This window comes from Medicago sativa, chromosome 5 (assembly GCF_051527215.1).
Source record: "Medicago sativa cultivar Bolivia chromosome 5, Bolivia_mono, whole genome shotgun sequence".
Lineage (NCBI taxonomy): Eukaryota > Viridiplantae > Streptophyta > Magnoliopsida > Fabales > Fabaceae > Medicago > Medicago sativa.
The window spans coordinates 79958816-80082495 of NC_140753.1; the positions used below are offsets into that span (position 1 = coordinate 79958816).

The window sequence follows — 123680 nt, forward strand, 5'->3', positions numbered from 1 at the left end:
CCTTGGATCCAAATCCAAGATGTTTTTTCCTTTATTTTCTTAATCAAATTTCTAATGGATCTTAAATGAACTTAGACTAAATTTCACAAATAAAATGAAACAACCTCACTCTCATTTCATTCTTCTATACCTTGAGGTCTCGCAATCCTTCTCAAAATCATTTTTAAAAATAATTAAAATCAACCTAACCCACCAAAAATATTTTTTGAGAACGAACTACGGCGGTTTTGATCCCTTTTAAGGGTACGTAGGCAGAGGCTTTATTCCTTTCAAATCGATTAAATAAAAATAACCAAAACTCCCACTTCTTCTCCCTCCATTCTTTCACTTCAACTTTAAACAACAAATTTTCAAATAAAAATAAAGTTAGAAAGAGGTTCTCACGGAGTACCGTGAACGACGCGGGTGCCTAACACCTTCCCGAATCGTAACCAACCCCCGGATCCAAAAAGGGTTTTTCAATCTCTTTTTCCCTTCCCAAGAATAAAATCGAGCAAGTCCGGTAGATTGAAGGTTCAAGTCCAATCAATGGCTTGACACCCGAAAATCTTGGTCTACAAAATTGGCGACTTCACTGGGGATCCTACGCGGGTTAAGCCCACCTTTCTTTCTTTATTTCTTATGTTTCATCATTTGTATATTCTTTGTAAATACGAGAGTGGTGAGATAAGCTCTATACCCGGGCTTGAGTGAACTTAAGATAGGATCGGGTATAATCATAGTATCCATGCCAAGAGTACTCTTCGGCATTGGTACATGTGATAACCCACTCAATGGAGGGACCTTGGAGATATACCGTTGTTGTCGCGAGTACTCGCGTATGGCATGATACTTTCAAGGGACCGTCGAAGTTGAGAACTTTTAGTCACCTTTAACCCATCTTGGCCTTTTAGGACGTAGTGCGGTGGCTAGTCGAGAGTACTCTCGTATTGGTCGTCACGCGATACTACACCCAAACGAGACTAACCGATGAATATTGTTGGAGCGAGAGTACTCTCGTCGCCTAACAAATATTCGGACGTGGTTGAAAACTTTGGGAACCTTGGTAGAACCCTTGTTACAAGTGCAAATGGAAACCTTAGTTCTTACCAAATGGCGTTATTGTCCTTAAGCTCCAACATTGTATATCTTAAACCTCATCATGTATTCCTTGCATAATCATGCATACATGCATTCATCCATAAACCTTTTTTGCATCAAAAATATTGAAGGATTTAGACAAGTTTTTTGTAAATATCAAAGGAATGAACCTTGTAAGAATGAACACCAAGCAATACAACTTCAAAAATCTTACCTAAGCTTTTGCTTTTGTTAAGAACTTCTTCTTTGGTTTCGTTCTTACCTTTTGAAAAGAAAACCGCTTGCAATATCTTTACAATTTTCAAATGAAACCATGTTCCTCTACGATGTTTACAAATTAGCTTCAATAAGTCCTTCAAAAAAAAAATTCACATTTTTTTGCATAAACATATCATGCATCATCTTTGCATTCATAGTTTCTAGTCCGTGTCTCATACTTTGTTTTTGCCTACAAAAGGTCAATCTATCAGTCTACTCGCACCTACAACACTCGAGCAAATCAGAATGGATCATCTTGAACAAGAGAACCACAAGCTTCGTGAAGAGGTGACAACCCTTCGGGCTGAAAATGAGATTTTGAGGAACTTGGTATCTTTGATGACGGTTGCACAGAGTCAGCCATTATCTCTTCCAGTTGGCAGCACTCAAGCTCAGACGGTTGCTTCCACAACCCCGATTTTAACAGTGTTTGCTAGTACTCCTCAACATGCAATGCTGGAAGGTTATCTCTGGAGTACACCTTTAAGTTCTGGTGAAGTGTTCCACCCTGGTGTCTCTAAGGTTCAAAATCCTCTTGTGCAACAGACAAAGCCTATCTCTCAATCGGGCCCTTCGTTCCCTCAAGCTACTATGACCTACTCATCACCTTTGGTTCATACTACTCAGCAGGGCCCTGGGCCAACCTATCACTCAGGAAATGTGGTTGCATACGACCGGATAGCTGAACTGGAAGAAAAGTTTGACAGAATACAGTTGGAATTGAAAGCTCTTCGTGGGAAAGAACTGTTTGGGAAAAATGCTTATGATCTTTGCTTGGTTCCCAATGTCGTGATACCACCCAAATTCAAGGTCCCTGATTTTGAGAAATACAAAGGGAACATTTGCCCTGAGCTTCATTTGGTAATGTACGTGAGAAAGATGTCTGCTCAAGTAGGCAATGATGAGCTCCTTATCCACTGCTTCCAAGATAGTTTGACTGGTGCCGCACTGATATGGTATATGAGTCTGAGCAAGGATGATATCAAAACTTTCAGTGATTTGTGTGAGGCTTTCGTCCAGCGATATAACTACAACTTGCACTTGGCCCCAAACAGAAAGGAATTGCAGGCCATGACTCAGAATGATAATGAATCCTTCAAAGCTTATGCCCAACGTTGGAGAGATGTCGCCGAACAAGTCCGTCCACCTCTGGAAGAGAAAGATTTGACCGAGATCTTCCTGGAAACTCTGGATCCGTTCTATTTTGAACATATGCTTGCAAGTGCATATGGCAATTTCGCGGATATGATGACCGCGGGCATGCGTATTGAAGATTGGGTTCAAAAAGGACATTTGATCAAAGAAGTTGTTCCCACTAATGGTTCAGAAGAGGAAGACCAGGAAATGAGTGTGGCAGAAAGTCAGCCTCAACAACCGTATCCGGCTTATTACCCTGTTGCCGCTGTTATGCCTGTCACAAATGCTCTGCAAAGTTCGGGTTATCAACCCCAATTTCAGCAATATCAACAACAGCCCCGTCAACAGACTCAGAAAGCACCACAGTATGATCCGATTCCTATGAAGTATGAAAGGTTGCTTCCCTATTTGCTTGAGAGGAATCTTGTCCAGACCAGGCCACCTCCTCCAACACCGAAGAAATTGCCAAAGCGGTGGAGACCTGACCTCTTTTGTACTTTCCATCAAGGGGCACAAGGTCATGATGTTGAGCACTGTTTCTCTTTGAAAATGGAAGTCCAGAAGCTGGTCAAAGATGATCTCATACCTTTTGAAGAGTTTGGAATTTGAATATGCAAGTTAATCCGCTATCGGATCTTGGAGCCTGATGTTGATACATGGAATGTTTAGCTGCAATTGGGTCGTTGCTGATGTTTATTTCTACTACTCATTTGTTCAATTAATATGTTTGTTTGTTGCTTTATGTTTTTCAAAAAAAAAAAAATCCTTTCGTCCCACCCGAGACGAAAGTGAACTTGTTTAGGGCTTTTTGCTTTATGTATTGTCATCATTAATTAAAAGGTCGCTTTGATCCCGACTTTGTTTTTATTTTGTGCTTTTTCTGGAAAAATGGTAATACAAAAAACCAAAAAAAATCTTTTTCTTTAAATCATTTCCACATGTATGCATAATCAAAATGTTTATATCAATAATCAAATCATGCATTAATAAACCCGTTGAACACTTGAACCATGTGCTCTCTCTCGACTTTGAGTTCCTTGTATCCGAGACTGAAGAGGAGGATGATGAAGAAGTTTCCAATGTGATTTCTCACCTACTGGGGCATCTTGTCCATCGAAGCTGCAAATATCAAGAAAGATTGTCCAGAAGAGGACTTTCATGTACAAAGACCAGCACGAGATGCTACCATCTGCCTTGCAGGAATATTATACTTCAAGTGCACACTTCAACAGGGGCAACCCCCCCACCATCCCTCAGTATACAATATAAAGGCAGTGCTCTACAGGGAGGTCAAAGTCCTATCAACAGAGGTTCCAATGAAAGCTAAAGCTTGGTTGAATTCAAAAGTGTTATTGTCGTGTGCCACTGACAGTTATATCAAGTATTCGACAAAGGGGGCTCGTCCCCGTGAATGTCAAGAAAGTGGCTTTGTGCTCAATAATACGTCACCGGATTCCAGGGGCAAAGGAATGCCTAATTACAAAGAATGGTGACAAACTTGTATGTCCTGTGAATGCCAATGCAGTCAAGAAATACTTTGTTAAAATGAAAAGCTCGATGAGTCGCAAACATTAAAAAGCGGCTTAGGCAAAAAAGAGCGTCTCGATGGATTGAAAACCCGAAAGGGCGGTCCATGCAAAAGTTAGAGAAAAAAAAAATGATGTTTATCTTGATAGGTTGAAACTCGCAAGGGCGACCTATGCAAAAGTTAAGGATTATGACAAAGTAACTGCATCTGGTCGGACATGACTCACTTGGGGCACTTCAGTAGTCAAAAGATTTTCGTCTTATGGCAAGGTAACTGCGTCAAATCAGATATGATTCATCTGGGGCATCTTAACTGTCAAAAGGATCTCCGACATGAAGCATCTGCAAATCCAAGACTCGGAACAGTGAAACTCAAAGTTGTTAGAGAGCATAGCGGTTATTGTGTTCAATGTACCTTTCCCAAATAATTACCATTTTCCAAGCTTTTTAAAATTCGTGGAGCTACGCCTTTGGCAGGTCACCACTCCTTCACATCTAATTTGAGCCTGTGCCCATTTATTTGAAATTCTCATTTATTCTGTTTGCATAAGTTTCTTCTATTTTTGATGTGAATACTTAAAGCAAAAAAATTTAAAACTTTTTAATGTCTTTTGAAAAGCATAAACAACAGGTGCATCTTCTTTGAACTTATGAGTAGTAGAAAACATACATCAACATTCGTCTCAAGGACAGTTAAAGTCTGCAAGGTAAGCATGACAAAAAGCTGGGAGATGACCTCTGTCAAAAAAAAAAAAGAAAAGAAAAGAGCTAGCTAAGTCGAAAACCCGGAAGGGCGGCTTAAGCCAAAAATGAGCGTCCCGGTGGATTGAAAACCCGAAAGGGCGGTCCAGACAAAAATTAGGGGCATACAAAAAGAATATATTCCCGGTGGATTGAAAACCCGAAAGGGCGATCCAGGCAAAATTAGGGATTCAAAAAAAAAACAATACAAAAAAAAATGAATGAAAAATAAAGACAGAGGCATCACAGTTCAAGTGGGTCGAATGGAAAGAATGCACTTTGTGCTCGCTTACAAGTGGCGACTTCTGCCAAATTCTTGATTGATGAGTTGTTTCCCTAAGTGGATTGATTATTGGGCTTTCTTCCCTCAGGTGGTTTGATTATAGGGCATTCTCCCTTCAAGTGGTTTGATTGTGGGGCATTCTCCTTTCAGTGGTTTGATTAATGGTTTGTTTCTCCCTTAAATGTTTTGATTATTGGGCTCTTTATCCCCTCAGCTGGTTTGATCGTGGGCTTTATCCCCATCAGTGGTTTGTTTGAAGGGCTTTACCCCAACAATGTCTTGATTCATCTCCGGTGATGTTATCCCCAATGAAGATTGCCGAGTGTTTGTACCGTGATGCCCGTCCATCTCCCGTCTTACATGTCCTGTTTTGTTTCATCGAGTTCACTTGTCATATACAGTTATACAGTCATATATTCATACATTCATTCATACATATATTCATGCATATAAACATTCAGGCACACATAACTTGCATACAAATATCATTCATACATGATTGCATTGACCACCTTGTGTCCTATTTCAATTGTATTTCAAAAGTGTCATCCCCAGTTGTGTCTAATCAAGAGATGTCACCGATCAAACATTTTTTTTCCAAGTGTCAGTTTCTACAAAAGACCAGTGTGTAAATACATTTCAATTTCCCCAGTATCTGTCCAATTTTATTTGGTTTGTCTTCATACAGCTATCTTACAGATAGTAGACAACCTTTCTCTCATTTGTCTTCATACAACTATCGTACAGATAGTAGACAAACATATCATTCATTTGTCTTCATACAGCTATCTTACAGATAGTAGACATTGTATCTTTCATTTGTCTTCATACAGCTATCTTACAGATAGTAGACAACCATTCATTTGTCTTCATACAGCTATCTTACAGATAGTAGACAACTTTTCTCTCATTTGTCTTCATACAGCTATCTTACAGATAGTAGGCAACATCTCTTTCATTCGTCTTCATACAACTATCTTACAGGTAGTAGGCGATGTCTCTTTCATAATTCTTACCTTCATACATCTATCATTGTGCGATAGTAGGTATTATCTGTCTTTTTGTTCCCCAGTGAACCTGTTCTATCCCCAGAAGAGTCGGAATCCCTTCCTTCTGTTCGTCTTTGCCCAGTAAAGGTAATAAACATGTGTTTATCTTTTTTGTGATGTCGTCTTTATCACGGGTTGTTGGTATTACACAAGCTTTATTTTCCGTGTCAAGCTTTACTTTCCATTTCAAGCTTTATTTTCCGTCTCAAGCTTTATCTTCCGTCTGAGCTTTATCTTCCGTTCAAGCTTTATCTTCCACATTTTAGTCCTTACCACGACAGTTGGTAACAGACAAGCTTTATCCTCCGCATGTTGTCTTTACCACGGAAGTCGGTAATAGACAAGCTTTATCTCCCCAGTGATACTTATCAGTTTGTTCCCCAGTCAGTTTATTTTTGTCGTCTTTGCATTCATGCTTGCATCGTTTGCATTCATATCATTATATTCATTGCATTCTCAGCTTTTCAACTGGTCAAAATTCGGTGTACTTAGTATTTAAGTCTCTTCGACCCATCGATTTAAAAGTCTTCTTTCAAATCTTCGTGACGAAGAAACTTAAATAGGGGCATCTGTCATACCCCAAATTTTGACCACTTTGCTCTGTTTTTACCCATTTTTGTCTATATTTCAAAACGGCTTAATTTCTTTTTTTATTCGCTTTAACCAGTTAAAATTTCTTCAGTCGTTGTTTAGTAATTTAAAGTCTTTTATCTTGCAAGTAAAATTTTGTTCGCGCTTTATCTAGTTGAAATCGCTTTAATTGTTTTTTAGACATTTTAAATTTTTACGCGTGCTTTTAAAGTCTTTTATTCATTTCTTTGATAAATAGACCTTTTTAGGTAAATTCTTTTTGTCCGTATGATTAAACTGTTTAAAAAGTTTTGTTCGTGTTTTAAAACCACCGCGAGTTTTAGTCGTCTCAGTCGAAGTTTCGACAGCTTTAAATTGTATTACATTTTTTTTATCACTTTTATATTATTTTACGATTCTATTTTATTTTATTTCATTTTAACCATTTATTCTTTTTGCTTTTAATGTCATTTTTATTTTGTTTTATTAATAACTTGTTTTGTCTCAAATCCATGTGTCCTTTGTTAATTGGTCCAAGAAGCATCTAATTCTTTCCTTTGTCTCCAAGTTTCTTCAAGGGTAACTTGGTCTTTAGTCCATTCATCTTTCATAACCTAGTTTTTTTACTATAAGTAGTGTTGCCAATCATTGGCAAAGGGGGCTGCACAGAATTTTAGAGGCTGCACAAACATTCACAATAACATATTCCTTCTGCGGCAGCAGCCCTTTTTTTTAGATCAAAACCATTTTCCTCTCAAATTTCTCAAGAACCTTCATCATATTTTCCAGCAATATCAATAATATTCATATCAAGCTTCACAATCACAAATTCATTTCCGTTCACCTTACAATCATAATCGGCCTAAAACCCTCATTCATATCAAAGCATCATCTCATACCAACACCTTCAAATCCACTCACAACACAAACTCATAGTTTCATCATAAATCCAAACAAGATCACAAAAATCCGATTCATCAACAACACTATCAAATTCAAAATCTCATCATAAACCATTTTTCAATTCACATGAACAACCAAACAGATAACGAGAGTAGAAGATGAATCCGAGTCAAGCGGAAATACAAACAGATCAGAAGGAAGAGAAAATGAAGCTTTCACCAACAATAACACATCAAACTGATTCCCTTTGCATCAATATATAGGCTGGTTTGGACATAGACAGCAAGGAAGAGAATCGTTTTTCCCTCAACAACAATCAAAGTCAGAACAGAACCGAAGTACAAGTTCGTGAAGCATACAGAGGTTTTCTGGAGCATTCCTTTGCCGTTTCTCACTGCTCTAACAGAGGTAACTTTCGTTTCATCCCTTTCTCCGATCTGCACCGTTTTCATACTTGTATGTATGCCAAAATATGCATATGACCGCGCTTTGATATATGTATGTTGTTGTTGCTTCAAAACATTTTGAATCCGAATTTGAAATGTAGATCTAGATGTGTATGCTTGTTGTTTGCGGTTTTTGATTTGAGAAATTAAAAAAAAAAAGAAGTTGTTTAAACTTCCGACGCGGTGGCGCCGCCGTCCTTGACCGGCGACCACCGTGCCGGAACATCCATCTTCATCTTCCCCGTTTTCCTGTTGTGAAGAAAAAGCAAAGTGTTTTACGGATTTAAAAAAAATTTACTAGAGAGAATAAGCACAAAGTGGCTGAAAGAAACATAATATGCTTATATATCCCCTTTGCTGAACCGGTTCGGTTTGAACCGACCCGGTTCCTAAACCGGTCCAGTTTAGTTGACCCGCTCCAATTTCCTGACCCTAGCCCAACTGTTTTCATGCTTTCTCTATCTTGCTTACTGAATATGCCCCCATGAATGCTTGTTGCACCCTCCTGTTTCATTGAAAAAACTTTCTTCTGGCATTGGATCTTTTAGTTTACTTCATTAAAATTTTAACATGTTAATTTTAGTCATGTTGCTTCACGCATTTTAGTTTAAAATTATGTTTTCATATCATGCATTCTTATATAGTTTGATTAATCTTAATTATGCTTTCATGAATTGTTGTTCAAATGGTTTTTCACGTCATGCATTGAGTCATTATATGGTTTCTTCATTGAATCAGTTTCCATCATATACATTATAGTCTATATAGGCTTTTTAAACAAAAATCATTCCATGCATTTTAAATTGAGGCTTTAACTTTCATGACATGCATTTTTTTCATTCAATAATTTAGTCTATACTTCATGCATGTTTAGACCTAAAAAAAAAAACCATTATATGCGTATTTTACTTCTTTGAGTTTTGCTTTACTTAGTATATGTGTTCATCTTGTGTGTTTACATTTTCATATTCGGTATCGCTTTATTATTTTAGCTTGTTTAAATCTCATGATATTAGTGTGTATTGTAGGAATTGATGTAATTTATTTCTTGTCATAGAATTAGGAGGGTATGTAATAGCGTAGTAATTGCACACACCGACACTTACACCGACACCATACTACTTATTTATCGCTTTACGCTCGCTTTATTTCTTCGCATCGTTACGTTCGTTTACCGTTAGTTTAGTAAAACATTTTTATCTCAAAAAAAATTAAATAAGCAAAAAGTCAAAAAATATTTTCTTAATAAACCTTGGATCCAAATCCAAGATGTTTTTTCCTTTATTTTCTTAATCAAATTTCTAATGGATCTTAAATGAACTTAGACTAAATTTCACAAATAAAATGAAACAACCTCACTCTCATTTCATTCTTCTATACCTTGAGGTCTCGCAATCCTTCTCAAAATCATTTTTAAAAATAATTAAAATCAACCTAACCCACCAAAAATATTTTTTGAGAACGAACTACGGCGGTTTTGATCCCTTTTAAGGGTACGTAGGCAGAGGCTTTATTCCTTTCAAATCGATTAAATAAAAATAACCAAAACTCCCACTTCTTCTCCCTCCATTCTTTCACTTCAACTTTAAACAACAAATTTTCAAATAAAAATAAAGTTAGAAAGAGGTTCTCACGGAGTACCGTGAACGACGCGGGTGCCTAACACCTTCCCGAATCGTAACCAACCCCCGGATCCAAAAAGGGTTTTTCAATCTCTTTTTCCCTTCCCAAGAATAAAATCGAGCAAGTCCGGTAGATTGAAGGTTCAAGTCCAATCAATGGCTTGACACCCGAAAATCTTGGTCTACACTCTGGATATCATTTTGCACCACACAACAGCCCATAGGATTCTGCAGACATTCTGAACAAGAATCATGATCATGTTTGAACAGAGAAGCCTGGCAAAGTTTGACATGTAATGGCACCAAGGGAGTAACGACATTGCGGACATCCAACATGGGACCCTCTTGAGGAACGGGAATCCCTTCAAAGGTCTCAATCATGTTAACAGCAGCATGGTTTGGAAGCGGATTGTCAAGGACATGAGGCACACTATTCTCAAAAGTCAACCGTCCTTTTTCTATCAGATCTTTCACAATATATTTCAGAGCAAAGCAACCTTCGACATCATGGCCTTGAGCACCCTGATGGAATTCACATGTTAAGTCCTGACGGAACCTGGGAGGCAATGGATTAGGTGGAGGCTTGCCTGGTCTAGTAACACAGTGTCCCTTAGCCAATAGAGTTGGGAGCAGCTCACCATACCGCATTGGTATTGTTGGAAAAGAAGGTTTGGGTCGGGGACCCTGTTGTTGCTGCCGTTGCTGTTGAGCAGGAGGCTGTTGTTGTACTTGTTGAGGAATGGCATTGACGGGCATTGGTGGTTGACCCGGTGGCAGAGGATATTGCTGGTAAAATGGTGGGAAGAAAGGGTGTTGAGAGTATTGCATGTAGTGATAAGGCAGAGGTAATTGTGTAGCAGCTGCAGATGGGTTACCAGACACCATTCCTACGTCAGATTCTTTCCTCTTGTGATGACCGTTACCGTACTTCTTCGGTGCACTGTTTGAAGATTCACCTTTCTCAAGAACAATAATACCATCTCGGACAGCCTCTTCTAGGCGCGTTCCCATTGTAACCATATCAGAGAAGTTGTTTGGGGCAGAGACTATCATTCTCTCCTTATATTCCTTCTTCAGAGTCTTCAGGAATGTCTGTGTTAACTCTTCCTCATCGAGTCGAGGAGAAACACGGGCAGCTGCCCCTCTCCACCTCTGAGCATATTCACGGAAGGTCTCATCTGATTTCTGAGATAGGGCTTTAAGAGAGTCCCTATTTGGCCTTAGACGGGTATTGAACTCATATTGACCTTCAAAAGCAGCAGCGAGTTCCTCAAAGGTATGAATGTTATCTTTGCTCAGACTAGTGTACCAATCTGCTGCATCATCTGTCAAGCTACTCTGGAAGCAGTGGATCATCAGTGCATCATTGTCGGCGTAGTTAGCCATCTTTCGGACATACCGGATAACATGGTTATGTGGGCAAGAAGTCCCATTGTACTTGTCAAATTCTGGCTCTTTGAATTTCTTAGGAACCTCGAATCGGGATACCAGGCATAGATCACGAGCTTTAGCAGGAGCACCATTGTTTCCTCGGCTAGCCTTGACCTCACGGAGTTCTCCAGCCAACTCCCTCAACTGTCTCTTCGTAGCTTCTATCGCGGGATCTTGTCCACGCGGAGTGTCAACATCAATCACCTGTTGCACAGTGTGTAGGATAGGGTCGGTAACAACAGTAGTCACCTGAGGCATAGCAGTAGATACAGGAATCTGTCCTTGACCAGCAACACCAGAAACACCAGCAGCAGTATTAGGAGAGTAGTAAGCTGAGAGGCCATAAGGACGGCCATTGGGCATAACAAAACGAGCATCAGTAGCCACAGTAGATAGTGGGATAGAGGGAACCACCTCAGTAGTAACTGGAATAGAAGTGGCTGGCTGTTCTTGTGAAGCCATCATAGCGGACATAGCGTCATGAGCCTTAGCCAAGTCTTCTTTCATAGCAGCCAATTCGGCACGGAGCTGAGCATTTTCTTCTTCAAAGTTAGCCATCATTCTTCTCTTGTGAAATCTTGTTTGATGAATTCTGTCTGGTTGGTAGACTTTGCGAACACGAGCCACTTTTCAGACTGCGGCGGACAAAACCAGGAGGCAATGAGCACGAGGGAAGTTTTTTGTGACCAATGAATGCATATGATGCATGAAATGTGTTAATGCGTATGCAAAAAGACTCTTTTTGTGTTATCGAAGGGTTTTAGACAAATTATAAACTTGTAAACATTACTAAACAGCAATTAACATGAACGGGACACAAACAAACAACATATAGTTTTACAAGACAATTTCAACATAAACAAATGGAAATAACAACAGGAAATGGAAATTCTCAAGCATAGGAAGTGGAAGCATCATCCTCAGACTCAGACTCATAGCTGCAGTATCGTGCATAGAAGTCACGGGCACCTCTAGCCCTCTTGGAGTCCCTCATGAGCAATCTATCTTTCTCCTCAATCTCTCTCTTAGCCTTAGCTAACTCTTTCTTCAGTGTCAAGACCTCATGAGTCTTCTGCTCATCCTTTCCATCCAAAGTCATGATCAAGTTCTCAGCCTCATAGTATCTAGCTCTCCACTGATGTTTCTCCCGACTCTCCATAGCTAGATGCTCCTGATACATCTCCTGGGTAGGTGGGAGTAGAGGCAAAGGCATGGTAGGAACAGATGCAGACACATATCTCATAGAGGGGTAAGGCATACCAATCTCCTCAGCTTGGTTTATCACCCACTGTGTATAGGCCTCATGAGCAATACCGGACCTTACACCCATGTGCTTCACCTCTTTCTTCCGAAGCTTAGTCCAAGCTTCCATGAAATCCTCTCTTATTCCCGTGGGAGCATTGGAGTAGTGAAAGAAGTAAGGAGCCGTAGCAAGATTGATGGGCTTATCTTTCATCGGGAAACCAAATTGTCGCAAAGCAAGCTCCGGGTTATAGTTGATTCCACCCCGGGTACCAAGAAGAGGTACATTAAGAAACTTTCCACCACCAAAGATAATTTCCTTAACCCTAGAAGCGGGAGTGAGCCAAACCACTTCATTAGGAGTGAGAGCCATAATCCTTTGTGAAATAGACCAATTCTCCGGATTGTCGTGGAAAGACTTCGGAAGGTGCGAAGTAAACCACCTATAGAGGAGAGGCACACAACAAAGAATGTATCCACGACCCATGCCAGAACGATCATGAATAGCATGGTAAGTGTCAGCTAGCAAAGTAGGAACCGGATTCTTGGAGTGGAAGATCATAATAGCATTCATGTCCACAAAGCCATCAAGATTCGGAAAGAGAATAAGCCCATAGATGAGAAGTGCAAGAATAGCCTCGAGAGTGTCCTGACAAGTGGTATTGAGGTTGGCTTTCCCAAAAAGATACTCTGAAGTGAACCCTCGGATGCGTGCTTTAGTGACAAGATTCTTGGAGACATCGGTGGTCTTGAGATAGAGATCCTTAGCAATAACCAATGGAGTAAGAGGATTTTCAGGTCCTGAGAAAGGTATCCCCTTAGCAATAGATAAACCCATCAAGGAAGAATAAGCCTCTAGAGTAGGCACCAACTGAAAGTCGGGGAAAGTAAAGCACCGATACTTCGGATCATAGAATTGCACTAGAGTGTACACAAGCTTCTCATCCACATTAGTATGGAGAATAGGAAGTAAAGCCCCATAACGGTGTCGGAAACCGGTCGGATCCTCGATCTTGAGCGCCAAATCTCTCAAACTAGCCAAATCCACTTCCTTGAACTTGTAGGACTTAGTCATCTTCATCCCTACAATGTTTACAAATTCAACTTGTCTAAACCCTTCGATAACAATGCATGGAAAAAGTTTATGCATGTATGCATGTATGCATGAATGCATGATTATGTTCAAGTTCGGAGAAAACATGGTGGGTTGAAGTTCAAAGTCGAGGAGTCATGGGTGGACACGGTGTCCGGTGAATCTAGGGCTTTAGGATAATAGTAACCGGGTTCTAAAAAGGTTCCCAAGTTGCAACCTCTCCGACGTATATCACGGTGTCACGAGACAACACTCGCTCCATGATTATACGTGGAAGGTCTAACTTGAGTGTAGTATCGCGTGACGACTAAAACTCGAGACAACACTCGGTTTAGCCTCCGCACTACATCCTAGAAAATGGCCATGGATGGGTTTGGTTATCTACGGTTCATAGCGTCATAGAACAATTAGAAGTAAAGTGCCTAAACGCGACAACACGCGCTGACAACATCACCCCCAAAATGCCTCAGCTATGTGGGATTGGTCGCATAATCCAAAACACGAGGCAACCCCCGGAATGAATTGTCGATTATATCCCTCCTAAATCCTAAGTTCACTCAGCCCGGGTGCAGGACTTTTGATATTCTCACCCCACACGTTTGCAAGGAATTAAACATTTATTCACATAAGAAAGCAAGTAAAAGAAGCAAGTAAAAATACAAGCGCAAGCGTGGAAATAAAGACTAGGCGTAACTCTCGAATCTCCCCAGTGAAGTCGCCAGCTGTTTTATCTTGGTTTTCGGGTGTCAAACATTGATTACGTTTGAACCTTTCTAACCGGTGATATCTTATTTTTTCTTGGGAAGGGAAAAAGTAAGCAAAACCCTTGAGAATCGAGGTCCGGGAGTTGTTTTCGCTACGGGAAGGTGTTAGGCACCCATAACGACTATAGTAACCTATAGGAACCGTCTTTAATTTCTACGCGCGCGCTTTATTTTTAAATGCTATTTTGAAATGTTATTTACACCTAAAGTTTGCTAAGTGAAGGATTGGAGGGAGAAGAATGTGTTTGAATTTTTATTTTATTTGAATTGAAGGAATTTTGTTCCTTGCCTACGTACCCGTTTAAGGGATCAAATCCACCGTAGTTCTCTCCCAAAAAATGTTTTTGTTTTTGTTGGTTGATTTTAAGTTTGAAAATGGATTTTGAAGAATAGAAGGAGGCCTCAAGGGCATGAGATTAGGAAATTGTGAGGTTTGATTAGTGATTTGCAAAATGTGGTCTAAGTTTGATTATTTTCATTGAAATTTGATTAAGAAAATGGAAAAGAAAATGCAATGGGATGTTGGATCCCAAGGTTTATTTGGAAAAGCTTTGAGTGAAGTTGTTCACATTTGTTTGGAAAATTGGTTTTTTCTAAGTATAAACCCTAGGCATTCATCTAAGCATACAATCCTAAACATACATCTAAACATGCATATTCTAGCTACTTATCTAAAGTGGTGTGTGTGCATGTGTCGGTGCTTGTGTCGGTGTACATTATTAGAGTCCATTGTCCTTTACATCATACCCTAGATACATTCTATGGCCTCTTTGCCAAGAAAATTAAAAGCATGAAAGTAAAATATTACAAGAATTCCTAAGTGTTTACATTCTAATTTTTGTACAAATTAAGTTGCAAGAAAGAAATAGAGATGAATATGGTATGAAATGATGATGCTTATGAAATGATGAGGCATGAAATGAAAGGAGTTAGTAGCACATGACAATATCAAAGGAAATGAAGCAAGAGAAACACTAGAATATAAAGGATAGAAAATGAGTGCAAATATAGCTAAAATTTGTTCATAAAATGCAAGAACCAAATGACCTATAATTCTCACATTCCAATATATTCTTAAAGGTTTAGAATCAAGCCTTGGAATGGGAATTAAGGCCACATGATTTACTTGGCATTTTAAAACCAACTTCAAGCATATTTACATTATTTAACTACACAATGACTTGTAAGCTAAGTAACCTACCAAGACTCACAATTATGCAACAATATTAAACACAAACAGTAGCTAAAATCCTATGAACTCAAGTAGTATAGGTCACCAACATTCATCAAGCTATTTGGATTAAAATCAAGCCAAGTCTCATTCATTTTTAGCACAAAATATGACAAAGATAGCAAGAAAATCAACACCTTATTTTTTTTAACCAATTTTAATATATGAAAATTATCACAAAATGCTACAAAAATATCAAGAAACCTACATGAATTTTTTGGAAATTTTTTAGAGGTTTTTTGGACTAAAAAGTGCAAGAAAAATTATTAATTCTAAAAAAATAAGAAAAAAACTTCAAATATTTTTCACAGGCTTTAGCACAAAAAATATCACAAAAATGTTAAGGAGAATATCAAGAACACATAGAAACAAGATTCAGGAATTTTTTTAACAAAGTTTTGGACAAGCAGGGGTGTACATAGCAATTTTCAGCAAAAACGTAGGAAACAGGGGGGGTTTGAACAGCAAGCAGTCAACAGGCATGAACAACGGGCCCAAATCCAAGTGGTATGGGTCGGGTAGGGTCAGGAAACGGTTTGAACCGGTTCATTGGCCTATATAAGGCCTTGAACCGGTCCAAGGCATCACTTTAACCCATTCTTTCTCTCTCTAGGTCAAATTGGTACTCTCTCTTCTCTCTACATCGCCGGCGGGATTCACCGCCGTCGGCGAAGGTTCCGTCGTCCTCTTTCTTAGTTCTAAGACCTATTTCACTCCTTTTCTCGCCACAAACATGGATCCAACACTTAAAACGTAAACATATCCATGAATCTTTGTAGATCGTGCATGAGATCTTTGATTTTCGAAACATTTTCAGTTTTTCTTTAATCTTTTTGATGAAAAAAAAAACGAGTTAAAACTCGTAGATCTATGTTGATTCATGGATACATGTTATTCATGCACTTTTGGCTGAGGTTTTGGAAAGAAAACGAGAGAGGACGAAGAGCTTACCTGCGAGAACGATTTGGAGGAAGCTTCAATTCGTTCTTTGATCTTCTGGCAAAAACTGAGTTGTTGAATCTTTGTGATGTTTGATTCGAAACCCTAGGGTTTTGGATTGACTTTAACCGAGTCTTTATCTGGTTCCATTGAGCATCTTGATTCAGTTTTGGTGCTGGCTTTCTCTTCGTACTCTCTGATCAGATTCTTCTTCGATTTCTCTCTTTTTCTCTTCTCCACCTTCTTTCTCTGTGATCGTACGGAAAATCCGTGCTGGAATTGCAGAGAGAAGCAATTCAATGATGATTGAATCTCTGAGAATTGCGAAGAAATTCACTCAATTCCTCTTTGATTTCAATTCTGGAGAAACTAGGGTTTATGATTGTTGTTGTTGATTTTCTTGCTGGGGAATTTGTGTGATTGTAGATGAAGGTAGTGATTACGGTGGCAATGTGGTGGTTCTGTGTTTGTTACGGTGGTTGTGAGTTAGTTACAGGGAAAGGAACCCTGTGATGAGGGTGGCGCGTGGCGCGTGGGGCAGAGGAGAGTGAGAGAAGAAGTTTCTGGATTCTTCTCTCTTTGGAAACGTGTCAAAAAGAAAATGATTGGCTTCTGAACCTTTGTGATGTGGCAGATATTTATAGGTGGTGACTGTAACATCTGGACCAATAGGACGATGACACCTGGACCTAGACTTGTAACTGATTTTTGGACTAAACTGCAAATGATTAATAAAAAAGGACTGAAATGCAAAAAATGACAAAGAGACTAAAAAAATAACTAATAATAAAATTGGTAAAAAACGTAATTTGGAAATAAACGTAAAGTGGAACGAATAAAATTGACAAAACGGACTAAAACAAACCAATGGCCTAAATGAGGTACTTTAAAGTAACCTCTCTCTGTCGGAATTACGTGTGAAATGACCAAAATGCCCTAGGGCTAAAACGACTAAAAATGACTCAGATGCGAATTAAAATGGATTTTTAACAAGGAATTGAAACAAAAATTTATTTAAACCAAACTTGAAAGACTCAGAGACAATCTTTAAGATTTGAACAGAGACTTGACACTTGAAATGACCAAAATGCCCCTAGGGTCAAAACTGACTCAAAATGACTTCAAATGCAATTTTAAAATGGATTTTGACATAGAATGAAACAAAAATTTATTCAAACTTATTTAAAAGGACCTCAAACAAAATTTTGAAAGATTGAGAGACACTTGACATAGGAAATGACTAAAATACCCTTGCATGTAAATTTTGCAAATATCATTGAAATAAAATGCAGAGAAAGATGCAATTGATCAGAGCCAGTTCAAATGGCTTATGATGCAAGAAAAGAAAAATTGGCTAGTATTTTTAGGTCCAAAATTAGGGTATAACAATACATTCCTAAAAGACAACGGGTTGATAGTCAACCGTCTTAAGGCTAGGATCTCAAGAATCATGGATATACCCCTCGTTTGCAAAACCTAAGGCATCACAAAAGTGCTGAAGAGACATATCATAATCAATATTCATTAGCCTAAAAGAAACTCTATGGTTAGGGTTATCATAATTCAACCTATCTTTAGTAAAAACAATGGAACTCAAAAATTCATAGGTGAAATTCTCATAATCCCTCATAGGTTCTAACATATAGTCCAACCTAGCCTTCCTATCAACCTATAGGCATCATTTCTAAGCTCTAGCATATTTAAAGTATGAGAATCATGATATCGAGAAGGATGCAAGGGTTTAAAGATTATAATTTTATACCTATCCCTTTGTGAGTTGTCCTTAAACTTGATCCCATGATTCTTGACTTGTGCTTGCTTCTTTGAGGGAGGTCCTCCTTGAGACCTTGCTGGTTCCTTACCACTTCTTCTTGAAGCCATTAGACCTTGACCTTGGGTTGACTTGAATGTTTAGGGTTTGGGAAGATTTTTGGTGGAAAGAATTGGTTTAGGGTTGGGGTTTTTGATGGAGATATGAAGGTTTGAAGATGGATGGTTATGGAGGTTTTGAGAGAGGGTTAGAAGATGAAAGAGGTTTGGGGTTTGAGGAAGAAGAAGAAAAAATTTTAAGGTTATAGGTGGGTAGATATCGGGCACGGCCGTGCCACCCTTGGCACGGGCCGTGCCAACATTCTGTGGCTTGGCATGGTTTTTGTCTTCAAAACACTGGCACGGCCGTGCCAACATTAGCACGGGCCGTGCCAACCTTCTGGTCAGGGGGCTTCAAAATTTTCTTTTTTCAGTTTTTTCGAATCACACTTGGACATTTACCTACAAAACAACTTAAAACAAAGAAAAACAAACAAAACAAAGCAATTAAATGCGTGGGTTGCCTCCCACGAAGCACTCTTTTATTGTCATTAGCTTGATGGTCAATAGGTTTCTCTATCCTATACCCAATCTTTCATGAAGGGACAATGGCAGCAAACTGACACTATCTCCTAAGTCACACATGGCTCTTTCTGTTTTCTCTGATCCTATGACACATGGTATGGCATAACGCTCTGGATCCTTAAGTTTAGATGGCAACTTATTTTGAATTATTTCAATTAGTTTCCTAAACTGCTCATCTAACTTAGACTCATCAAACCCTTGTGGTAAAGGAGTGTTTGGATTATATGGTGGTGGAATGTTAAGCTTTTCACTCTTTACTACAACTTTCTCACTGTTTGGTTTTTCACTCTCTACCCCAACCTCAATTGTCTTGGTTTCTACAACAGGGTCCTCTAATTTCTTATCATCCCTAAGTGTAATAGAATTTATCGGACCTTTGTGGTTGGTTTCAGTTTGACTCGGGAAGACTCCGGAGGGTTGTGGGGAAGAGGTTACTTGTTGGGCTACTTGAGGGATTTGAGCCTCAAGCATTTTGTTGTGAGTAAAAAGAGAATCCACTCTATTGAGAGAGTCATTCAAAATTCCAGCTTTGACTTTAAACTCTTGGTTATGCCTGATGTTATCTAATTCAAAATTTTCTATCAAAAGTTCCAAGTCGGATTTTTGAGGGACTCCTCGGTTGTTTGTAAAACAGGGTGGTGTTGTTTGTTGTCCAAAAAAATTTTGAGGGTCTTGAAAAAAAATTGACTATTCCTAAACCCTTGGTTAGATTGAGCAACTTGCTCAGGATTTCTAACAACACTACCTAGTTGACATTCAACTCCGGTATGACCAAATATTCCATAAACTCTTGAAGGAGGTAAAACAGGGGTAGAAGTCCATTGATAGTAGTTTTGAGCCATGCCTGAAATCAAAACCGTTAAAAGATAGAAAAAAGAAATAAATAAATTAAGAGAGAGAGAGAGAGAAAGATATATATTTTTTTCTTTTTTTTTATTTAGGAAAGAAATATACACAAAATATAGAATAAAATAAAATAAAGCAAAAGATTTTTTTTTTCAGTCTAATCACTATTAAAAAGTTAATCAAATTACAACAACTCCCCGGCAACGGCGCCAAAAACTTGATAGAGCCAAACCGCAAGTGCACGGCCTATCGAAGTAATAGTAGTAAGAAAGAGTATCGTTCCGCTAGGGAGTTGTGAATTGAATTAACTTTTAGAGAATGATTAGAAGAGAAGAAAGCTTATAAAAAGGGGGGTTAATTGCTGAAAGTAAATAACAATAATAATAAAAGAGCCTTGGGATTATTGGTTTGTCATAACAACAAACCCTTCACTAGACAAGACTTAAACATCTAATTTTATGGTTTACACACTAATTTCTAAAGACCGGTTTCCCTTAGCCCCTCACCTTTCCGATGAAAGTCCGATGAGAGTTTACTTCTAGTAACCAAGCCTATTTCACTGACATGATTGCTAGAAGATGCATAGAGGATTGAAACTACTCTTTGTCTCAATAATTGCAAAGACTATTTCACTGTTTTGCAATTATTGTCTAGATTCACTTGTTCCAACATCAAGACTCCGCTCTCGCTTTATGAATTGACGTTTGGGATGATGGATTAACGATTATCAAACCCTCCGCTTTCGCTTCCACAGTTTGATAATTGTTAATCCATGTTAAGACGGTGAATCTAGATTAGAAATTAGGGTTACATAGAAATTAGGGTTTAGGCTTGTTTTGTTTAGGATTGAGTCATTAGACTCCCCAATAATCCTAAGACGAAGAAGTCTGCTCACTAACGTTCATTGTAGACATGGGGGAAGAAGAGAGAAAACAATAATATAAAAGAGCAATAATATAAAAGTGAACTTTTATTCCAAGAACAAAAGATGAATGTTTATGGTGGAGTGCTACTCTATTTATAGCTTTACAATTGACTTAAAATCTAAGCAACTACAAGGGCATAGCAGTAAAGCTGCAACAGAGTAACTTGGGCTCGAAGAAAAGCAGCAAAAGAGGCTTCTGGGGGTGGCACGGCCGTGCCACATGTTGGCACGGGCCGTGCCAAGCTTCTGACTTGGTAGAGACATATTTTTGTCTCGTATCTTCGTATTTTTGTACTGTATTTGCTCCAGTCCTCTTTCTTTCGCTCCAAGGCACCTTCCACCATATATTCATTCCTAAAATAAAATAAAAGACAATTTAAAGTAAAATATTCTAAAAGAAAATAAAATGCAATAAAATAAAACTAAATCTTAAATAAAACTAAACTAAATAAGGCAATAAATTAGACTATCTATGACTCATCAGGGACATAGTTATAGACAAAATTGGTAACACTAACACCTTAGACTGTCATATATTAAAAAACATAACCAAAAGATTATGCAACAAGTTTTTTAAGTTAGCAACTATTTGAGACCTAGTTATAGACAAAATTGGTTGTTCTACAGTCAAGATGGACCAACTTACATGGGTGTGTGGCGATGGCCTGCACTTGGCTTTGAAGAAAAAGAAAATGAAAAAATAATACACACAAAAAAACATATGAGATAGATTAATGTTACAGATTGTGAGGAATAGAAGAGAATATGTTGATAGGTGTTCTTAGAACTCCTTAATAATCTTAAATATTATTATTACATTCACATGAATATCTTTACATATCCAGAAAAGTTTGAAACAGAAAACCAAAAGATGATGAATATATGGTTAAAACATACACTCTGCGCAAATAATACATGATTATGATCAAGCATGTAGAGTATTTGGACACTATGCCTTAACTTGAACAACAACTTTTCCAATGTTGGAGCTAGAGAATAAGGAGTTCAAGCTCTCCAAAAATCCCTCAAAAATCCCACCATATTCAGAAGATTCCTAACACCTTCTCTTTCGGTCCAAACCTATAACAACATTATAACAAATGAAGCTTTTCCATCAATAACTTGTAAAACAAATCACCAAAATGCCTAAACTAACACATGAATTAGATCACTTTTGAGCACTTATCAACGAGGCGTAATAATATTTGGTATTAGAGCTTGGTTTTGATCCAGGTACATCTGGGTAGTCCCACCGCATTGATAGGCTGTTATATTTGGTATCAGAGCAGGTCAATTCCGAACTCGCCTTGGGTAATTATGGATGAGTTAAAAGTACCGATTTCTTTAATTTTTTCTGTATGTCCTAATAGTCGTTTCATAAATATTATGTTTGAGCAACATAATATCTATGAGCGATATGTTAGGCTATATAGCTCAGCTCGAGAAAGTCTTACTTGGTCACAAACACAAATAAATAGTACTTAGGCACACACACATGGATGAGAAATATTAAAAGATTAAAGTAAAGATGATGTGACTAATTTATTTTTCTATTAAATTTTTTTAATTTTGTGTGTGTGCCCAAATGCTTTTTATTTAGGGTTGTGTCCATAGAAGAGTTGCTCAACTCAAAATTAAGGAGGTCTGTAGATTTTCCATCAACCATAGCAACATCGATGGTGACGATCCTATTAGTAAGATTAGGTTCCACATTAGTTGATACATCCAGAATGTCAATAATATTAGACACTATGCTGCTTGATTTATCTCTCCTTAAGAATAGAGGATTAGATACTCCATATATTTTATAAGAACAAGGTATTTTTGAAAAGAACCATAATCCGGTGGAATTATAGAATTGGCTGAAGTAAATTAAATGATAAGTGATATGATATTGGACTGAGATTAATATTCAAAAGGATTACCAATATTACCGACTTCCTAGTAGATGTGGAATGCATAAAGGATCATAGTTTTTATACGTGAAGTTGAAAGGAATAATATTATGCGGAATCAAAGTTGTCTCTAGAGTAGAATTCAAGACTAGTTTTGAAGAATTTATTTATATAAGTTGATGAATTTTATTCAAGTACACCCTTAGAACTAGATATTGCACTCTCTAAAGCAAGAATTTAAATTTCCTCTATAATTCAACTCTATTTTTTTAATTATCCAGTATCAAGATGTAATGTAATGTTCTGTATAGTATTTTAGAAAATTATACGGGACATTATACTCATAATCGTAGAGAAACAAATTCCCATGTGTAGGGTCCCAAATGAAGTAATAACCAATTATATGTTATATAGAGATAAATTGACATCCTTATTTAGGTTTGTGTCTAAGTTCATGCCATATTTGTTTTGCATAAGCGGGTATTTGTAAATTAGCTACTTTTTGCATATTCTTTTTCCTTGACTTAGAAATCACCTCTAAAAAAACTCTTCAATTTTTTTTGTGTACAAAGCTAAAACAAAAGAGGAAAAGAAAAACAAAAGAAATAGAAAAAAAAAAACAGAGAGCTACACTCTCAAATAAAAAGTTCCAGCTGCATCACTCCGAAGAAGATTCAAAAGATCCGTTGGAGGAGACTCGTGACAAAGAAACTCAAAGTTTGATGAGGCACCAAGCTTGGCCAAAAAGTCTGCACATTGATTCCCTTCCCGGAGGGTGTGATTCATCGTAACATTTCATTGCTCCTATAGCTCATTTATATCTTGAATCAAAACAACATAAACATGAAACCTCATGGGGGAACCATTAAGGATGTTGATACAATGAAGAGAATCAGAGTAGCAAATTAAATCAGAAATACCCATGTATATGGCATAAAGTTCAGCAAACAGAATATCAGAAGAATTTTGGATGTAGCCAGAGAAACCTGACAAGTAAAAACCTGCATAATTTCTTAAAAACTTGAAACCCATGTTTTTTTTTTTGTTTTAAAAAAACTCTTCAATTGACGAAGAACGATTCTAAAAATGTATAATAAATGTCTCATTATTCCTATTTTGGATATTTAATTACTCATTTAGATATTTTTAAATTAGAAATTATTTATAGATTTAATATCAAATTTGTAATTAAATTTTATTTGGTCGAAAAATTAATGATTCTTGAAATTGGATGTAGTTGTTCCATATGAGTAATTTTTAGCTAGATTTCTTTTCTTCTTGGATTGTTATTTCAACCATCAAATATATATGTTTAATTCATTATTAATTTTTTATGCAAATTTGAATATGATTTGTATTTATGGATAGATTCATATACGAATTTGAAATTATATTGTACATGTAAATTTAATATATTTACAAATAAACTTCTATTATTAATACTTTTTGAGGTACTCTTTTGGTAAATAATTTCATTAAGCATATTTTTCTGACATTCAATTTTAGCAAATCTATTAGCTAGCCATATAGGAATTACATAGCATTTAAATATGTTTATAGACCAAAATATTTATTTTTTAATTTAAAGTATTATAACATGGTATAATTTTGAATTTAGATTCATAGCATTTTGAAATTAAATATGTATATGTTCAGATTTTTATGTGCATAGATATATAACTTGTATAAATTAGATTTTATTTTAACATGCTTATTTTAATTCACTCTAATGGCCATCATTTGCATTATGGGACACACATCTATGGAATGTTCCGTCCAAATATAATTTTTTTTATGTCCTGTTAGAGGAAAATCAGTCACAATTTATGCAAATCAAAGATCCAATAAAATGCAAAACTGGCATTTCTTTTATTTAAGCTAGAAAAATACAAAAATAAAAAAGCTAAAAGACCTCTGTAGAATATCTCCTCCTTAGAATATATTTATAATTTTTTTTTAAATGTTTTCCATAAAGTGATAGCGATTGAAGTAGCACTTGCACAAACTCATAAATAAGTGCTTTACCAGAAGGGTTCTCATAGTTGAATAACTGATAGGAGTTTGGCAAGTGCACCAAATACTATCGAAGTAGTAAAATATCGATCCCACGAGGACTGTTTTTAATCTCAATAATTCAACTACGTTGTATTTTAGGATGTATAAAAGTTATTTTGATTTGCCACTAGGCAGTAAATTGGTTTGATTGCATAAAAGTAATTGCTAAAAATAAATTGGTTTTCAAGAATAAGAGAGAGATGAGTTTAGGTCTTTCGAATCATCTATGTTCCCCTAATTGTTATGTTGCACCTATTCGTATGAATGATCTTCTAATCCCACGATAGTTAACAAAATAGTCCTAATCAATCCCTTGAGTTAGGACCCTCTTCTTAAACTACAGCCCCTAATCCCTTAGGTGGTCTAATAATCTTTGAAGGTTTAAAGCACGTTAACCTAATATCACTAATAAACGATTATCCATTCCTAGACTAACCATGTTTATTAGAACAATTCAATAGGTCTAAGTAGAAAGCTATGGTCAGTAGTCATTCGTTCTCACAAAATCATATTTATATTTGATCAGGATATAAAAAGCATTAAGAACAATTGAATTGAATAAAGACTAGAATATCATTCACAATAAATAGAGTTTCACAACATAATATCTCAATTAGGGTTACAACGAATCATCTCAGACCTAACCTCTAATGGATTTAGCTACTCATAATAGTGTTTACAAATAACATAATCATTAGAGGTAATAAAACATACACAAAGTGGTTGGAAGATGAAGAAATCGTCCTCCTGGCCTTCCTTGCAGTTGCAAAATCGCACTTGGCTCTCTAGAATTCGTAACCTTTGTTTTTGGAATAGACTGCAGCTTAAATAGGCACAGAATATCGCCCAAATCGTGTCACGTTTTAAGTGAATCGTGACACGTTTTTACCTTCTGGAGCAAGAAACTGAATTAGGGTTTCACCAAATCGTGTCACGTTTTACCAATCGTGACACGTTTCTTCAATGTCGAAACAAGAGTTCTGATGCTTCCCAAATCGTGGCACGTTTCTATGCAATCGTGACACGTTTTCTTCTTTTGCAATCCTTCAGTTTTTCTGCTCTTTTTGCTGCATAAGTCTCATTGTGAACTCCATTTTTGTGCTAAAATACATCTAAAATTACGTAATGACAAGCTGTCATCACAACCCCAAACTTAAACCATTCCTTGTCCTCAAGGAATTTAATTGTAAAGCTGACAATCGACAGTAAAATAACAATTACCTGATCAAGCAGTAGTACCCAAAAGTTCAACACCTTACTAGCTAAAGATGAGCTAGTTTGACTTGTATGCATCCACCAATTCACAACTCCACGCAAATATTTGAAATAGGGTTCTACCAGTCGACATGCAGGTCTACATATTACCATACGCTTGAAAAGTTTCTCAACATCAATCAAAGTCAATATCATTACACACTTTTGAGGTCTTTAGGGTTATAACGGGGCTGAGGTGAAAGGTGGGATACGTTTGGATAAGTAGGCTACACAAGATTTGAGTTAGGCATTCCTACGAAAGTTAAAGCACAAAATTCAATCCAACACATTCATTCACCTAATAGAACCACAGTTGCAAAGGTACTAGAGAATATTTATAACTTTAGGGACAATCGAGTTTGAAGTTACTCGTATGTTTCAAAGTTTGGTCCCTTTTTCATCATTCATTTCATTTTTTTTTTCTTTTTTCATACATCACTTTTTGAATGTATTTTTGCATTTTGCATGACAATTCTTTTTCTTTTTGTTCTCTTATTCTCTAGTACCCCCACCCCAAACTTAATTGGTTGCAAATTCCAATAGCAACCCCAAACTTAATTTTAAGCAACATTCTACAATGCCTAACTCAGAAAAACAATAAGGGACAAGTCCTAAAAGTCTCTAAGTTTGTAATGTAGTTTGTCACCGAACAAAAAGTTCTAATCCTACTGGCTCAAAGTGGCTAAGAAAAGGATAAAGTTTAACAATTATAATCAGGGTAGGCTTCAAAAGGCTCACAGGACCAAGCACTTTTGCCTCAGTGTGTAATTAACAAAGACCAATCAATAATAGAGAAACAATGCAAGTTCTAGAAATGTAGTTGCATGGAAAACTAAGCTAAATATAAGTAAATTGAAAAACAAAATATGGCAATGAACCTTATGGCTGAGATTTCTGGGAGTATGTGACTACCTAGCAACGCCGTACACTTAGCCTATGAAATACCAAGTCACTCCTCCTTTTGAACTTTTGGAATACCACTTGAACAACTATTTGTTACTAAACTGTAAAAAGTCAACTAAACAAACAAATTCATCAATAATAAACAAGTGCAGGAATAATTACATAAACGGGGGTTAAAACCGAGTTAAACTTAATGAAAGCAGATAAAATTGTTCGAACATAAAATTAAAGTTACATAACCAAAGTGCTGAAACAAAAACAGAAAAATAATAAAAGGTGGGCCATCAGTAGCCCACTCAATCCTGCATCTGGTCCTCCGGAATCCAAGTGTTGGGGTCCCCCTCTGCATAGGTATCCTCCCCAAAGTGCTGCCTAGACTGAGCTCCACCAGCAGCAAAGTCAGCTCGGATCTCCTGCTCTCTATCCTGAGCTCGACCTCTGGTGACATCAAAGTAGTGGTCCATAGCCTCCTCGGACCCATCAAAGCGCTCGAAAGACCCAGTCATCTTCCTCCTGTTGAGGCAGACCGCCTCAGTGAACTCCTGACCAAACCTAGGACGGTTCCAGTACTCCTGATCTGACACCTCATTCATCCAGTTGGCATGGCCGAACATGTAGTCCAGCATCATCGGATGAATGGGTGCATAGGTACCCTGCTGACTGCTCCCCTCTCCATGAACAAACTGAGGTGGAGGTGGTTGTGGTTGGGGCTGTGGCTGTGGTTGTGGTTGCCCTTCTGCTGCAATAAGATCCTGCATGCGCTCCTGGTAGTCCTTCATAAACCCCTCCATGTATGTGTCGGTGATAGGCTTCATCATTGGAGCATCCAAATCATTGGCAAAAAGGTCACAGTCGGCTTCCTCACAAAGCCAGCAAATAAGGCTTAGATGAGGCAAAGCCTTCTTGTTACCTGTAGAAAAATCAGCAATATTATTGGCGATCAACTCACCAACATTAATAGGAGCACCATCCATAATAGCCGCGATCGTGTGGACTCGCACCAATGGAATTTCAGAAGAACATGAGGTGCCCTCCAGTGTTTGCACCACAAATGATGCCCAAGCTTTAGAGATCGGCTTGAAGTCAGACTTCAACAGCATCCGCTTCCCTCCTTTCCAAGTAGCCCCCTCTACACATATCTGCAATAGCAATTCTTCCCAAGCTTCATCATCCCAATTACCACAAGTTTCCCTTCTCCTCTTCACATCACATTGCTCCGGTGGAACAATCTTCAGCAAGTTATTTATCGCCTCAGGTGAGAAGTCAATGTCTTTCCCACGTACATAAGACCCATACCTTCTCCCGGAGAACCGGGCATTAGCATAAAACTCTAGGGCCAATGTCTTGTTAGCTTGCTCGAAAATCATCCCATTTAAACCATGCCAATCCCGAGCAGTTAGGGCTTGCTCAAACTCGGGATTTTTCAACAATTTTGGGAGCAGGAAGGCCCTCTCCGGAATCACTCTGTAATGCTTGATGTCTTTGAAGCGGTCACGGGCTTGTGAGTTTAAAAAGCGGTGGTTCACGGATGGTGGTGGTGGTTCGTTGGTAGACTTAGGTTTGACCGGTTTCTTTCTAGGGTTATCGGTTTTGGATTTCTTGGTGGCTTTTTGGGTGGATGCTTGACCTTTGTTACGTGTTTCGACCATGATGTTGGTTAGGTTTTGTGGAAAAGTGAATACTAGGGTTAGGGTTAATATGAAGATGATGGAGATGGGTTGTTTGTTGATGATGATGAAGGTTTATGGTGATGGTTTGGTGATTTGAAGATGAAAAGATGAAGATTTTTGGTAGAAAAGGATTAGAAAATCGTAGGTTAGGGTTCTGGGAAAATTTTGGCAGAGTTTTGTTACTTTTGAAAGTGGATGGAATGAAAATCGTGTTGGGTTTATTTATAGGCTGGGAAAATCGTGTCACGTTTGGCCAAAAACGTGTCACGATTGGGTTTTGTAACGGTCAAAATTTGAAAAACCACCAAAATCGTGTTACGTTTGGGCAAAACGTGTCACGATTTTTCATTCTTGAAAAATTTCTTGCCCAGAAATCGTGTCACGTTTTGCCCAACGTGTCACGATTTCCCATTGTCGAATTGCACCAGTTTGAGACTTAGGAAAAATTTCATGTGCCAAAATTCGTGTCACGATTTCAGTATCGTGACACGTTTTTCCAAATGTCGAATGGGCACCTTTTTAGACTTAGAAAAATTTCTGAGAGGAGCTTCAGAGGGAGGCAAATCGTGTCACGTTTTGCCCAAAACGTGTCACGATTTGCACAGTATTGGAAAACAAAAATTTTCTTCCTCTGTTCGTTTCAGCAAAAAATCTTTTTGTATTTTTGAATATTTGAAAGCAATAAAAAGAAATAAGAAATACTACCTGAAATCTAAATGTGGGTTGCCTCCCACCAAGCGCTTCTTTACCGTCACTAGCTTGACTCATGACGACCCCTAAGGATCATTCAAAATAAGTCATACCCTTGCCTTCGGTAGGTCGCCACCCAGATATGGCTTAACTCTTTGCCCATTTACCTTGAAACTTCGGTCACCTTCAGGTGTCATCAACTCGACAGCTCCATGAGGTGACACACTTTTCACCAAGAACGGTCCAGACCACTTTGACTTGAGCTTTCCAGGAAACAGTTTAAACCTGGAATTATAAAACAAAACTAATTGCCCACAGTTAATATCCCTAGACACTAAGTTTTTGTCATGATACCTTTTAGTCCTGGCTTTATAAATGAGCGCATTTTCATATGCTCTAAGCCTCATCTCCTCCAGTTCATTAAGTTTCAAGAGTCTTTTCTTACCAGCGGCTTCTTGATCAAAGTTTAAGGTCTTAATGGCCCAGTATGCCTTATGTTCTAGCCAAACTGGTAGATGACATGCCTTTCCATAGACTAACTGATAGGGTGAGAGCCCGAGGTGAGTCTTAAAGGCAGTCCTATATGCCCATAGTGCGTCATCTAATTTTTTTGACCAATCCTTCCTATTTGACGCAACTGTTTTCTCTAAGATTTGTTTCAGCTGACGGTTTGAAACCTCTGCTTGACCACTTGTTTGTGGGTGGTAGGGAGTTGCAACTTTGTGCCTTATGTTATACTTTTTGAGCAAATTTTCAAGAAAATTATTGCAAAAGTGCTTCCCCCCATCACTGATCAAGACTCTAGGTGTTCCAAACCTAGTGAAAATGTTTTTATGCAGGAAGTTAACAACTGTCTTAGCATCATTAGCAACACATGGTATCGCTTCAACCCATTTAGTGACATAATCAACACAGACAAGAATATGAAGAAAAGAGTAAGAGGAAGGGAAAGGTCCCATAAAGTCGATGCCCCAACAATCAAATGGTTCAACTTCGATGATTCCTGATAGGGGCATCTCATTCCTCTTAGAGATGTTACCTGTCCTTTGGCATTTGTCACAATGTGCAACAAAGTCGCGGCAATCTTTGAAAAGGGTGGGCCACCAGAATCCACTTTGCAAAATTTTTGCCGCGGTTCTTTCTCCACTATGGTGGCCCCCATAAGCTGAGCTATGGCAGTGCCACATGATACTATGAGCTTCCTTACCTGCAACACAACGTCTTATCAAACCATCAGTTCCTACCTTAAACAGATACGGGTCATCCCACAAGTAGTGGTTTGCATCCTTGAAGAATTTTTTTCTCTGAGGATAGGTCATATCATCAGGAACTATGTTACCGGCCTTAAAGTTCGCAATGTCAGCAAACCAAGGCCTTTCTCCAATAGCAAACAGTTGTTCATCAGGAAATTCTGCCTTGATGGCCTTCTCTTTGTTTGTCACCTCATCATTTTCCAGCCTTATAGATGATCAGCTACTACGTTCTCTACTCCTTTCTTGTCACGAATCTCAAGATCGAATTCTTGTAGCAAAAGGATCCACCTCAACAGCCGAGGCTTTGAATCCCCTTTGGTCAAGAGATATTTAAGAGCTGCATGATCTGTAAAAACAATGACTTTGGAGCCTATTAGATAAGAACGAAACTTTTCCAATGCAAAAATTACCGCAAGCAACTCTTTTTCAGTTGTGGAATAGTTAATTTGATTCTCATTTAAAACCTTGCTTGCATAGTAAATTGCATGGAAAAACTTGTTCTTGCGTTGGCCTAGAACTGCACCAACAGCATAATCACTTGCATCACACATAAGTTCAAATGGTAAATCCCAATCGGGTGCAATGATTATTGGTGCAGTTGCCAACTTGTTTTTAATCAAAGAAAAAGCATTCAAACATTCATCATCAAAATTAAATTCAGTTTCTTTGACCAAGAGGTTACAGAGGGGCTTGGAAATTTTTGAAAAATCTTTTATAAAACGCCGATAGAAACCAGCATGCCCCAAGAAACTTCTTATTCCCTTAACATTAACGGGTGGAGGGAGCTTCTCTATAACCTCTATTTTAGCTTGGTCCACCTCTATGCCCTTCGCACTTATTTTATGCCCCAAAACTATACCTTCGGTCACCATAAAGTGACATTTTTCCCAGTTTAAAACAAGGTTAGTTTCGGTGCATCGTTTAAGGACAGCATCTAGGTGAAATAAGCATTGATCAAAAGACTTACCAAACACAGAAAAGTCGTCCATAAATACCTCAATATTCTTCTCTATCATGTCAGAGAAGATGGAGAGCATACACCTTTGAAAGGTCGCCGGCGCATTACACAGCCCAAAGGGCATCCTCCTATAAGCAAATATACCAAATGGACAAGTGAAGGCTGTCTTCTCTTGATCTTCTGGAGCTACCGCAATCTGATTGTACCCCGAATACCCATCCAAAAAGCAATAAAAGGCTTGGCCAGCCAACCTCTCAATCATTTGGTCCATGAATGGTAAAGGGAAATGATCCTTCCTTGTTGCGGTGTTCAACCTCCGGTAGTCTATACACATTCTCCAACCAGTAACGGTACGGGTGGGTATTAATTCATTTTTTTCATTAGCCACCACCGTCATTCCACCTTTCTTTGGTACCACGTGGACTGGACTTACCCATGAGCTATCAGAGATGGGGTAAATCATTCCTGCTTCCAGTAACTTTAGCACCTCTTTCTTCACCACCTCCTTCATTGTTGGGTTGAGCCTTCTTTGAGGTTGAACAACGGGTTTGTATTCAGCCTCCATGTGTATTTTGTGCATGCAATAAGCTGGACTAATACCCTTCAAATCAGAAATATTCCACCCCAAAGCTCCTTGATTGTCCCTCAACACCCTCATCAATTTTTCTTCTTCTAAAGGTGTCAAAGTGTTGCTTATGATTGCTGGCTTAGAGGCGTCTTTAGTGAGAAAAACATACTTCAAGTGAGAAGGTAGTTCTTTTAATTCTGGATTTTTCTCTCCTTCTCTACTCACAGTAGATGCCACGGTGTAGTCTTTACCAATTAATTCTTCCATTTTTACTGGGCCTAACTCTTGCTTGCTTGCCTCAAGTTGCTTGACACAATCACTCACCTCAAAATCTTCATCATGCTCACAACTCTCTATAGAATTTACAATTGCTCTTTCAAGAGGTTGTGGTGGTTGAGGTTCACGAGAGTTGTCTTCTACTATTTCTTCAACAACATCAATCCGGTAACACTTGGGGTTTTCCTCTTGGTGTTTCATTGCTTCAAAGATATTGAATACCACTTGTTCATTATGGAACCTCAACATTAGCTCTCCCATCTCAACATCAATCAAAGCACGACCAGTTGCAAGGAAAGGTCTTCCTAAAATGAGTGGCATATCTTCATCTTCAGCCATGTCTAAGATCACAAAGTCTGCTGGAAACACAAGGTCATTAACTTTGACTAGCACATCTTCAAGTATGCCAACAGGATAAGAGATTGACCGATCAGCTAAAGTAATGGTCATTCTCGTTGGTTTTGGCTCCCCACACTTGAGCTTCTTCATCATTGAAAGAGGCATCAAGTTGATACTTGCTCCTAGATCACATAAAGCTCTTCCAATGTCTACCGGTCCAATGGAACAAGGGATAGTAAAAGCACCAGGATCTTTCAGCTTAGGTGGTAGCTTCTTTTGAAGAATGGCGCTACAATTCTCGGAAAGAGAAATATTTTCATCATCTTTAGGCTTTCTTCTTCCCGTTAGCAAATCTTTCATGAACTTGGCATACAAAGGCATTTGATCAAGAGCTTCACTGAAAGGAATATTCACTTGAAGTTGTGAGACAAGTTGCATGAACTTCTTGAATTGTCCTTCCTCCTTCTTTTTCTTCTTCTCAAGATGAGGGTAAGGAAGCTTCACATATGATGGAATAATTTGTGGCTTGTCTCCATCTTTCAAGATTTGACTCTTTGACTTCCTCAAGATTGAGTCTTCATCTATCAATTTCTCACTTTTATCTCCCTCTATTTTTTTCTTCTTTTCATTTTCAACTACTCCATCTTCAATTTCTTTTTCAACTTCACCATCTTTTTCCACCTCCACCACTACTTCATCAACTTTCTTTGGAGCTTTTGGAACTAACGGTGTCAAAACCTTTTTGCTCCTCAATTCAATAGCATTGCAAGACTCATTCTTAGGGTTCTCTTTAGTATTACCTGAGAATCCGCCTTTGTTTTGTTTAGCCAACTGCTTAGCTAATTGCCCAAGTTGAGTTTCTAGCATCTTCCTGGAGGCTTCGTTGTTCTTTCTTTCAGCTTCTTGACTCTTCTTCATCTCCTCAAAGTTGCCTTGAGTCATCTTCATAAAGTTCATCACAGTTTCCTCGAGAGCTGATGGCTTTCTTTGTTGTTGTTGTGGAGGAGTGAGCATCTGAGAGTTCAAAGCGTTGTTATTTGAGTAACTGAGATTTGGATGCTTGTTGATACCTGAGTTGTAGTATTGATTTTGCCTTTGATAACCTCCCATGAAATTAGCTTCCTCACTTGATCCCTCTGGAACACATTCACCATTGGGGTGTTCTTCACCGCATAAGTCACATTTGATTGCAGCCACCTGTTGTTGCTTATGAGCCAAAGTAAACCCTTGAAACTCCTTAGTAAGAGCCTCTATTTGTTTGTTCATAGCTGCTTGGTTAGCAAGGATAGCAGTTTGCTCACTTACCCCAAACACTCCTCTTTCTTTCTTCTTAGCTTGATCACGATACTCATTGCCAGCCATGTTTTCAATTAGAGCTTGAACTTCATGATCAGTTTTACTTTTGAGACTACCTCCCGCGGAAGCATCTAAGAACATTCTAGTGTTTGGTGTCACCCCCTCAGTGAAGATTTGGAGGTATTGTTTCTCGGTGAACTCATGATTAGGGCATCTCTTCAGAAGCAAATTGAATCGCTCCCAAGCATCATACAATGATTCACCTTCTCCTTGCTTGAAGTTAGAGATCTCCATCTTCTTTTCCCAATATTTAGACATAGGGAAATATTTCTCCAAGAACTTCAGCTCTAACTCTTCCCATGTTTGGACAGTCCCGTTTGGAATTGTTAGCAACCAATCTTTTGCTCTTCCCGTCAATGTGAAAGGAAATAGTCTTAGTTTCTTTTGTGCTTCAGTCACGGTGGCTGGTTGCACACAAAATTCACAAGTTTCAGCAAAGCGGCTCAAGTGTTCATGAGGACTCATAGCTTCAGTCCCATCGAATTGCTTGTCCCTCAAACCGTTGAGGACAGTTGTCTTGATGTCGAAAGCTACGGGGTTAGCTGGTTGAAAAGTGTGGGTCAGTTGACCGCGATGAGTGGCTAACCCGTAGTCTCCTAGCTTAGGTCTCGGTGGTACAACTCCTTCTCCTTCCATAGTTGCAGATTTAGGAGAAGAGATCGTTTCAGATTCAGTTGAGAGTGGCTCCGGTATTTGTTCTCGAACACCCGGTGGAACGGATTGAGCTAACCTTTGCGATCGAACAGCTTTCCTAAGTGCTCTAGCAGTCCTTTCAATTTCTGGATCGAATTCGAGATCGTCGGCGCTCACTTTACCTCGCATAAACAGCAAAATACCTTAGTAGCACTGCACAATGCAAAGTAATCAAATGAATATGAAAACAGAAAAATAAAAAAAATAAAAACAGAAAATTAAATTGCAGAAATCCTAAATTATAACGTAATTGCCTTGTTGAAATAAATCAACAGTCCCCGGCAACGGCGCCAAAAACTTGATAGGGGTTTGGCAAGTGCACCAAATACTATCGAAGTAGTAAAATATCGATCCCACGAGGACTGTTTTTAATCTCAATAATTCAACTACGTTGTATTTTAGGATGTATAAAGGTTATTTTGATTTGCCACTAGGCAGTAAATTGGTTTGATTGCATAAAAGTAATTGCTAAAAATAAATTGGTTTTCAAGAATAAGAGAGAGATGAGTTTAGGTCTTTCGAATCATCTATGTTCCCCTAATTGTTATGTTGCACCTATTCGTATGAATGATCTTCTAATCCCACGATAGTTAACAAAATAGTCCTAATCAATCCCTTGAGTTAGGACCCTCTTCTTAAACTACAGCCCCTAATCCCTTAGGTGGTCTAATAATCTTTGAAGGTTTAAAGCACGTTAACCTAATATCACTAATAAACGATTATCCATTCCTAGACTAACCATGTTTATTAGAACAATTCAATAGGTCTAAGTAGAAAGCTATGGTCAGTAGTCATTCGTTCTCACAAAATCATATTTATATTTGATCAGGATATAAAAAGCATTAAGAACAATTGAATTGAATAAAGACTAGAATATCATTCACAATAAATAGAGTTTCACAACATAATATCTCAATTAGGGTTACAACGAATCATCTCAGACCTAACCTTTAATGGATTTAGCTACTCATAATAGTGTTTACAAATAACATAATCATTAGAGGTAATAAAACATACACAAAGTGGTTGGAAGATGAAGAAATCGTCCTCCTGGCCTTCCTTGCAGTTGCAAAATCGCACTTGGCTTTCTAGAATTCGTAACCTTTGTTTTTGGAATAAACTGCAGCTTAAATAGGCACAGAATATCGCCCAAATCGTGTCATGTTTTAAGTGAATCGTGACACGTTTTTACCTTCTGGAGCAAGAAACTGAATTAGGGTTTCACCAAATCGTGTCACGTTTTACCAATCGTGACACGTTTCTTCAATGTCGAAACAAGAGTTCTGATGCTTCCCAAATCGTGGCACGTTTCTATGCAATCGTGACACGTTTTCTTCTTTTGCAATCCTTCAGTTTTTCTGCTCTTTTTGCTGCATAAGTCTCATTGTGAACTCCATTTTTGTGCTAAAATACATCTAAAATTACGTAATGACAAGCTGTCATCAATAACAACAACAGGTTGGACATCATGTCCATTATCAGTCAAATATTGGAAATCGACAGGGACGGATCCAGACATTTATTATACGTGGAGCTAAAATTTTGAAGAAACAATAATGCAAATTATATTAAAAATAATAAGAGTTTTTTCTACCATATGCAAATTTGCACATGTTAAGAAATTTAAAATGGTAAGTTTGTCTTATAACTTGTGTATTTTATATTAAATATATAACTTTTTAATAAACAATATTGGTGTTTTTCAACGAAAGTTACTTCCTTTGTGCATGCGGTGCATCCATATCAGGCACATCAATATCATGCTTATTGCAAATTTTAATAACTTTAGATATAAATTCTTCTCATTCCTCATTTCTTATAATTATTTTTTGGTATCATTAACAAGTGACAAAGCATTCAAAAGATCTTATTTTTAACATGTATTTTATTTATTAAAAAAAAATGGAAAATTTCATGTGGAGCTTTAGCTCCACATTGCTCTCAAATGGATCCGCCCCAGGAAATCGACAGATTTTCACATAGAACAAGAGAATCTTAATCAACTTTCAAGGTTTTAGGGGTCTAGACCATAGTCTTTTGTGAATTTCAAACGATGAGATCGCCTTGAAGAGCATTTTATGCAGACGAAGATTATGCTATGTATGGATGGATGCTAATATTTTGGTAAAGAACAAAAAAATGATCTATAGGAAAACAATACTTCTTAGAGAGTATTGGGCATTGGTTGGATTTCTCTTCATCCTTCATAACCTGAACCAGATAGAATGATATAGAGAGATAGATGTGGATTGCGCGAGCATGGAAGAAGAAAGTCTTTGCCAGTGTACGCGTCAATGTCGAGAAATTTACTCCTGCAACATTTATCCATTGCATGTAGTTTCGTTGTTCCGATATAACCCACCGGCCACCGTTGCTCGACCTTCAAAGAATGGTTCCCTGGGGAGCATTGAAATGAAAAAGAAAAAAGAGGTTTCTCTTTTTGAATTAAAATGTAAATTTGAATGTTTGATGGCAATATTGGGTTACTTTGTTCAAGCTCTTGTTACAGGAGTTGGACCATACCAAAACCTCTTAGATCATTTGGCTGACCCTTTCATCAACAACATCTTGACCAATCTCAAGTTCCACTAAATGGATGTATTATATATATGTTCTTAATTACATATATTCTTTTCTTTGCTCTTGTTGGTTGTTGTAAGTTATAACTATTACCAAAGAAACTCAACCACCGTTTCTTCACTTTCTTGTCTTAGCATCCTGTGAGCATGTATCATCATGTAGCCTTGTAAGAAATGACATGTACAAGAACTAGAAATATTCGGCATCTTTGTGTGTTAACTTCTAATCCTTTGAGTCTTCGGCCTTCAAAATTGCAACAAGCCTAAATTATGTTGCAATGAGTTTAATTAGAATCCTCTACACTGTCAACCAATTAAAATCATTTTTTTAATACACATCAGCTTAAATGTTAAAAAAGGAAAAATCAAATAAAATCTCGACTAATAAGGTTCATATCCCACGATACTATCTAGCTTTTCCTAACCTTCTCCTACAAATTTGGTGAATTGATAGGAGTTGATGAAGTGGACCTGCATAATTGATAAAAATTGGTATAATCAAAATTTGTGTCTTTACCATAACATTCATGTGAATTGAAAATAACTTTTTGAGTTGTTGCTTCTTTCTCATATGAATGAAAGTGAAGTGAAGTTTTCTTTAAGTTACACGGTGTACATTGAATATAATACGGGAGATATTTATTCAAGATCATCGAAAAAGCTAATGTAGATATGATATGGCATTTAACACTTAAGTTGTTGTGTCTTAAAAAATAATTTTAATTGGTTGTAGTGTAAAGTTACTATACACTGGTAGCGTATTCTAATTAAACTTATGTTGCAATTTAATCAACTTTTATTGAGTGAAGATTAAAATGGATTCTTAACAAACATTAAGTGTATAGTTTTATTGGAAAATGAATCATATTTGTGAGTATGCAACTCAACCTTTGTCAATGCTTTCGAAATAAATAAATAAATAAAACTCAAGATTTGGTGATAGATGAACAAATACTACCTTATATATATAGTAAACCTCCATCCAGCCACATGAATTTTACTATAAAGTTCCATTTTACTTAACATACCTTTTAACAAATACTTAACATTTATATCTATAACCTTACTTTTTTTTTTCTTTCTATTTACTAGCTGTTCAACCGTTAAAATAGGGACTTTATAGACTATTTTCACTTTTTAATAAAGAGACACCTCAGGATCATGAATAGACACCCCATATCATGAATTGTTTCTTTTTGGCGCCTAAGTATAGCTCCACTTTATTCTCTTCAACACACGTTTCAATTCACCAAATCCTTTACCTACTCTAAATCATCATCCCTTATATTACGTCTTAATAAATTGTTTGCTTGTGCATTCATTCGTGGTTTTAGGCTTGTTCAAGGTATGTTTGTTTGAATTTTCTTATGCAAATTGTTTTCTTTTTGTTTTTTTTTTTTTTTGTCTTTTCTCTCAGTATTTTGTATTTGCTGTTTAATTATTTAATCTCTTTTACCATATGTTTGCATAAATCACGTGATATGATAAATATGAACACTGCTATTCTTTACGAAAGAATCATGCAAGAAATGCAAGAACTCACGCTGGGAACACATGTTATACACTCCGCCACTTAAACTAGAATTTCTCTCGTAACCACTTCCAAGAATTGAAAGAAAGAAAAGTTTCCGGTGTTGGTATTGTTACCATTATCTCTTATAGGCTTTCTTGTTGTTGTCACCGTTGTCGTCAGGTTAGCATGAATCAAATCCTCTGCAGCGGGAGTGTGATTGAGGGAAATGGTTATGCTCGGTGCATCATCCCTTCCCCAGTTGTTTTTATTTTAGGGATCTCCAATTGCTTCTTATTTTAAATTATTTTTTAAAAAAATAAAAAAATAGGAGTAAAATAAAACATGAAAGGAGAGTGGGATCATTTTTCACAAAACAATAAAATAATAATAATTGGAGTGTGCAAGGGATCACGATGCTATGAATGCATCCTGTTTCCCCTCTTTCTCCATTCTTCCATTAGTTACGAGGAGAGAGAGAGAGAGAGAGAACAGACACGTAGGACTACCCAAATTGGGGTTAGTATGCCACATGATCCATCGGTGTGTTCTTGCATTTCTTGCTTGTTACCGTTAATAAATTTGAGTATTTTCCTTTCTTATTATGTTATTATCCTATTGTAGTATTCATTCTCTTTTCGATACTAATTTTAATAGTAGTGGTTTGCTTTTGTTAATCATGATTTTTTTTAGTGGTGGCCAGGGTTTGAACCCCAACCTTGCATATTTTATGCATTGTCCCTACCAACTCAGCTAAGCTCACGAGGACAATGTTATTCATGATTTAAAATCATTGTTGTAGTTTAAGGTTTTCCTATTAAATTGATACATCTATAATATATTGATTACCTTGTCCACCTTTTCTTTTATTATTTTGCTAACATGTGTATTATTTAAAAAAAAAAAATAAGAATAGATATATCTACAAGACAACTGTATACTAATCCATTTTTGACATAAATCGATGACCGAAAGTTAATTGTTATATTAAAATAGATAGATTAAAGTGTAATTCATATTTTTAATTATTTAGAGAGGGGGGTGTAATTCAAACATTTTTATAAGGGAGGATAATATAGTTTTCTCAACATTTTTACTTTTTAATAAGTGGTAGCCCAATTAATATAATTAAACTTCTAATAAGCTTATTTTTCATTGACAGTATCATTAACAACATATTATAAACATGTTTAATTTTCCCTTGAATTAAATCTGCATTTTATGTTTTTCGGTTTATGTATTTGGCTCTAATTTTACAATTTTCCTTGAATTTAGGCCGTGACTATCTATCAATGGCCTTGATGGGTCCAATGTTCAAATTAAGCATTTTCCTTTATCTCATTAAGATGGCTTTTACTTATGTTCCAATGTACTACGGTGTCCCTCACGAAGATAGAAGGAAATTTGAGTGGATCAGTTGTTTTTTCTCCATTATGGCATTTGCTTGTCTATGGATCGACCATCGCCGCGAACAACGCCTCGACCGCGAAGAAGAGCTCAGACAACAACAACGCATTCCTTTTAAAATTGTTATTAAGGACAAAAGGGTTTAGACTTATTGTTGACATTCACCAACAAAAAAAAAAGAATATTTTGTTAAGGTTTGCTTTGATGTAATTGTTCTTTGTTTCTTTTATGATGTAAGCCATGATCAACATAAGACAAGATCCCCTTTGATTTACATAACTAATGTTTTACCCTTTTCAAGGTTTGATTTGTTTAGAATATTTTATATCAATTGATATGGTGCTTCATCAAACTCTCTACTTTAAGTGGAAGCTTTCGTCGGTGATAGTGTGACTCTACTTTAATTACAGAATGAAATTTGACAGCCAAAGGTTTAAAAGAGTAGTTTAAATTGAGAAATCAATGATAGTTACCGATCAATTTAAAATAAATTTCATTGTTCAAAAAATAAATTTAAATTAAATTTCAGATTAGAATGAATTATAATGATGAAAATAGAATTATTTTAGTGTATATATGTAATTAATATATAATATTACTGGTAATGATGTTCTTAATTTTTTTTTTGAAAGAATATTTCTCAATATTTTGTTGAGACCTATAGTTGCAATAAAATATAAATTTAGTTTTAGAAATTTGAAGTTTTTTTTTTTTATATGAGATACTCTGCAAAAGTCCATTACATTCGCACAAAGATCTTTAATTTTTGAAAGATTTATAGGCACCAACAAACAAAATTGGGAATAGTGACGGGCAAAACCCTTCTCTAAAAGAACCAAAATCAGTAACTAAACATGTATGGGATGGAATCAAAGACGGAACTAGGTACGTAGTTATTTCTGCCGTCACTAAAGCCTTCCGAGACGGAACATTGTTATCAAGAATAAGTATTAATAAAATCGTGGGTGTCATGTTCAGTCTTTGATTTGAATAAGCGGGGTAGCTTCTTCCATGTCAAAAGAGGTAATTTGAGAGTTGTTATATTTTTGGTCAAAACCAAAGTAATATTCTTGAAATTGAAAGATTAATTGAACCATTTGTTCTAGTCAATCCTGCATGTAGGTGGAAACAATAAATGGTAAAATCTTTATTTTTAAAATAAGGGTCATATGTTATCACATACCCTGTTAAGATCCTCTCCATTTATAACTTTATCCATTTTTTGCAATTTGGAGAGAGATAGACACATTGTAACAAGAATCTTTATTTTTATAGTGTTCGGAATATGATGAATGGTGTACCAATGATACTCTGTTAAGTTGTATAATTAGTAATTGTAACAAGAATTATTTTTAAGCGTGAAAAATTCTGAATTTTTAACGATGAATATTTACGGTGAAAGCTGGAATAACACGATACTGGTTTCATATCGAAAGTGTTAAACCAGTATCTGTCCGTAGAATTATTAGGACTTGATTTTAGAATTCAGTGAGAGCGTTTTCTTTAATTATTAATTTAGAAATTATAAATTTTCAAAAAGAGGTTTTAAAATTGTAACTATGCACGCGAAAGCTGTCAGTTATAAGCTTAAAATCTGGTAACGGGCGTGCGAAAGCCGACGGTACCTTTAAATCGTTTTCTACTAAAAATAACTTTTCAAGCAAAAATTGATTAATTTTCAAACGGAGTTTTGATGTCGTAAGGCGTACGCGCGAAAAGCGGTCGAATAGATTACAAAGTCAAGATTCGGTGTCGTACACATGAAAGCTGACGACCCCTTTAATTTAATCCTTTTTACGTGCGAAAATATTGTCCTGTTACAATAATAAAATATGAATTTACAAGTACTCACGGTCGACGCGAATTATATTCCGGTCTCCTGTCTTTAAAATTAATTAAAAACAAGTTATTTTCCCAATTTTGCAACCAAATTAATTAGCACCGCCTTAAATAAACAACGTGACAATAGATAACGGTACTTGACGTTGACCTATGTGGGATTCGACATCTTTTATACTAAAACCGATATTTTCGTGCACTTGCGGACCTATCAGTAGGAATCGGAATGTGTGTCAGAGATGATTCAGGTTCCTTTGTGTTGGCTAAAACTGAATGGATTATTCCTCATCAGCGGAAGCGAGAATGTCGGCTTGAGTAACGCAAACATTGGTGAGAATCCAATGCCCCGAAAACCTAAGGGTTCCTCCGCAAGGTTCGTCCACGGAGGGTGAGTCAGGGCCTAAGATCAGGCCGAAAGGCGTAGTCGATGGACAACAGGTGAATATTCCTGTACTACCCCTTGTTGGTATACTAAAACCGATATTTTCGTGCACTTGCGGACCTATCAGTAGGAATCGGAATGTGTGTCAGAGATGATTCAGGTTCCTTTGTGTTGGCTAAAACTGAATGGATTATTCCTCTTTGTGATGTTTATGTGGGAGAAGCTCTTGGTTTACTATCTGCTTTAGAATGGGTTCCTGATCGTCAACTTGGACCTATTGATTTTGAGCTTGACGCGAAAAGAGTTGTTGACAGCTTCCTATCTGCACAACATGATGCTACAAAGTTTGGTAGTATTTTCCATAGATGTAAAGCTCTTTTCAATTTATTTTATGAAAAATTTAGTTTAGAGTTTATTCGGAGACAAGCACATGAGGTTGCCCATGAATTAGCTAAGGCGGCCCCATTATCAGCTAGTTTCGATATATTGGTTAACATACCAGATTGTATTGAACACATTTTAAGTAATAAAATGTATAAGTCTATTTCTTTAAAAAAAAAAAAAAACTCAACATTTGTCAATACTTTCAAAGTAAATAAATAAAACTTATCCTTGTTTATTAATTTTATTAGGTCTACAGCAACTTAACCTAATAATTTCACTCTAAAATGCTGCATTAGATTAGCAGCAATTTAACCTAACAAATTCCATCTAAAATGCAGCTCACCAATTTAACCTAACAAATTCCCTCAAAAATGCAGCAATCCCTAATATTTCTCCTCACTGATGAGTTTTTCATTCTTATCCTATTGTGTCATCGTTTGTATATATCTATTATTTCTGTTGACTTTTTTTTTGACAAGTTGTTGTACACTTATTTAATACGTTTACAAACAGAATACCCTAATTTCCATGCAAACTCGGCTACCCTAATTTTCATACAAAATCGGCTATATAAAATTCACAATGAAGAGAATCAAATAACTTAAATAATTTTGTTTTAACTATAAAAGTAATAAATAAAATTGACCACTGCAACAACATAATATTGTATTCTTTTTATCTTTTTTCTTTATAATTTTTTTTAAAAAAATGAGAAGATAATCCCCCAATAATATATTATGATAAAATAAAATAACAGTCTTTAATTGATTAGTTTTTCAAAACTAAAATGTAAAATTTGATAAGATTCAAGTGTCATTGAAGGACATAGTAAGACAAATTTGATTGTAATATTGTATCTCTAATAATCTTATTTGTGTTTATTGATCGACCCATAATCTTACGGGTTAAAGATTATTCATTGGTCTCTATTATAGTCGACAAGACCCATGCGTCGCACGGGTCAAAAGTCTATTAAGTTTGTAACTATAGTAATAATACTACAACGAAAAAATGAAAGCAACAAAAATTGCATCAAATTATCCGTTATGGTTAGATATGTCAATGAGTATCCATGAGTACGGGTAGTATGATATTCGTCCCCGCCCTGTTGGATAAATATGGTACCCTTGCTCGTCCCCATACTCGTGCGGGTATCTCTATACTAGTAATCCACAGGTATTCAGATACCCACAGATATTCGCGGGTACCCACAGATTTTTGAATTAATTTTTTTTGTACAAAGAAAAATACTTTTTTTAGTTACCTATAAACTTGAACTTTTAAAGAACCATAAACAAGTAATAATAAATCTAAAATCATAAACAAGTAATAATGCTATGGAGAAGGAGAAGGAAAAAAAAAAGAGAAGAGATGAAGGAGAAGAAGAAACCTGGCCGCACAAGAAGAGGAGAGGAAGAGAATTTTGTGAAAGAATCCTTGAAAGAAAGAATAGAGAAGGGCGCGACAATACACATGAGTAAACTAGGTTTTTTTTTTTTTAGACACCAAACTATTTTAGTAATTTATTAATGGATACGGGTACCCGCCGACACGAGTATCAACAAATCCGTGTCCGTGTCCATAAAGTAACAGGTAGTTAAATACCTATTTATTTTGGATACTCGTTTAGCTATCCGCCCCGTGTTCATGACAGATTTTATCCGCAGATACCCGCAGGTACGGATTTTTTTGCCACTCCTTCATGGTTTCGTCTTAATTGTTTTTCCTCTTTACTAGCTGGTCAACCCATTAAAACAGGGACTTTAGACCATTCTCTCTTTTGAATAAAGAGACACCTCAGATCATGAATTGGTTTTTTTGGCTATGTATATTCCCATTTATTCTCTTGAATTGACCAAATCATTTATCTACACTCAATCAAAAAGCCAAATATTCATATATTTACTTCATACCTATCTCATCATCACTAGAAAATCGATATTTTTTGAGTTAACGTGTTGCTTTTTAAAAGCTTGTGTATTGGTTTGTGGTTTTAAGTTTGTTCAAGGTATGTTTGTTTGGACTTTCTTGTGTATATTTTTTTGTCTCTCTCGCTATGTTTTGAATTTTCTTTCAGTATCTTTGTATTTGTTATTTAATTTCTTTTATGTCGTTTGTTTTTGCTATGTTTTGTCTTTTCTCTCAGTATTTTGTATTTGTTATTTAATCTCTTTTATGTTGAAAGAGAGAAAAGTTTTCGATCGTTGCCATTCCCTCTCATAGGCTTTCTTGTTTCTTGTTGTTGTCACGTCTTTTCCACCATAGATTAGCAAGAATCAAATGCTCTGCAGCCGGAGAGTGTGATTGAAGGGAAATGCTCTGCATCCCTTCCCCAATTGTTTGTTTTTTTTTTAAGGGCCCAACTGCTTCTTATTTCGAATTATTTTTTAAATAATTCGAAAAAAATAGGAGTAAAATAAATAAATAAATAAATAATTGAAGTGATCAAGGGATCGTGATGCTATGAATGCATCCTGTTTCGGCAAAAGAGAGAAAAAAATCATACATGTAGGACTACCCAAATTGGGGTTAGTATGTACCACATGATCCATTCGTGTGTTCTTGCATTTCTTGCTTGTTACATTGATAAATTTCAGTATTTTCCTTTCATATTATGTTATTATCCTATTATAGTATTCTCTTATCAATATCAATTTTAATAGTAGTGGTTTGCTTCTATTACTCATGATTTAAAATCATTGTTGTAGTTTAATGTTTTGATACATTATTAATAAATTGATAATTATTCAAAAAAAAAAAAATTAACATATTCATTATCTTTACTAGCATGAAGATGTACACTTGTCTACCATTTCTTTTATTATTTTGTTAACATGTGTAGGTATCTCAAAAAAATATTAAGAATAGATATATCTACAAGACAACTGTGTACTAATCCATTTTTTGACTAAAATTGACGACTTAAGGTTAATTGTTATATTATAATAGATAGATTAAAGTGCAATTTATATTTTTAATTCATTTTATAAGGGAGGAGAGTATAATTTTCTCAACATTTTTACTTTTTTAAATGGTAGCCCATTTAATATAATTAAACTTCTAATAAGCTTATTTTTTTTATTGATAATATCGTTAACAACATATTATAAACATGTTTATTTCTCCCTTGAATTTAATCTGCATTTTGTATTATTTTGCGTTGTTCGGTTCATGTATTTGGTTCTAATTGTACTACTTTCCTTGAATTTAGGTCGTGACTATCTATCAATGGCTTGGATGGATCCACTGATCAAGTTAAGCATTTTCCTTTTTCTCGTTAACTTGGCTTTTACTTATGTTCCAATGTACTACGGTGTCCCTCACGAAGATAGAAGGAAATTTGAGTGGATCAGTTATTTTTTCTCCGTTATGTCGTTTGTTTGTATGTGGGTCGACTATCGCCGCGAAGAACGCGAAGAAGAACGTCTCGAACAACCTGTTCCTTTTAAAATTATTATTAAGGACAAAAGGGTTTAGACTTATTGTTGACATTTAGAATATTTTGTTAAGGTTTGCTTTGATGTAATTGTTTTTAATTTCTTTTATGATGTAAGCTATATTCATCATAAGACAAGATCCCCTTTGTTTTACATAACTAATGTTTTACCTTTTTCAAGGTTTGATTATAATTTGTTTAGAATATTTTATTTGATAAATAACCTACGATCAATATAACTATAATTCTTTTTTTGGTGGTGTTCGGGGTTCAAACCCCCGACTTATGGATTGTTCTTGCCACCTAAGATAAGCTCATGGGTACAATATAACTACAATCCCAAGAAAAATGTTATGAAATTAAATAGAAAACAAAATATTTTATACTTGACCATTTTCTAACTAATAAGGCCAAGGTTTTGAAGATTTAAAATAAGACGAAGACTTATTATGATTTTCTTTTAGGTAAAAGTTAAGCACTTTTAAAAGTGTTATTTTTTTTCCTTCTAAAATACACTAACACTACAAACTTTTGATTAAGATTGTCTTTAAATTTCTACAAAAAATTCAACGGAACTTTCTTTATTTTTACTTCGTTTCTAAAACTTCAAGCGTGATATCAAAATTTATCAACAATGTGAACTTTATTTTCCATTATTTTTTTTTTTTGTATTGGTCAGGGTTTGAACTCCGAACCTACTTTCCAATTTTTAACTCAATTAAGATCACAATAAACAATTTTTATTTTTATTTTGTAAAAGACTTATAAAGAGACAACGCAGGACAAATCCTTTCTATACATATTGTTGCGTTGAAGAAGGTCCAGCTAGCCCATCGTCTATAAAAAGATTTTAATCTTTTCACTCTAAAAATAATAGTTTAGTGTTTAACTATACTTTTAGACTTACTAACTGAACCATTGGTTTTAGACTAAAATAATAACAAAAGTATAATTTTAAGGTTTCCTTAAAATTACCAAAAGTAGTAAAAATATAATCATACTTCATAATTTATTTTCACAATAAAAATAAATGTCCTTTCCAATGTTCTTGATTACAACTCATGAGCCTACTAAATTAACTTATCATTTTTGTTTTATGCTACTCACATAGTTATGTTTCCAAAGGATCCACAAAATAACAGAAAAAAATTGTTTCTGTTCCAAGGGCAACATCTCGACCAAGGCGAAAATAGAAACTATAACAGAAGCAGCAACCAAAAATGGATGGTGAATTTGGGACCAAAGCCCCGACAGACGCCAAACTTGGATAGCAAAAGGAGAAACAAAAAATAAATGTGCCAGGTCCTCGTGTGTGGAAACACAACTAACGCAATGCGTAGGGCACTGCACACCTTTGTCATGAAGTCGAATCCTCGTGGGTAAACAACCTCACACATCCTCCATATTAAATTCCGAATCTATAGAGGTACCTTAAACTTCCAAATCCCTGACCAATTTCCGGGACGTCTAAGGTGAGAGGAATCAATGAGTTCCTCAACACACAAACGATAAGCACTCCATATCAAACGGTCTGAATGCACATGAGCAATGAGGGGAGTGCTCATGATTTTATTAATTAATTCATCACTAAAAACCTGTATGATAACTACCTCATTCCATCTCTTCTCAATTGGCACCATCAAATTGGCAATATTAGCAGCACGAACATACCGTGCACCGATGATATTAGGATCAATGCATTCACCATTCAGAATCCTTGGTTCTCCCAAAATAGGAATAGTCCCACCCGCAAGGTTAAAAGCCATAAGGTCTTTAAAACCCATTCCTTCTTTGGTTTGGTGCATAGATAATTTATGCCAACTTAACCAATTGATTCCTCGCTGGTTAGTACGACCGTGACCCCACCAGAAGGAATTCATCATCTTTTCAACCGTGTTGATAAGAGCAGCAGAAAGTTGAAATATACTCATCACATATGACGGGATGGCTTGCAAAACATACTTAATCATGACTTCACGGCCCGCTTTAGATAAGTATTTACTATTCCATGAATTAATTTTTTTGCCACACACGATCCTTAATAAAAGGAAAAGTAGAGTTCCTATTTATACCAATCATAGAGGGTAAACCCAGATATTTACCTGTACCAAGAACAACATGTACACCTAAAATAGAAGCCAAATTATTTTGTAAAGGTTCCGGCACATTGCTGCTGCAAAAAAAATTAAACTTTGGTAAACTAATTGCTTGCCCAGAAGCCGATTCATAAATAGAGAGGATATTTTTCATGACCTGAGCCTCGCCTTCCTCCGCTTTGAAGAAAAAGAAGCAATCATCAGCGAAAAGAAGGTGGGATACAGCAGGAGCCCCTTTGCAAATTCGAGTGCCAAAAATAGTACCTCTGTTTTCCGCATCTCTAATGAGGGAGGATGAGCCTTTTGCGCAGATAATAAAGAGATACCGAGATAAAGGATCACCTTGTCGAAGCCCGCGACCCGGAATGACATGACCTACTTGCTCGTTATTAACAATAACTAAGTAATCCACTGATTCAATGCACATACTTATCCAATGGATCCACTTGTTATTAAACCCCCATTTTAATCATCACCTCTCGCAGATAATCCCAATCCATTCTATCGTATGCCTTACCTATATCAAGTTTTAGAGCAACATAACGATCATTTCCACGAGTTTTAGCTTGCATGAAATGAATTAACTCAATTGCCGCCATAGCATTATCAAGTATAAAACGACCAAGAACAAAAGCAGAGTGATTGTTAGAGATGCATTGCAGAAGAATAACCTTCAACCTGTTTGCAAGAACCTTTGATATCAATTTATAAAGCAAGTTACAAAGCGCAATCGAACGTCAGTCTCGCATAGAAGTTTGCACATTGCCTTTAGGAATAAGCGCATTATTTGTCATGTCGTGAGGGAATTGACCGGAATCAAGCCTGGCACAACACTCTTTGAATATATCATCACTGCATAAATTCCAAAAATGTTGATAAAACCCCAGATTATAACCATCAGGACTGGAGCATTTATCAGGGTGCATGAAAAACATTGTGTCACGAAATTTAGCCTTGGCAAAAGAAGCCATAAGCAGCTAATTATCATATGCATATATAGAATGACGGATAACATTTATGATCGGAGAAGAAATATTATTTTATTTTTGAAAGAGATCAACACTATAATTTTCGGCCACTTCCCGCATACCTTGTGTATCTGTAGCCTTATTACCATCATTATCGTCAAGAGATAAAATGCGGTTTACCTTTTTTCTTGCCGAGGCGGAAGCGTGGAATAACGCGGTTTACATTTAACACTTAAGTTGATGTGTCTTAAAAAATTATTTTAATTTGTTGAGAGTGTAAAGTTTTTTTACATTGTCAGAGTATTCTAATTAAACTCATGTTGCAATTTAATCAACTTTTAATTAGTGAAGATTAAAATGGATTCTTAAACATTTAGTGTATAGTCTCATTGGAAAATGAATCATATTTATGAGTATGCAACTCAACATTTGTCAATACATTTGTAACTATAATAATAATAATAATATAGTCCGTGAGCTTACCTCAGTTGGTAAGGACAATGCATAATATATGCAAGTTTTGACTATCGAACCTCGGACACCACAAAAAAAATTAATACTACAGCGAAAAAAATGAAAGAAGAAAAAAAAAAGCAACAAAAGTTGCCTCACATTATTCTTTATGGTTTCGTCGTAAAAGAATTGGCTTGATAATTGATATAGCACCTTCTTTTTTGTTTTTTTTATATCTTTAATATTGCTTGTTTTTCCTATTTACTAGCTGGTCAACCCATTAAAATGGGGACTTTAGACCATTCTCTCTTTTGAATAAAGAGACACCTCAGATCATAAATTGTTTTTTGGCTATGTGTATCCCACTTTATTCTCTTAACCACATGTTTCAATTGACTTAACTCATAATCCCTAGAAAATCGACATTGTTTGTTTACTTGAGTTGACCTGTTGCTTTTTTAAAGCTTGGTTTGTGGTTTCTGTGGTTTTAGTTGTTCAAGGTATGTTTGTTTGGATTTTTTGTGCATATTTTGTTATTTAATCTCTTTTATGTCGTTTGTTTTTGCTATGCTTTGTCTTTTCTCTCAGTATTTTGTGTTTTGTTATTTAATCTCTTTTATGTTGTTTGTTTGCTGAATCATGCAAGAACGCACGTTGGCAACGCATGCTATATACTCCACCACCAAAACTAGAATATCCCTCGTAACTGCAGTTGAAAGAGAGAGAGAGAAGTTTTTGGTGTTGGCATCGTTACCATTCTCTCTCACCGTCTTTGTTGACCTCACGTTCTTTTCCGCTGTAGGTTAGCAAGAATCAAATCCTCTGCGGTGGAAGTGTGATTGAGGGAAATGGTTATGCTCGGTGAATCCCTTCCCCAATTGTTTTTTCTTAGAGATCCCTAATTGCTTCCTATTTCGAATTATTTTTGAAAAAAATAAAACAGTAAAGGAGAGTGGGATCGTTTTTCACAATTTGGGGTTAGTATGTAACATGTGATCCATCAGTGTGTTCTTCAGTTCTTGCATTTCTTGCTTGTTACATTCGTAAATTTTAGCATTTTCCTTTCATATATTCTGTTATTATCCTATTTATTTATTATAGTATTCTTTATATCAATACCAATTTTAATAGTAGTGGTTTGCTTTTGTTACTCATGATTTAAAATCATTGTTGTAGTTTAATGATTTCCTGGGAAATTGCAAGCATGAAGACAGAACTTGTCCACCTTTTCATTTATTATTTTGTTAAAACTCCCTTTAATTAAATCTGCCTTTAGTGTTTTTCGGTTTATGCATTTGGCTCTAATTTTACTGCACTACTTGAAGTTAGGTAGTGACAATCTATCAATGGCCCTGGGTCGAATGCTCCAGTTAAGCATTTTGCTTTTTGTCATTAAGTTGGCTTTTACTTATATTCCAATGTACTACGGTGTCCCTCAAGAAGATCAAAGGAAATTTGAGTTCATTAGTCTTTTTTTCTCCATTATGTCGGGTGTTTGTCTATGGATCGACCATCGCCGCGAAGAACGCCTCGACCACGAAGAAGAGATCCAACAACAACAACGCGTTCCTTTTAAAATTATTATTAAGGACAAAAGGGTTTAGATTTATTGTTGGCATTTATAATATTTTGTTATGGTTTGCTTTGATGTAATTGTTTTTAGTTTCTTTTCTGATGTAAGCTATAATCATCCTAAGACAAGATTCCTTTTGTTTTACATAACTAATGTTTTTTCCATTTTCATGGATTTGATTATAATTTGTTTAGAATATTTTAGTTGATACATAATCTATGATTAATATAACTATAATTCTAATTTTTTTTTTAAAAACTCGGTATACGATCGAATGACTGACAAATTCGAGGGGACCAATGCCACCGTCCATTTACGGGGACCAACTAATTCGAGGGGACCAATCTTTTCATATGATCCAAGGACCGACAAAGCCTTTAGAGAAGGAACATTCTTATTTAGAATAAGTATTAAGAAAACTATGGGTCAATCTTCGTTTTGAATAAGCGGGATAGCTGCTTCTGCACCAAAGGAATATTCTTGAACAATAAATGGTAAAATCTTTATCTTTAAAACAATAAATTGTACCATTTGTTCTGGTCATTCCTGCAAACAACCGTGCCCTTTACATATTCATCTATTTTTTTTTTGTAAAGAGCATAATGAAAACAAAATTGATACAAACAAGCAGTAATGAACACAAACAATTCCAGTTCTTAAACATTGTTTGATCCTTGCAACATGCATCGCGAGTCACACCTTTCATTGGAAACAACCCATGCTTAAAGAAAACTACCATAATAAAATAATCAACATCTAGAAAGGAGACTATCCATTCTCTTCTCCCATTCTTTCTCTACCCTATCCAAATCATATGTTCCATTTCAAGGATAATATGAATTCGTAACTCATCCTTAACACCACTGAAAGGGAAATTATACAACCGCGTTAGTATATATAGAAAAATTATTCAAAGACATAGTACATTTCACTAAAGTTTCTTCTATATGGGTCTTCAAGTAGCTGCAAAACATTTAATTGAAGTTTTAAAACTATTTTTTTCGGTAAAAAATATTTCAGAACAAAGTGCAAATTGAAAAAGCATATCACCCTATTATGTATATGTACTTCAGTGATAAATGTAGCAAGTATAAGAAACTGATGATTAAAATAAGTTCATGATGATCCAGAAGTCCTAGCTCAACTGACAAAAATGCCGAAATTGTTAGGCCGGATGCCATGACCGGGGTTCGAACCCCGGTACCTCCACTTGTGTGTGTGAGTTTATAATGGCTTTGTCATTTCGTCTATCTACCCAAAAAAAAAAGTTCATCATGGAATAGTGAGATAGAAATTGAGAAAAAGAGGGAGAGAGTAAATTACTACATTTTTTTAAGAAAGTCAATTACTACAGTTTTGTTTCCATTAAATTGAAAAAAAATACCAAAGAGATGGCAATATCCATGAAGTGGGGTAAATAAACAAAGGAAGAGATAATAGTAACATTAATAAAGGAGACATGAGACAACAACGACATTTTCTTTGAATTAAAAGAAACAAAGTTAAATTGGTGAAAAATTAGAGAAACATAGATTGTTACCAAAGGCCAATAGTAGTTTCAAATGGAAAATGAGGTTTTTTTCTAAATTATCTTTAAATGAGCAATTTATTGGTGGGGTCAAGATAGTTCATGGGTACCACCTAAAAATGAGCAATTTACCTACCAACCAATGAAAATGAGCAATTTATTGGTGGGGTCAAGATAGTTCATTGATACCACCTAAAAAGGTAAATGTTCATTAGTTGAGGTAAATTACCCACCATTCTTCCATACCCTAGCTGTCAGTAAATGGCCTTTTTCTCAACCATATTTCCATCATGTCGTCTTTTTTCTTTCTTTGCCTTTCCACATTATTTATTTTTCCTATTTGATTTTTGTTTCTGATTAGCGTGTAATACTATAACCATCTTTTAATTATGTTATGTGGGAATAGGAAGTTGAGTGCTTTAGAAACCGTGAGGCAGTTTTGGATATGAGGAAGAATGACTTGTTAATCCCTAACCATAAAAGATTCTACCGAGCGTATAGTTGGGAATAAATTAGGCTACACCAAATACATATTTTGCCTTTATTAATAGTTATTATAGATAATAGATACATGGAAAATGCTATTTATCTAGAAAAATAGCATCAAGAATTTTTCAAGACACATGTGGCAAGTTTTAATTGCATGATTTATTTGTTCACTTCCTATTTTTCAGTCACACCTACTTGAATTGTGGCAAATAGTGCATTGTGATTGGTTGCTTTTTATTCTTGAAGAATTCTTGATGTTTTTTTCTAGAGATATAGCATTGCTGTAGATACATATTATAATGCTATATGTCCCGATGTTTTTTATCCCGACAAATTCACGAGCGTATAAAATAACATGGCCATCACCTAAAATAACATGACCATCACCTCTTTCGGGATAACATGTTTTGCATTAATCTTACTTGTTTTTCCTATTTACTAGCTGGTCAACACATTAAAATAGGAACTTTAGACCATTCTCTCTTTTGAATAAAGAGACACCTCAGATCAGATCATGAATTGTTTTTTGGCTATGTATATCCCACTTTATTCTCTTCAATTGACCAAATCATTTACCTATACTCAATTAAAAAGCTAAATATATTCATATATTTACTTCATACCTATGGTTTAACTCATCATCCCTAGAAAATCGATATTGTTTGTTTGCTTGAATCGGCTTCTTTAAAAGCTTGTGTGTTGGTTTGTGGTTTTTGTGGTTTTAGACTTTCAAGGTACGTTTGTTTGGACTTTCTTGTGTATATTTTTTCTCTTGCTATGTTTTGTCTTTTCTTTCAGTATTTTGCATTTGTTATTTAATCTCTTTTATGTTGTTTGTTTTTGCTATGCTTTATATTTTCTCTCAGTATTTTGTATCTGTTATTTAATCTCTTTCATGTCGTTTGTTTTTGCTATGCTTTATATTTTCTCTCAGTATTTTGTATTTGTTATTTAATCTCTTTTATGTCGTTTGTTTTTGCTATGCTTTGTCTTTTCTCTCAGTATTTTGTATTTGTTATTTCATCTCTTTTATGTTGTTTGTTTGCTGAATCATGCAAGAACGCACGCTGGCAACACATGCTATATACTCCACCACCTAAACTAGAATTTCTCTTGAAACCGAAGTTAAAAGAGAGAAAAGTTTTCGGTGTTGGTATCGTTACCATTCTCTCTCATATTGGTTTTTTTTGTTGTTGTTGCCACCGTCTTTATTGATGTCTTCATTGATGCCATGTTCTTTTCCGCCGTAGGTTAGCAAGAATCAAATGCTCTGCAGCCAGAGAGTGTGATTGAGGGAAATGGTTATGCTCAGTGCATCCCTTCCCCAATTGTTTTCTTTTTAAGGGCCCAATTGCTTCTTATTTTGAATTATTTTTGAATAAAATAAAAAATAATAATAATCGAAGTGATCAAGGGATCCTGATGCTATGAATCAGGCACGGATCTAAGGCCAAGCAATTGAGGGAAGCTGCCCCCACAAACTTATATATATGTTGCTATTTGCGGTTGTATAATTTTGTGTTTGATCTCACAAAATGAAAAAATTACCCTCTCAAAGAATATTGAATTGTAGTTATGAACAAATAAACGCGTAGTATGTATGAAATGAAAAAATCATGCTATGATTTTAAAATATGAAGACATACATATAAATATAATTAGTAAATAGGCGTGTCTTCAATTTTTTAGTATAAAATGATATAATATTTGTATTCTCCAATTTTTGCTTGGTGATAATTATGCATTTAATTTAATTATCACTCTTGCATCGATTTATTTTTATATAAATTTTGAGTATATAATTTTGCTCCCACAAATTAAAATTTCTGGATCCACAAATTAAATTTTTTTCTCCATTCTTCCATTAGTTTCGGCGAGAGAGAGAGAGAGAGAGAGAGAGAGAAAAGGAACAATTGGGGTTAGTATGTAACACGTGATCCATCCTTGTGTTCTTGCATTTCTTGCTTGTTTACATGTATATTTCAGCATTTTCCTTTCTTATTCAGTTGTCACGCTACCGTCGTATTCTCTTATCGATATCAATTTGAATAGTGGTTAGCTTTTGTTACTTATGATTTTAAATCATTGTTGTAGTTTAATGTTTTGATACATCTATTAATATATTGATTATTGTTCAAAAAAAAAAAACACACATGCATTATCTTTACAAGCATGAAGACGGACACTTGCCCACCTTTTCTTTTATTATTTTGTTAACATGTGTACATATTTCAAAAATATGATAAGAATAGATAGATATATCTACAAGACAACTGTGTACTAATCAATTTCTGACTTAAATTGACGACTTAAAGTTAATTGTTATATTAAAATAGATAGATTAAAGTACAATTCATATTTTTAATTCATTTTATAAGGGAGGAGAGTATAATTTTCTCAACATTTTTACTTTTTTAAATAGTAGCCCATTTAATATAATTAAACTTCTAATAAGCTGTCATCGTGAGCTTAGCTCAGTTGGTATGGACAATGCATAATATATGCAAGATTTCGGGTATGAACCCCGGCCACCACCAAAAAAAACTTCTAATAAGCTTATTTTTTTATTGACAATACCATCAACAACATATTATAAACATGTTTAATTTTCCCTTGAATTAAATCCGCATTTTGTGTTTTTCGGTTCATGTATTTGGCTCTAATTTTACTATTTTCCTTGAATTTAGGTCGTGACTATCTATCAATGGCCTTGTTGGGTCCACTGTTCAAGTTAAGCATTTTATTTTTTCTCATTAATTTGGCTTTTACTTATGTCCCAAAGTACTACGGTGTCCCTCACGAAGATAGAAGGAAATTTGAGTGGATGAGTTGTTTTTTCTCCATTATGTCATTTGTTTGTATATGGATCGACTATCGCCGCGAAGAACGCGAAGAAGAACGTCTCGAACAACCCGTTCCTTTTAAAATTATTATTAAGGACAAAAGGGTTTAGACTTATTGTTGTCCTTCACAAAATATATATATATATATATATATATATATATATATATATATATATATATATATATATATATATATTCTGTTAAGGTTTGCTTTGATGTAATTGTTCTTTGTTTCTTTTATGATGTAAGGCATATTTTCAAGGTTTGATTATAATTTGTTTAGAATATTTTATTTTAGAAATAATCTATGATTAATATAACTATAATTCTAATTAACACAATGATTCCTCAGTTTTAGAAATATTTGGTATTAACGTACATAGTTATATATGCTTTTAATGATTTTTAAGATGAGTTCATTGAGTTCCTTAAAAAAAAGACTGAGTCCATTGAGTTTTTTTTCAAAAAAATGTTGTAACATATGAACTCTAACTTTAAAGTCTTTATAGATAGGTCAACTCAGAGAAATCCTAATGATACATCACTATTTTAGTGATAAATATAGAATTAAACTTTTGTGTTATAAATAAACAAGTGTATATACCCGTGTACCGTACAGAGAAAATTGTTTTTAAATTAAATAGAAAACAAAATATTTTATACATGATATTAGGCAAATTCATTTGCTTATATCAAAACAAATAATAAGATCAAAATGCAGATTTAATTCAACACTAACATTAAAAGACTACATGCATGTTACAATTATGATCATTTATAGTGTATCTCATCAAATGTATATTCTTGAAATTGAAAGATTAATTGTACCATTTGTTCTAGTCATTCCTGCCTGTAAGTGGAAACAATAAATGGTAAAACCTTTATCTTTAAAATAATATAAAAAATGTGTAGAATCGCTTCTAGTGCTTTCTTAGTTTATATACATACGAAAAATGGAACCAAATTGTGTAGGGTCTTATTTTTCTGTCTTTCATATTTTGATTTAGATGCCAAACACTTGAACTAGGAATTTCCATTTTTCTTTATTTCCTAATTTGCTTCAGATATCAAAAACTTGCACTTACAATCTGCAAGAAGAAATAATTCAAATGTAAAGTAAAACACCCTACATATCCAACCATTGATATACATTCACAAACAATAATTATAGAAGCCATTACACTATTCAAATTCAAATAATAAAGATGTAGGAATACAAAAAATCATATAGTTGATACAAATAAAAAAGAGTTTCGGCCATGACATGGAAGAAAGTTGTTGAAGTTAATTCTACATTAAAGATAACCAAGAAATATGATGTTGAGATTTATCTCTAACATAAAATGGTCTACTATTTTACACAAACTATCTGCAAGTCTTGATTTTGCCACAACACCAAGAAATAACGGATATCACAGAGATGCGGCTGGAAATGAAAATGATATTAATAAAGTTCCATGAAGCTGCAATTGAAATCAAAGAAATGGTCAGGATATAATGCACCTCCACATGAAAATTTTCCAATCATCGCCGCACACTTTATAGCTGCAACTATAAACCATATGTGCCAACTCAAAAGATTTGAATGATTATCTGAAATATGTTTAAACAAACAAAAAATAGGATAAATGTTCAAGAAGAGAAGGAAAAAAATATATAAAAATTCTAAATATTTGTATAAGAATGGAAAATAATAAATGTGGAACACAAATGGACTCACCGCACGAAGTACAAAAGTGTTGAGACATAAGGTAAGTAAGAAAGCAAATGCACCCGTTCCTTTCTCAGTGGATAATCCCATAAACTTGAAATCAAATCAAATCCATTTTGGATTCGATCAATTGTTGCTTATTCATGATGTTATTGATTTCTGAGTCGTATGGTATTCTCCAAAGTGAAGCAAAGGCAAACAAAGAGAGTATATGTAAAATTGAAAATGCCATTGAGTTGCGATATATCCTTATGTTTGTTAAACGGTTAGATTTTATAAGAAAAGGCTAGACTACATTCTTTTGCTAGTACATGCTTAGTTGTACGTAAAACAGTACATGTTAGAAAGTAACTAATATTATACGTCTGGAAGTTAATAGAAATCAAAATTAAAGTTTAGGTTGAGGATTAGAGAGTATTGGGCATTGGTTGAATTACTCTTCATTAACCTGAACCGGAGAGAATGATAGAGAGAGATAGACGTGGATTGTGCGAGCATGGAAGAAGAAGGTCTTTGCTGGTGTAGGCGTCAATGTCGAGAAATTTACTCCTGCAACATTTATCCATTGCAATCAAGTAGTTTCCCTGTTCCGATATAACCCACCTGCCACCGTTGCTTGACCTTCAAAGCATGGTTCCCTGGGGAGCATTGAAATGAAAAAAAATAAGAAAGAAGTTTCTCTTTTTGAATTAAAATGTAAATTTGAATGTTTGATGGCAATATTGGGTGACTTTGTTCAATCTCTTGTTATCTGGGACTGTTCTTTTTTCTTTTTTGAGCAATTATCAAGAACTATGTTCTAATATTGCCCGTATTTATATCTTTATTCTTCAATGAGTGGTCAAAATTGAATACATGTGTGATCCTTACCCTTAGAGCTACCAACCTGACCAAAACTGAGTCGAATCAGGGTCAAATAATGATTTAGAAGCTAAATCTTGGAGCAGCAAAAGGATAAAATAAAGTCGAGAGAAGAAAAATAAACTTATACCGTAGACTTCAAGACAACCTAAAATGAATTCGAAATGGTTGAAGGTAAAATAACTTGCAGTGGTGACAAAATTACAATTGAAAGAAATACATTTGATTTGAAACATATGAGTATTCACAGGACAACTCAAAGATAACATTATAAAAGTTTGGGGTTTGACACTCGGTCTTATCGTGATTGAGGAGAGTGATAGAGTTACTACACCGAGTAATAGTGAGAGTGAGTGCCCCTTTCTCGGTAGGTGCAATTTGATAGGGGATGAAAGTGGAGATTGTAGTGCTCAATAACAATGTAGCCACAATCATAAAAGCCAATTTCAGGTTGAAGTAACCCATGATAATTTCTTATGAGCCTATTTGTTTGTTTGTTGAAAGAGTAAACTGTTAAGTGTGAGAGTTAATTAGAGTAGACTGCTATTTATAGGAATGTATGCCTTTGAAGTGTGAAGAGAGGTAGAGATAGTGATATATATATATATATGAGACAGGATCCGTTGACACCAGGTGTCAACGAATTCGTTGGCACCAAATCTAATAAGTCTATTTAATTAATAACGGTACACGTTTATTCCCTAAATTGCTAAAATGAGGTGACTCGCAAACTAGTTGTCGTTTTAATACAAGATTGCAGCTTTAAGAAGGAAAAAAGAGAAATAAAAACATAACACAAACTTATAAATAAAGGGTATGTATACAACAAAACAAGGGTGAAATTAAATGAAACAAACCTTACGTAGTAAAGAAGGAAACAAAGATGGAGGGGGTTGGATAAGAGAGAAGGTTTTAGAGAAGACAAAATGAGTTGAAGTGGATTAAAAATCAATTCAACGTAAATAAGTATGTAATAAGGGATCATGAAGGCATTTACACATACACAATAGATTTGAAATTTTGAATTCTGCATCATCTTCCAAGAGAATCCCAATTTAACTTTCTGTGTGTAACAAGTATGAAGTAGAGGTCTCACATTTGATAGAAATATGAATGGTGAACAATATACAAGTAAGATGACCCATAAACATAATATCTTATGGTCTTGGGTTAAAATGTGATGTTCAAATTACTTATCTTGTTGCTCTTAACGTAATATAGATGATCCTCATAACGATTTTTTGGCATTTTGGAGAGTTGTGAGTAATTAAAAGGCGCATAGAGCAGTTTCCAATTGTTTGTCGACATCATTCTAATTTGGGTTGATGCACATATTTCAAGCGCATGAGAAACATTCAATTTATTTGAAACGGCATGAGCACCTTTCAAGCTATACGTACTCACTTGGGAAATGAGAAACAAAACCAAAAGTTATTTCATGAATGCCAACAAATGGATCTTACTGGTTGGTCAACCTGATAATTTCCACTAGAATAGGACTTTTTTAGCTAAGTATAGCTCTGTTGCCACACTTTATTCTCCTCCTCTCCTTTTTCTTTTTCATTGACCAAATCCATTACCTCCTCATATATTTACTTGATTCCCATGCTTAACTCTTCATCCTTTACATTGACATCTTAATAAATTCGATTTTGTTTGTTTGCTGAATCGATGTGTTGGCTGGTTGTTTCTGTGGTGTTGTTGATTCTTTAAATATTCGTGTATTGGTTTGTGGTATTAGGCTTGTTCAAGGTATGCTTGTTTGGCTTTTGATTTGAAGCATTTGGATTTTGTTCCATGCTAGTGCAGATTTTTCCCCTCCTACTATGGTTTTCTTTTAATTATCTATTTATTTTGTTGTTTTCTCTTTATTCTATTCTAGGACGTGTACACCAAACATATGAATCATAATTTAATTTTAATACTTGGCAATTACAAGTGTATGAATAATTTTTTTAGCCTATTTAATATAATTAAATTCCTAATAAGCTTGTTTTTGTATTGACAATATCATTAACAACATATTATAAACATATTATTTCTCTCTTCAGAATTAAATTTGCAGTTTTTGCTTTATAGGTTAAAAACTTGGATCTAATTTTACTACATTTTCTCCATTTTAGGTTGTGGGCTTGTGGCTATCAATGTCCAATAGCTAACAACGGTTGAAGAAATTAGGTTTTTTCTTTTTTGGCTTTAAGAAGATAGCAGATTTCTTTCCGATGTTATACCCTAACGCTATGAAAATTGAACGGAAATTTGATTTAATTAGTCTTTTTTTCTTCGTTCAGTGTTTAGTTTGTTTCTATGTACCTCGCCATTTTTTGCTTCGAAGAACCCGTTCATTTCCAAATTAAGGAGAAAAGGTTTGGACTTATAATTCTAATTAACACAATGATAGCTCAATTTTAGAAAATATTTGGTATTAACATATTTAATAGTTATATAAGCTTTTAACGATTTCTAAGATGATTCCATTGAGTTTATAAAAATCTTGTTACAAATAAACTCCAACTTCAAAGTCTTTGTAGATAGGTCAACTCATAGACATCCTAATGCTGGCAATCCTACATGATAGATCACTCTTCAAAAGTCCATTACATTCTCACAAAGATCTTTAATTTTTTGAAAGATTATAGGTACCAACAAACAAAATTGGGAATAGTGACGGGCAAAACCCGTGTCTAAAAAAACATGAATGGGATAGAATCAGAGACGGAACTAGGTGCGTAGTTATTTCCATCGTCACTTAAACCTTCAGATATCAAACACTTGCACCAAATGTAAAGTAAAACACCCTACATATTGAATATAATGCGGGATACATTTACTCAAGATCATTGAAAAAGCCAATGTAGATATGATAAGGCATTTATTACGCCATATTTTATATTATGACATTTAACACTTAAGTGATGTGTCTTAAAAAATGATTTTAATTGGTTGATAGTGTTTTTTTTTTACGCTATGTCACAGTATTCTAATTAAACGCATGTTGCAATTTAATCAACTTTTAATGAGTGACGATTAAAATGGATTCTTAAACATTTAGTGTATAGTTTGATTGGAAAATGAATCAAATTTATGAGTATGCAACTCAACATTTGTCAATACTTTCGAAATAAATAAATGAGCAATGTTATATCTCTAGAAAAAAAACATCAAGAATTCTTCAAGAATAAAAAGCAACCAATCACAATGCACTATTTACCACAATTCAAGGAGGTGTGGCAGAAAAATAGAAAGTGGACAAATAAATCATGCAATTAAAACTTGCCACATGTGTCTTGAAAAATTCTTGATGCTATTTTTCTAGATAAATAGCATTTTCCTAAATAAATAAAACTTATGATCAGTTGTAACTATAATAATAAAACTACAGCAAAAAATGAAAGAAGAAAAAAAAAAAGCAACAAAAACTGCCTCACACATTATTGGTTATGGTTTCGTCTTACATATTTTTCCTATTTACTAGCTGGTCAACCCATTAAAATAGGGACTTTAGACCATTCTCGAATAAAGAGACACCTCAGATTATGAATTGTTGTATATATATCCCACTTTATTCTCTTCAACCCATTAAAAATCGATATTGTTTATTTGCTTGAGTTCTACCTGTTGCTTCTTTAAAAGCTTGTGTATTGGTTTGTGGTTATAGGATTGTGTTCAAGGTAAGTTTGTTTGGACTTTCTTGTGTATATTTTTTTTTCTCTTGCTATATTTTGTATTTTTGTATTTCTTATTTAATCTATTTTTATTTTTGTATTTGTTATTTAATCTCTTTTGTGGAAAGCCATGAAGAAGAAAGGGGTGAGGATTGCCTATATTAGAGCTATCCAGGATATGTATGAGGGGGCTTCGACTAGTGTGAGGACGCAGGATGGGGATACCGTAGATTTTCCCATAACAATAGGACTGCACCAAGGGTCAACCCTAAGTCCTTATCTTTTTACTTTAGTTTTGGATGTGCTGACGGAACACATCCAAGAGTTAGCACCGAGATGTATGCTTTTTGCAGATGATGTAGTCTTGCTTGGTGAGTCGAGGGAGGAGTTAAACGGGAGGCTAGAGACTTGGAGGCAAGCCTTAGAAGCGTATGGCTTCCGCCTGAGTAGAAGCAAGACGAAGTATATGGAATGTAACTACATCAAAAGGAGAGGTGGGTCTACCTTGGAGGTGAAAGTTGGAGATCATATCATACCCCAAGTTACAAGGTTTAGATATCTTGGGTCCATAGTACAAAATGACGGAGAAATAGAAGCTGATGTACATCATCGTATTCAAGCCGGGTGGTTGAAATGGAGAAGAGCCTCAGGTGTTTTGTGCGATAAGAAAGTACCACTTAAGCTGAAAGGAAAGTTCTATCGGACAGCAGTCAGACCAGCAATGTTGTTTGGTACGGAGTGTTGGGCGGTTAAGAGCCAACACGAGAGTAAAGTAAGCGTAGCGGAGATGAGGATGTTGCGTTGGATGAGTGGTAAGACTAGACAGGATAGGATTAGGAATGACACCATTAGAGAGAGAGTGGGGGTAGCACCTATAGTAGAAAAGTTGGTAGAAAATAGGCTTAGATGGTTTGGACATGTAGAGAGAAGACCCGTAGATGCCGTTGTAAGAAGAGTAGATCAAATGGAGGAGAGTCAGGTTAAAAGAGGTAGAGGAAGACCTAAGAAAACCATTAGAGAAACCATTCGAAAAGATTTAGAGGTCAATGAGTTAGATCCAAATATGGTTTTTGATAGAACATTATGGCGTCATTTGATCCATGTAGCCGACCCCACTTAGTGGGATTAGGCTTGGTTGTTGTTGTTGTTGTTGTTTAATCTCTTTTATGTAGTTTGTTTTTGCTATCTTTTTTTTTTTCTCTCAGTAATTTGTATTTGTTATGTCATCTCTTTTATGTTGTTTTTGCTATACTCCACCACCTAAAATAGAATTTCTCTTGTAACTGCAGTTGAAAGAGAGTAAAGTTTTCGGTGTCGGTATCGATACCATTCTCTCATAGGCTTTCTTCTTGTTGTCACCGTCTTTATTGACGTCATGTTCTTTTCCGTAGTAGGTTAGCAAGAATCAAATCCTCTGCAGCCGGAGAGTGTGATTGAGGGAAATGTTTATGCTCAACTGCTTCTTATTTCAAATTAGTTTTGAAAAAAATAAAAAGTAGAAGTAAAATAATTGGAATAAAATAAATAAATAATAATAATCAGGGTGATCATGGGATCGTGATGCTATGAATGCATCCTGTTTCCCCTCTTTATCCATTCTTCCATTAGTTTCTTGCATTTCTTGCTTGTTACATGTAAATTTCAGCATTTTGCTTTCTTATTCTGTTATCACGCTACCATAGTATTCTCTTATCGATATAAATTTTAATAGTGGTTTATTTTTTTGAAGGAAGCAGTGGTTTGCTTTTGTTACTCATGATTTTGGATTATTGTTGTAGTTTAATGTTTTGATACATCTATTAAAATATTGATTGTTATTCAAAAAAAAATTAACATATTCATTGTCTTTGCAAGCATGAAGACGGACACTTGTCCACCTTTTCTTTTATTATTTTGTTAACATTTGTACGTATTTCAAAAATATAATAAGAATAGATATATCTACAAGACAACGGTGTACTAATCCATTTTTGACTTAAATTGACAACTTAAAGTCAATTGTTATATTAAAATGGATAGATTAAAGTGCAATTCATATTTTTAATTCATTTTATTACGGAGGAGAGTATAATTTTCTCAATATTTTTACTTTTTTAAATGGTAGCCCATTTAGTATAATCAAACTTCTAATAAGCCTATTTCTTCATGTATAACATCACATTAACAACATATTATAAACATGTTTATTTCTCCCTTGAATTAAATCTGCATTTTGTGTTATTTTGTGTTTTTTCGGTTCATGTATTTCGCTCTAATTTTATTACTTTCTTTGATTTTATAGGTTGTGACTATCTATCAATGGCCATGAGTCGAATGTACAAGTTAAGCATTTTCCTTTTCTTTGTCAAGTTAGCTTTTACTTATGTTCCAATGTACTTCGGTGTCTCTCATGAAGATACAAGGAAATTTGAGTGGATTAGTTGTTTTTTCTCCATTATGTCGTTTGTTTGTCTCTCCATCGACCATCGCCGCGAACAACGCGAAGAAGAACGTCTCGAACAACCTGTTCCTTTTAAAATTATTATTAAGGACAAAGGGGTTTAGACTTATTGTTTGACATTCACCAAAAAAAAAAAAATATTTTGTTAAGGTTTTCTTTGATGTGATTGTTCTTTGTTTCTTTTATGATGTAAGCCTTGATCATCATAAGACAAGATCCCCTTAGTTTTACATAACTAATGTTTTACCCTTTTCAAGGTTTGATTATAATTTGTTTAGAATATTTTACTTTGCAAATAATCTATGATTTATATAACTATAATTCTAATTAACACAATGATTGCTCAGTTTTAGAAATATTTGGTATTAACATACATAGTACATATGCTTTTAATGATTTTCAAGATGAATTCAATGAGTTCCTTCAACAAAAAGACGGAGTACATCGAGTTTTTTTTCCTTTCAAAAAAGTTGTATCATATGAACTCCAATTTAAAGTATTTGTAGATAGGTCAACTCAGAGAAATCATAATGATACATCACTATTTTACCAAGTAACCCTTCATATAAAATTGGCTTAGAATAGTAGATAGTGGTTTTTTGGTAAAATATAAGTGGGAGTAGGTTTGCTAACTTACTCCTTCATGTTTTTGGGTGGGAGTAAGTTAGCAACCCCCTAAATATTATAAATTGGACAAACTATAAGCTATTTAATTTTTTTAAAATTCTTTCCAAAAAAAAAAAATTAAAATAACTATACTCGGGAGTGTGACCGATTAATTTTTTGAAATAATTATCATGCACAGCATAAGTTGTCTTTGCATAAATTTTTAGAAATTTCTAATATATTGCATGAGTTATCGCTGGTAGAATTTTTAAAAATAATCATTAAACACAAGACAAGTTGTCACTAAATCAAATTTTAAAATAATTATTATACACGAGATGTAATATCGCTGATATGGATTTTAAAATAACCTTTATGCACTATACAAGTTGCCAATGGTTCTTTCAAAAAAAAAAGTTGCCAATGGTAAAATTTTAAAATAATTATTATAAACAATACAGGTTGCTTTTTTTTTTAAAAGTCACATATAAACAAATTGTCTAATACAAATCATTCACACCAACAAGACTAATATTTGTGATTGATAAATATAAACAAACCATTAAAGAGGATTTGTGATTGATAAATTTAAATACAAAACACGACTAAAATTTGTGACTGGTATTACAGGCACGGATACAAGTGCATGTAATTGGGGGCACTTGACCCCACATGCTCTATTACTTGTACATAATTTGTTAAGCAATTTTGCTTTTTTACCATTAAAAATAAGTTTTGTCCCCACAAAATATTACTAAATACTTTTTTTTGAAGAAAATAACATGCAACAGTATGAAAGTGGATATAAAATGACATAATTTTTGTAGTCTCTGCTTTTTTTAGTGATAGTAATGTCACTTATGTACTAGTATATTTTTTAATGTAAATTATTATAGTATATGATTTCAGAAGAAAAAAAATTAGTATAAAATTTTGCCCCCATTTAACAATATTTCTGGATCCGTCCCTGACTGGTGAAGAATTAGTATAAAAGAATATGAGTTCAAAATTTGGCACTTATAAATATAAAAGAACACGAGACCAATTTTTTTTTTCATCAAATGAATAAATTTTTAACTGAAATAAATCATTCACACCAAAAAGTAGTGATGCGGTGGCATGAGTATCTTACTAGTTAGTTAAGTAAAACAAAGGGGGTCTTGTATCAAATATATATATGAGAAAACAAATGCCTACCAAAATTATATAACTGTCCCTGTTTCCAAAAATATTACATGACTATTTTTAAGGGTAATAATGGATATTCAAGTGTCAAGATGCAATGTCAAGTTTTTTACCAACATCGGACTTACACTACCCCTGACCCAATACCATTCCAACTTCTATACTGAAGGGCATATTTGACATTTTGTACAAGTGAGAAGTTTTTTCTACTTTTATCCTTTTTTAACTTTACACCTTTTGTTAATTTGAATTTCAAATTCAAATTCAAATCTCATTCACTCATTTTCCCTCTCTTCTTTTTCATTATAATCCTATTTCTATCTACTTTTTCATTTACTCATTTTCTTATTTATCATCTTTACTCTTTCTCATCTATTCCTAACAACCTTTCTTTTCCTGCATATTTTTGTTGTTGTAGGTTTAACATGTTACAAAAGAAATACAAGCATGATGACTTCTTTCTTTAAATAATGGTAATATATTGTTAACTTTCTTTCTTTCTTCATTGACGAATTAATATTTTTCATATAATTTTCATATGTTGTTTATCATTTGTAGCAATTCACAAGTAAGTTCATGACAAATACAAGGGTAAGTTTATGAAATATCTCCGAAAAAAAGAAATACATGGTAAAAGCTCATCAAATATGTACTTTCTTTTTCTTTACATAAATCTAATTTTATCACGAGTGTTTTCTAATATGTTCTTTTGGTTTGTTTTCTCTAGGTTGAATATTCTACCTAAAAGAAGAAAAGTGATGTAGATGAATAAATGTTAGCAACAAGGTTTGTGCAAGTTCTTACTAATCTATATATAAACAAATGGAATATCATATCATTTAACAGCAACAATAGCTAACTTTCTTTCTTTCAACTTAATCAATTTTGTTTTACTTTTTGAAATACAAAATAAATCATAAAAAATAATATTCTACTATGTTTTTACAAATTGTTCAGATGCAAAAACCTATAATAATCATTCATAAAATGATCTTTCTTTTTTTGTTCAAACAAAGAAAGAAATATTTTTGCTTCAAAGCCATTCTAAAAACCTCACAACTTATGGTGGAAATACATATCATAATAAACTATTGCTTATGTTTTTTTACACGCAACATAATTTCATTTTTGTTAAATGGATAAAAACAAATCTTTTTTCATTGATCAACAAAAATATCTTATTCTAAATTTTTGCTTTATTAAATTTGCACATATCATAATTGTTTGTTGTTTTACCAATTTTTAAGATCAAAACAAAAAAAATCAAATAGATTCTAATCAACATAGATAATTCTAAGATGAAGAGTTTTTTTTATCAACAATAATAAATTCAAAAAATCAACAAAAAAAATACAAAATATCTATCAACAGCAAATATAAAAATTTAAAAATAAATACAAACAGATCTTCACTAAAAAAATACATGTAATAAAACTAGAAGACAAGAGATCCAAACTCTGAACTCAAGTTTGTTGTTATTGCAGGATGACATGAGAGAAAGGAGACAATATTTGTGTATGCCCAGATTGAGTAACAAGTAGATTCAAATGAAAGCTTACAAGATCATGTTACAAATCTGACACTAAATCAATCGATATTAAAGCTTACAAGAGATCCTCAGCACTGTTGCTTGCTTCAAAGCCATTCTAGAAACCTCACATTTGGGTAGAAGATGAGAATGACCCATTTTTCGAACTAACTCCTTTAATAAATCAGTTTGGGTAGAAATGTAGAGAAAGATGAGAGGATGAAAAATATGATTTTTGTTTTCAGAAAAGTGGCCGAAAATGATTGTTTGGTGGCCAAAGGTGTGGATTTTGGGGGGTGAAGTCTGGGAGTAAAATGACAGAACGAGGGAGACCAAAGAGAGAACGGCGATTGTGTATTGAGAGAGAGAATAGAAATGTTTTACTTTTGTAATTAATTAATAATTAATTAATGAAATATTAAATATAAAAATCTTTTTGTTATCTCTACAGATTTTGTACTCCCTCCGTTTCAAAATGACTGTCGCTTTAGCCAAAAAAATTTGTTTCAAAATGAATGTCGCTTTCAGTTTCCAATGCAATAATAACTTTTTCTTTTCAATTATACCCTCCAATTAATATTCTGCACACTACTTCCAAAGTATTACTTTTAAAACTAACCAATAGTTAATAAGGATAATTTGGTAAAATAACAATTCTCTTTCTTTTAATCATTGCATTTCTTAATATGTGTGTAAACACCTAAAACGACACTCATTTTGAAACGGAGGGAGTAGTTGATATGGAGTTTCTTTCTTTTAAAAAAGAAGAGGGTAAGAAGATAGGAGTTGTAAATGAGAAAAATTGGTAAATAATATTTATTGACAACTTTTTAAAAGAGTGTATCCATTAAATAATACCAATTTTTTTAAAAAAATTTAACTTCATATAAAATTTTCACTACCAAAATTATCTAAAGAGTGTATCATTGATACACGGGATTCAATTTTTAAAAGAGTGTATCCATTAAATAATACCAATTTTTTTAAAAAAATTTAACTTCATATAAAATTTTCACTACCAAAATTATCTAAAGAGTGTATCATTGATACACGGGATTCAATTTGAACACTAATCTAATGGATAGATATACATAAGAATGGATAGATATACCAAAATTATCTAATGGATTCAATTTGTCCTAACCTAATACTTTGGTTTGCTTTAATAACTCAAAATTAGTTAAAGTTAGTAACAAATGATAACGATGAAAAACAATTATAAATTTTTTATAGCATTATTTACTATTATATTTGTTCCCGCCGACACGCACCTCATCGTACAACGACACACGTTTCGCCGCGCGGCGCAGCCGCGCTACCCGTGCTCAGCACGGGTATCTCGACTAGTTATGCTCATTATAGCTTACATCATAAAAGAAACTAAAAACAATTGCGTCAAATCAAACCTTAGCAAAATATACTAAATGCCAACGATAAGTCTAAATCTTTTTGTATTTTATATATAACTCTTGTTGGGTTTATCCAAAGGCTGAGAATTGGGAGTTAAGATCATCTCTATTTATGATTCTTTTGATTTTCTTCATTTGAAGAGATAAAGATACAAAGAGTTATGAAAAAATATATATAAAATATGGACCCTTAGTGGTAGAACCCACTATCTATTTTTTTTGTCTATCTGCAAGTGGATCCTTATTCGAGAATTGGGCACCTGAGCATGCTGCAGGGGTCCTGGCTGTTGAGGATCCAAATCCATCCTTATGATCCGAAAAGTGTTGATTAAGATACAAACACAAGACAAAAAGAAGAAAAAAAAACTAATCAATTCAAATCTCCTTCTATTTTCGGGAGGGACACCATATAACATTGGAAAGAAATCGAAAACCATCTTAATGACAAAAAATAAAATGCTTAATTTCGACAACCGACTCAACGCCATTGATAGATAGTCACAACCTAAATCAAGGAAAATAGTAAAATTAGTTCCAAATACATGAATCGAAAAACACACCATGCAGATTTCATTCTCAAGGGAAAATTAAACATGATTATGATATATTGTTAAGGATATTGTAAATAAAAAAACAACAAACACCAAAGAAACCTTTAAAGAAACAACCATACCTTGAACCACATACCAATGCACAGGCCTTTAGAGACAACAAACACCACAAAGCAACCACCCAACGCACAATTCAACAAACAAACAATATCGATTTTCCTATAACAAATTTTTAGACGCTAATATAAGGGATGCTAATGCTAATGTAAATGATGATGAGTTAAGACATAATAAATAGGTAATATGCAGATTTTGATTCAAAGGAGGTAAAAGATTTGGTCAATTGAAACGTGTGTTGAAGAGAATAAAGTAGGGTTATAATTAGTAAAAACAAAAAAACAATTCATGATCCTGAGGTTATTTTAGTGGAAATCAACAGATTGATCGGATAGTAAATAGGAAAAACATATAAGATTATAGATATAAAATAAGGAAAATGCTATATCAAGTAAATTCTTTTACACGAAACCATAACAAATGATGTGAGGCAATTTTTTTTTCTTTAATTTTTTCTCTGTAGCATTATTGTTGTGGTTACAAACTGTCTTGTATTGTGTGGAGAGAAAAAAAATAAAGGAACTTCCCACTATCGTTCAAGGTGTTTTGATTGGTGGGACTACTTCGTGAGACGCTCACGATACTGTAATCTACTCTAAATAGCATTGCTCATAAAAGGAGAAGGAAAATAATAGATATTAAGAATGATTTTATCAGGAAAGATTCAAGAATCACATGGAATAATAATCACCTTTAGATTTCAATCTTATTTATTAACAATAACACCCACCACCCCCATGATTTTCGACCAGGCTGAGATTTTATTGGCTAACATTAATTCGACCAGACTGAGATTTTATTGGCTAACATTAATTTATGGACAATTTCTTGATAAAAGCTTTCTTGATATATAGCATTGCTCGAAGGAGAAAAGGTTAATACTGGATATAGTGAAACCGTGAATCGTGATGGATTCACGAATGATTTGGCAGATTTGTGTTCAAATTTAGTTGACTTCTGCTTCATCAAAAAATATGTATAGGACCGGCACCCCGTGATAAATTACTTCTAGATATATAACATTGCTTTTAAAAAAAACACCATGACTTGCATTAATTTTCTTCCAATTTAAATAAAAGATATGCCAAGTAAAATGGAGTTTTATAGCAAAATTCATGTGGCTCGATGGAGGTTTACTATATAAGGTTGCATTTGATGATCTATTACCTTTACCTCGAAAAAAAAGGTAGCAGATAACCAAATTACAAGTTTTATTTATTTATTTCGAAAGCATTGACAAATGTTGAGTATACACTAAATGTTTGTTAAGAATTCACTTTAATTTTCACTACATTAAAAGTTGATTAAATTGCAACAAAGAAGTTAACACACAAAGATGCTGAATTATTCTAGTTCTTGTACGTGTCATTTCTTACAAGGCCACATCATGAAACATGCTCACAGGATGCTATAAGACAAGAGAGTGAAGAAAAGGTGTTGAGTTTTTTTGGTAATAGTTATAACTTACAACAACCAACAAGAGCAAAGAAAAGAAAAGAAAAGAAAAGAGCATATATATAATACATTCATTTAGTGGAACTTGAGACTGGTCAAGATGTTGTTGTTGACAGGGTCAGCCAGATGATCTAAGAGGTTTTGGTATGGTCCAACTCCTGTAACAAGAGCTTGAACAAAGTAACCCAATATTGCCAACATAGCTAACCTTCCATTCTTAACTTCCTTCAGCTTTAACTCCTTCAATGATTTCTCATCTTTACCAAAACCAAGAGGGTTAAATATAGGTCCACCAGGATAAGCTGGTTCGCCGGAACCTCCAAGACCTTTCTCAAGTCCTAAGAAGTATTGTTTTCCCATGGAGCCAGGATTGTACCAATCTTGGAATCTTCTGTGTTCTGCAAATCCCATGAATGCCATTTCCATCACAAAGAGTGTGTAGTTGTCTGCCCAGTAGTTGTATGTTCCTGCAGGTGGAATCACGCCGGTTTGGAACCAAGGGAGTGCTGTTTCCGCGGGAATTAAACCTGCTTTGCCGAGAATTTCAGGTGCTATAGCTCCGGCTGCTCCCAACATTGCAAAGCGGCCGTTGATTATCTCGCCATATGCTAACCATCTTGGCTCAATGAATCCACCGGTTCCTTCGGGATCTGAAAGTCCTAGAGGGTCAAATCCAAAGTCACCAGGAAGGCTGCAAGTGATCATGAGACCGAATAAAGTCAATTTCATACTTGACACATAGTGTTACTCAACAAAGTTGCATGCATATCTACATGTTGTATACTTGTGTTATGGGTACTTTGTTGTCCAAGTATCCAAGCTTATGTTCTAACACAATCACTTGTCTAAATATTTGGATGAAACTATAAAAATAACTTTAAATGTGTCTACAAGCTGTCTTTAGATTATTTCGATAGGTTTTGTAGAATAATTCTTAAAATAAATAGTTTAATCATTTCATCTACATCTATAAAATTAGATTAAGCATAATCATAAACGATAAATGATAATAAGTGCTTAATCAAAAAAAAAAAAAATCTCAAAAGCCTTCTAGGGTTTTAGACTCACAAAACATCGACCATACAAAGTTACCACAATTAATATAGAAAATAAAAAATTGGTACTAAAAAACAAGTGTTATCCAACAAAGTTGCATATCTACATGTTGTAATGTTAAGGTTTCTTAGTCATATGATCTAATCTGAGCTTATGCCTCAACACATGCACTTGCATAAGTAATTTGTTGAGATTGTAAAATTAACTTAAAAATATTTCATAATTACATCGTCTTTAACTTATTTCAATATGATTTTTAGAATAATTTATGAAAACAACTTCTAACATGTATGAACAACAAGTAATAACTTGTATAAAAAAGTTCAATAATTTCATCTTTAATCATGAAAGTAGATTATACATAATCATAAACGATAATAAACACTTGATTAAACTGTTTACTTAGGCATACTCTAGGTTCTTAAATTTTACTCACAAAACATCCACCTTACAATAGTTTTTTGTTCAACTACTAAGGAATTTACCTTCCATCCAAGTAAGAAAGACTTTGCTTTGATGCAAACCACAATTGTCTATTTGCTCCATTTTGCTGAACACCAAAAAGAGAAAAGAAAGTTATTTTTAATATAAACATAGTTCAAAGCACTTGTATATTTGTCAGTTCAGTGGTTAGAGTTGACTTTGTAACGTCAAGAGACAGAGAACGAATCCCACATGAGACAGTTGTAATATGGTCATCAGAGACATTATTATTAATAAAAAGCAAATGTATAATTAAGAAAAATTTGAGTGAGAGATAGACCTTGGCAGGAGGAGAAGAAGCTGCCTTGACAACAAAGGAACCTTTTCTAGAAGACCCTATTGAAGATGGGAGTGATCTTGCTCCAAGACTCTGTCTCACAGCCTCAGCTGCAAAAGTAAGAGATGATGACGACACTAGAGCTTGTGTAGCCATGTTCTTCCCTCCTTTGTTACCTCTAGGAACAAGTTTTTTCTTCTTCAAGAATGTAGTAGATGGTTGAGAATGAATGATAGATATTGAAGTAACTATAAGCCAAATGGATCAGGAAGATATGAAAAACTCTGCCAAATGTAGCCATGTGGATGCAACGTGGACGTTCTTGTGGTAGATATTGCATGGTGCAAATATAGTAAAGATGAGAGTGTGATCTAGCTCTCCAACCATGTTTATACACGTAATATGATGAATTGGATAAGGGAATCTTATGTTATTCCCACTGCTATTACGTTTTTGCTGCTATACAAATTGAAATGTAATCTTTACACCTACTCAATTGTGGATAGCATATGTGCCATTAATATTTTTACAATTCCCTTTTATACATCCACGTGGAATATTTGAGGCATGCATAACAATTCTTTGCATCATAAAATTTGAACATTGTCGAATATTAGAAAGAGTTGTATTATTTTGACATATAAATTTAGACGACAAGTTATTTGTAATATAGTATAAACATGTGGTTAATCATGTTTGGTAGGTTTTTTCTTTTTGAAAATTGATGTTGACAAATTAGAGAAGGCTGGGATACACATGTAAAATACGCTTTTGCCCCCTCGGCAGTTAACTGCCGAGGAATTTTAAATCCGGCTGCAGTTAACTGCCGAGGATTTCCTCGGTAGTTAACTGCCGAGGATCTTCTGCTACAAGTCTGGCAGAAGCTCTCTCATCTCCATTATTCATCACATCTTCAAAAAAAATTTCTCAAATCTCTCTCACAAATCTCTCTAAAAAACCCAACCAAATCCAACCAAATTTATTCAACAAAATCACAAGTAAGTAATTATAATGCTATTAACTTAAATTTTAGTTGTTATAAATGTTTTTATTTTTTAGTTTTTGAGTAGATTTATTTTATTTTAGTTTTTGAGTAGATTTACATAGTATAATTCATTTTTTGAGTAAAATGTTTGTATGATGTTTATGTTATAGTTTAAAGTTTATTGGTTATATTTTAATTTGGTGTTTTAAATTAATTTTTTATTTTAGTTTTTAATTAGATTTACATGTTATAAATCATTTTTAGATTAGATGTTAGTTGATTAATTTTGTTAAAATGTTTGCATGATGATTATGTTATAATTTAAAAATTTTAGGGTTATTTTTTAATTTGGTGTTTTATATTTTTTATTTTATTTTAGTAAGACTATATGATTTATTATAAGAGTAAATATAATTTGAATAATTTTGCTATATTTTACGTTAATTTTTTTTTTTTTAGACAATTACATTTTAGGGTTATTTTTATGATTTTTAGAGTCTATGTATAATTTGCACATTAAGTGTTTGATGAAATGTTTGAATGAGTTTTTCATTGATTATTTTAAATTTCTATGTGCGTAGATTTGAAACAATGGCCGGATGGATCGACGTTCATGCAACATTCAACGGAGGAGAACCTCAAAGGTTGAAGGTTCGGTGCCTTGATGTAACGTTAAGAGATCTCAAGGATCAACTGAATGAATTCAACCAAGGAGTCAACCCAAGAGACACAAGAAGGGTGCAAAATGTTCGGTATAAACGTCCAAAGCTCGACGAGGGGAGCGTATCATTCACTTGGGTGGAGTTAAAGAACGACGAAAACGTGACGAGTATGTTTTGGGAGCACACCAAGTTTCAGTGGATCGATATGCGGGTGACGTTGCTGAGATCAACTGAAGATATCATCAACAACTTGATTCCGCTAGAAGATCGTCATTAGTTAGGGTAAGGTGCATTCAAACTACAACAATTGTCTTACCTCTGAAATGGGGTGATTCAAACTTGCCAAACGGCTAGGACTCAAGCATTTCGCCTCGCGTTCATGTTTTTCCTTTGAAAAGGTTAAATTCTTGTTAGACTGATTTAGATGATGGTATTAAGTGTCAAGGAATGGACCTCATTTCGTTGGCACTTGAATACCATCATCTAAATCAAATCTGACAAAAATTTATTCTTTTCAAAGGAAAGCATGAACGCGAGGCGAAATGCTTGAGTCCTGTTGTTTGGCAAGTTTGAATTTACCCCATTTCAGAGGTAAGACAGTTGTTGTAGTTGGAATGCACATTCCAACTGCAACAATTGTCTTACACTGGATGGGGCAATTCAAACTTGTTAATCGGCAGGTCTCCAACATTCGATGGGCATCTCGAACGATGGTATTCAAGTGTCAAGGAATGGACCTCATTTCGTTGGCACTTGAATACCATCGTCCGAGATGACCATCGAATGTTGGAGTCCTGCTGCTTAGCAAGTTTGAATTTGCCCCATTCAGTGGTAAGATAATTGTTGCAGTTGGAAGGTACATTCAAGAATGTAATGTAATTGTTTTTTTTTAAATACGTCGTTTATGTAATGTAACGAAACCTGTATCGCAATATTTATTCGAACGAATTCATGCTATTGTAATATTTATTCGAATTCACCCTATCGCAATATTTATTGGAATTCACTCTATCGCAATATTTTAAATAACATAAAATAATTTTTAAAGAATTTCTAATAATTTTCTACCACAATTCTACTCTAAACAAAATAAAACAAAAAAAAATTAAAAAAAAAAACAAAATCGGCAGTTAAGTGCCGAGGAAAACCTCGGCAGATTAGTACCGAGGAAAACCTCGGCAGTTTACTACCACCGGTTTCATCATTTCCTCGGCAGTTAACTGCCGAGTCGTCCTGAACCCAGAATTTGCAGAACCTGTTGTAGGCAGAACCTGTTACATGTGTTTTTACACATTGTAAACACATTGTTTCGATGCCAAACCATAAAGCTAGTCAAATAAAATTACAAACATAATTGAAATTGAAAATATAATACGGAAACGAGAAATTGTCATAAAAAAATGTCATCCAAACAAAGTAACAACAAATGTACTGGAAGTACTAACAAAACGGCCAAATGTCATGAAAATACACCAAGTCCTAAAAATAAATCCTAAAAATACTAGCAGTCCTAATCCTACTGCTGGTCCTGGTCATGCTGGTGCTGCTGGTGCCTCCTCCTCGGTCTCTGGGCTCTCCTCCTGGTAATGATCGGCGCGATCTGCTGCCTAACATCCTGCAAGGCCGCATACAACTGCTGAGGGGTTATGTTCATCACCTCCTGACCCAAAAACTCATCAGCATGGGCAACAGCGACACTAACCATGTCATAGGTGTCAGGGGAGCTTCTCGCCTCGTACCGCTCCCACTGCTCTGCAACGATCTGCTCCTCATTTGGAGGCCTCGGAACATCTCCCGGAAGAAGTGGCAAAATCTGAGGGTGAGACACAACCGTGTACCATCGTACATAGCCCTCTGCCATACGCCATGGTTGCTCTCCTGCCTGCTCACCCCAATCAGCCTCCTTAAGCGTGCGAGGGCGGAAGTCCACGAAGGCCTGCACAATCTCAGCCGGTGTCAGCTCTGGAACATCCGTCGGAGGTCTAGGTACGGACTGGACGTATCCGTACTGCCTCAATACCCTCTCCGGCAGGTGACGGTACACCCTACGATCGCCGCACATGATCCAGCCAAAATACCAGAATACCTCCTCGAAAGGCTGGAACTCCCTGTGCCCTTCGTATGGCCTCCAGCATACGTCATCAAACGTAATCCGATCAAGTGCCATCCGATACGTGGCCCCCTCTCCATGACCCTTCTGAAGAGTCCACCTCGCCGCAACCGGTAAATTTTCAATGTAGTCCGGGTTTGGATCAACAGTGTAAAACTTAGGGAAGTGCGACAAAAACCATGCCTGCACAAACCATACAAATCACATTTATAAATAAATTAAAGTTAACTAAAAAAATAAAATTTCAATTTAACAAAATAATAATAGTTAAGAAACAAAATAAATATAACAAAATATAACAAAATAAATATAACAAAATATAACAAAATAATAATAGTTAACAAACAAAATAAAATTTAAATTTAATTTTTCTTACAGTGAGCAGTGTCACGCTTCCCCCAAGTTGTCTGTCTCCGGGCAAGCAGGCATGAGCTAACTCATCATAAAGGTATGCAAGTGTCATCCCTCCCCACGAATAAGTATGCATCCTCGCGTAGTCGTCCTCCATAGTCGTCAAATAGATCAACTGGATGCGTTTGTTGCTTCTATCCCCAAACAACAAGCATCCAACCAAGTAGAGAAGGTAGCACTTCACACAATAAGTCCTAACCCTCCCCAGCTCCTCCAGCTCCTCTGGATCCTCTGTATCCGCCAACAAGTTAGCTCTACCAAGGTGCGTCGTATAGAAATCCCTCAGCTTTGGATAACTAATGTACCCACCATACTCTGTATTGCAGATTTTCTCTGCCTCCTTCTTCGACGCACCCAAATGCCTCATCAACAGTGACTCTCCCTCTTCTCTCAACATCTTCTTTCGGTGGCCCAACATCCGCCCTTCAATCGGGACATGCATAAGACATGCGACATCGTCCAAAGTCACAGTCATCTCCCCCATGGGCATGTGAAAACTGCTGGTCTCGGGATGCCACCTCTCGCATAGAGTCATCAGCAAAGCGTGAGGCACAGTGGCGTAGCCCAAGTAGACCAAGTCATGTAAGCCACTCGCCCTAAGCGGATCCCAAAACCATCTCTGATTGGGGTTTGGACGTCCGAGACTCAAAATCTTTGGGCCATGATTAATTGGCTTTACAACACGCTTCTTGCGGCACTGAAAAAATAGAAAATTAAACATAGTTTAAACAATGTCAACATTTAACTAATAAATATAAAACTTAATAAATGCTAAAATAAAAATAAAGAAAACATATAAAGAAAATCACATATTAATAAAAGTTGATATAATAATTAAAAAAAACATATTAAGAAAACATATAAAAAAAACATATTAATAAAACATATTAATAATAAATAAACAAACACACACATAATTAAACATATTAAACATATAAAATGGAGAAAACATATTAAGAAAGGGAGCAAATTAAACATATTAAGAAAACATATTAAATCAAGAAAGAAAAAATAAAGAAAATAAATAAACAAACACACACATAATTAAACATATTAAACATATAAAATGTAGAAAACATATTAAGAAAACATATAAATTAAACATATTAAGAAAACATATTAAATCAAGAAAGAAAAAATAAAGAAAATAATTAAACAAACACACACATAATTAAACATAAAGAAAGAACATTTAAAAAAAAAATACTTACGTCATCCTTATTATACCAAAGTGGCAATGCCACATGATTGGCATAAGAGTGAAGCAGATCAATGATCTGCGGTCCTCCAGGAAAGGGAGCGTCCGTAGGCAACACCTCCGGGGCAGCCGCCATAGCAATGTCATCATCGTCTGGCTCCCCTGGCATATGCGGCTGCTCTGGCTCGTCATATCCACCATCAGTCACATCATGGTGATCCTGATAGTTCAGGTACTCCACCTCCTGGGTCGGGTCAATCACCTGCGACTGTTCAGGATGCGCCTGAGAAGCCTTAGATGCCTGAGAAGTCCCTGAACCATCCGCCCTCCGACCTCTTCCCCTCTTTGGGATGTGCCCCCTTTGCCTCTCCCTCCGGTGGCTTTGAGTCATCGCACGCCTACCACCAATCATCTTAGATGGATCAATGGGCTCCTGATCGGCCATATCTACACAAACAATTAAAAAATTTACATCATTTCCATAACCTAATCAAACACATTAAACCTAGACTAAACATAAACATTTACATTAAACCTAAACTAAACATAGACATAATCAAACACATTATTCATTTCCATAACCTAATATCATTCATATAAACCTAACTAAACCTAAAACCATTCAATATAACCATCATTTCAATATAATCATTATTATTATCATTTCAACATAAACATTCACATTTCCATAAACATAAACATAACTAAACCTAAATCCATTCAATATAATCATCATTTCAATATAATTTGTGTGCAACATTTCCATCATAACCTAAACATCATTCAATATAATTCTCATAACATAAACTAACTAAATAATCAATAAAATTGTCATTGAGGCATTTTATCAAACACTATGTGTGCAAAGTATAAAACATATTCAAATTGTGTTCATTTGCCACCATTCAAAGCCACATTATCATTTAAACAGCATAGGCAACAACTAAATTCGTTTATCAATTCAAAAACTACACATGCAATTATTAAATTGTCAATTTTAAAATCAACCCTAACCACATGCAAACTACTCTAATTTTTAAAAATAATAAACCTAAACAACCTAACATTAACAGTGCAATGATTAAGGGTACTTACTTGTGATAATGTGGTGATGATTGGCTTGCAATCCGTGAAAATGTGCTTTTAGAGAGAATTTGGATGTGTTTGAAGTGAAAACAATGAAACTGGAACTGCTTCTGTTCGTGTTGTTATGTTCAGAAAACCTCGGCAGTTAACTACCGAGGAATTCCTCGACAGTTAACTGCAGTCGGATTTAAAATTCCTCGGCAGTTAACTGCCGAGGGGGCAAAAACGTATTTTACATGTGTGTCCCAGCCTTCTCTAATGTGTCAACAGCAATTTTCTTTCTTTTTTAGGTAATGTTCGGTAAGATGTTATAATTTATTGATAATCAGCTGAAAACAGTTAACCGTAAATTTTAGGTGTTCCAATATACATAATTTTCGATTGTTCAAATATATATTACATTTTTTTAATCAGATTTCTTTTTCAAAAACACATTTGCAAATCCTAATCAATAATTTTAAAAATCACAGTTAACTGTGTGTTCGGTAGATTGTTAATGAACACTATAAAACACTGTTAGATTCATTACCGAAAATTGCCTTAACTATTTAAATTGTGTTAACCATCTGATCTATTGAGAAAATAAGGTATCACAAAATTGTTCTTTAGATATAAGTTTCTTATGTAAATTCCTCAAAAAAAAATGTTTCTTTGTAAATTGAGCAGCTCGCATGAATATCCAACTACCGAGCCTCGTGCCCGAGACGCGCAAATACTTCATTTTATCCATACGTACACTCGACCAAAAGCTAGATTTAGTGCAAGGTTAAATTAATCTTTGTGCAGAGGTGGTGGATGTAGTTTGTAAATAATATAAAATTAATTTTGATAATTAGGAAGTTATACCCCACACCCCTACTATTATACCTTTACCCAACATTTTATACAAACTACCAAATTTACCCTTTATATAAAATAAAACATATTCACCCTCTCACTTATTGACCCCACCTTCACCCCTACATTTCCTGGAAAAAAACGGTTTCTGGAAAAAGAAAACCCCCACTCCAGCAAACGCAAACGCACTTGATATTTCACCCCGCTTGATATTTCAGGTGCAATTTCCATAAAACTTTAGTTTACCTTCCCATTAACGATTTTTCCAAAAGACTGATATCGTCATTTTCGTATTGAATTGGTTAGTAGCAATGAACATAAAGAGATCATAATTATTTATATTACATACATACAAACAGTAAAGCACAAATATAAGTCAATAAGGTTGTTGACAGTGGAAATTATATGCTTCCGTGGATCCATAAAACAACAACACCACTAATATTAATTAGAAGCAAGGAAATAATGCAAAACGAAGAATAAAAAACAAACCGGAAAACACATCTTAAATTTTCCCGAAGTTAAGTTATGAACCAGATCTGTTATGATGAGTTTTCCGGTTAGATTTTGATCTAGGAGTGTTATGGGTTTTCCAATTAGAATATGAATCCGGATATGTTGTGTATGAGTTTTTCGGTAAACTTCATCAATCCGTATACAATTGCTATGAGTTCTCCGGTAAACTTCATAAAAAATCGAGTGAAAAATGAAAAAAATGAAGTTTTGGCTTTTGATATGAGGGTAAAATAGGTAAATCAAATAAAATGTTGGGGTGAAGGCATAATTGTAAGGGTGTGGGGTAAAATTTCCTGATAATTATTTGACAGTGACATGTTTGGAATTTTATAGAATCAAATTACTTCTCTAAAATGACACCAACTTGAAGTTAGGATTCTAATAAAAAAAAAGTTAAAACAATTTTAACTATTTTTATAGTGGTAACTTCAATAGTATTGTAATTAAATTGAGTAAAAGAAATGAATTGTCATCAAAATTTGAACTTTTTTTTATCTCAAATGTAACTACATATTTTATAACTTAAGTAGGGTTCCTGATTTACCTATGATTCTATGCAGGAATATTAGGCATATGGGAGAACTCACAACAATAATGACCAAGACACCAAAATCAGAACACTAACCTTTTTTAAAAAACAATAAATCTGATCATGTAAGACATATTCCAGCATTCTTACATTATGGAATTGGGTTAATTATGTTTCTAGTCCCTATAAAATAGCGACCTTGTAAGTTTAGTCCCTACTTAATTTTAATAGCATTTTTAGTCCCTAATTTTGTTTTTCTGCACTGAGTATTAGTCCCTACTCAATTCAATTACATTATGGAATTGGGTTAATTATGTTTCTAGTCCCTATAAAATAGCGACCTTGTAAGTTTAGTCCCTACTTAATTTTAATAGCATTTTTAGTCCCTAATTTTGTTTTTCTGCACTGAGTATTAGTCCCTACTCAATTCAAATTTGTTTAATTTATGCTTAAACTCTTAAATTTTTGAACAATTTTTTGCAGACATGTTTAGAACATTACTAAAAGTTCGTCCGCAAAAAATTATTGCAAAATTTGATTTCTACATCCAGATTTTATTACTTTTTATCTTTAACTTTTGTCGTTTTAAAAAATTCATATTTAATTCATTTCATGTCAGAAAATTCTAAATTTTAGTAAACGAACCTTTCATAGTGTTCTAATCTTGTCTCAAAAAAATCGTTCAAAAATTTAAGAGTTTAAGGATAATTAATCAAACTTTGTTTTAGCAGGGACTAAAATTATAAGTAAATTTTTTTTTATAGGGACTAAAAATGCTATTAAAATTAAGTAGGGACTAAACTTACAAGGTCGCTATTTTATAGGGACTAGAAACATAATTAACCCTATGGAATTCTATATTATTTGTGTTTCTGAAAAAGAGTTCAATGTCGAGGTTGAGACAAAACTCAGTTGGGTAGAGAAACATGCCAATTAGTCAATAGATCCTAAACAGTTTGATTATCATGAGCTTTTTATGACATCAATCTTGAATGATACACGTTTATCAAAACTATTTACCCACCATCTTGTTGAACCAAGCTATACTTGGTTCTAAAATACAAGATCGATTTTCCCCAAAAGATTCTAGTACCAAATTCAAAATTCAATACTATCCCAAAATTGTAAGATAGCTGGTGGGAGAGGGAAGATAGGGATAGAATAACTTAGTACCTTAGCAAAGAGATCCCCAATTGCTTCTTTTTGGGGGCTAACTTTACTGTTTTAAATTTAGCATTGGAAATGGCAAACTTTAGTGTAATACATCCATAGCAAAATTCAATAAATAGTGCAACAATCTCTGATGCCTTTCCCCAAAATAACTAGCACTGAAATGTTATTTCTTTGTTGGGCTAGGTGTTATGTGCCTTGTGACAACATAACAGTCTGGTGGTGTGATGTTTACGTAATAGTTCTGGATAGTTTCTGTAATTTCAAACTCAAATTTCTTATAAAAGTTAATGGCATCTTCGTTGTTTGTCTGCACATGCAAGTAAACCTCAGAAATGTTTTGCTTCGCGCAAAGATCAATAACATGATTCAGCAGCCTTGTTCCTGCATAAACCCAAAGATTCATATCAAATTTCTAGACATATATAGATAGCAAACTTAAAGAACAGGAGAAAGTTTCAAACAGTTACAGATGTAAAATGAAATGTTCCTAATTTGATGCTTGCACCTAACAAAAGTCTCCAATATGTGTTTGTGGTACAAGGGCAAATAGTATGCACACTAAGAGTTGTAACTAAATGATCAATTGAACTTTCTATTAACAGTTAAAAGCAAGAGAAAGATATTAAATTTCTTTCTTACCAATACCAAGTCCACGGTAAGGCGCTAAAACACCTAAAGTCATGATGTAAACCCGAACTTGCCCGCCTTCCTTCTTCTCAAGCCGGCATGCAATTGCGCCAACACAAATGTCACTGTAGTAAGCTGAAAGAAAGTATAATAATCAATCTTAAGGTTGGTGAACATAAACTCACATACAACAACATTAATAAAGGTGTTAGACTCGTCCTAAATCATCCATGTTATCATGAAAAACTGAAAGCACACATATATCAAACAGGATAGTTAGATTAAAGTAAAGCTTGCATTCCAAGTTCCAACTAAGTTAAAAACTTTCAGAAGCACACAAATGTAATATAATATAAAGTAGTGAAACTATATAGTCTTGGATTCCAATAAAGATGACAACGGACTGTTTTTATGAGATGTGGATAAAGGGACATTAATCATAGGTAGAAAGATTTCAAAACAAAAAGGAATCGCGTATCCTCCTTAAATCAAGCAGCAAAAGAATCAATTTAAAAGAGTTCTACCATTAGCATTCAACACATCTACCAAAGAAAAGAGAGAACTTCCCTCTATGTATTCCATGTTCTTGTTAAAACTTAAATTAAAACACTTAAAAAGGGATTTTCATATATTATAAGTTAGGGGGAGGCGGTAAATACATTTGAACCTAAATAATTAGATAGAAACTCAAACTTTTTATATGAAGAATCAAAATCCCCAACAGAAATCGAATGCAAAAAGGATACCATGGAAGATATCAAATAGCAGTTCTGAATTGCACAGGGAATTCAAGATCAATTACAAAAAGAAAATCAAATGCAAACCGAAAAGTGCAACGAAAGCATGGAGTAAAATCTAAGGCTATGTTTGCGAGTTTGGAGGGGACGGGAGGGTTTTGGGTAAAATGAAGGAGGCAAGGTAGTCCCCCAAGGGTTTGTTTTTCTTCATGATACAAAATCCCCCCAATATGGGGGAACTGAAAAATTGAAGGAGGAATTTGGAGACTTTAGATTAACTCTTCAAATCCAATTTCTGTTGTTATAATAATGTCAAAATTAAAAAGATATTAATGATAAACATTCATTTACCCTCTTTTTTTCCATCTACTCCCCTCGCCTCTAAACTCGCAAAACACAGCCTTAAAGGATTTGCTATGACTGACTCCAGGGTTTCAGCAGGTTTACTTTTAGCCAAGAGTAGTGGTATATAGCACAACACTCATTTACTCATGACATCCGACGTTAATCCTAGTATGAAATAAAATACATGAGAGAGAAAACAGGAAATCGGTGTATAGAGGTTTCATTGGATGGTTATTGTTGTTTCGTTTACGTTCGCGTTTGTCGGTTGTCGTGCCAACAAGCATTTTCCTTTAGCCAATGAATACACTATGTTTTAAGATTACAAAAGAGTCTTCTGAAAAGACAGAAAAAAACACTGTTCAAAGATTAAGGGTGCATTTCTTTTAGCTTTGAAAAGAAGTAGATTTTGTGTTTGTTTAAAAAAATCTGATGCTTTTTCAGTTTGTTTACTACCAAAGTTCATGTGTTACCTCTGAAAGAAAAAAAAAAAAAATAGATTTTGAGAAAAGTTTAATCCTAACAACTTTTCATTTTAAAATAAAAAGTGTCGTTTTAAAAAAAAATCCTAAACAAAGGCACCCTAAAATTTCACTAAAACTGTTCAAATTGAAACAAATCATTATGGATAATTATATTATCTATTAACTGAAGTTACAGTGAAATTAGAATATTAACCTTCTAAAATGGACAGGAACTAAGGGCCGGTTTGGATTGGCTTATTTTTTTAGCTTATAAAAAAGAACTTATGCAAATAAATAATCTTATATGTTAATTCATAAGTTCTCACTAAAGAAAATTCTATCTGCCTAAGCTGTATTTGCATAAGCAGTTCAAACCGTAAAAGCAATAGCTTAGAGTGTGAAATAATGGTGATAGAAAAGAACCTAGTTTGGTGAAATCAGCGGAAGCAAGAGCATCAGCATAGTATTTGTCGTTGTAACGAACAGGGAAAAGAGCAAGATTAAGTTTCTTGAGTTGCATAATGTTCTTGTCTCTTACTCCATCTAATGATATTGATACTTCACGACCAGCTCCCATTGATTCTACTTCTCTATTCAATTCAATCGATGAATCGAAATTATTTGTGCGCCACAAATCGGAAAGGAAAATCGAAAATAAAAATAAAAATAAAAATAAAAATAATATTAGAACCTGGAGTTTTGAGATGTTGGGTAATGTGATGATGGACACAGATTGAGTTTTCCGGCGAGTTGAGTTGAGTTGGCTGAGTGGGGCTCCGATTTTGCTTGTGAAATTGAAATGGTTACAAACAAGGGTAAAGCGGTAGCGGCTATGGAAGTTTTGCTTTGTTTTGTTTGTTTTTATTTGGTGGAGGTGATGAGACTAGTTGATGGGCTTCTATCATGGAACTGGATTGGGCTTCTTGGATTATAATCCTTTGCCTATTTCTCGCACGCCCTATTTAGATTATAATCCTTTGCCTATTTCTTTAAATTTGTGCCTTTAAAATTTTAAATGAAAATCATTACAAGTTTATTTTTCTAAATCTATAACATTTATCTTTAGAGAGAGTTTTTTTTTTTTTATTAATCCTTTGATTCTCAAGAGTTCAATAAATAAAATATTGTTAAAAATTGTTTCATCTAAAAATAGAACTCAACTTTTTTTGAACAATTTATTTATGATAGACAGTGGCAGAGCTAGAAAATATTATGGGGGTGGGCCAAATTATTTTTTATCCATTCAAGTGACCAATTATTTCATGTGCAAATTTACCGCGTAAAGGAGTTTTATTTTTGGATCAACCAAAACCTAAAATCGACATAAAATTGTATAAAATCTCGCAAAATAGACCTATAATTGAATTATTTAAATTTTTTGGATGAGCCACTACACCACTTTACGGGAATTTGGATCAACCGAAACCTAAAACCGACACAAAATTATATAAAATCTCGCAAAGTAGACCTATAATCGTTGATTTTTTAATTTTTGGGGGTGGGCCGTGGCCCACCTCAGCCCATGAAGGGCTCCGCCACTGATGACCCTCACTCATAATATGTTGTATTTTTTTTTTCTAGCGTGTGTTTCTTCAGCGCGATAAAACTTTTGTATTCTGCATGAAACGAGAAGACATATTTGTTCCAAAACAATTTTGACCGCTTGGTTGGATTCGCAATTTACAAGCTTTGGTTGTTCCAAACCAATTTTTCTGTGGGCGTTACACTGAAAGCTCAGTTCACATTTGGCTGCCGCTGCTAGAAAACAGATACAGTGTGCAATTTATCTACAATATAATCTTTGTTAAATTAATTAATAAAATACTGACTAGTGAAAAACATTTTTATACTTTTTTTTTTGGAGGAACATTTTTATTCTTATACTATTGACAAATTAGTCCTCTATCATTGAATGAAAAACTAATTTATATCCGATATAAAATTGACGAATACTATTTTGAAGGTATATTTGATCCGTTAAAAAATATGGATAAGATCAACAAACTATAGTAAAAAACAAGATAAATTAGAGGCAAAGAACAAGACAGAAAGTGAAATTCTTGTTTTATTAAATTCATATCACAAGTTTTTATCACAAATACAAATACAAATTGACTAAAATATCAAAATATTCTTTTTAGTACATATTTTTTAACAAATCAAACCAACGTTGAGTTAGTATTTTTGATAAAATTAAATTGTCTCTCATGAAAGTTGTAAAAGGATAAAAATGAGTTCTTACTCTTATTAATAATCAATAAACATGGAGTAATTCAATTAAAAAAACAGAGAGAAAACAATAAACGAAGGAACACCTTATCATCGAGTTATCGTTAATGTAACTCGCAATCTTCAATTTGAAACCCCTCTTTCTCTTCTCTTCCTTTCTTCATTTCTCTTCTTTGTAACAGTGTAATTTCTGGTTCAATTCGAATCACCATTTCTCGTTACAATGCCGTGTACAATTTCTATATCAGCTCCTTCTTACTCCATCACTCCTTTCACATTCACATCTTCAAAATCAACTCAAATCTCTCATCTCTCTCATACACCCCCAAAATCACTCACTACACAAACGCGTAAAACCACATCTTCACACCACTTTCAACGAGTCATAACAAAAGCAACCGTTTCCATAGAAAAAGAAACACCAGAATCAGAACGCCCCGATACATTTCTCCGCGGCATCGACAACGACGGAGCCACCGCGGCATCTTCCGTTAGAGCTCGATTCGAGAAGATGATTAGAGAAGCACAAGATAAAGTGTGCAATGCAATTGAAGAAGCTGATGGTGGTGGAAAGTTTAAAGAAGATGTTTGGTCAAGACCTGGTGGTGGTGGTGGGATTAGTAGAGTTCTTCAAGATGGTGCTGTTTGGGAGAAAGCTGGTGTTAATGTTTCTGTTGTTTATGGTCAAATGCCACCTGATGCTTATCGTGCTGCTAAAGGCGCTGCCGCGGGTTCCAGTGATCAGAAGCCGGGGCCTATTCCGTTTTTCGCTGCCGGAATTAGCTCAGTAAGTTTTCATTTTTTCATCATTTTGAATACCAATTATATTCCAACATTTTATAATTCATTCATATATAGATAGATAGATATAAATGTTAGTTTGGTTTTGCGGTAATAAGAATTGATTTTTGAATTCATTGATTTGGATTCAAATTGAGTTGGATTCAAATTGAGTTGGCATATATTTGGTTTCATGATTAGAGCAGTCATACTTGATTTTTGGAGGTGTAAAATTGATTTTGTCATGTTCGGTTAGTAGAATTGATTCTACTTGAACTTGGAATAAGTGCACGTGATTTTTACACTGTAAGTAATTTATTGTACAACTCACTTTTATGAAAAATAAGCCAATTGAAACGGTCCCTTATTTTTGAGTTTATGAAAAATAGCTTTTGAAAATAAATAAGCTTTTATGTTAATTTATTAGTTCTCACTAACAAAAAATTTATTTCTTAAACAGTTTTTCCATAAACTACCTTGACAAGCTTATTAATAATACATAAAAGCTTATTTATTTGCATAAGCCAATCCAAACAGACCCCTAGTCACTAAAAGTTTTTTTTTTTTTGTTTGAAATCAATCTGTGCAAATTCAAAAATTATTGCTTTTAGTCCCTGACGTCATATGTGGCTCAATAAACAATGATTTTTGAATTTGAAAAGACTGAATCGATACGAAAAAACTTACAAGGATTAAAAACTAAAACTGCTATAAAATTGCAGGGCTAAAATCATATATAAATCATTATAATTACTAGTAAGGATACTGTTTAATCTTGTATGGATGTAGAGAGACAATAGCAGCGACGTAGGTCTGAAATTCTGTTGAAGACTGTTTTAGAATAGATTGATAGACACTTAGTTTTTTGTTGGGCCCAATTGATCGATACATAGTTAGATACATAAGTGTTTGCTTGGTTGCGCGTGGATGAAAATTGATTTTGAATGAATTGATTTTGTGGGAAAAAAAAATCACAAAGTTTGTAAATTAGGGGGACTAAAATCTCCGAGTTAGAAAAGGATGAAAACGTTTTGGCTGTGTATGTGAGTACGTGATGTGAGTATGCAAATTCCATTGCTCTCTCTCTTTTGATGATTGCTTCTACTTCATCTTTTGTCGGTAAGCTATCATTGCAATCATCATTGTTACTTGCCTTAGACTGTGCCAAAATTCTAAATTATCAAAATAAATTAGTCTGATTTGTATAAAGGATCTTGAAAATACAAGCATACACATATATCTGAGTAAAAGTATTAGAAATTTAGAAGTTACTTTATATCTAAAAATTGATGGATGCCATAAAAAAGAGTACAGTCACTTGCACCATGTCCTTAAGTCAGTTTTCCCAACATACTTGCAGCATCCTATCATTCTTGAATTCGGTTTGATATCATGTCTGGTTTTCCAACATATGGATTCTTCTAGATTGAATCTGAAATTGAACTCGCACTAATAGCTGCATGTGTTGTGTTCCATGGCGTTAACAGTCTGCCTCGTCATATTTTGTCCTCTTACCCTATGAAACACGGACACTGGACACAACACATGACACCGGCAGTAATTTAAGAAAATGACATAATTGAATGTAATTACAAGTCCAAGTGTCAATGATGGACACCGGACACCCCTGGGATGAAGTGTCGGTGCTTCAGAGACTAGTAAAGATCTCTTGCATGACTGCACTGATGCAGATTAAAAAGAATGTCAGAAATATAGGTGTGGAATTGTGTCAAATACTTTTTTTTTTTTAGATTATATTGATAGGCGGAAAGATAGATACAAGTGTTCGCTTGTTTATGCTCACTGATGGAAATTGATTTTTTTTCCCGAGAAAGATGAAAATTGGTTTTGGTTAGAATTTAGCTGGATCTAAAGTGATTTATGTTTGTATTCATTTACGTAAAAGTGAGTTCAATGATAACTTTGGGCTGATAATGAAGCTCAAAATTTCAGCTTCTAGTTAGAATCACTTTTAGAGGCAAAAACAATTTTACTTGAAAATATCCAAACGTGTCGAAATCAAGTATGTGTGCATGTTTGAGTTTGATAAAATTGCAGTGGTATTTACCATGATTTTGGTGAAGCTCTAAAGAGTATTTTTTTGCCAAAATCATGGTCGCACACCGTGATTTCAACAAACAATCTGCGAATCTAATTTTGTTTCTCCCAAAATTGAATCCAAACATTCAATGAATAATTTGTGCTCACCGCTCAATGTCTTTCGTTCTATATGTTCAGGTTTTACATCCCAAAAACCCATTTGCCCCAACCTTGCATTTCAATTATCGCTATTTTGAAACCGATGCTCCCAAAGGTATGTGTTCTGCTTTTTATTTCTTTTATGAAAGCATTGTGCCGTGTTCATTTCAAAGCTACTTTTCTTATTGTAATTATTTTGGGAAAAACGATTCTGAATTGAATTCTCATTAGTCATTACACTTAATCATTCATAATAAATTATCCATGTTTGCTGCTCTTCCAGGATTTAGAAATGTGTTTTTGGCGGCTTTTTACCTTTGTCAACATTAGTGGATCCTGTAGTATATATGCCCTTTGTCTCTTTATCTATTCAATTTCAGTCGTGTGGCCTGATGCGACTGTTTGTTTTTTAGCCTGTTTTGGATTTGTTATTGTGGTTCTGGTGTTTGGCTTAATTTTGTTTAGCTTCATCTCTTAGACTTGTTTGGCATAAGTATTTTTTTATTTTTTTTTTGCAATCTTGTTCTTTTGGGTTGGTTTTTTTGGTGGGGTCTCTATTTTTGTAGTTTTGCTGAACATTGTAATCTATTTTCATAACCAAAGTATGCCTTATACTATGTGGTTTGCGTTTTATATTACTCTAGTGTTTGCTTAACTATTATAAAGTGTTTACTCTGATAAAGTGTCTATACAAGTTTAATATAGTGTGTCATGAAGCCGAAATTACACTTTTAACTGCCCTTAACTATCATAAGTACAGCTGAATCAACTAGTATGCTTTATAACAGTATTGTCTAGTACATATCACTATACTGGCATGAAAGTATAAAACTTGTAGTGACTGACATTGGATAACAGGCCTCTTGAGTTTGCTTCTATTGGCAATCATGCTATTCATTTTGCAGATGCTCCTGGAGCACCTAGACAATGGTGGTTCGGTGGGGGAACCGACTTAACCCCTGCTTACATTTTTGAGGAGGATGTCAAGCACTTCCATTCAGTAAGTGCACACAATAATGGTTTTTCAAATCTTGTGGTTAAGAGTCCAATTCTTTGGTAACTTTTTAAAAACAAATTGTTGTCTTTGTTTTAAAATGTCACCTTACTTTGACATCTTATTTGAGTAGTTTTAATCTGGTTTTGCAGTTTCAGATGGGTTTTCTTGAATTAAATATGTCTAGCTTGGTTCCTTTGATATGTGTGGCGCTGATATTTTAAGCATAGGGATTTGGTTATCTATAAAATGTTTCTGCAAATGCTTGAGAATTCTGTAATTCAATTCATTTAAAATGTTTCTCTCTATGCTATCTGGATTAAACCTTGAAATGGAAACAAAACATATACATTTGATGTTTTCTTATATTTCTTTTGAAATTATTTTGATGATTACCTTTTACATCCGCACCCCTTCCCAAAAAGAATTGAATCTCCAAATTGGTATGATAAAAGAGTCAATGTAGGACAGTTGAGAAATTCTGGCATACGATTTCAGTTTAAACACTTTATCTTTAAAATATTGCTGTGATCATCCGATATTTTTTTGCTTAAGGGCTACAAGAGCAAGTGCTATACTGATTTTATATAATGCTTCTGTTGTAGGTTCAAAAACAGGCTTGTGACAAGTTTGATCCTACCTTTTACCCCCGATTCAAGAAATGGTGTGATGATTACTTTTATATCAAGGTATAGTCTCATCCTTTTTCACATTATGGAGATTTTTAGTGCAGTATTTCTGTAGTCTTTAAATGTGTTTGATAAAGCTGAAGCTAGACAATAAAAAGCAATGAATGAGCATTCAGGGTTCAGCTCATCAACCTTCAATATAAGAGTAAATTTTAATTTTCTTGTCTATGTTATCTTTAGCTTTGATAAATTTTATACATGAAACCAGTGTTTGTAGATGGGTAGCAAGGATGTTTGTATGTTAGGATGAATGATAGGATAAGGAATAACACCTGTGATGATTTGGCAATAGTGAATCGAGCTATCATCACGTGAAGCATATGCAGCTGATAATATGATATATTCAGGAGACTTAGGGTAGTTTATGAGAAGAGCGAGGTCAAAAAGTCAGAAACACAGAAACATGTTAATAGTGTCTGCTGATATTACGATTTTTTTTATGCATTTAACTGCAAGGTTCACTTAACTTCTAGACCCATAAATCCTGAAATGAAGGCACATGAAGCTGAACCTCATTGATAATATTGGGATTATAAACAATAAAATTGAGATTATTATATCTGTCTATACTGTTTTATTCTCTAGTTTGTGAGTTGTCATCAACAGAAATCCCATTTTAGAGTATACCAATTGAGTCAGTTTCGTGTATACTTAGTTGGATCATGGTTGCCGCGTGACATGTTTGAGGGATTAAAGTGGATTACTGTAAAAAAAAATTACTAATTAAATTGAGTATGTGGTATATGTTTGTTGCTGATATTTTCTTGTTTTCCTTTTCGTTTTAAATTCAGCACCGAGATGAAAGGAGAGGACTTGGAGGAATATTTTTTGATGATCTAAATGACTATGATCAAGAGATGCTTCTTTCCTTTGCTACTGGTAATTGCTTGAATATATATAGATAATTTGTTGGTTCTCACTTCTCAGCAGAAAGACATTTAGTTCTTTCATTTTCATGCTTGCCTAAACTATGGTTGCTTGCAGAATGTGCAAACTCTGTTATTCCCGCTTATATACCTATCATAGAGAAAAGGAAGGATTTGCCCTTCACAGATCATCAGAAAGCATGGCAACAATTGCGAAGGGGACGATATGTTGAATTTAATTTGGTACACTTTTAAAGCTAACTTCTAGACCAAATTTTGTGCTCTATTCCTTTTCAGATCAGGTTTAAACTTATGTTGCCACTGTTTTTTGGCTGCAGGTATATGATAGGGGTACAACATTTGGACTAAAAACTGGAGGTAGAATAGAGAGTATTCTTGTTTCTCTCCCACTGACTGCTCGGTGGGAATATGATCATGTATGATTTTATAATCTTCTTTATATTGTGCTAAAATGTAAACAAGTTGAATATTAGATGAACCTGATGTTCCAGTTATAAAATTGCTGCTGAAATGCTGATATCATTTTGTGTGCAGAAACCAGAAGTAGGAAGCGAAGAATGGAAACTCTTAGATGCATGCATTAACCCAAAGGAATGGCTCTAATTTATCAGTTGACCACCCAATTTGGTAGCTTTTTCAATAAGATAAGATAGCTTGTATTCTTTTTCTGGTGTATATCATGTACTTGTAAGATGAGTCACAGCTGTTTTAGCTTCCTATTAGGTGGATTGTAAATCACATGTTTTACATTTTTCACTGATGTTGTAAAATTATGCAATTGTTTAAACTGCACTGTACTGTGGCCTCTCTTTGTACTACCCATTGTTCCTCAAGAACCTATCTAATGCAAATTACAATTGTTTAAACTGCACTGTACTGTGGCCTCTCTTTGTACTACCCATTGTTCCTCAAGAACCTATCTATTTCGCAAAAAAACAAAGGCAGCTTCTTCAAGCAGCTATTTATAATTTATTATTCTAAATAAACTTAGCAAAACAAACGAAGAGTAAGTTCATCAAAATTAGCGTTGGATTTAATCAAAACCTATTCGGTTCAATAGGTTTGCTTATTGCGTTAAATAGTTGTCAAATGATTTTATATTGCAATGTAATCTTCTCTTTGTTCCCCTTCTATCTGCCTTCTGTGAGGGGTTTACTCATTCAAGTAGCAGTGAAGTTACTTGAGAAAATTGTAATTGCTCAGACTGTCTCTTTGCTTACTTACTTCAATTCTCATAACAAATGTTTTATGTTCTTCTGCCTGTTTAATTTTGTTCATCTTCAAGGGCAGGGAGAGTGGCTTTTAAAAAATCAGGCTCTAAAACCTTCGACCCGCGAATTGAATTGTTTTTTGATAGCTTCACGAAATCAATAGGCTTCCTGGAATTCAAGTTAAAGGATGGATCTTGTTTGATCTCCTTCATGTTCACATTTTTTTTGTGCTGAATGAATTGCAAACTATTATTACTTATGTTGGAGAACAAAGTTGCAATTTTCTGATTTGGAGAAAAGTGAAGCTCTCGGAATTGGAGAAAACAGGGTTATAAGAAGGGTTTTTAAAAGAAAATATTGGTTTTCTTGTCCAGACAAAAAATATACATATTGCTAAAAATGCTTCATCACAAAATCTAGTGGGTCTATTGATATGTGTGTGTATATATGATGTATCAAATGAGAGGATTGATTGTTGTGATATAATCATATAATATCAATTGTTGGACTAAAGTATATAGTCAACATTAAATTCCAATTAAAAATGCACAACACAAATTATCTCGTTTTTATATATCCCCTTCTTCGTCTGTTCTCCCTTCTCTTCCATCTGCAAATCTAAATCAGCATAACCTTCACTACCAACAATTGATACCATATCATCTCGTCTTGCACAGTAATCAGTCCTCTTACTTGAAACATCCCCCATATTGGTGGCATTTAGGATTCACAAATGTTAAAATTTGCATACACGTACCCAAGTTCAAAATAACTCATCTTTTAAGCTACAAAAATTTCCTTGCAGCTATTTTACTTAATGTAAACATATATATCCCCTTCTTTGATTTCACATGTTATCATTACTTCACTATATGAATAATTACTAGTTATTTATTCTCCAAATTTTTCACAAACTAAAACATTCAAGATATCCGCACAACGCAGGGCTTATATATAGTTTTCATATAAACTGCACACAAAAAATGACACTTAATATAAGAGGAGGCATGTAGTTGAACTTGTCAGGAACATTAAATATTCACGGCTTGAGCTAAAGAGAAATTCTAAGAATCTACTGCTACCATGTAAACGAAAGCAAGTATAAACAATATTATCAAAATTCATCACAAGCTGAAAGGAAAAAGTGGTATTCATTTACAAGTCTTTGTGTCAAAAAAGACATTTAGCCCGTATAATCATCTACTGCTACCATGTTACATTTTATACAATAGTCAGTATAAAACATCATTGATGAGGGTACAGAGAGCTGGTTGTAACTTGTACCAGTGCTGAAAAGTAGAGACAAAAATCCTAATAATGCACATAATCACGATTCATTACAGGCTAAAAGGAAAAGAAAAAGTGGTATTCAGTTCCATATAGGTGTTGCTAGCTGCCATCACCACGCTACAAAAATTTTGGTTTTTATTGGCGGAATAAACCCTATGTAATGCAAAAAATCCCTCAGTAATACATCTTACTGGAAAATTGGTGACAAAACAAATCTTTCAGTAATTTAGGCGTCAGTAATATTATTGGCAGAATTTTGAATCTGTTGGTAATTAGGGGAACTCTTGTAGTGTCAGGTCCATCTGGTTAGACGATCTAATGCTTCCATCCTTTTGAGTTACCATATTGAGTGTATGGCTCTAAAAATCCAATAAACTGAAAAAACAAATACATTGAAAAGTAGTTTGAAATTTTACATTAAAAATGTGTATGAACAATGCAAGTTGAAAATATAAAACTTTTCGAAAGGTTAATGAACATCTTGTTCCCAGACATCCAACGCTAAAATTTGAACACGCTATTGTTTTTGACACTAATCTCCACACACCATACTAAGAGTTGCCTTTTTTAAGGGAGAATAGTCATGATATTGAAACGTGTGCTGCGGAGAATAAAGTGAGGATAGCTTGAATGTTTTTCTTGGACTTAACCAAGAAGGGCGAAATTTGAATCAATCCAAATCAAAATTGTCCCATCACTTGGAAAGTTATCTTCCGATCATATTGGAATGCAACATCCACTTGTTATGTCACATAACTTATGTGTATTGGAAAGCAAAATTTATGAGTATGGGAAATTTTGGTATTATAACTAAATTTTAAATATTTTTTGGTACAACAGGATAGTTTAGATGTTATTAATATAGGTTAAGGTTTGTCTTCGTGAGCTTAGTTCAGTTGGTATGCAAGGTCCGGGTTCAAACCCTGACCACCATCAAAAAAATGTAGGTTAAGGTTCGTATCAAGACACAAAAACACACTTGTGACGGGAAGATAATAAAATAAACTCCTATTTTAATTTTATTCAAGGTTTTTTTTTGTTGACAAAAGCTTAATTGCAGTTTTAATCCTTTTATTTTCACCATTTTATAAAAGTTGTTCCTTTATTTTAGATTTGACAATTTTGGCTCATCTATTAAATATTTATTTAATCTAAAATACGGCTATATGAAAGATTTTGAATGAAATTTGAAGGGAATTTCCTTATAATTAATTTCATAAATGATGATGTTTATTCATCGTCGGTTCATACACCAAATCATTTAAACACGAGGAATGATTTGTGACCAACCAATTTGTACAACATATGACTTATTTTGCTGTTTTTTCTTTTTACATTTTTTGATCAATTTCAATTTGCGTAAACCTCACAATGTTATATGGTGTTTACTACTTGTCAAAAAAAAAGGTGTTTACTACTTGTTTCACTTTTAGTTGTACAAATACACAAGTCTTTAAACATATCACATCACCGATTGTTTATTTCTAAGTGATGGAAAGGCTCTTGTCTGCTCATGTTTCACATAATATGTGAAACAATGAGGGGAAAATCTATTAAAAAAGGATAGAGAAATAACTGATTATTAGAAGTAAAAATACACTGATCCACCGCAACAAAAGAACTTCCACCACAACGACGACTGGTGAGGCAATGGTGGCGGCTGCAAAGAGACGAAATGAGGTTGACGACAGATTCTTTGACGTGAGGAGTTAAGTTAGGGTTTGTGATTATGACTTTGTTTTATGTTAGGGTTAGTAGTATGTCATCCCAATTTGAAATGCCCTTGAATTAGAATTGCTTGGCTTCTTAATGTGACTTCAACAAAAAAAACAATAATGAACATAAAATCATTAGAATCAACAAAACAATTCAGTTACACACAATTCTGTTTTGGCTGCCTGGGTGTGCTATGCTGTTTTTTCAGTTGTTGCAGCAGGTGTAAGGCCAGTTGGTGGGGTTTTTTTGGGTTTTGAGGCAGGGTTATGCTTGTTTGTTACAAGTATATTCCAGCCTCATTGTTCGAGGCCCTTTGTGGTTTCGTTTTTATGTTATTGTTGGTGTGGTGGTGTTCCGTATATATGCGGCATCATAATTGTATTTTGTCCCTTTCCTTTGGCAAGTGTTTTGTGTGTCTTGCATATACTCGTCGAGAATAATATTTATCATTTTAAAAAAAAAAAAGTTACACAAAAGCATTAAAGCATCGTGATGAGGAAAATAAATGTTTCTCATTTCTATTCATTGACTCATAAGTTTGTTTTTTTTTACTACAATTCATTCAGGGAGCTTTTATGGTGCAGTCAGGAAATTGACTTTTTTGGAAAAGTTAATTTTTATCTTAATGTTTGATTCGTTTTTAAATTGTTGATTACTGATTAATGATCAATAGTAATTCATCTAGTAATGCTTGCAACATCTTAGACTTACAGGAACTATTTTATCGTTGGCATCTTTAACATGCAAACAGAGTTGATGATATTATGTGATAGTCTTAAGTGTTACACTTTGTGGGGTGTTACACTTAAAACAAAGTAGGATAAAATTAGATTAAGTGTAGTCTTGTTAATTTGATGAATTGATGATACTACGGGGACTGAACTTTTGATGCCACTGTACAAACAGTGGAGTGTTACTCACTGCATTTTTGATGCTATAGTGTTAACTTCACCAGAAAAGTCATTTTCATGACTTCACCATAGAATTTTCCATTCATTAACTCATATGTTACCCACTTCAATATACCACATTTCATTGACTCATAAGGTCCCTGTTTTGTTTCTTGAAGCTCTAAGCATCAAATCATAAGGTACCCTTCTTCGTTGAAATTAGAGAATACATTTTAAATCAAATCATAAGGCACCCAGGAAGTAACTCATAAGGTACCCTGTTTCGATTCTTCAAGTTCAAATCATCAAATCAGAACCTAAAGGAGTCTCAATAACTTCCTTCAATGACTCGGAGATTTAGGGTTCAAATTAAAATTAGAGAATATGTATCAAGACAATGAAAGAATTGAAGCAGAAATCTTTGTAGAATAGATTCAGGTTTGCACCCACAAAAAATTTCACATTCAGATAATGTAGCTATGATTTTATTTTTATCTTTTTGTAAACTAATTCTTTGTTTTTCTTTTGTAAAAAATACATATACCTCCCTTGAGGTTTCATTAAAAGACACTCGCACCCCCTCTAATTTTAAACATGACAATAACCTCCCTTAATTATTTTATGAGTAGGCAGTTTCACCCCTGGGACTAATGTCCGTTTATTAATGGAAGTTTGTCCTCGTGAGCTTAGCTTAGTTGGTAGGGACAGTGCATAATATATGCAAGGTTTGGGGTTCAAACCCCGGCCACCACAAAAAAAAGGGAAGTTTGTCCCTTTTTTTTTTTTGAGACAAAAGAAAGTCTATTATACAATCCCTATCACAGTATCACTCCTGTTTATTTGTAAAAATACTAAGAAATTGACTAAATTCTTTAACTCATTCAAAGCATACGGAATAACAAATGCAATAATGGAAAGACATTCATTAACATGGTATAACAAGGTTACTATCCACAACTTGAACCAAATTGAAACTAGTGACGCATTGAATCAACACAAAACACAAGGTCTACAAAACAGAACAACTCCACGATGATAAAAAATGTGTACAAATTCAGCAGAAAAAGAAGAAAAATCAGGCCAGAAATTATTGAACAAAAACAACATTGCGTCTTTTGATTGTTTTCCGGTTTAGTGAGAAGAAAAGAAAGAAGTTACAAGTAGAGAAGAGCCGAAGTCAAACGAGAATGTATGGTTCAACACTTGAGATACAAAGGGACGACTTTTCATTGTTTTGTGAGAGAATTTCACGTAGGCAAAGAATAATAGTTTTAGAAACACAATGTGGGTTTCCATTTTTATTTTTGATATGAGGTGGTGGTCGTACGAACGGTGAAAGACGGAGACAATGGAAGTTTTGATGAGACACGGTGGTGTGATCTAGTGAGAGAGGTGGTCGCGGGATCGAACGAATAGGAGACAAGGGAAGAAGACGGTTTTGGGAATAAATACATTGTCATTCCTATTTGATTGAGGAAGAGCTCATGTATGAATATACATATGCTACATACATATGTAAGATAAGAAATTGCTATTTGATTGCAGAAGGTATTGTTGTTGATCTGAATCATTTTGAGGTCTTCCATGAGGCCCTCGGACAAAAAGGAACAAGCTCCGAAACCAAAACAGGCAGTGTTGTTACCAAAATTCTTTCATAGCTGGAATAATTTAAAATCAATGGTAATATGAAGATAAAAAAGTTTACGAAGGAATTCTATAATCCATAAGAACCCTTTAGTAAGAACCCTATTATTGAATTCCTTCGTAATCTTTTTTATTTTCATATTACCATTGTTTTTAGATTATTCCAGCAATGAGAGAATTTTGGTAACAACACTGTGTACCTTTTTTGGCTTTGGGGCATGTTCTTTTTTGTCTAATGACCTCATGGAAGACCTTAATCTCAAAAGGATTCAGATCAACAACATTACCTTCCGCAATCAAATAGGAATTTTTTATCTTACACAGGTATGTAGCATATGTATATTCACACATGAGCTCTTCCGCAATCAATAATTTTTTATCTTATTTGTTTCAAATTTCTATCATTAATAGTTTGGAATTCTACTAGCCATTATATTGTTATGTTAGTTTTTGATGTTTTGATATCCCTTGGTAGTTGGTAGAAGCCTAATGTCCTAGCTATGGATTTTTTTTCCTTCCAGTTATTGGTTCTCTTTTACTATTGACTCCATATGAATATTTCTAAACTAGGTTAAAATTTGGCAATTTTAGTTGCTTTAAAACTGCTCAGAAAGATGATCATACGAGCCATGCTACTGAAACCTCAAATATAATCCACTCAATTCCTTAACATTAAGCATCTAAGAAACATTTTATTTCCCATATACATGATAGTTATGCTAGTTTTAGAAAGTTGCACTTGATATGTATGCTAGTTTTATCTATTAGAGTTTTGAGGCTATAACTCAACTGGCAGTGTCAGTTGTGGTGATTCTTTGGATGCACAAATACAATGCAGGAACAAATAACCCATTCATAGTAGTTATGTATAGTTCATCTTTGTTATTAATAATTCTCGAGGTGGTTAGCTGCATATATGTTGATTCCATTTCCTTATATATAAAAAAAAAAAAAGACATAAGGTAGCTTCTTCAACATATTTTCAACTCGTGGAAGAACTTCTCCAAAGATTTATGCCTCCAACATGTCAGATAATGAAGGGTACAGCCTTACTCCCTTTATATCTACGAAGTAAGGTAAGACAGATCGAAACTATTAGAGATAGTAAAACCAATTATTGTTGAAACAAAACATCACATGAATTTCAAACATCAAAAGACTTAATTAGATAACATATGGTAATAAAAATAGTCACTCTACAGTTACAAGTAATAAAAATATTGAAACTTGTTGTATCGGCCATGGAACACCATTCCTAAATTGTTTTCAAGTATAATCAAATTATAGTTAGAATGACTATAAATGGTGTGATGAATATACCTTTCAGCTGTGTAAAAAAGGTTTTTGAAAATGTAGTTCATAGGAAACACTCTTCAAAATCTATTGAAACAAGAAAGAAACACATGTAGTTCATGTGATATAGATAAACATAAAGTTATGTTAAAATAATAATTAACATATAAATATCAAATCAAACGAAGGAGAGATTGCATAGACTTATCTGCTCTTAAGATTGTTGTAGAATTTACCACCGACATAACTCAACATCTCTAATATCAATTCGAAAGAGATCTGTAAAATAATAACCAATTACATAAAACCTGATCGGTACATCATAGTCACAACAGGTCTTCTCTGGATTTATTTCGAGGAAACTGTACTCAGAAAATTGCTAGCGAGATATTATGTTTTTTATATTTTGGAAGTGATATTTGTTGTTCCATATATCATGAAACCAAGGCATATTAATGTTGCTATTAGAGATTAGAGAAATACGCATTTAACCGAGCAAAAGGGAAATGTGTCGGCCAAATATGCATTGGAAATGTTACATGTGTAAAACATTTTTTATATGCTATTTCAAAGGACAACGATTTGACAACGATTTTTATGAATTTAAAAGATTGCAACACTGCCACAATTTGGAAGAGTATTTATATGGACAAAACTTAGATACAATGCTTATAGTTCTCTTCTTACTATTCTTGTTACTCTAATATCAACTCGAAAGAGACCTGCAAAATAATAACCAAATCAATTTATCCGCCTCATTAACGGAAATCCTCTAGGATTCAACACGTCTTTCTCCGATATGAATCATACCAGGAGTGACAAAACAGTCAAATTTGAACATACATAGTAGATGTAGCTCAGAAACTTAACTGCACTCAGAAAATTGCTTGTGAGAGAGTTAGTATGTGTGTGTATATTATGGTCTGAATCAAAATAATTGAAGAATCCTGTGTGTTTTTTATTTTTTGGAAGTGATGTTGGTTGTTCTATATATCATGCAAACAAAGCATATTATATTAATAGGAGTAAAAGTGAGTACGTTGCTATTAGAGAGAGATATACGTATTTGACTGAGCAAAAGGGAAATGTGTGGGTCAAATATGCATTGGAAATTTTACATGTGTAAAACATTTTTGACATAGTTCAAAGAACACAATAAATGAGCAAGTGAAAAGAATTGGTCAATTAAAAAAAAGAACAGGGTTACTTTGAGAGGCTCATGAGATTGAAACGTGTCTTTCATAATGCCAAAAATGTCTTTCTTTTGATTTCACCCTTGTTTTGTTGTATATAAAATATTGTGTTATGTTTTTATTTCTCTCTTTATGTGTTGTATATAAAATATTTTGTGTTATGTTTTTATTTCTCTCTTTATGTTTATGACCATGACCATGCTTCATGTCTTTTGCAATTCACTTATTCTATTCGATTGAAAATTATTGTAATTTATTTCTTAAAAAGTTAATCTATCTCTCTTCACACTTCGAAGGCATACATTCATTCCTATAAATAGAATTCTACACTAATTACTTCTCACACTTTACAGTTTACTGTTTCAAAACAATATTCATTATAAAATCCATTTACTATAAAATATAATTGTTAGTGGATTGGATTCAATCCATCCATTTGATAACATAAAAGGATTTTTTTTATGGAGGGGAATATAAAAGGATTTTATTTTTGATAGATGAATTGAATTTTCTTAATGATTTTTTAGTCGATGATTAATGAATTGTTTCGATCAGCCAATTACAATTCATTCAAACACTCATATTTGACTTTAAACTCTAAAAGACTAACTCATACATGAAATTTGGTAAATAAAAAAAAAAATAGCTTAGAGTATGCTCAGTGTACATGCTCTTTCATGGCGAGACTGACCAGGTCGCTTACAATCCGTTGGCAGAGCCTTCCAAGTCGGTTCCCCCTTGGTGCCTAGCGAAAGCGAGTTCTTCTTTCTTTTCTTGCTCGTAGGGTAAGCGGATCTGAGTTAATTCGATCTTTTAGTGGCTCGCATTCAACAACTAAGAGTCTTCCTTCTCATCTCCTTCCTTATTTTGAATTCCATTCTTCTTCATTTCCCACCCTAGCCGCCCTTCCTTAACAAGATGGCTCGGAGCAAGCCAAGAAAAGTCTTACGTTATCTACTATCTTTTTTTTTCAGCACAGAAGGGGGATAAGCACACAATGAAATGGGTGGATGAGGTAGTCTCAATCAATATTCAAGCTTAAAGTGAACTCTATGAGTGAGACTTTTTAAAAATTCATATTTTTTTTAAATCATTTGATGTAATTTTATTTTTCGGACTTTTTGAAATGCAAAATCATTTATTAAATTATCATAATCTATTTCATTTAACTGTTAAGAAATTTTATATTAACTTTAATTTCTTTGACGCAGTATTAATTAACTATAATTAAGGGCTGTGAATCACAACAACAATAACATATCAATTACAATGCCAATATGGCAATGTAAGGACCAAAAAAACTACCACTCCTTGAGTCAAAAAAGACATGTAGCCCCTACACATATCTTTTTTTTTGATGAAAGGGAGGGGCGAAGCCCGGAAAAAGAAATTACATCTTAATCAAGCGCGGAAAAGTAACCTCCGCTTGATCAGCAGCTAACAAATGGGTAATTTGAGTCGGACACGACTCATAAAACATCATCTCATTCCCCATGATACATCCAATATTAGCTAACGCATCAGCGCACCTATTCGCTTCACGATACGAGTGTTTAACCTTCACTTCCCATTCCATTTGAAGAAGTTTTCTAATTTTTTGAACAAGACTCCTACCACTCGCATTGCTTTCCTTCCCACTCGTAATAATGTTCACAACCACCAAAGAATCCACATTTAATTCTATTGCAGTGAACCCCATACGTTTCGCACATCGGAGACCTTCCAAAACTCCCCAAAGCTCTGCAGTAAAAGCATTACACTTCCCTAAAAATTTAGAGAACCCCGCTAACCACTCGCCTTCCGAACCTCTAATAAGTCCTCCACACCCCGCGATACTACCATCCTTACAAGCACCGTCAGTATTGATCTTGACCCACCCAATCGGTGGTTTCTTCCATCCCACTTCCTCCAAATGTCTCGGCTGAGATGTCACAATAGCAGACTTTGCTATTGCATTGTGATAATCATTAACATAACTCATAATAATATTTTTAGCATGTAAAGGTCTTTGGTAGTTATCATTATGAGTTTCCTTGTTTCTCCAATTCCAAATAGCGTGACAAGCAGTGGCCCAGAAGTCCCTCCACTCCACATTATGATTCCAATAGACATTAGTAAACAAATTAAATTTAATCCAAGTAGATAAATCACCTTCAAAGAAACTTGTTCTTGCAGCATTGTCCACTACACACAACCAAAGTGCCGTGGCTTTTGGACAGTCCCTCAAAACATGAATTTCAGACTCAATCTCGTCATGACAGAACCTACACATAGGATTACCTATCCCCATCTTATGCTTCCTCAAATTTGTTAACAATCTTCCATGGTAAAGCATCCACATAAAATGTTTTATACGTTCAGGTGCTCTAATCTTCCACAACTTTAACCAAGTCTCATCTTGTGCAGCATTGTCAAAATTTGACAGCATATGATAAGCTGATGCAATTGTGAATTTCCCATTAGAAGAAACCGACCACATTTGCTTGTCATTTCCATCATTCTCATCCGGCACCGCAATGGTCATGATCCTCTGAACAACATCATAAGGCAACCATTGATTCAACATTGCAAAATTCCAATTACCATTAAAATCAACCAGATCTGCAACCTTCATCTCTTTACACTGTTGCGGAATATCAATTTCTAACTCGGACACACAAAGCCCCTCCTCAATCCACATTTGACTCCAGGCTCCAACACTTTTTCCATCGCCTATCGACCAAAAAATATTTCGCTCTAACGCAGGCCATAGCTTTACTAAAGCCTTCCAGAGGCTTGAATCCGACGGTTTTGCAATAAATAACTCAGCAGGAATATCACTTCGCTGATATTTACCCCTCATAACCTCAGCCCAAAGAGAAGTTGATCCAGAAAATATACTCCAACCCAGTTTCATTATGCACGCCTTATTCATTACATCGAGTCTCCTTAAGCCTAGACCACCAAAAGTCAGTACAAAACATATCATTGATGAGGGTATGGGAGCAGGTTGTGACCTAAATACCAGTGCTGAAAAGTAGAGACAAAAAACCAAATAATGCACATAATCACAATTCAATACAAGCTAAAAGGAAAAGAAAAAGTGGCACTATTCAGTTGCATAGGTGTTGCTGGCTGCTATGATCACAATTACATTGAAAAGTAGTTTGAAATTTTACTTTAAATATACACATTCTATTCACTGAGTTTTAAAAATATGTATGAATAATGCAAGTTGAAAATATAAAACTTTTCCAAAGGTTAACTAACATATATTTTGCATCCTTAAAGCTCAATAAATCAAATCACATAGTAAAAGTTTTTGGCAAGATCCATTCATTCATAATTACAGTAAATCCCAATGGTAAACAATCTATCTCCCAAATTACATTTCAAATACTAGTTATATCGGTACAGCTATATGACTTTAGCTTAGCCTGCAAATCAAGATACACTATACAAGAAAACAAATCACCGGTTAATCGATAAAAGAGATTACCAAAAAGAAATAATAGAACACAGGATAGAGTTTTAACACGGCACAAACGAAGGTATAAAGCACAAAAAACACTCACAAGTTTCTGCATTTTGCACAGAAGAATTGTATTTTCTCTCCCGATCGACTCCACTATTTCTTTCTCAAGTTCCTGTACCTTTAGTTAACAAAAGATAAAAGAGACGAGAAAACGCCTTTGTTCAATTTGAACCACCAGAATAGAGTGTAATCAGGCATACATAAGCTGATACAACGAAATGCATTGCACAAACTGCGATCTAGAATATGATAATTCCATGCAATCTTTAAAGCTACACTCATACAGGTAACAGCTAATAATTTTCATCTGCAAGTTGCAGTCATCATCAGCATGATGTGTAGAGAGAATAACCATAGGTCCTATTGAAACCAAATACAACTTACACTGACATTCCACCATATCGTCAAGCTAATCAACCTTAAAAGATTAACATACACAGTATGTAGAAGGCATTTATGGCCCCCAAAAGAGTTGCTTACTATGAAACTACAAACCAATCAAAGTAATATTTGGCACTTGGCCAATAGGATCCAAGCTTGACTGTCACTGTCCTGAGTCTTTTAAGATTGAGAACGGTGATTGTGTCAGAGGTCTAATACCCAACATAGGCCACTTATTCCCCTCCCCTACATACGCACTAGATTCTCCTAATGTACCCAAAAATAAAAATAAGTAATTGAATGCACATATTTAAGGTATGGGTGGCAAAATGGATGGATATGGATTTCGATCCTAATCGATGGATCAAAACAATCCATTAGTCCATTAAAATCCGCTAAATTTTTCATGAAGTAAGTAAGATCGGTAGGTTGTTGATAGAGTTGAGAGAAAAACAGAGAAATAGAGGAAAAACAGAGGAACCAACGAAAAAACAGAGGAAACAAGCAAAAAAACAGAGAAAATAGGGGAAAAACAGAGGAGAAACAGAGCAAACAGAGGAAAACAGAGCAGAAACGAACCTGAGTAGAGTCGAAGCATGATTGAGGTGCCGTGGTATGTAGGATAGTACGATCCTACGAACCAGCACTCGATCCTTAACTACAATGCCTGTCACAACATCCTCGGTTACTGACCCATATATCAATCCGACTTTATTTCCCCATTCGGTCTTATCTTTTTATACCCGCACAAGATGACACTGATCGCCTCAGCAATAGCAGCGCCATCATGAAGATCTTCAAGAAAAGTTGGAGCACTAGGTTGACGTCCAATTTTTATAGACGGGTGATTAGCAACTGGTCAACCTTGAAACTTTGCCACCCTGATTGAATCAAGAAGAAAACTCAAGTTGCCAAATTTCTTAGGAATAAGAGCATTACTCATTTCTTCATTCTCAATGCTATCACCACTCCTAAAAAATTGATGCTCTAGAGAATATACTTAAGGGACTGAGGCAACTGATGCAGAATTTTATTTCTTGAACTCGGGGCGGAACAAAGTCATAAAGTGCAGTTCTTCGAAAGAAGCATCCAGTACCAACATATACAGGACCCAGAATACCATCCAGAGCTTGCATATTGATATCAAAGAATACAGTGTTGTGATTGGCATCTCGATCCGATGGGTCAATTCCTTCAAACCTTTGAGGAAATTGAACATAGCAGATCCTGTCCCCCACCCCCACCGCAGTCCATCAAATAGAAAATGCCTTCCCTCAGTGCCTCAGAGTTAGAAATGTAGTGGTCACAATCAAGATTAAGTATGAAAGGACCATTGGACGGTATGGCTGAGGCTTGAACCAAGGCATTCATAGCCCCAGCTTTCCTATTGTGATCATAGTCAAGTTGTTTCTCATGGGAAACATAGACGAGTTTAGGATGTTCATATTATACTTGGAGTACCCGGTACGGGTACGTTTTGCAAATTGGAGTACCCGGTAATATTGTTCATATTTGCAAATTGGAGTACCCGGAAACATAGACGAGTTTAGGATGTTCATATTATACTTGGAGTACCCGGTACGGGTACGTTTTGCAAATTGGTACTGGTACTCATACCGTACGCGTACAGTACACACCCATGTTCATATTATACTTGGAGTACCCGGTACCAGAACAAGTATAATATGAACATCCTAAACTAATTCTATAATATTACTTAAGACAGAACTAGTAGTTGGAAGCACCTACAAAAATTAAGCTCTAATATTCATTTTGTTGTATTTTTGTAACATAAGGTTCACTGTATTCGTGGTACTAATTATGTAATGAATATAGGACCCTATATCATGCCTCTATCTTTTGGAGATTGTCCTACTGTATGCAAGAACTATCTTTTACTATTTTGAAGTAATGCAATCTTACTATCTTTGCTATGCGACTTCTGACATGAAAGTAATGCAATCTTACTATCTTTTGTGAAGTATTATCAATTCAGCTTTGAAGTAATATTGCTTTTGAAGAATAGATGAGATACAAATATGCATAAGAGAGAATACAGGTGCACGCAGACACTCGTGTTTCTAGACAAAGCTATTCAAACGCAGAATGGGAGGATGGTGTTACTATACCAGAGAAATTAATCATCCCTTTTCCTACAAATTTGAAGTTCAACACAACTCTAAGCCAACAGCAATTCCAATCTTATTCAAGCCTACAATCATGTTGACTCAAATAGTAAAATTACCAAGTGTTACTAGGAATAGAGAGAATACCTTCACAGTTTGTCTTCCTTCTCAAAACTAGCTGGAGCAACATTTTGATTTTTGTCTGCTATATCCGTTACATGGGACATAACCCCATGGCCATAATCTTTCTTATTATCGGCTATGTAAGGGCGTTGTAGCACTTGATTGAAAATTGTTAGGCGTTAGAAATCATCCAAAACAAAGTTTCAGCTTTTCCAATTTCTTCTAGATTTATTGCAAGAACTTTAATTTTGTGAAAGATTGAATAAGCTTTGACAACAGAGTGCTTGAGTACTTGAATGGAAGATGTGATCAGTGGAAAGAAACTGTCAATTGCTTTCTAATTCTTTCAATTATCACCACAATCTAAATAGGTGTTGAAGACATTCTGAGATGCTTCACTTATTGCAGAATGCTTTCTGTACCTGGAAGCTAAAGGGCTGTAATATTTTTAGTTCAGATATTGCCATCTCAAAAGTACGTTATTAGCATAGTGGACCAATTGCTAACTTAACAACAGGTCAACAGTTATATAACTTTAAAGCTGAGAATCCAACATGATAAGTCAACTAGAAAATTGCTTTAAATTTCTGCTATATAGGCAAAATATCTTGCACGGTAGAAGACTGATTATATTTATGTAAATAAACTGCTTCTAGATTATAAAATGAGCTAGACTTATCAGTAGTGTCTAGATTGATCGATGAAGCTCCTATATGGTGCCACTTTTTAACTATCTTGCACGGTGCTCACCCAGACATGGTGAGATTAATTGTTTGATAAGTACAAAAATACTTACATTTCTCCTCAATATTAGTTTGGATGAGCTAATTTAACTTCTTATAAAAAGTACAACAATACTTCCTCTTATTTTGTTAAGAGTCTAGATGTGGAGTCTTCAAATATTAAATTTTTGTTTGGTAGCACAAATAATCTAGCGGATAACTTATTAGATTAATTTATAAGCTTGTTAGAGAAAAGTCAAATTGTGATCGAAATAAAGTGAGAATGATTATATTAGCAGAAATTTAAAGCAATTTTCTCCTCAATATGGCAACAGAACAATATATGCTTTAAATTTCTTTTGCTATGTTAATAACAAAACTTGATAGCTGCATTATAGGCACAAAATATGGCAACAGAACAATACTGTAGAAGACTGATTATATTTATGTAAATAAACTGAGGATTAACCTCTTACAATGACTAGTATTTTAAGAACAATGAATGGAGGAATAATCTCCTTGCATTGCAAAAGAGAAAATATAAAGAGGATAAATGATATTCTCACTGTAAGAATATCCCTACTGAGATGAGAATGATTCTCACTCCAAAACCAGTCTGGTTTTCTTTACACCCCTCCTAATCCCCTAATCTTTCAGCATCTTCCTTCTCTCCACTGATTCTCTCAATCTTTTCCTCCACTCCCATGCTGCCACGTACACAGCTGGTTACTCCTACCATTCAGCAACGGTTTCACATGTTCCCCTTCCTTCTCTCCTTTACTTCCCATTTTACCCCTTCTCTTGTACACGTGTCAAAGGCATATCCCAGGACATATCAGTGCAACAACAGATCCACCAATGAAATTACTTAATTAAATTCACGGGGACCCCTAATATGGACTCTTAAAACAAAGGTTCACCAATGGACCTCATTATTTTACCTGTTCTAGCAGGTCACCTATTCTTTTTGCTTTCTTTTTATGGATTTCAATATTATTACCAAGGAGGCTTCCCTCGCAAAACACATCTGGATTGGGAACCCAGACATTGAATCATATACATATTTTTTTTTAAATAAATAAATAATTAAAGAAAATAAGAATTTTCCAACACTTCTTGAAATATCTTGGGATGTAAAAATCTCTGTTATTTGTTTTGTGAATTTTCAAATATAAAATAAGAATTTTCTTAAAAAATTGGTCATACAATGCTCTAAATGTCGTAAAAACAAGGCATCGAAGAAACTTTTCCTAATACTTGTAATTAGGAATCAACATGCAATATTAGGAGGAGAGGAGGCAAGATAAGAAGGTACACTCCCACAGAACTTGAACATAAAAATAAGAAGATCAAGAGTTAGAACACATGGGATCCAGCATTTGAATGTAAAACACGACTATATATGTTGTTTGTCCCTTCAATTAGTAGAAGCTTGGGGTAAAAATGTCCCAAAAGGCAAACAACCTGAGTTCCAACTTTCAACCCCCTTTGTCGACTATATTTGGTCTCAATTACTCATGGGATGGAGTTGGGCACCGGGTTGGATCCCAAAAAACAAAACTATATATTGTCTTCTCCTCTTGCCTAACCACATATATTGTCTTCTCCTCTTGCCTAACCACATAAGAGTTGGAACAAAAATGATTTAGACATGGGTATTCCAAATTGAAGGAAGGGTCAACAAACATGATGTTGAGTCATCAAGAAAGATAGAGGTGAAAGACTTGTCCTAAATGTGACACGTGGGATAGTAGGTTATTTGCATGGAACCGGCTATAGTAGGTTATTTGCACAGGTTCACAGGTGGACCTTTTTTATAGAGGTGCATATTAGGGGCTCCCTAAATTCACCTATTGAATAAAAATATAATAATGAAAAGAATGACAAACCGATTCTAATTCATTACTGGAAAATTAAAAAAAAAAAAAAATGCTTGCTTTGTCCCAATCTTTCTTAATTGTTAGGTACCCTCAATACCCAACCAACAATTCTCAAGGACCAAAGTATCACATTCATCAAGACCAACTACAGTGGTAACTCTCACACTAAAAAAAAGAACATACAATTCAATGGCTCACACCCCTCTTCCCCTTTACCTCTCTTGTTAAAGGGTGTTTCAGCACTTCCAAATAAATGGACTGTCAGCACAACTCCTAGGCAGTAATGAATTACAAAACAAACAGCTTCACTACCACAGTTCTGATTCCAAATCAAAACCCAGACAAGTTTTAATACTATCATTAGACACCAACACAGTCATTGCATTTAAAAAGTACTCCATTCTCCTCTTTTTCTTTGGACTGAATTTCTGTGGAAGTTATAAAGATTATAGATGAGATGAGAACCTACTGTTTAGTCATTGGCAATAACTTCTAGGTGTTAATCTTAAGTCAACATGTCGCAGCTATTTGTTTCATGTCTCTCAAGTTTTGAGAATATGACTGATAGTATGAGAACTAGCTGAACATGCCACAGCTATAGAACTGAAGCCAACATGTCAAAACTTGCTAGTATCTAACCTATTCAACATGTCAGCATGATGCCTAAAAATTAAACAAGTCCAAAGCACAGGAGCAAAACCAGCATTACTAACCTAATGATAATTGAGAGCTTTGCTCTCTAAGTACTTGGACAAAAAAATTCATAAGAGACCCAAAATCAGCGTTGACCTGCAGTGGAGGATAGGCAAATTGGCAGGCCAAGTCCTTGATATTGATACCCTTTGAAATCAATTAGGGACTGACTAAACTTCAAGCCATGAGCAGTGCTCACCACTGCCGTCCTATCAGTAAGCTTAATAACCCCAATATTCCTCAGTTTAAACAAAGCAGTCAAAATGTTAGGTATGGAATACTTAACCCACAAAAAGCAGTGCTCGCCACCACTATCCTGAGTCTGTATTCACTGTACCACCCATTACTCCCCAAGGGCCCCATCTATTTTGCAAAAGAATAAAACAAAGGTAGCTTCTTCAAGCAGCTTGTTCATAAGTGATTATTATAATGGGAAATGCTAAAGACTGCCCTTAGGGAATTGATTAAAAGAACAAAAATAAAAATATTGTGTTGGAAAGTGGTGAAAAGTGGTGAATTCAACTTTTTAAAAGTTTAAAAATTGTAGTTTCCAATGCAAAACTACTACTTTTCGGGCACCTATTAGCATGACCCTATTATAATTACTAAATAAACAAAATAAAAGATATTACGAGCAAGCTCATCAAAATGAACATTTAATTGAGTCAAAACCTACATCATACATTAGAGTTGCATTAGCCATTATCCCACCACCACGTACCTATAATACACACTTTGCAATGCCAAAAAGGTGAGTAGGGAAATATGTCTGAAGAAACAAAACGAAATAAAAAAAGTGGGAACAAAATGACAGATAAAACCCCTATCTGAAATTGAACATTTTCAATTTTTCATCCATCGGAATCAGAGGGGTTCCTGTCAGGCCAATGGAGGAATTTGAACCCTTGAAGCAAGGCTGTCAAATAGCTGTGTTGAGAAAGGGTTGTCAGGATGGTATGTGTATCCCTTCCCATACCCAATTTCCTTCATTAATTTGGTTGGTGCATTCCTGAGATGAAGAGGCACCCCTTCATTCTGCCAACAGATTCTCTCACTACCTTCTCACTCCAATTTCTCAATAAACTGCTATAGATTTAGGAGCTAAAGCCAAGTAAGCAACACATTGTCCAAGAAGAACATTGCATTCAGACATCAAACATGTGATCAAATGGAATGGATGCAGAAATTTTTAATTATTTATCTTCAAAAGCAAGATTACTAAAAATATGTCAGTAAGCAAGTGCATATTTTAGCATCATAAAGGTTGAGAAGTGGTGCAAGAAGTGTAGTAATAAAAAAACTTGCAATCTGAATTTCAAACAAAAAGAAACAATAAAGGGAGAAAAGCATAATTCACCCTAAAGAGACAAAGCACTTAGTTCATTTCAATGTTATCAACTGCACAAAGTAGCAGAGTTATCTTTGTTCTCTGTCCCTGCTACCACTTTCCCTCTTCAACTCAATCCCATTCCTCCATTCTTTTCTTCGTACCCTTTTATTCATTTTTCATTCTCCAACAACCTCTTTGTCTCTCATACTCTAACACAAATCCTAGCTCCCACCTCAAATATTGTTCTGCCACTAATCAAAATCTAATCCATAATATTCAAACACGGCTTCAAAAATGTCGAATTGGCGCACAACTGTCCAAAATCATAACCATTTTCTCAGTCAATCAAGTGCTAAATGAGTGTATGGACAAATATAACACAACTAGGTAAAGAGTCGAACAAAAAACATATGCTTACAAAGATTTCTGCATAATATAGAACAAGGCTGCGACTATTTCAAATTTCATCCTTAACTACCAAGAGAATCAAAATTAAACTAATCTACCAAAAAAAAAAAAAAGATAACTATAGACAGATGAAGAGAAACATACAAACTAACTAGTAAAAAATTATCTAAAGATGATTAATCACATTTGAAGATTCTATTGGGTGTTTTAGAAGAAACAAACAAATGAACAAAACAAATAATCCTAACCTTGCTATATATATATATATATATATATATATATATATATATACATATATATATATACATATATATATATACATATATATATATACATATATATATATACATATATATATATACATATATATATATACATATATATATATACATATATATATACATATATATATACATATATATATATATATATATATATATATATATATACATGAAGGTGTCTTTTAGCAATCCTCACCTCAAGGAATAAACTACTTAGTTTTTTCATTTCCCTAACCTTCGTAAAAATCTCAACAATAGAAAAAGTCCTCAAAGAATTTAAGGCAAAGAAACGTATCGGAGTCATTGAAGCTCAAGACCTTACACGGCGTGTAAAATTCTCTACAAAATGATGGGAATTTCATAAATGCATTAAATATATCAACCAAACACTGATTTTTGATCCAACACATTTTAATTACTCAAAGAAATTACATTAACTCACTAAAATCCCCTACCCAAACACACTCTAAGAGTAAGTTCATCAAAATGAGCATTTGATTGAGTCAAAACCTACATCATGTGTTACACTTGCCTTAGATAGCCATTCTCCAACCACTACTTACCTATACTACACAATTTGCAATGACAAAAAGATGATAGTGGAGAAATTTGTGCGAAACAAAAAAAGAGGAACAAAATGACACAAAAACTCTCATCTGGAATTGAACATTTTCATCCATCAAACTCAGAGGGATCCCTGTCAGGCCAATGAAGGAATTTGAACCCTTGAAGGGAGGGTGGCAAGAAGCTCTGTGTTGCGGAAGGGTTGTCAGGAGTATATATGTATCCCTTCCCATACCCCACTTCCTTCATTAACTTGGTTGGTGCATTCCTGAGATGAAGAGGCACCCCCTCATTCTGTCCAACGGATTCCCTCACGGCCTTCTCAGCAGCTCCCATTGCTCTGTAAACAGCTATAGATTTCGGAGCCAAAGCCAAGTAAGCAACACATTGCGCAAGAATCACATTACACTCGGGCATTCCTATAAAGTGACAAGCTTGATAACACGAAACAGCTTGATTAAGAGCTAAAGGATCAGCCAAACCAACATCCTCACTTGCAAACCGTACAAGTCTACGTGCAATATAAAGTGGTTCTTCACCTCCTTTTAACATTCTCGCCAACCAATAAATCGCTGCATTAGCATCACTTCCCCTCATAGACTTGTGCAATGCACTAATCAAATTATAGTGCTCTTCCCCAGCTTTATCATAAGCAAGATGCTTGCATTGAAGCGCCTCTTTTGCATCCTCAACACTAACACTAACAACAACCTCCTGACATTCTTCACTATCATGCTCCACTCGCGCAGCCGCATTAACACCAGCAATCTCCAACACATTCAAAGCAACACGAGCATCACCATCGCAATTATTAGCTATAAAATCAACCACATCCTCACCAACACTAACATCAACTTTACAAGAACCAAAACCAAGACTTTTCACCAACCCTTTTTCCGTATCACTAACAGCACGTTTGAGAAGCAAAATGAGGTGATGTGGCTGAAGAGGGTTAAGAGTAAGAACACGACAACGCGACAACAAGGGTGTAATCAAATGAAAAGAAGGATTTTCAGTAGTAGCACCAACAAAAACAATACTACCATCTTCAATAACAGGTAAAAATGAATCTTGTTGAGATTTATTAAACCTATGAACTTCATCAACAAACAAAACAGTAGTTTGATTTGTTTTAACTCTAACTTTCCTAGCTTCATCAACAGCATCTCTAACATCTTTAACACCGCTAGTAACCGCGGATAAAGAAACAAAACGATACAAAGCTGAATCTTTAGTTGTTGATGATGAATTAACAATGGCTTTAGCAATGGTGGTTTTACCTGTACCAGGTGGACCCCACAAGAGGATTGAAGGTAGACGTTTGCGTTGAATTGATGAACGGAGAATGGAGTTTGATGATAAGAGATGATCTTGTCCGACAACGTCGTCGAGTGTTCTGGGTCGGAGTCGTTCGTACAATGGTTCATGAGTTTGAAATTGTTGTTTCTTGGAAGTTGGTTTGAAGAAGAATGAAGGTTTGTTTTGTTGTGTTGGTGAATGCTTCATACGTTTGTTTGGTTCTTCAGATTGGTCTTGTTGTTGTTCTTGAATGGGTTGTTGTGGGGTTTGGAAGAAACGGTCGAGTTTTGGTTGAAAAGCAGAAGAAGAAGAAGGAGAAGGAGAAAGAGAAGGGGTGTGAATAGTAGAATTGGGGGGTTTATGAGTAAGAATCCATTCAGTGGCTTTGACGGTGGATTTACCACCAGTGGCAGCTAAGGCTTGAGCAGCTAACTCATCAGGAAAACCCATACTCAGAAGCTGTTGCATCTCCATAACTGATAGTGATTCTGTTCTGTGTATTCTTCTTCCAACTTGTTATACACCAAACCAATTATCAAACCAAACGCCCCTCTACACTACTATAGTCCCAATCATGTTCATTCTTATGCTTTGTTTGGTTCTGTCATATTTTAAGTTTAAGCTTATAGATTAAGTTCATATTGCAAAAAGAATGGCTTGTCTTTTTGCAATAAACCATTTTATTATCCTATTATGGCTTGTCTTTGTAAATATTTAATTAATTATGAGATTAATTTTCTCATTTAATTATAATAAAATAATAAAAAAAAATTAAGAATAAAATAATAATATCATATTTCACGTACGCATCAAACACATGATATAATTATGTCTTTATCCTATCATGTGAACATTTGTTAGGATTTTTAATCTATAGACTACTAAATTAAATCACTTTTTATTTAAAGAATTGTTACAAACTGTCTCTCTTTTTTATTTACAATTAAAAATAGTCTCTCTAATACCTTTTCTTTTTATTGAGAGAAATTCTTGTATTAAAATAATCAAAAATCTTTATTATTATTGAGAGAAATTCTTGTATTAAAATAATCAAAAATCTTTATTATGAGTAATAAAAGTTCAGAAAAATTAAATTTTATTTCATCGACGTGTTTGGTAAATAAGATTTACTCCTTCCGGTCACATTTATAAGCAAAAACCAACTTTTTAGGTACATTGAATAATTAATGCATTTGATCTATAAACATGACCAGATACATTAATTATTCAATGTACCTAAAAAGTTGTTTTTTGCTTATATATGTGACCGGAGGGAGTAGTTATTATAATTATAGATGATAGAAAATATTTTTTTTTTTAGAAAATAACTCTTCTAACTACTAATTTAAGGATTTGATGTATCAATGGACTCAAATTTTTGGATATACCATAGAATTTACATTTTTGGATATACCATAGAATTTACATTTTTAAGCTACAGTATCGATTATCTGCTTCTTTTTTTTTTCAGACAAAGCTTTAATGTCTTCCTATAATAATTCTTATTCTACTTTTCGGGTCATCATTGCATACTGTTTTGTGTTCCATACATGCAACAAAATTATTTGGAACTTTTCTTCTTTCTCAATTATTTTTCCTTTATCAACTATAAAATACATTTCGATGATCAATTATTCCATATCAAAAGGATTGAATATACTCTGTCGGAAAAAAGATATTTAATACAGTTTGATGATACCTTTAAAAATTGATCTCATTTCCCTTTAAAGTAAAAGGCAAAAGAAAAATATTAAATGAATTAAAAAAAATGTATAAGTGAGCTGATAGTTACAAAGATATTATTTTTTATCAACTCGCTTATGCAACTTGGTACTCCATCCATCTCTATATATAAGCACTTATTTGATTAAAAATTTGTCCTTAAATATAAACTCATTTTCAAATTACTAGATGTAATTATAATTTTTTTCTTAAACATACCCTTAATTAATAATACTACTAACATTGTCTTGAAATATGAAAAGTCAAATTTAATACACACAAACAAATGACAATTTAATAATATAAAATAAATACGTTAACTGCACTAACTGCTTTTCTTTGAAAAATGCGAAGGGAAAAAAAAACAAAAGGTGCGTATATAAGGGACGGATGGAGTATTTGCTTGTGTTGTTTCATTGTTAGAATGATTTAACTCCCACTCCTGTTCTGAGATGATCTGCCAAAGAAACCCTCATGCACAATTTATAGGCCTTATTAGAGATCATCATTTTAATTGTTAAAATCGATCAAATTTTTCAGATATGGTCATATTATTATACGACTTAAAGATTCAATTTGTTCCTTTACAATTTTCTCACGGTGTAATTTAGTCATTGAAAAAATAAAATACCCAAATTAATCTCTGACATTTTTATATGGATATTAACATTAACATATCTTAAAATTTATGGTTAAACTAAACGCAACCTTATAAAACCGGTTTTTAACATCTCATCCAATGTCAGACTGTTTAAGAACATATGTTTACTTTGTTACACATGGTTTAACCAAATTAGATACAAACTCATTATGAATTGGCATAACAATAGCAAACATCACTTTAACAATATCACTCTGTCTTAAAAAGTAATCAATTAATCATTCCTTACCATCTTCCCTTCTATTTGATTTGTACATGAGTGACTTATTATGTTTATTATGGTCTGCATGACTGCATTGCATCCAACAAGTTCATTTTATGGTAACAGAATTGGTTACCATGAAATCATTCTTCCAGGTTTGAAATTAAACTAAATTTCAAACAAAAATCTTTCTTCCGGGACAGGTAGACACATGATCTACAGGCATAGAATCAATGTCAGAATCGTATAACTTTGCCATCTCTTCACAGACTTTACGAGCAAGTTGGGGATCATAGCCAGCCGATGTCGTTAGTAGAAGCCAGATTGCCCAATGTAATCTGCTTCAAATTCAATCCTACAAATTATGAATAAATTGGGTTGAGAACAATCATGATGCATGTATTTAATGAAAGACAATTTCAACTAGCAGAAAGGAGCATTCGACCAGAGGATATGCAACGCGGTATTTTAATTCCATGCTCCGAGTAAGATGCAAATCAAAATGAACCAAAGGAGCAATGTCAAATCATGGTTAGATAGTTATAACAGAATCTTAAAATATTGACATTGATACATCCACAGAAAAGATAAGGACACAGATCATGAACCTATAAGCAAGAACTAGTATAAACGAATTTAAATACACTGACACACAAAATTAATGAACAATTTAAATACGAATATTTGCATAGTATCACTACTCATTAGATTCTAGGTTTATTCCACCAAGCGCTTTTAACATTCACTGTGGGGTACTCTTTCTTGATATGTGTCCAGCCACAAAATTTCAGCTGCAGCGCATCTGTCACGCACCCTGTGAAGCTCCTTCCTTTTTCTATTACTGCCGCCAGTTTTATGTCATCACCACCATCGTCAGTTGTGCATGTAGTTGTGTTTAATTAGACACATTGCCGGTTCTAGACTCGGGCTCCTTTGATCATATGTCTCGTAACGAATAACTTTACTTTCATCTCACTTATATGGACATAGTTCCTGGTGTTACCTTACCCAATGGATCACAAGCTAAAGTCTAAAGCATTGGCCAAACTAGTTCCCTACCCACACTATCATTGGAATCTGTACTTTATGTTCTTGTTTGTCCATTTAACTTAATCATTGTAGTTGGTGTTCATTAGATTTCCAAACTTAAAATGTAAGTATAGGCATTTAGGATGAGAGCTTTTATTTTTTACCAACAATTGCTATAACAAATATATGGCTGTCACAGGGGAGACAATTCTTTATATTTCATGCTTGCCTGTTGCCTAAACTTAGTTGCATGAAGACTGCAGATTATGTTATTCCATCTTAGAGAGGGGAAAAAAAGGATTTGTCCTTTACAGATGTGCACAAAGCATAGCAACAAATGTGATGGTGGTGATATGTCCATTTCAGTTTGGTATGGAACATAGCTCTAAGATTTTATATCCTTTTATGGATCAGGTTGGATTTTGTTTTATCGAATTTGTTTTGGTTACAGATGCATGTTAGGTGTGCAGCAGAGCAGGAGGGAGAATAGAGCATTCTTGTTTCTCTCTCTGGATGATCGCTGGGAATATGATCAAGTATTATTATGGATTTTTATAACACGTTGAGAATTTTCGGAATATGGCAAGCTGTCGAATTTTATCACATAAGCCTATATATCTTTAAGGATGAAAAAACTAAAAAACTTATAAGAAGTTGTGTTCAACCGTTCTGATTAGTGTTTTTTTGTTTGTTAATCCTACTTCTTAGTTCTTCTCTAAGAATTCAGAAGTCTTCTAGGTTCTGTCCTTAACGAAGCTACGTGGTTGTCTTGAGATTATGCAAACTCCTGCCCTGTTATAGCCACATCTAGAAGTGCTTGAGAAAGCATTATGAATGGCTTAATTTGACACTTCCGGATAAACTACATAGTTGTACATTGTAATATTTAGCTTATCTGCTTTGACATGTATATAGCACAGTCTACATGTATAGGCAATTTGATGTATAAATTCCCATGGGTATGACCCCAGACTAACTGTAAACTCAATGGTGTATGTATGTATAGAATAGAATACCATGTATGCATGCTAATAACAGCTTCTATTTGCAGACTTCTCATTCTATGCCAAGCCATTGAAATTTACTTCGTTTTAGTCAACGTGTCTCCTTCGCTTAACTACTTTTGTATTATCTCCACGTTCCATGGCTAATTTTATTCTCATGAAAGATCGTATTTTTTGTTTCTCTACTGCTTAGAGTTTTACATAACACTGAAAGATATTCGAACAAGTGCATTTGATGTTGTGGATGAGTTCTTTGTTCCTTGAAGCCATGTAATTTTGATCCACATTCAAATAATGTTTTGAGTATAAACTTCACTAGAGTGAATAGTGTATTTTATTTAGATGAAAAGGTGCAGTAAGACGCAGGAATTGAGAAGGTTGTCTCAATCAACATAGTGAAAAATATCACCGAAGGGGGGACCAAACTAACCCACATTGTGCGAAATATTAAAAAAAAAATTGTGTGTTGAATTGAATCTCTCTAACCCTAAAACTTTTTAATTTCAGTATTTTTTTTTTCATATCTCGCACATAATTATCATTTCAATTTATATGGTTTTTACCGACCCTTCAAAACCTTAAGAACATTCTAAAACTTTCCACGTTTTAAATTGAGAATTACTTGTGTAAGTGGAAGACTAAATTTTTTCACTTATTCAAATAAATTTCTAGTCATTAAACTATTTAAAAAAATAAATATATAGTGGAAAATGCTAATTCGTACTCGAGTCACTCTTTAAATAGTAAGTTTTGTGAAAATGTGTGTATCTAATATGAGTTGGAAATTAAAATATTTGATTTTTTAATGAATAATTCTTAATTTAGAATTCTTAAAGATTGGTCGAAAGCACTTGTTAGCAAAAGACTGATCTCTATTATATATATTTGCACTATTTTATTTTGATAGTACACATGGCATCCTTATATTGAAAGATGCATTTAATGTTTTGTGTAATTGGTACATATTATGTGATTTGTGCAAGACTTATGTAATTAACATGATTATGCAAGTTGACTAAAAGGCTTATGATGACAAAAAAATAAATGGAATATTTTATTCAAATTATTTTTGCTATTTAATGTGTTACTAATTTCATTACTAAATTAATGGCATAATTGATGTGACTTACTTGCTTCTTTTTTCCTATAAATATTGTTTGTCCGTCTCAAACATCTTCACATCATTTAGAATTCATACTAAAATTTTAAAATTATTCTCAAAATCTCTCTTTTATTTTATTGAAACACTTTTCTTCTTAACATATTTTTTTCATCACTCTAATTTCAAAAATTGATTCAATTTATGATATTACTCCAATACATGTTGTATATATCCATGTATTTTGTTCAAATTCACATATTCATCCTATGATACCCTCGAGTTCTAACGGCTTATGACAAGATATGTACCAATTACATGTTGGTACATAATTCTTAATTATCATCCAATCAAATTGTAATCAACACATCATCATATTAAGTTAGCCAGTCTTGAGTTTTTTTTCCTATATATAGTCAATTTGTCTTTCATCATTTGTATATGCATCTTCCTTTCGTACAAATTGTTTATAATACTACCTCCGTCCCTAATTATAAGACCCTTTTGAGAAATTTTTTTGTCCCTTTTTATAAGACCCCTTTGCTATTTCCAACTACATTAATTATTTCTTTACATACATGCCCTTATTTATTATACATCTTTTTCTTCAATCAACAATAAATAACATGTTGAAAACATAAATAACCCTCTCTCTTAAAGGATAAAATTGTAAAAACAATAGTAATTACAAACATATTTAATACAAATATCCACTATCTTAATTCCCGTTATTTTTTCAAAAGGGCCCTATAATTAGGGACGGAGGTAGTATCATTTATTTGAAATGCAAATATTTCTACCTCCTGACCAATTCAATTTTATTGATTTCATTATTATCAAATTGATTTAGGCACATTTTTTTTTCCTTCCGAATTTTGATTCCCTTTTATAGGTTTAGCTGTGGGCTCTGTTAATTTTAGGGTTTTCATCCCCATATATATTTACACCTTTTGAAAAAGTTTGCTTCACGTTTTGATGAATTTCATTATTTTTCTATTAATTTGAAGCGACGTAATTGAAAGACGTTTTGAATCAGATTTCTTCATTCCAAAACTATTTTTTTTGCCACTATTAATAATGAGAGATATGTGAAAGGCATGTCAATGTTTTGTTCTCCAACGTTGAAGTTGTGCATATAAAAGAGAATTCTTCCTTAAAAAAACAGAGAATTCTCAAGTATTTTTGGGTAACATATTAGTTGATAGTTCTCAAGATATTATATTTTTATCTTACATTTTTGTGGTGCAAACTATTCATGTATGTTGTAGAACAAGACCGACCCCTGCGAAAATGTAGAAAATTTATTTTAGTTATTTTTTTTCAATGAATTTTATCTAAACCTCACTATTTTCTTTATTATTTTCATTTGCTCCTATTCAAAAGAACTGATTTAATTTATTAAGTTTTTTCGTTTCTATTGTCAATCACTCATTTTCACTAAACATGGCGTTGATATATATTATTTCACATAAATTATTGTAACATCAAATCTCATCCATTCATTTCATTTGATAAATTAGTTCACATGCATCAAATACTCTTTATCACCTAATCAAGCATTCCATTTTTATCTCCCCATATTTATTTATTTCTGCCATCAACACATACTCAAACTTCTTTGTTAATTTTTTTACAAATTGCATGATAAAACACATACTTATGGTTGTTTGAGTCACTCATCAACATCGATAATATTTATTTGCCTTTATTTCATACCCATATTTTTTTATTTATTTTAAAATTATATTAAAAAAAAAGACAACAATCTCGGCTAAACTATCAATATCTCTATCCGTATCCTTATCTACATCTACAATCTACATCTACATCTACAATATAAACAAGTGAAACCATTTTCATTCAAAAGTACATGTGGCATGTTATAGTCTCATTCTAATTAATGTCAGGCTAATTAATGCTAGAAAAATTCAAATTTCCATTACATGGTATATGCTTAGCACCTGGTATTTCAGTCTCAACACATACTTCCATATACTGCCTCTATTTTAAGAAATCATTCAATTTATTATTATGATCAAAATGATATCTAGAAATTTAATTGCCTAATATCAAATCAAACAAGAAACTGCCTATAAAAAAATCAAACAAGAAACTATCAACTGCCAATTAATGAAATTAAATTCAAATTATTTAACACTTATAACAGTCCTAAAAAAGAATGTTGACAATTGGTCTAATTCAAGACTATCGTTGAATTGTTTCTCACCTATTAAAATCAAATTAAAACCAAAATAAAATAGTGAAAGGTAATGATTCTTTTTGTCACAAAAAGGAAATAAAATAGCTCAGATCTTTATCTCCCATCCTATTCTCATCACTATTACTATTTTTCAAAAATGGTTTTGAGAACGGTAAGAAGATCAAGAACACCTTTAGTTCCTACAATTTCATCAAATTTTATTGTTGATTGCATCAGACTGTTCCCCTTCATCATGGTTTGTGACCATGGTTTAGGATTTTATTGCTAATAGTTGGATTTTTAGCTATACAGGAGAAAATAAGAGGGAGAATGTTAGTTATCAAATAATTTGTTGAGAAATTGATTTTGAAGCTGAAGAAAGGAATAAACGAAAGGGATCTTGAATCTTCTCTCATGATTTATATTTTGTTCCAATTCTCTCATGATTTATATTTTGTTCCAAATAATTGTCTACCATATATCATTTTTGAAAATGCTTCATTTGAGACATTATTTTCAACATATAAC

General features: G+C 34.4%; 7 protein-coding genes, 7 long non-coding RNA genes and 1 other non-coding gene across 15 annotated transcripts in view; 9 read left to right on the forward strand and 6 right to left on the reverse strand.

The window, feature by feature from the left end:
• LOC146925526 (uncharacterized) overlaps positions 1-9542 on the forward strand; it is an 11639-nt gene extending 2097 nt beyond the window's left edge. Inside the window, exon 2 of the mRNA XM_085710438.1 lies at positions 1538-9542. Coding sequence (XP_085566564.1) covers positions 1585-3084 — 1500 coding nt within the window. The 5' untranslated portion in view covers positions 1538-1584 and the 3' untranslated portion in view covers positions 3085-9542. The remainder of the gene's footprint in view (positions 1-1537) is intronic.
• A 20865-nt stretch (positions 9543-30407) lies between these two features.
• LOC146925527 (uncharacterized) lies at positions 30408-35830 on the reverse strand. The gene has a single exon (XM_085711985.1). It carries the CDS (start codon positions 34518-34520, stop codon positions 30408-30410), a length of 4113 nt encoding a protein of 1370 aa, XP_085568111.1. The 5' UTR covers positions 34521-35830.
• Positions 33835-33940, forward strand: LOC146925528 (small nucleolar RNA R71). The gene has a single exon (XR_015013068.1). It is a non-coding gene; the product is annotated as a small nucleolar RNA R71 (small nucleolar RNA).
• Positions 35831-38078: 2248 nt separating the features above from the next.
• LOC146925529 (uncharacterized) lies at positions 38079-40187 on the forward strand. The gene is made up of 2 exons (XR_015010604.1): positions 38079-38315; positions 39756-40187. It is a non-coding gene; the product is annotated as an uncharacterized LOC146925529 (long non-coding RNA).
• Positions 40188-44374: 4187 nt separating this feature from the next.
• LOC146925530 (uncharacterized) lies at positions 44375-46121 on the forward strand. The gene is made up of 2 exons (XR_015010605.1): positions 44375-44500; positions 45704-46121. It is a non-coding gene; the product is annotated as an uncharacterized LOC146925530 (long non-coding RNA).
• A 1225-nt stretch (positions 46122-47346) lies between these two features.
• On the reverse strand, positions 47347-49141 carry LOC146925531 (uncharacterized). Its single transcript, XM_085711986.1, has 5 exons — positions 49115-49141; positions 48907-49001; positions 48542-48702; positions 48031-48435; positions 47347-47912 (listed from the first exon to the last, which is right to left on the reverse strand). The coding sequence occupies exons 1-5, from the start codon at positions 49139-49141 to the stop codon at positions 47347-47349; spliced, it is 1254 nt and encodes a 417-aa protein (XP_085568112.1).
• Positions 49142-50011: 870 nt separating this feature from the next.
• On the forward strand, positions 50012-51203 carry LOC146925532 (uncharacterized). The gene is made up of 2 exons (XR_015010551.1): positions 50012-50422; positions 50775-51203. It is a non-coding gene; the product is annotated as an uncharacterized LOC146925532 (long non-coding RNA).
• A 2429-nt stretch (positions 51204-53632) lies between these two features.
• LOC146925533 (uncharacterized) lies at positions 53633-56099 on the forward strand. Its single transcript, XR_015011055.1, has 2 exons — positions 53633-53769; positions 55723-56099. It is a non-coding gene; the product is annotated as an uncharacterized LOC146925533 (long non-coding RNA).
• A 3647-nt stretch (positions 56100-59746) lies between these two features.
• Positions 59747-64824, forward strand: LOC146925534 (uncharacterized). Its single transcript, XR_015010606.1, has 2 exons — positions 59747-60202; positions 64397-64824. It is a non-coding gene; the product is annotated as an uncharacterized LOC146925534 (long non-coding RNA).
• Positions 64825-66714: 1890 nt separating this feature from the next.
• Positions 66715-68239, forward strand: LOC146925535 (uncharacterized). Its single transcript, XR_015010552.1, has 2 exons — positions 66715-67132; positions 67831-68239. It is a non-coding gene; the product is annotated as an uncharacterized LOC146925535 (long non-coding RNA).
• Positions 68240-69308: 1069 nt separating this feature from the next.
• LOC146925536 (uncharacterized) lies at positions 69309-70400 on the reverse strand. Its single transcript, XR_015010607.1, has 2 exons — positions 69957-70400; positions 69309-69788 (listed from the first exon to the last, which is right to left on the reverse strand). It is a non-coding gene; the product is annotated as an uncharacterized LOC146925536 (long non-coding RNA).
• Positions 70401-71274: 874 nt separating this feature from the next.
• Positions 71275-73443, reverse strand: LHCA3 (PSI type III chlorophyll a/b-binding protein). Its single transcript, XM_085710440.1, has 3 exons — positions 73226-73443; positions 72948-73012; positions 71275-72097 (listed from the first exon to the last, which is right to left on the reverse strand). The coding sequence occupies exons 1-3, from the start codon at positions 73376-73378 to the stop codon at positions 71482-71484; spliced, it is 834 nt and encodes a 277-aa protein (XP_085566566.1). The 5' UTR covers positions 73379-73443; the 3' UTR covers positions 71275-71481.
• A 9270-nt stretch (positions 73444-82713) lies between these two features.
• On the reverse strand, positions 82714-86049 carry LOC146925538 (Acyl-CoA N-acyltransferases (NAT) superfamily protein). Its single transcript, XM_085710442.1, has 4 exons — positions 85591-86049; positions 85323-85489; positions 83369-83491; positions 82714-83110 (listed from the first exon to the last, which is right to left on the reverse strand). Exons 2-4 carry the CDS (start codon positions 85474-85476, stop codon positions 82893-82895), a joined length of 495 nt encoding a protein of 164 aa, XP_085566568.1. The 5' UTR covers positions 85477-85489; positions 85591-86049; the 3' UTR covers positions 82714-82892.
• Positions 86050-87228: 1179 nt separating this feature from the next.
• LOC146925539 (oxygen-dependent coproporphyrinogen-III oxidase, chloroplastic-like) lies at positions 87229-93543 on the forward strand. The gene is made up of 8 exons (XM_085710441.1): positions 87229-87915; positions 90147-90222; positions 91013-91107; positions 91707-91790; positions 92582-92669; positions 92775-92899; positions 92995-93093; positions 93212-93543. The coding sequence occupies exons 1-8, from the start codon at positions 87352-87354 to the stop codon at positions 93278-93280; spliced, it is 1200 nt and encodes a 399-aa protein (XP_085566567.1). The 5' UTR covers positions 87229-87351; the 3' UTR covers positions 93281-93543.
• A 20222-nt stretch (positions 93544-113765) lies between these two features.
• On the reverse strand, positions 113766-115849 carry LOC146925540 (AAA-type ATPase family protein). Its single transcript, XM_085710443.1, has one exon. The coding sequence runs from the start codon at positions 115707-115709 to the stop codon at positions 114045-114047; it is 1665 nt and encodes a 554-aa protein (XP_085566569.1). The 5' UTR covers positions 115710-115849; the 3' UTR covers positions 113766-114044.
• Positions 115850-123680: the final 7831 nt, after the last annotated feature.

Coding starts and splice junctions, on each gene's coding strand:
- LHCA3 (XM_085710440.1), bottom strand. CDS start 73,378: ATGGCTACACAAGCTCTAGTGTCGTCATCATCTCTTACTTTTGCAGCT. Junction 73,013..73,225: donor CTTCTTCTCCTCCTGCCAAG/GTCTATCTCTCA, acceptor TTTGGTGTTCAG/CAAAATGGAGCAAATAGACA. Junction 72,098..72,947: donor CTTTCTTACTTGGATGGAAG/GTAAATTCCTTA, acceptor GATCACTTGCAG/CCTTCCTGGTGACTTTGGAT.
- LOC146925538 (XM_085710442.1), bottom strand. CDS start 85,476: ATGGGAGCTGGTCGTGAAGTATCAATATCATTAGATGGAGTAAGAGAC. Junction 83,492..85,322: donor CGCTGATTTCACCAAACTAG/GTTCTTTTCTAT, acceptor ACTTTCTTTCAG/CTTACTACAGTGACATTTGT. Junction 83,111..83,368: donor TTACCGTGGACTTGGTATTG/GTAAGAAAGAAA, acceptor GGGTTTATGCAG/GAACAAGGCTGCTGAATCAT.
- LOC146925527 (XM_085711985.1), bottom strand. CDS start 34,520: ATGCGAGGTAAAGTGAGCGCCGACGATCTCGAATTCGATCCAGAAATT.
- LOC146925531 (XM_085711986.1), bottom strand. CDS start 49,141: ATGGTAATAAGGCTACAGATACACAAG. Junction 49,002..49,114: donor TAAGGCTACAGATACACAAG/GTATGCGGGAAG, acceptor TATGATAATTAG/CTGCTTATGGCTTCTTTTGC. Junction 48,436..48,541: donor TGCTCTAAAACTTGATATAG/GTAAGGCATACG, acceptor GCATTGAATCAG/TGGATTACTTAGTTATTGTT.
- LOC146925539 (XM_085710441.1), top strand. CDS start 87,352: ATGCCGTGTACAATTTCTATATCAGCTCCTTCTTACTCCATCACTCCT. Junction 87,916..90,146: donor TCGCTGCCGGAATTAGCTCA/GTAAGTTTTCAT, acceptor CTATATGTTCAG/GTTTTACATCCCAAAAACCC. Junction 91,108..91,706: donor ATGTCAAGCACTTCCATTCA/GTAAGTGCACAC, acceptor CTTCTGTTGTAG/GTTCAAAAACAGGCTTGTGA.
- LOC146925540 (XM_085710443.1), bottom strand. CDS start 115,709: ATGGAGATGCAACAGCTTCTGAGTATGGGTTTTCCTGATGAGTTAGCT.